Below are 138,901 nucleotides of genomic sequence, written 5' to 3'. Positions count from 1 at the left end.
CACCCACATCCCCAAGGCCTGAATGGCTGGAAACCCAAGTCCCTGAAGCACACCAAGTTGGGGGCACTTCCACCTGGAAACCTTCTTCCTGAATCTTGGGCAGGCTCTTTTTTATTTGTTTGTTTGTTTGTTTGTTTGTTTGTTTTTGCAGCAACTGGATGAAGAATTTATTGGCTGTACAGGAAGAAAGTCAGAGAAAAGGGGACCTTGGAGACAGGTTCAGGGGGTTAAACCAGGACAAACTGCCACTGCCCACTGCTCTCCTGGTTGCAAGTCTCTTGGGGTCCTTTAGAGTTTAAGAAAAGGAGAGGGGCAAGGATAATGCTCCTGGGAGGGAGAAGAGAAGGAGGAGGAGGAAGGTGCAGGCATGTTCCCAGAAGGGAAAATGCCCAGCTTTTTAAGTTTTCCATGTTTTGCCCACCCTGAAAGACTGTCCTGAAACCTCTGAGGAGGGAGGTGTCAGGATTCTCACAGAATGGGGTCACACACAGCTCAAGGGAATTTTTTTTTTTCATTTTTCCAAAGCTGGAAACCAGGAGGCAGTCAGACTTCTGCATGCGCCCGACCGGGATCCACCCAGATGCCCACCAGGAGGCGATGCTCTGCCCATCTGGGGCATTGCTCTGTTGCAACCAGAGCCATTCTAGCACCTGAGGCAGAGGCCACAGAGCCATCCCCAGCGCCTGGGCCATCTTTGCTCCAATGGAGCCTTGGCTGCGGGAGGGGAAGAGAGAGACAGAGAGGAAGGAGAGGGGGAGGGGTGAAGAAGCAGATGGGCGCTTCTCCTGTGTGCCCTGGCCAGGAATCGAACCCGGAGCTCCTGCACGCCAGGCCGACGCTCTACCGCTGAGCCAACCGGCCAGGGCCTCAAGGGAATACTTTCTTTCCTTTTTTTTCTTTGAATGAGATATAACTTGCATAAGATAACGTGCACTGTCTTAAGTTTCAGCTCTATGATTTTTTGCATGTGTTTATACCTGTGTATCGATCACCCAGACCAAGAGAGAACATATACATCCCTCCAGAAAGTTCCCTTACTCTTTCCTGGAAAACAATATCATCCCCTTATCTGGCTTTGTCTTCATAGATTAGTTTTGCCTGTCCTTGAACTCCACATAAAACAAAACATACCTCATATCCTCTTCTGTATCTGGTGTCGTTCACATTACAGTAAACCTGTGGGAATCCTTACAAATATTATTAACTTGTCCTTTTTCTTTGTTATGTAATATTCCACTGCAGAGATATTCTGCTTTATTCTTTTGTTAATGAATATTTACGTTGTTTACAGCGATTAAAGCTGCTATGAACATTCTTGTATCTTTTGGGGACCACAAATTCACTTATGAGTTGGGTCAATACCCAAGAGTAGAATCGCTAAGTTGTAGGAAAAACATATGTATAGTTTTAGAGATATTTCTGGTTTTCCAAAGTGGCTGTACCATTTTACTTTCCCACCAGTAGTATATGAAAGTTCCAGTTGCCCCACATTCTCGCCAACACTTGATATCACAGGTCTTTTTCTTTTCTTTTTTTAGAGAGAAAGAAAGAGACAAATAGGGACAAACAGACAGGAAGGGAGAGAAATGAGAAAGATTAACTCATAGTTGCAACACCTTAGTTGCTCATTGATTGCTTTCTCATATGTGCCTTGATGGGGGGAGGAGGGACTCCAGCTGTGCTAGCACCAGTGACCCCTTTCTCAAGCCAGCAATCACAGGTCTTTTTTATTTTAAGTATTCTGGTGGACATGTTGTGTTATCTCACTGTGGCTTAATTTGCATTTCTCTGATGACTGATGATGTTGAACATATTTTCATGTATTTATTGGCCATTTTGATATTTTTTTGTTAATAATTCAAGTCGTCTATCATTTTATAAATTTGGTTTTATGTCTTTTTCTTACTAAGATGTAGGAAATATTTACATTCTGGATATAAGTCCTTCATTAGATATACATCTTGCAACTATGTTCCTGTTGAGGGACTATCTCCTACTCCACACGATCTCTCCAGGTTCTGGCCTGGGAAAGACCACAAGAGCAAATAGCCACAGATGATTCTTTTCCGGTTCCATCTTCATGAAGAAGGCAGGTGCCCTGGTTTACTGAATCCTGTGACAGGCAAAAGACTTTATATCATTAAATAATTACAACATATCCTTAAATAATTACAACATTCTTATGTATTTAATTCACTTATTCAACATACATTTGAAAATCTAATAGATGCCGGGTATTCTGGGCATCTATACTGAGAACAAGAGTCCAGGTCTAAAAAGAAATAGTATTCCAAGCCCTGGCCAGATAGCTCAGCTAGTTAGAGCATCGTCCTCAAGTGTAGAGGTTGTTGGTTCTTTCTCTGTCAAATCAATAAATAAAAAAATATTTTTAAGAATATAGATATTGGCCCTGGCCGTTTGGCTCAGAGGTAGAGCGTCGGCCTGGCGTGCGGGGGACCCGGGTTCGATTCCCGGCCAGGGCACATAGGAGAAGCGCCCATTTGCTTTTCCACCCCCCCTTCCTCTCTGTCTCTCTCTTCCCCTCCCGCAGCCAAGGCTCCATTGGAGCAAAGATGGCCCGGGCGCTGGGGATGGCTCCTCAGCCTCTGCCCCAGGCGCTAGAGTGGCTCTGGTCTCGGCAGAGCGACACCCTGGAGGGGCAGAGCATCGCCCCCTGGTGGGCAGAGCGTCACCCCTGGTGGGTGTGCCGGGTGGATCCCGGTCGGGTGCATGCAGGAGTCTGTCTGATTGTCTCTCCCTGTTTCCAGCTTCAGAAAAAAGAAAGAAAAAGGAGTAAGAATATAGATATTGCCTGACCAGGCAGTGGCGCAATGGATAGAGCATCAGACTGGGATGTGGAGGACCCAGGTTCAAGACCCTGAGGTCGCCAGCTTGAGTGTGGGCTCATCTGGCTTGAAAAAAAAAAGAAAAAAGCTCACCAGCTCGGACCCAAGGTCGCTGGCTTGAGCAAGGGGTCACTCGGTCTGCTGAAGCCCGTGGTCAAGGCACATATGAGAAAGCAATCAATGAACAACTAAGGTGTTGCAACGAAAAACTGATGATTGATGCTTCTCATCTCTCTCCGTTCCTGTCTATCTATCCCTTTCTCTCTCTCTGTCCCTGTAAAAAAAATAAATTATATACATATATATATATATAATAAAATAAAATAAAAAGAAAGTGTATTCCATTGGGAAGTGGTGAGGCTGGAAAGGTGGTGGATGGAGAGCAATTGCAGGCAGGAAGGTCCCATGGAGGAGGTGACATGGAGCTGGGTCCAGCCATGTGAGGTTTAGGGGGAGGTGTGTTCTAGGAGGTGGGAACAGCTAGTGAACACTGAGTGTAAAGGCTCAGTGTAGCTGGAGTGGAATAAGCAATGGGGAGAGGGATCCAGAAGAATCTGGGTGAGGCACTTGGATTGAATCTAAAGTCATGGGAAGGATGCCCTGGCCAGATAGCTTGGTTGGTTAGAGCATCATCCACATACGCAATGGTTGCTGGTTGTGGATTTGATCCCTGGTCAGGGCACATACAAAAACAGATTGATCTTTTTGTCTGTCTCTCTCTCTCTCTCCCCCTTCCTCTCTCTTTAAAATCAATCAATAAATTAAAAAAAAAATTTTTTTTTCTTTAAAATAAAGTCATGGGGATGGATTGCAGCCTTCTGAACAGGACAACATAAATGCCATGCCATGATAGGGGCAGACCCGGCAGGCACGGTGCTCAGAAACGAGAAGTGATTGAATTCAGGTTCTATCTGAAGAGGTCACCTTCAGTAGAGGGAACTGAATCTCAGAGAGGTTAAGTGACTTGCCCAAGGTCACACAGAAAATAAGGAAAAGGGCAGCAAACCCAATTCTAACCCTTCAAATATATGGACAATATATTTGTGGATAGCGTGACCTCAGGAAAGCTCGAGATGTGGGGACCCAGGGTCGTTGGGGAGTAATAGGAAAAGGGGGCCTGCAGACCCAGAAAATTCACCTGTTCTGGTGGTCATTACTGGTAAGCCACAGAACAAGCAAGAGGCAAGCTGCAAACTAAACTGAGACCTGGCAGAAAGATGTATGAGACGTCCCAAACTAGCCTGGACCCCTATATCCAGCAGAGTCCATTCAGAAAAGTGATGGAGTCCCCTCAGGAGAGGCCAGAGCCCAGTTTGGTCCTTGAGTGAGAGTATGGGATGGAGGATACTGAGGAGCTGCTGCCACCAGCCCCATTAGCACCACCTTCATTATCCCAGATTTACGTGTATGTATTCTAATCCCACTCCTCGAATCGCTCCAGCCTCTCCCCTGGCTGCAAAGCCAACCTCCCTGCCGGAAACAGCAGAGGAGCCGCCAGTCACCGGGTCATTAGCACGCAGGGAAGAGGGTGTGGGAGGAGGGAGCAGTCAGTAGGGAAGAGGTTGGGGGCGGGAGAGAAGTAAGGAGAAGAAGGCGGGAGCTGGGAAGGATGTAAGTGGGTTGGGAGGGGAGGGAGAGACAAGGCAGGTGGTGGTACTGGTGGTGGTTGGTGGTGCTGGTGGTGGATAGAAGCGGGTCCCAGAAGGCTTGGCCGCGGAAAGCGGGCCCCACTGGCAGCCCAGAGCCTTCTGCGCCCTTTCTGGCCTTTGCCAAGGCCGATGGGGAACTCTGCTGGGCACCTTCGGTCCAGGAGTTACTAGAAAGCCACACGCTCGAACCCCCTAATTCTTGGAACCAGCGCCCGAGGCCTGGCCACCTGGCCCACCAGCGGGGCTGCCCCTACGGAGCCCGGGGATCCGGGCGGGGTGGGGGCATGATTTCCCCCCATCCTGCGCGCTCGCGCGCTCTCTCTCTCTCTCTCTCTCTCTCTCTCTCTCTCCCCCCCCCCCGGGGAGGGCCCCCACCGTCCCAAGCCCCGCCCACCCTCCTGCTCCTGGTGGGACGCGTGAGAGGCCCCTCCGTTGCGAGGGAAATCAATGCAGCGTTAATGTACGATTTCCAGGCGGGGCGGGGGCGCCTCATAAAAAATGCATTGTTTCGGTGGCCTGCTCGCAGCTCCCTCCCCAGCATCCTGCAAGATGGCGGCGGCCCCAGCGGAGGGCGGGAGCCGAGCCCGCGGCCAAGGAGGGGGAGCAGGGGGGAGTGGCCCCTTCTTTCCAGCCGGGGAAGGTGGGAAAAGAAACCGGGATGGAGGAAGGGAGGGGAGAGAAAAGGAGGGAGGAGGAGACTGGGCTGGGAGTATGATGGGGCGGCGGGATCCAGTCAGAGGGAGGAGGGCTGCATGGAGGAGCAGAGGAAAGAGGGGATGGATGGCTAGGAGCCGGGAGGAGGTGGCACCGAGGGAGGCTGGAGAGCAGGCCAGGGTGCTGGGAAAAGGGGGTCTAGGAAGAGGTGAGGAGGAGGGAGGGCTGGGGGCCTGGGTGGGAGGCAGTCTGGGGTGGGATGGGAAAGGGAAGGAGTGGGGGAAGGAAAAGGGGGAGAAAAAGGCAATGAGGGCAGCCTGCACTTGAAGGAAGGGAAACCTACCCCACCCCCTCCAACTGTCCGCAGGCTCCACTCCACCCCCACCCCTCCAGCGGGGCTCCTGGCTGGCTTTCTCAGGTTTTTGTGCACCTTCCCGGGTAGAGATGAGCCAAGGAGCCCCAGCCCGTGACAGGGAGGCAGCTGCACCCCAATGGCCTAGCTCCTGACCTTTTCTCCCAACCTGGTACCAGGGTGCCAGACCTTCCGCACCAGTCATTTGGGCAGAAGGGTAGCCTCCTCCTTCCTTCCCTTTGTGCTCAGACCTCTGAAAACGCTCCTACCGCACCCCCCCCCCCAACACCCACTCCTGTCCCAGCTGCCCTTCCCTCACTCTGGGCCTCCAGGGGTGACTCTGAAGAGCGCCCTTTCCTTAGCAGGGACTGTTTGGGTACATCTGCATCCTGTCCTACCTTCTGGACAGGAATATCTATTGAGGTTCCAGTGAGGAGAAACTGAGGCAGAGGAGAGCTGAAAATACTATATGGTTCTCCTTAGCCCCCAAGTGCCCCACCCTTGGTCCTAAACCACTCTCAGTCCCCCCTCCTCCTTGCCTACTCCATTATCCCCCCTCAGCAACCACGATGAGAGTTTCAAGACACCCCCCCCCTAAAAAAAAAAGCCCAACCTTTCCGCTTCGCCATAGGGGAGCTCCCAAACACCTGAAATATCTTTAAATTAGGAAAAAGAGCTAAGCTGCCAGGATCCTTTGGTCTATGAAAGGAGGAGCAGAGGCCACTGGGCCCCCACCTCACCCCCTTTCACTCTAGTTTTGTATTTGAAGTCCAGAAATTCGAGGATCCTGCTGGAACAATGATGGGGTCTGCCCTGCCAGCCCCTGCTGCTTCCCTTTCAGTGGCCCTGTGCCCCCTGCCAGGTGTGCCAAAATTAGGATGGCTCCCTTCTCAGATTCTTTTCATCCCCCTGGGCTGCTGGGGCCTCCTAGGCACTAATGAAGCTCCTGTTGCTGCCTTCCCTTTAGGTAGAGCTGGCCTGAGAGAAGCCTCGGCTGGAGAGGCAGGACCAGGCCGGAAAATCTGTACGTCTGTGCTCGAAGAACTGTCCCCAGGAACCTATTCTTGTGCCATGCTCAGTGAGGTTCTTCTTGCATCACCCACTCTTTTCTGCTCCAGGATCCTCCAGTCCCTCAGGGATCTGGTGACATTTGCTCCTTCAGAGAGCCCTCCTGGCTTGCTGGCATTTGCTCCCTATTGTTTCTTTTGGAGTTGGGCATTGAGGTCAGGCTGCTAGGGTTCACATCCTGGAATTACCTCTTTCTGGTTGTGCCTCTGGAGTAGCTCAGTTAACTTCTCAGAGCCTCAGTTTCCCTATCAATTATGAAGATAATTATGGAAATCTGTCATGAGACTTTAATGATGCCAAAAGGAGATCATAGGTGCAAAGTGGGTACAACCACAGCAGCCCCTCACTGGGTCCCAAAGACATCTGGCCTGTTCCCACTTCAAGGCTTCCCACTGCCTGTTCCTTCTAGATATTCCCAAAGTCCCTCTCTGCTTATATGTCACCTTAGAAGGGACTTTTCTGGCCACTTACCTATCATCACATTGTTTACCCATCACTCAATTTGATTTTGAGAAAGAGGAAGGGAGAGGAGGTAGGAGAAGGAAGGAAGAGAGAGAGAGAGAGAAAGAAGCGTTAATTCATTGTTCCACTTAGTTGTGGACCTACTGATTGCTTCTCATTTGTGCCCTGACTGGTGCTTGAACTGGCAAACTCAGGATCAAGCTAGGCTCTTGGGGTCAAGCTGGTGACCTCGGTGCTCTGGAACAACATTCTATCCCCTGTGCCACCAGCCAAGGCTACTCATCACCGCCTGACACTGTTACTTTCCTGAGCGTCTGCTCCAGCATCTGAAGGCCTAGGTTCGAATTCTGACTTTACAGCTATTGGCTGTGTGACTTGGGCCATGTTCTTAACGTCTCTAGGCCTCAGTTCCCCCATTTATAAAATGGGGATTATAATAACCTACCTCACACAGCTGTTGGGACAAAAAAGTGACTTAGTGACTGGGAAGCTGTCAGAACAGTGACCCACACTAGGTGTTACTCTCAGAACTAATATTTGTATTATTTCAAGTATCCTCTTTTCTTCCCCTCTTAACTAGACTGTATGCCTTTCTTAGGGCTAATACTTCAGGGGCAGCATTCATTTTATTCACTGCCACATCTTACATGCTCAAATGGCCTGGAACATAGTAGATGCTCAGTAAGTATTTAATAAGTGAATGACTAAATACGGTTCTACTGGGCGTGTCCAAGCCTCAGTTTTCTCATCTGTAGAATGGGATGATAATAACATGCCTCACAGATGCTGAGGACTCCACGAGATAAATGCTATTGCCTCGCTTCTAAGGATGGCTGTGTGACACACTTCTGGCCAATGAAACCAAAGCAGAAGTCAGCTGGGAGAGTTCGGTGAAGGGTGAGCATGTTCTTATCCGTGCCTCGTCGCTTAATCTATAAAATGACAGTAAAAACAGCAGCATGCTGTAGTGAGGATCAGTTAAGTGACTTAGAGGGAAATCTAGGTGACCAGGGGAAGCTAGGTTGTGCTGGCCCTGACGCCATCAAGCTGCTGCCCTCCCCCAGCCCCAGATGCTGAACTCCACATTGTTTGATGAGGAAAAAGAAATCTTTCTGTTTAAGCCACTGCAGCTCAGGTATTCTGATACTTGCCGTCCAATACAGTCCCAAATGGCGATATTAAATTTCCCTGGATCTCTAAAAACACAGGACAGGGTAGCTATTCATTGATTTTTTTAAAAAAACTATTATTATTTTTTAGTTAACAGAATATGGATTGAGGCTCAGGCACTGTAACACTAAAAAACAGGAAAGTGGATGCATTTGACTGGGCCTGTGGGTAGCCCAGGAAGTGGCAACATCAGGACGACTGTCCATCAGGGAGAGAGAGAGAACTGTGTCCCTCCAAAAAGATGTTGAAGTCCTAACCCCCAGTACCCCAGAAGGTGACCTTATTTTGAAATAGGGTCATTGCACATATACTTAGTTAGGATGAGATCATACCAGAGTAGGTTGGGGCCCTAATCCACCATGACTGGATTATACATTTATCCTAAGAAAAGAGACATAGAAACATAAGGGGAGAACACCACGTGACAACGGAGACAGATTGGAGTAATATGTCTACAAGTCAAGGGACACCAAGGACACTGGCAGCCCCCAGAAACAGGAAAGGGCAGGAAGCATCCACCCTATAGCCTCCAGAGGGAGCACGGCCCTGCTGACACCTTGATTTTAGACTTCTGGCCTCTAGACTGTAAGAGTGTACATTTCTGTTGTTTTAAGCAAACCCCCCCTCCCCCCACACACACCCCAGTCTGTGGTACTTTGTTACAGCAGCCACAGGAGACAAAGCAAATGACACACAGGCTTTCCTTTCTGCTGCATGGCTCCAGGGCTTCTCTGTTCAGCGCCCCCTGCAGGCCCAGGGCACAAGCGTGCCCTTTGGTGAGTGAGTCTTCTCCACATGCAGGGAGTTTTCCAGCCTTTCAGAATCTCCCCAGGCAGAACGAACACCTCTCAGGTGGCCTCAGTGCATGCAGGTGTAGGTGACTGCTATCATTATAGTTAGGGATGACTTCTCTCCCCAGCTAGGCTGGGATCTCCCAGAGGGCAGGGAGGAGTCCGTTCATCCAGAAAGAACTACCTTTGGAAAGCCAAGAGGTGTCAACCCACTTAGGATCTGGCTGGCCCCAAGTGAGAGAGCTCACACATGGAGTACAAGAGTTGAATCTCAACAAAGACCCCTGCCCTGTGTTGAAGCTCCTGGGTCGAAATCCCAGCTCCACCTGGGACTGGCTGAATCAGCCTCAGGCAAGCAGCTTCATTGCTCTGTGCCTCAGCTTCCTGACTGTAAAATGGCAACAATGGCAGTATTGCCTAGTCGGGCCATTTCAAGGATTAAGTCATTTTTGTGAGAGAAAAAGACAGACACAAGAAGAGAGAGAGATGAGAAGCATCAACTCATTGTTGGGGCATTTCAGTTGTTCGCTAATTTCTCCTCATATGTGCCTTGATTGGGGGCTCCCACTGAGCCTCTTGCTCAAGCCAGCAACCTTGAGTTCAAGCCAGTGACCCTTGGGCTCAAGCCAATGACCCTGTGCTCTAGCTGGTGAGCCTGTGCTTAAGCCAGCAATCTCGGGGTTCTTTTTTTTTTAATGAATTTTTTTTCTATTTTATTTTTTAAGAGAGAGAGAGAGTCAGAGAGAGGGATAGAAAGGGACAAACAGGAACGGAGAGAGATGAGAAGCATCAATCATTAGTTTTTCCTTGCGACACCTTAATTGTTCATTGATTGCTTTCTCATATGTGCCTTTGACTGGGGCTACAGCACCAAGTAACCCCTTGCTTGAGCCAGCAACCTTGGGTCCAAGCTGGTGAGCTTTGCTCAAACCAGATGAGCCCACGCTCAAGCTGGCAACCTCAGGGTCTGGAACCTGGGTCCTCCACATCCCAGTCCGATGCTCTATCCACTGTGCCACCACCTGGTCAGGCAATCTCGGGGTTCTTAAACCTGGGACCTCAGTGTCCCAGGCTGATGCCCTACCCACTATGCAACCACCAATCAGGTTTATCCTCTTTTTTTGTGTGTCTTCCTCCTCTTAGAAGGACATACATCATTGGATTTGGGGCCCATCCTAGATCCAGTATGAAAACATCTCAAGATCCTTAGTTAATAACATCTGTAAAGATACTATTTCCTAATAAGATCACATCTGAAATTCCAGGTGAACATGAATTTGTGGTGGGGAGGGGCATTTCCCCACCCACTATATCAGTGGTGCCATTGACTGAGATGGGGGAGACAGGGGAGGCGCATATCTGGGGCATGTAGTGGGGTCAAGAGTTGTTTCAGCCCTGGCCATTTGGCTCAGTGGTAGAGCGTTGGCCTGGCATGCAGAAGTCCCGGGTTTGATTCCCGGCCAGGGCACACAGGAGAAGCGCCCATCTGCTTCTCCATCCTTCCCCCTCTCCTTCCTCTCTGTCTCTCTCTTCCCCTCCCGCAGCCGAGGCTCCATTGGAGCAAAGATGGCCCAGGCGCTGGGGATGGCTCCTTGGCCTCTGCCCCAGGCGCTAGAGTGGCTCTGGTCGCAACAGAGGGACGCCCCAGAGGGGCAGAGCATCGCCCCCTGGTGGGCGTGCCGGGTGGATCCCGGTCGGGTGCATGCAGGAGTCTGTCTGACTGTCTTTCCCCGTTTCCAGCTTTTGAAAAATACAAAAAGGAAAAAAAGAAAAAAAAAGAGTTGTTTCAGACACAATACTTGGGCGTGTCCACCAGGTTTCCAAGTAGAGACACCTGGAGGGCAGCTTCAGGTCAACAGAGAGGCTTGAACTGGAGATGTCATTGGCAGGTGTAAGTGGCATTTAAATCCTCGAGACTGGTTGAGATGACTAGTGAGGGCAGTGTAGACAAAGGAGAGAAGAGAGCAAGCTAATAGCTCTCTCTCCAACATCAAGGTCAGGAGATAAGGAGAAGTCAGCAGAGGAGCCTGAGAAAGTGCAGCTGGAAGGTGGGAGGGCCACTTGGGGAGCATAGGGTCCTGGAGGCTGAGAAAGGACCATCAAGTGTGGCAGGCTGGAGCCCTCTCCCTGGCTGGGCAGGGACAAGAGCAGAGCGACAGACAGCTCATGACAATTTGCTGGGAAAGGAAATATATTCGCTTCCTGCTGCTGCTGTAACAGCTTAAAAAAGAACAGAAAACAAAATCAAAGCAGAACTAAACAAAAGCCACGCAGAAACATATTCTCTCACCATTCTGGAAGCCAGAAGTCTGAAATCATTATCATTGGTCCAAAATCAAGGTAACCTTGTGGATACTAGGGGAGGATCCTTCTTGCCTCTTCTAGCTTCTGGTGGTTCTTGGCTTGGGACTACATCACTTGGATCTCTGCCTCCATCTCCACGTGGCCTTTCCCCCCATGTCCCTGTGTCTGTCTCCCTTTTTCTACTAAGGGCACTTGCCAATGGATTTAGAGCTCATCCTAATCCAAGATGGTCCCATCTCAAGGTTTTTAATTTACTGATACCTGCAGTGACTCTTTTTTCAAATAAGATCACACTCACAAGTTCCAGTGGTTAGGATGTGGACATATCTTTTTTGGGGGGTCACCATTCCACCCCGTACAGGGAACAGGGTTGAGGCTGGGGAAGGATGGGAAGTAACCTTGACAAACCCCTGATCTCCCAGAGCTGCTGCTTCTGAATCAGGAAAACAAGGACTACCGCTGGACCTTGAGACTAAAGAGCTGAATATGCATAGGACAGGTATGGCCACGTCTCAATAAAGGAGGAACACTTTCTGCCAAGAAACAATGAAAGCTGCCCACCCCCAACCCCGTCCCTGGCTGCTGACCCAGGTGTAAGATGCACACCAATCTTTGTCACCCCAACTGGCCCTGTCTACACTGAACACATGACTCTCCTTACAGGTCCCAGTCTGCACCAGGTTCTTTCAAACCTCTACACGTTTTCCCAGGAAGTTCCCTCCTTCCAGATGGCCTTCCCTTCTGCAATTCTGTCCATCTGTCATTTAAGTTTCAGCTTGAGGGTCTTTTCCAGGGAGGGGGACTCAATTATGCCAAGATCCCTGTTATCTGTTCCTGTCGCGCACCATACTCTCATCTGAACAGTTGCCATGATTGTAATTACATAGTTTTGCACAATTATTTTAAAATGTCACTCTTCCCCCCTTCTAAAATGTGGGCCTGATGAGGGCAGAGCCTGGGAGGGTACTGTGTCCTCTTGCACCTAGCTCAGGCATGGCACATAGGAGGTACTTAATAAATGCACCCAGGAGGTATGTGAATGAATTCCTTTGTCCAGGTGAAGGAGGTGTGCTGGGCCTCTGAGCAGCATCACCCAACCAGACAGGTTACTAGGTGTTTCAGAGGGATGTTCTGGAATCTTCTCTGAGGCACACGCATGCTTGCACACAGACTCACATACACAGAACAAGCCCTCTGCCCCCCCCCCAATTTCTTGACAGAATATTTCTGCCCCAGGCAGAAAATGAACCATTATTAAAACAATAAGGTGACCGCCTGAGAAAACGCATTTGCAGCAATTTATATTGTGTCAGTGTCACTGTGAGGAAATAGGAGGAGAGCCTGGGGTTTAAGCACTGGGGGAAGAACCACAATGATCCAGCAGAGAACAGATGGGTGCTTTTTCTCCCCTCTTCCCCGTTCAGGCTCTGAGTCAGGAATCCATGTCAGCCGTGGGCTTGTTCTTGATGGTGTGATGGGGGTGAATCTGAGGAGGAGGCTGCACCCGGATGCTGGGTCCCGGGGGAGGAGGAGCAGTCTGGGACCCACCTAACTTCCTGTCCCCCTACCCACCTGCTCTTTCTCCTGGGCCAGTGGGCTACCTGATTTGAGCCATTTCTCCCATTCACCTTGTTTTACGTTTACATTTTAAAAAACCACTACCTTAATTTTCCTCTCCCTTATTTTCTCCCTCATCCATTGTCCCTTTCCTTGAAGGCAGGACCATGTCCTGTCCCTGTGTTCCTGGCATGGGACACACAGCAGTAGCTCAAATATTCACAAACATGGACTCACCACCACTGCCTCGAGCATCATGCCCCGACTTTATTAAGCATTGCCCTCCACTCCAGGCTGTGAGAACCCTGAAAGACTGGAGCTGTTTCTGTGTTTCACTCATTTACAACCCTTCCACCCCCAGTGAAAGCCTGATCCCTAGCCAGGTCTAGGGTAGGGGAGAGACAAGCATGCCTGAGTCACTCAGCTGTTTCCAAGCCATCCTTGGCTTCTCTCCATCAAAACTGAACCCTGTCAGCATGGCTCCAATGGCCCTTCCCAATCCAGACTCGAAACACCTGTCCAGTTTCATCCCTTCAAGACCCCACACATTGCCTGGGCCCCAGGCACCTCTTAGTCAGACCCACCGACCCACTAATGAGTAGTCCCCCTCTCACCCAACATGCTTTCACTGCTGCCTCTCTGAACATCCCTCTTCCAGCACCTGGATGCCCTTGCCCCCTCCATGTCCACTTTCTGAGCCTGTGGACTTGACACTCAGAGCCCAGTCTGTCCCATGGATGTGATTTGTTTGACCCAGGAAGGCTTTTTCTTAAATGAGTGGCCAGCTTTCAAGTATCAAACAATGGTTGCATACAAATCTAAATTCCTGGCTTTCCATCAAAAGATGCTGTTTCTGGCCCTGGCTGGTGGCTCAGTGGATAGAGCGATGGCCAGGTGTGTGGATGGCCTGGGTTTGGTTCACAAGACACACAGGAGAAATGACCATCTGCTTCTTTCCCCCTCCCTCTTCCCCTTCACACCCTCATCCCCTCCCGCAGCCAGTGGCTCCATTGGTTAAAGTGTGTGACTCTGGGCACTGAGGATAGCTTGGTTGGTCCAAGCACATAAGCCTCAGGTGCTAAAAGTAGCTCGGTACTTGAGCATCAATCCCAGATGGGGTTGCCAGGTGGATCTTGGTCAGGGCGCAGGAGTCAGTCTATCTCCCCTCCTCTCACCTAAAAAATAAATAAATTTTACACACACACACACACACACACACACACACACACACACACGGCTCCTGCAAAGCTGAGGCTGCCTTCCCAGCTGGGCTGGTGCTCAGCGAGGGCTACCCCCTTCCTCTTCCACCAGGAGAGGGAACAGGTTTGCTAGTTCTCACATGGTGAGCAGTAAAGAGGACTCTGGGCCCAAACTGCCTAGGTTAGAATCATCCAGTGTTCCTGTTCTAGAATCATCTGACCAACTGATGAGGACCCCTGTAAGAGGCAGGGCTGGGGACAAGTGCAGGAACCCTCTGTATTTGCGGGTTTCACAGCTGCAAATTCAACCAATAGCTAGACCTGTGTCTATACTAAATATGTACGGAATTTTTCTTGCCATTATTCCCTAAACAATACAGTATAACAACTATTTATATAAAACTTACATTGTATTAGGTATGATAAGTAACCTAGAAATGATTTAAAGTATACAGGAGGATGTACATAGGTTATACACCATTTTACATGAATGACTGACCATCCGGGGATTTTGGTATCCTTGAGGGTCCTGGAAACAATCCTCCATGTATATCAAGGGACAACTGTATTTTTTCCTCAGCTCAGCTTCTCACTTTGTGGCTCCTGTGCCCCATCCCCTGCATCTGTCAGAGGCCACAGTTCCTCACCATCCACACAGCCTGTATGTCTCCAGGTTCTGACAACAGCGTCTTCCCCTTGCCTCTCAGACCTAGGGGTGCTAATTTTCACCAGCCCAAGGTGTGGCATTATTCCTCATGGTTCCCTACATCTGTCTACACTTTGTAAATGTGTCCCTTCACTGAACTGCTCCAATTACCCAGTTTAGATGTCCTATCTGTTTCCTGCTAGGGTCCCGACACAGCACCTATGCCTCAGTGAACCCACCTGGAAAGGGGCAATGGTAGTATCTGCCCCTAGAGTTGATATGAGGATTAAGTGAGTTAATACCACATAAAGAAAGGTCTTAGCAAGTGCTGATAAATGTTGTTATTATTGTCCTTTCCCATAGTCTCCACCACTCCTTATCAGATCTCTGATACTGAAGCTGAAGGTCTCCTGCAACATTGTTGATGCAGTTGGGTTTTTTTTTTCAGAGACAGAGTCAGAGAGAGGGATAGACAGGGACAGACAGACAGGAGCAGAGAGAGATGAGAAGCATCAATCATCAGTTTTTCGTTGCGACACCTTAGTTGTTCATTGATTGCTTTCTCATATGTGCCTTGACTGCAGGCCTTCAGCAGACTGAGTAACCCCTTGCTCAAGCCAGCGACCTTGGGTCCAAGATGGTGAGCTTTTTGCTCAAGCCAGACGAGGCCACACTCAAGCTGGTGACCTCAGGGTCTCGAACCTGGGTCCTCCGCATCCCAGTCCGATGCTCTATCCACTGCGCCACTGGCTGGTCAGGCAGTTGATCTTTTTTTGACTTGGCTGTTTAGTGTTGATATTACTTGCTGTCCCCTGTAGGCTGTGGCGTGCTCAGGGCCCAGCTCTGTCCCATCACCTCTGCAGTAGATCTCCCAGGTAGCCTCCACCCCGCTGCCTATCACCATCCCTGGAGCTCTCTTCCGTGAATGATGGCCCAGAGTATTGAAATAAGACATATGTGTTTGTTTCCCCAGTGCATCCTAAGCCCCCGCAGGGGCTCCATAAATATGTGTGGTATTGAATATCAGGGCCTATATTAGGCTCCTAGGGCTGCTAGAAAAAAGGACCACAGACTGGGCTGCTCAATATAAGGAATTTACTTTCTCACAGCCTGGAGGCCAGAAGTTGGTATCAAGATGTCATCAGCAGGGCTGCACTCCCTCCAAAGACTCTAGGGGAGAAACCTTCCAGTCTCCCCAACTGCAGGTGGTTCTTAGCTTGTGTCTGTATCATTTCAATCTCTGTCTCCATCTTCACGTGACCCCTACCCCTCGTCATCTCTCCTTTTTTCCTCTTCTAAGGACATTTATGATTGGATTTAGGGTTCTTGATCCAGGACAATCTCATCACAAGATCCTTCACTTAATTATATCTGCCAAGACCCTTTTTCCAAATAAGGTTACATTCATAGGTTCTGGGTGGCCCTATCCTGTGGGCATCCACTGTTCAGCCCACTACAGGCTCTACTGCTTTCTTTCCTTCTCTTCACTCAATTTTTTGAAGCCGGTGGAGACTATACCTGGGACACCCAACCCTGTCCCCTGGCCCACTTTGGAGGGAGGTCTCCTTGCCAGGAGGAGAGGCACAAGCCCATGTGCCCCCTGATGCTGCAGTTTCTAATGCAGGCCAAGCTCTCAGGAAGCCTGCTCCTCTGTGGGCTGCCAAGGATCTGGGGTGAGCTCCCCCACCTTCCCTAAACTGGCAGAGAACACCGGCAAGCACCACCTTATCATCCATCTATGGCGGGATAGGCTGAGCGCTTGTCATTTCTCTTCTGCCTGTCAGAACTCGCAGTCCTTTCCACAGTTCAAAGACTGGCTTCTGACCCACCCGCCAATTTCTTTGCAGGACTGACAGTTTGGGTTAAGAGGGAGCACTCCCCTAAGCTTAGACGTTTTCTGTCTCCAACTTGCTTCAGCCCTTTGCTCACAGAGAAGGCTCACAGCTCCTGCTTTCTCTGGAAGGTGATGCCTCACTTTCCTATCATCGCCCTTCATTGTGAAGTAGCCAAGCTGACTCAGGGCATGCCTTGTTTAACCTGTGTCGATTAACTCTTTTATTTAAAAAAAAATCTTTTATTACTTTTTAAATTTTTATTTACTGATTTTAGAGAGAGAAGAAGGTGGGTAGAGAAAGAGAGATCAATTTGTTGTTCAATCTATTTATGCATTCACTGGGTGATACTTATATGTGTCCTGATGGGGGATTGAACCCACAACCTTGATGTATTGGGATGATGCTCTAACCAACTGAGCTACCCGGCCAGGACAAAAAAAAATTATTTTAGAGCTAAAATTCACCTGACATAAGATTAACCATTTTAAAGTGTACATTTTGGTGTGTTTTTGTGTATTCAAGTGTTGTGAAACTATCCTCAGTATCTACTTGCAGACATTCTCATAACCTGTCCCCATTAGCAGTGGCTTTCCATTACCTCTCCTTCCCCAGCCCCTGGCAACTACTGATCTGCTTTCTGTCTCTATGGAGTTGCCTATTCTAGACATTTCATGTAAATGAACTCATACAAACTGTGGCCTTTTGTGTCTGGCTTCTTTCACTCAGCATAATGTTTTCAAGGGTCATCCATGTTGTAGGGTTAACTCCTTCATTATGAAGCACATACCTCTTAGGAATACAGTCCTGTGAATTTAAAACATTTATTCCACTCTCATCACCACCATCTAGCTCAAGATAAAGATGATTCCAGTCCTTTAGAAGCTCCTAAGGCTACTTTCCTGTGAAAGTCCTGTCCCCTATGTGTCACTGTCCCAGTAGTCCTCACCTGAAGATGACTGCGCCCCTCCCCACACAAGGGACATTTATCACAAATGTGGAGATGCTACTGGCATCTAGTAAGGAGAGACCAGGCATGGGGCTCAACATTCTCCAATGCACAGGACACTGCGCTCCCACAAAAAGAATCATCCAGCCCCAAAGTCAAAGTTGCCACCATTAGAAAATGTTAGGCTCCCCTGACTCACTCCATAGATTACTTCTGTCTGTCCTTGAATGTCACAGAAATATAACAAGACCATGATCTGCATTCTGTTCTGTGTCTTGCACTTTTGCTCAATACCGTCTTGAGAATCACCCACACTGCATTCATTCCTTGTCATTTTTCATTGCTGCATTGTATTCCACGGTACGAATACACCCCAATTTATTTTCCTTTTGCCAGTTGATGGCCACTGGGGTGATGCCCAGCATCTGGTGATGATAAACCAAACTGCTCTGAACATCGTGTATGTGTGTTTTGGTGAACACAAGCACCCATTCCCCATTGGGAAGAAACAGGAATGGAATTTCTAGGTTGGAGCAATGGAACAATAGTAGATCAATATGTGATAGTTAAAGCTCAGGGAATTTTGCATAAAAATCCTGACTTCTGGCTTCTCTTAAGAAACCATTCTAGCAACTACAAGTCTGACTTCCCACATGATAGCTCTCAGCTAATGCTGACTAAGTAGCAAGCAGCTGCCAGCTTAAAGGGAGGTTGTGTCTCCAGATTCACATCTGCCCCATTTCGGCATTTTTGTCCCCTGGTTGCCATTTGGCTTTGCAGCACCTATCTTGGCTCCATGCAAGGTCGGGAATCACTTCCTACCTTCCTTTGGTCATGGCCTTGACCTCCATGGGACTCTCACTTCCCTTCCCAATACCCTCACCAATTCTACTCCACCTCACAGAGCCTGCAGCCCCTTTAGACCTGGCAGGTATTTTCAGGCTGCTTCAGGCCCTGCCACTCCCTATCACCCTACTGTCTGGACCCTGATGTCATTTTTCTTGGTGACATCCTCAGAACCTAGACTACCAGGGCCTATCTTCAACGATGGGTTCCTGTTCTCTGCTTCCACATCATTTTCTCAGGGTAGGATTCTCTGAGCCTCCTGGCCATGGAGGACCCCCCAGCTGTATCCCCCCCACTGCCCCTACCTGTCTGCCACCCCTCACATTGTGGTAAGGAGTCCTTGACCATGTCTGTTTGCTCATCAGTGCACAGTGAATATTGGCCTGGGGGGACAGGGCATGAAGGAGAGAGAGGGAGAGCCCTCATGTACCAGGTTGAATAAACCACTTACCTGACCATACCGTCTGCAGAAGCAAGCTGGACTCTTAGGACGAGCTTGGCAGGCACACCACACTCCTCAGAAGCTCTTTCCCATTGTTGGCCCAAGGGGGCAGAGCCCGAGAAGTCCAGGTATGTCCCCTACACCTTCATTGTCAAAGTCCATACCAGCCAAGGCTGGCAAAGTGCAGGGCCCTTTCCCTAGAGTCCTTAACTTCCCACAGGGCAGGCCCACCCGCTAACCATTCAGTTGTCCCCGTGTGCTGTCCAAATGTCTCCCAGTCAAGCCCCCTTCCTCTCTGGGACTCTCCCAGACTCCCCACCTGCTCACTTATCTCACCTCCCCCAATTTGCCTTGGGTTTTCTCTGAACTCCTCTCTCTGCCAAACCCCTCAGCTCTCCCCTCCTCGCTCTCCTCCTCTCTCCCAATCACTCAACTGGCTCCGTCTCCTCACCTACTCAGACCTCTGATATCCCCAGGGCTTTTTTCTCCTCCGTCTTCAGATATACTCAGTTCTCCCTTCACCCCCACTTAGTCCTTTCACCCCACAACTTCTTCGCCATCTCAGCGCTCTTCACCCTCCTCCCTTGCTCCTGCAACCGTGCCTTCCGCGCACCTGGGGTAAAGGGGCAGGGTCTCCTCACCTGGTGGCCGCAGAGCAGCGAGGCAGCGGCCCCTAGCGGCCTGGGGGAGAAGTGCATCCCAAAGGGGTTTCCCTCGCAGTGCCTAACTGGGAACAGAGCACCATTCCAAGCCTGCTGCTTGGGCTGGGCTGGGCTGGGGCTGGACCCGAGCAGCGTCCAGGGCTCGTTTTCTTCCACTCCTTTACTTTTTTCTAAGCACCTACTATGTGCCAGGATCAGTTCTAGGTGCTGAGCATACAGCAGTGAACAAAAACAAAAATCCTGGCCTGGGGGAGTTGATATTCTAGTGGGAGGGGCAAATAAATAAATGAAACACGAATAGGTCAGGTGGAAAAATGCTACAGGAGGAAGTAAAGGGGAGAAGGAAGCCAAGGAGCGCGGGGTGTTTGCAGTTATCAATAGAGAAGTGATGTTTGAGCAGGCCTGGTGAGGGGAGGGGTGCAAGACTTAAGGGGTTCTGTTGACTGTCTCTAGGATATGCCTTAAATCTGAGCACTTCTCCCCAGCACCCTGTTGCACCTTCACTGCCTCTCACCTGAATTGGCCATGGTGGCCACCTCCTCAGTCTTCTGTGTCCCTCTCAAATCCCTTTCAAATGAGGTTTCAATTGAGGTAAAATTCACATAATATAAAATTAACCACTAACCATTTTTAAGTGAGCAGTTCAGTAGCATTTAGAACATTCACTGTTGTGCAACCACCAGCTCTATCTGGTCCCAAGACGGCTTATTCATTTCAAAAGGAAACTGTATCCAGTGGCAGTCACTCCCCATCCCTTCCCTGGCAACCACCAATCTGCTTTTCTTCTCTGTGGATTTATCTATTCCAGACATATCCTATAAATGGAATCATACAATATCTAGCTTTTTGTGTCTGACTTCTTTCACTTAGCATAATGTTTTCAAGGTTCATCCACATTGTAGTGTCAGAACTTCCTTCCCTTTTATGGCTGAATAATATTCCCTTGAATGGATATATGACATTTTGTTTCTCTGTTCATCTATTGATCCACATTTCAGTTGTTTCCATCTTCTAGCTTTTGTAAGTAATGCTGCTGTGAACAATAGTGTGCAGGTATGTAAGTCCCTGTTTTCAGTCCTTTTGGGGTATATAACTAAGAGTGGAATTGCTAGGTCCTACAGTAGTTCTATGTCGTACTTATTGAGGAACCTCTCCTGTAGTCTTTTAAACATGCCAATAGGATTATGCACAGTGAATATTGGCCATGGGGCACAGGGCATGAAGGAGAGAGGGAGAACTCTCATGCCAGGCTGAATAAACCACTCATCTGGCCATACCTTCTGCAGAAGCAAGCTGGGCTCCAAGAATGAGTTTGGCAGGCACACCACACTCCTCAGAAGCTCCCCCATATCCCTCCACCCCCACCCCCACCCCCGCTCCAAACCCTCCCTTGGATCCCCCATCACTGACAATCTAATCTAGACCCTTCCCACAGTATCAGAGGCTGTGCCACAATGGCCCTCATGCTCTTCAAATAGTCCTGCCTGTTCCAACCTCAGGGACTTTGCACTTGCTATTTCCTCTTTTGTATTGCACGGGTGGTCTCTTTAGCTTTCAGGCCTTGGCTCTAGTGCCTCCTCCTCAGAGAGGTGCCCCTGCCCAGTCACCCTTAGCCTAAATCATAGTCATCTACATCCAACCTCGTGACTCTTTATGGGATCGCATCCTAAGATGTTCTTTTTGTTACTTGTAAATCACATACTTCCCAAATAAAGTGTGAGCTCCAGGAGTATAGTGACTTTGTGTCTCTTATTCGTTGTCATATCCTTGGCTTCCAGAACATGGCCTGGAACCAGGGTCAGAATCAGAGTGAGGCAAAAAACTCAGCCATCAAATCATACATTTTTTTAAATTTATTTTTTTTTTTACAGAGATAGAGTCAGAGAGAGGGATAGATAGGGACAGACAGACAGGAACGGAGAAATGAGAAGCATCAATCATTAGTTTTTCATTGCGCATTGCGACACCTTAGTTGTTCATTGATTGCTTTCTCATATGCGCCTTGTCTGCGAGCCTTCAGCAGACCGAGTAGCCCTTTGCTCGAGCCAGCGACCTTGGGTCCAAGCTGGTGAGCTTTTACTCAAGCCAGATGAGCCCGCGCTCAAGCTGGCGACCTTGGGGTCTCAAACCTGGGTCCTCGGCATCCCAGTCCGATGCTCTATCCACTGCGCCACCACCTGGTCAGGCTAAATCATACTTTAATGCAGTATTTTTTTAAAATAAAAATTCATGGCAAAAATCCATAATGTGCAAAATGTTGAAATCTTCTTTAATAAAAAGAGCGCCAGTATTTCTAGCTTTCCCTTCCTAATGTGGTTCTGCACGGCACTCTTACTGATCCTGCGTTTATTTAAAAACTTTATTATTTTGGTCACCATGAATTTTTGGCATGATTTTGGGGTTTTTAAAATATTGCATTGCAATACTATTTCTCTTAATCATTGAGGTTTTGTTTTGTTTTTTTTGGTTTTTTTTTTGGTTTTTTTTTGCATCCTCTTATATTTTGTGGCCTAAAAAGTGCCTCACTCTCTTCACTCTAATGCCAGCCCAGCCTGGAACCTGGTATTTGCTTCTTCCATCTATAGGTGCTTGAGGGTGAATCAATGAGTAGGAGGAAAGCTGGAAGCCAGACAATGGCCAACCCCATAGTCTCTTTTCTTGTCCCCTGCACAGCTGGGCAGTGGCTCCAAGTGCCCAAGTCCCTGGGTCAGACAGGTTTGGCTCAGAAGCTGACCACTTTAACTACTTGGATGAGATATGGAACCTCAGTTTCTTGTTCTGTAACCTGAGAAGAAAGTACTCATCTCATAGGGTAATCATAAAGAGTAAATGAGGCCCTGGCTGATAACAACCCCGAAACAACAAAGTTGCAGGTTCGATATCTGATCAGGGCACACATGGGAAGCAACCAATACAATTAAATAGCAAAACAAATAAATGCTTCTCTTCCTCCTCCCTTCTCTCTGTCTGTCTAAAAAAATCAATCTATTAAAAAAAAAAAAGCCCATGCTGGCTGGATAGTTCAGTTGATTGGAGTGTCCTCCCGAAGCACAGAGGTTGTTGGTTCAATTCCCCAGTCAGGGCATATATAGGAACAGCTCGATGTTACTGTCTCTCTGTCTCCCTCTCTCTCCCCCTCAAAAAATAAAAATAAAAAAAGGAATAAATGAGACTGTCATATTAACTGAGGCCATTTCTCAGCTACCTGGGCCTCACCCCAGTCACCACTAGCCACCTCCACCTGAACGTGTCATACTAAACGTCACTCCTGGATCTAACTTCCAAAACTGCCCCCCTCCATGGTCTCCATCCTTTCAGGTGCTCAGGCCACAACATTTGACTCAACTCTTTCCCTTATATCCCACTTCCAGTTTATCTGTTTCACTTTCAAAATACACCCAGAATACCTACAACTGTTCATCTGCACTGTTACTACTCCCAGCATAGATCACCTGGATCAGTGCAGTCGCTTTCTGGTCTTCCAGCTTCTGCACTTGACCTTTACATTCTGTTCCTTCACAGTGGCCAGGGGGTGCCTGTGTTTACCTGCATCAGGACACGTTACTCTTCTGTTCAAGAACCCTCCATGGCTCCCACCTCTCTCAGAGCAAAAGTCCAAGTCCTCCCAGAGCAAAAGTCCAAGTCCTCCCAGAGCAAAAGTCCAAGTCCTCCCAGAGCACACCAAGCTAGCATAATCTGCCCCATCACCTCCCAAACCTCACCTGCTTTCCTCATATTCCCTCCCTCCAGCCACACAGGCCCTCTCCTGGCACCTTTGAATACCCAGCACTTTTCTGCCTCAGTACCTTTGCATAGGATTTTCCTTCTGCCTGGAATGCCATTCCCCTAGGACCTCCATGTTTCCTCCCTCATCTCCTCAAGTTTTTATCCAAATAGTACCTTCTCAAAGAGACCTTCTCTGACGCCCCCCATCTAAAGTGCAACTATCACCATGCCCTCTGCTTTCCTTCCTTAATTTTCTCCCATAATAATTAACATCATCTGACATGCTGTAGCTTTCCTTTGTCTGATTTCTTGTCTACCTTGTTCACCACTGTGTTCCCACACCCAGCACAATGCCTGGTGCACAGTAGGTGCTCAATAAATGTTGATTGACTGAATGGTCCACCCCCTCCTTAAAGACAGCAGTTGGCATGAATCATTGCCCCTATCCTCCTTGGCCAATGTTGAGACCTCTTCACCTTGCTTTTCATTTGCGTGAGGGTGTAGAACAGGAAGGGGCTCGGATATTGCCTAAGGTGGGGAGACAGGGAGCTTGCAAGAGGCTCAGGGACACAGAATCGCACTACCCCACAAGATTTGGAGGGGTCTGCCATCCCTTCCTGAGCATTCTGCTCACTTTCCAGAGCTAATTCCATCATGCCTTCTGTGTCTACTTCTCCCACTAGCAGGAGCGTGCCCTTGAGAGGGCTTGCAGTCTTGTTCATGGGGCCCCAGGTCATTTTCAAATCCCTGCACTGCACCATATAAGGGCATGAAGGGGCACCCTCTGAGGAAGAAAAGGAAGGAGTGAATACATGAACTGGATGATGAAGAGACCCCGAAGGGTGATGTGGTGTGTGTGTGTGCGTGTGTGTGTGTGTGCGCGCGCACGCGCGCGTGCTCACGTACTCTGAGTAAAAACCTAGCTGGGGAAGGTAGAGGCCTGGGTGGTTGGGTTTTTTTTCTTGTTTTGTTTTTGTTTTTTGTCCTTAGTTTGAGGCCTGGGTGTTGTACTGGTTCCTCTGGGTCCAGAACCGTGTTTCCCCTACCCTCTCCCCCTCACCCACCCCCTCTTACAGGACCTACGGAACCAGGGAGCTAGATCTGAGGCAAAAGGCAAGAGACAGAGCACTGGGGACAGGGAGGGTGGAGGAACACAGCACCGGGGATGGTCAGCGTAGGCAGTGGGCGGACACTAGAGGGCACAGTGAAAGGGCAGAAAGCACAGGTAAGAAGAGTGGTGTCAAATCGGGTGCCAGAGGAGCTAGGTGCCCAGCATATAGGGGGGTAGGAGAGGCTGGGGATCAGAGTGTGGGGTGGGGTGTCCTAGGCGCGGAATATCCTGGCTGTGGGGATTTCCTGACACCTGGCACAGAAAGTGGAGTGTCCAGATGCAGAGTGAATGGGATGTGGGTTGTCCAAGGCTTGGGGCACGCTGGGCAGGAGAACGAAGGTGGCACGCCTACACCCTCCACTGTGAAGTATGAGGTGCAGTTGTGACCCAGGTTCCTGGCTGTGAGAATCCCAGGGAGACGCAAGTTGAACGCGCGCGAAAGGAGGAGCGCCCAGGAATAGGAAACAAGGCGTCGGGGACGCGGGTATCAACCGCTATGAGAGGCACGCGGCGCAGGGCGAGAGTGCGCGCGCACTGATGCTCAGGTTCCCGGAGCCTAGCTGCTGGCGTGACTTTCACTGCGGCTGCGCAACCGGCTGCCTGCAAGTCTGGTGTTTCTGCCTTTCCTTAAGTTCAGCCACCAGGACGTGTTTCTCAGAAGGGATTCATGGAAGCCAGGGGTTCTTGGGGATGCCGCGGCTCTTTCGCACCCTATTCTCTTCCCATCCTTCGCCTCCTGTGCCCCTGGCCCACAAGGCCAGAGACCAGGATGGATCAGAGGCTGGCGAACCGATCCAAGTCGCGACCAAGGGGCGCTGCGCTACCCAGAGGCTCTGGGAGAAAGAGGGAAATTTTTCCAAACTGAGCTGGGGGTTCCTTACCTCTTCCCCTCATAAAGTAACAGCCACCCCTTCTCGCACACAGCCTCTGGAGACTACAAGTTAGAACTACCTCCTAGGCAAACTCACCGGTTCTTAGAGCCCGCAAGGGTAGATGGATGGATTGAATAGGGTCGGAGGGTGGGGTGATCAGAGGAGGCTTGGAGCCAGAGGGCTAGCTGTCTGGATGTGATGGGGTGGGGGGAAGGGGAGTTCTGGTTGTCCCTGAAGCACTGTACCCATTCCGCAGCATCTCCAAGACCTTCCATGGGTCCTACCAGGTGTTGTTGATATATCTCAAAGAGGGAAGTTGAGGTACCTCCACACTGATCCCTGCATAATCAGATTTGCTGCCAAACACAGATGGATGGGATCATTTCTGCACGCAGCAACTTCTGCTTCATTCACATTAGGTCTCTCAGATCCAGCCATCTGGCCTGGCTACCCAGCATCAAGTGGAGCTTTGGAGCCATAAAGTCCTGTGCGTGAAGGGAGAATGAAGGTGGCATGCCTACACCCTCCACTGTGAAGTATGGGGTGCAGTTGTGACCCAGGTTCCAAGCTGTGAGAATCCCATCCCAGTCCTGAAATGAAGGCTGTCCATAACCGAGGGTGGAGGGTGGGGGGTTGTCACAGAGGTCACCCCGAGTCACCAGCCAGCCTGCAAGTCTGGTGTTTCTGCCTTTCCCTAAGTTCAGCCACCAGGACATGTTACTCAGAAGAGATTCTTGGAGGCCAGTAATAAATTTAGGCTTTCTTAGGTACTCTGTTCTGCCCTGGCCCGGTAGCTCAGCTGGTTAGAGCATCGTCCCCATGCAACAAGTTACTCATAGTTCCCATGCAATTCTGTCCCCAAGTTTTGTGTATTTGCTACCAAACCCCTCCCACTGCCTTTTCCACACTCTTTCTGTATTCTTCACTCATTCTGTGGATTCAAACTTGGTTGGCAATGCACTCTCTTCTCTGGAGACAGAGATTGGGTTTGACACCCTTCCCATCCTTAGCCCAGCCCCTTCCTCTATAATTCAGATCCAGATTTGTCTGTCCTACTCCTCTTCACACCCAATTAGTGCCCTGTCTGGGTCTGCCAAGATTAGGCCCCTACTTTGGACTTTGCTTTATTATTTGGCCTCACTTGAATGGACTTCCTTCCCCAAAGATAAAAGCCAGGGATTTGCTCCTTCCCATTCATCAGTCTTAAGAATTGCATCTATCCTTCATAAAACAGAGCCAGTAGCAAGGGTTCCAGGTCTGGTCTCCCCAGATCCTCACTAAATCTTACTGCTCAGGACTTGCCCTATTCCCCTGTCTGGGATTCTGCTCCCTTATAATATCCTCCCAGCCTCCACCCTGCACTGAATTGTCTATTCTGCTGAAGTGCCTATTTTTGGCCTGGGGCCTGGCTTTATAGCCCCCACTCTGGGTCTGGCAGTCACTGCTGTGACTTCAGGGATCCAAGCCAGGGCAGACTGGATAGGGGATGTGGGGCTCGCTCTGCAGCCTCAGCTTGAAATCTGCCCTCTGCCTTACTCAATCAGATGCCTAGGACTCCACCCGTTCCTTGCCTTATTTCTTCAAGTGCACCAGCTGCAGCGTAGTTGCTAGGCTATGGAAATCCATACCGTGTTTTTGTTCTTGCCAAGAACCTAAAATTTACTCTTTTTCTCTCTTAACCCGCCACCTCCAAAGTGAGATGTTTGAGGCATTTCTAGATACTAACCTACCCTTAACATTCCCCTCCGCCCCTGCTGCTTGGTCAGCTCCAAGCCCTTGTCTGGTTGCCCGATCTTCTGAGGGGAGGGGTGGTCTTGTCCCGTCCGACGAATCCCGGTCCTGGCTTTGCGGCCTTCTCTCGCCTTTTATTGTAGGTATGGTCTCCCAGGGTGGCGGCCTCCTCGTCGCCTGCCCAATGCGCATCACCCCTAGTTCCTGAAACCACTTTTACCTTCCTGCTCCAGCGCAGCTAGCGTTCCAGGTCTCCTCGTGCTGAATCCAGCCCTCTTTTTGCCCCTCTCCCTTGCACGTCGCTGCCAGGAAGCTGGGGGCAGCACACGCCTCCTCAGCAACCAAGCGCCCCCTTCCTGGTGCCCCCAGCGAGCCCAGGAACCCCAGACCGGGTCTTACTTGTTTCCACTGCATTAGGCATGACGCATTACTCCGTCTCCCGAGGAAGGATCCGGCCCAAAATTTGCGTGCCCCGCGTGCATTTGGCCTTGTCGTAGCTCCCCACCTCGCGGTTCCTCCTGCCTCTGCTAATCCAATCCGGGTTTTCCATACCCTTTCCAGATTGCCCCATTTCTTCCTTCTCTGGTCTTTTCTTTACTAAGGAATAGGGCAAAATCCGCTACGGGTCTTACTTGCGCCCTTCTCCCCCCCCCCCTCCCCATTACCCGTTCCAAAGCTGGGATCCAGCACCTGGCCTTCCCTCTCACCGCTTTCCCAGGGGAAGCAGCAAGAGGCGAAGGGGAGAAAACTCCAGCCCGGGTTTTCGGGCCGGCCCTCGGTGCGCCTGGGGAGGTTGCGGCGGCCTGTCCCGGGCGGTGGCTCCGAGCCGGGTTTTACGTGCTCCCACCGTCCCCCTCCCGGAGCTGGTGCGCCGGGGAGCGGAGCGAACAGGCGGCTTGTCATTGCTGGTGCCCGGCGCCGGCTCGGTCCGCGCGTCCTGCGGTGGCCACGGGCCCGGCCCGGCGTCCCCCTTCCGGCCGCCCCGGGGGCGCGACGCCGCCGCGCCCACTTCCAGCCGCGCCCCCGCCAACCTCCAAGCCGCCCGCCCCCCACCCGAGCCCCCGCGGCCACTGCGGGGAGCCCGAGCCGTCGGTGCGGGAGCTGTCGGCGCTGCGGCGCCCCCGCCCGCCGTCTGCCGAAGAAGCCCCGGCGAATGGGGCTGTGCGGGTCCCGGAGCGGTGCCGCCGGGCGGCGAGGGGCTGCAGGGGTGCCCCTGCTACCCCGTTAACCCTTCGCCCGCCGCCGCGCCGTCTGAGGGGGCTGGGAAGTCTCCTGGGCGCACACGTGCCACCTCCGTCGGGGCCGCGGAGCTGCGGGGGAGATGCAGGCCGCGGCCGGCGCCGCCTCGGGGGGCTCCGCCTTGCCCCAGCCCCCGGAGCACTGACACCGCCCCCACCCCGCCGCCTCTGCCGCCTTCCTCCCGGGGAGGGACGCGGACTCGTTCGCCCCCAGCCCCTAGCCGCCGCTGCCGCGAGGGGGCCGCCTTTAAAGCTGTGTGATCCGCTTTTTTTTTTTTTTTTTGGCTGGTGGCGGTGGTGCTTGGGCCAGGGAACGGAGGGGACACGAAGGCCGCCCTCGCCCCGCCACCCCTCATCCGTTCCCCCCCCCGTCCCGATTCCGGGAGATGTGCCGGGCGGGGGGTCAAGGTTCGCGGAGCCGCAGGAGAGACGCGCAGGGCCCAGCTCAGAGCGGCGCTGGACAGGTGAGTGTCTACGGACCCAGGGTGAAGGATACGCCGCACCTGGACCAGGTGTGCGGGCCGAGAGGGAGTCTGTCTGGGCCGCGAAGGGGGAGGGGATGCTGAAACCGTGGGTCATCGCACCCGAGCAGGAGGGGAGTCAGGAACGGCCGACACCTCACCCCCACCGGTGATGGGGCCGAGAGGAGCGGCCCCCACTGAGCGCCAGAGACTCGGGGGTACAGATGGGCGGCCGCGGGGACCCGGGGGGGTGAAGGGACCGCGAGTGTGCCCGCGCGCGCACCAGCCTTTGTGGGGAAGCGGCGCGGCGGTGTCTGCGTGTCCCCGGTGCGTGTGCGCGCGGGTGTTTGGCGCCCTGTTTGTGTAGGTGTCTGGGTGTGAGCGGAGAGGGTGCGTGTGCGCGCCGCGCGCGGGCCCCGGGCCTCTGAGGAGCCTTGTTGGAGGCTGGCACCACAGGATGCTGGGCTGGGGGTTGTTTTTCTTTGGGAAGCAGAGGCGCAGGGGATAGGGAGGGGTCTGTCTGGGCGCCGCTGTCAGGAAGAGTGGTGCAGCTCGGCAGCATCTTCGCTCCGTGGTACTCAGTTAAGCATGGGAAGCTGTCAGAATTGATCCTCCGGGATTCGGGCTTTGAGGACCAGCCTCCCCCTGCACCAGGTGTTGGAGGTTTTCACGGCCATCCTCCCATCTGAAGATCCTGGGACAAGAGGCTGGGCCAGAAGAGGGTGGGAAGTGCTGTGTGTGCTCCAGCCACAGCCAGAAAATGCCTTTCACTACACCCGTGGCCCCCATCTAAAGACAGCACCCAGCCTGTACACGGCCTCCACGCACATCCCTGTCCCAACTCTTCCAGTGTAGCTCAGCACCCAGCCCCATACCTGCCCAGCATCTCACTGTACCTTACTGGTCTGTCCCCTTTCCCCCAGTTGTGGCAGCTGCGTGGGTGTTCTTCTATCCTAGTCTTGAGGGAGGGCCCCCTTTCTTCTTGGCTTCTGCAGGACCCTGAGCCTGGGTTTGTCTGCCCACATCCAAACATGTGGTGTGCCTAGGGGAGCAGGGGGAGGGGTTCAAAATGGCTGCCAAGATGGCTGGTCGCCTCTCTGCCTCTCTCTCTTTCTCTACCTCTCTCTGCTTGTTCTGTTTCCTTAGCTGCTGGGAGTCACTGCCAGGAGGGGTTTGGACAGTGTGGGTACAGGTGTGTGGGATGCCTGAGTGTGGATGTCTGCCGTGAGCCTGTTGACCTCAAATGCTGCTTGAGGAGAGGCCTTGGTCTCTTCTCTCCTCAGCACCTCACAAGCTTGTAATTTGACCCCAGACTCAATCTCTTCACTCAGGCTAACAGCCTGGGGATTGGCTCCCTGCCCTTCTCTGGATCTCCTAGCCTTGGCATCCTGAATTGATCATTGGGGTGTCAGGGTGCCCCACAGAGGGTCCCCATCTGTCATCCTCTCCTCTTGCCTAGTAGCTAGGGACTAAGGACCATGGGTGGGCCTGGGTCAGGCCTAACTGTCAGACCAGTTGACTTCTCCTTCCTCCCCACTCCCTTCCCACTAATGTTGAATTTATTACTTAAAAGGGGGATAAAAAAGGGGAGAATAAGAGAAGGAATACAGCTTTCATTATCATATCGAGAAAATTATCCATGATTTTCCTAACTAGCAATTTGCCTGCCATGCCGTTCAGAACTGACTTGCCCATTAATTACAGAGATGAAAAATCATCTGGAAAGAGGACAAGGGAACTAATGCGATCCCTGGCTGGCGCTAATCACACCCATGCACTGAGCCACGTACATGTGTGTGCACGTATGAGTGCTAGCCCTCCTGCTGGCATCGCCACCTTCCTCTTCCCCTACCTCAGTGACCTCCTGCAGGGCTTCAGCCCACCCCATGCTTGGCGCTCCTGCTCTCTAATGCCCTGCTAGATGCTTGTCCCAGCCCCTACTCATGGGGAGTTGGTATGGGGCTTGATCACTGACTGGTGAGCTGATGCCTGCCCTTGGGCATGGAGATGGCGCCCAGTGTGGGGGTAGGGCAGGGAGCTAGGGACTGGGGCATCTGGGCTGTGAGCCCTGCAGGGAGGAGGTGGAAGGTGGGCGACTCAAAGCCCAGTTCTATTCCCAGCCTGTCCTGGGGATCCCCTTCTCCTGGGGATGGGAGCCCAAGGAGAACTCTGTGGGTATGTGGGGGAGGGACTGGCAGGTGCCTGGGCTGATCCTGAGTCTGTTTGCATCAAGGTCTGGGTTCCAGGACGGTAGATCTGTGTCTGAGCTGTGTCATCTGTGTCTCATGTGTCTGTCCTCCCTGTGTGCCCCAGCCTGGCAGGAGATGGTGAGGCACTTGAGCCCCAGTGTGGGCATCTGATTCCAGGCGGTTGTGCTGCTATGCCCTGAAGTGGAAAGCCATACTGGGGAACAGGAGCAGGATCCCTGCCACCCTCCCCTGGCCACCAGGAGCTCCATCATGGTCTTTGCCCCCTCTTACCTCTCCAGTCAGAGGGGTGGCCAAGGACATGGAAGGCTCTAGTTTCTGTGTGGGCTCCTCTCAAGGATCAGATTTCCAGATGCCAGACACTTCCCCTCCTCCAGGCCCCTTTGTGGGGAGGCAGGGGGAGGGGCTTCCAAGGTGGGAGTTCCCTGGGTCTGGACCGGGACCCGACTGCAGTGGCCCTGGAGGTGCATGCTTGAGCCACCATCCCTCCTGCGATGGGCCTTGGCCACCCTAATGAAAGAGAAAAGTGGGGTCCAAGAGTAGGAAGGTGTCTCTCTGTGCCATCATCATCTGTCTCTCTGCACCTGTGTGTACTTGTTCTGTGAGTGATTTAGATGGTGACCTGGCTAAGCCAGCTTGTGTCAGCAAGCTGGTCCTATGTTCATAGGGGTCTCTGTGTACTGGTGTTTGTGAGCTTTGCAGAGGGAGTGGCCATGTGTTTGGGTGTGTGTGGCTCCATGTGTAGTAGCTGTCTGCATCCTGTGTGCATCTGCAGGTGTGTGCCCAGGTGTGTGTACGTAGGGCTCCTTGAAATGAGACTGGGTCATCTCTTTATGCAATCTGTGATCATTTGCCAAGTGCCTTCTCCATGAGGTACCATGCTGGGGACACTGTGGGGACAGTGCCCTGGTCTTACCCTCATTGATCTCACAGTCTAGTGACACATAAGTGATTTCAGTCAAGAGCTTATATCACAGGAGTTGGGGAGAAGGCTTGTGTCTCCCTCTTCAGTGCAACCAGGGTCCCAGCTGGGGAGGAGCAGCCCCTGCATCCCAGCATTACAGTAATCCCAGGCATGGAGCATTCTGTGTTCCAACCCTGCAAAACCTTCCCCATTGCCTCTTCCTTCTCACTCCCTCTCTCCTTGCTGCTCCTCCAACATGCAAAGCATGATTCTACTCCAGGACCTTTGCACTGGCTGTCCTTCCACCAGGGATCTCTGACATCTAAAAGACTTGCTCCCGCCTGACCTGTGGTGGCGCAGTGGATAAAGCGTCGACCTGGAAATGCTGAGGTCGCCGGTTTGAAATCCTGGGCTTGCCTGGTCAAGGCACATTTGGGAGTTGATGCTTCCAGCTCCTCCCCCCTATCTCTCTCTCCTCTCTCTGTCTCTCTCTCCCTCTCTCCTCTCTAAAATGAGTAAATAAAAAAATAAAAAATAAATAAAAAAAAAGACTTGCTCCCTCATTTGCTTCAACTGTCACCTCCCCAGTAGGTTTACCAATGCAGCCTGTTTAAAATGGCAGCCTTCCACTCGCCTCCTGATTTTCCAGAGCTCAAATGGCTTTTCACACACTCTGTAATTTCCTGATTTATTCCGCTTGTTTATTTATGGTCTGTCTCCCTGACCAGGATCCAAATGCACAGGAGTTTGTTACTTGGTTTGCTTTTGGATCCCAGATGCCTAGACTTATACCTGGCCCACAGTAGATGTTCAAGAAGTCTTATCTGAGTGACTGGGAGGAGGCCTCACAATGGACTAGAGCTCCGGATAACTGCATAGCTAGGGCTTCCTATTGCCCTGGTCGACCCCTTGGGGCAATTGAAAGCTGTGTGCCAGAGGCCAGGCTAGACCAGCTCTGTACCTGTCCCCTGGCACACCTGGGAAGACTGTCTTTGAGGTGGCCTCATGGTAGTTGTGGATGAGGGTGTCTGAGTGCGCAGGAGGCTTCCCTGTGGGGCTGTGTGTGCTAGAGTTTAGAGCTCAGAGAGGGGATGTGGGGCCCCCTGCCCTTGCCAGGGGTAGGAGCCCCAAGGTCAAAACCTGAGCAGCCCCTCCCCACCTCCTCCCAGGTCACTGACACAACCTTTCATGAGAGGGGACCCATCATTTTGGGCTGCCCTGGCCCTCAGAAACTAGCCAAACAGAAGCCCCCTGCTACCCTCCAACTCCAAAATTTGGGGAGGATAAAAATTTTAATAAATACATGCCAGGTTCAAAATAGCCCTGCCCCCCAAAGCTAAAAATAGCCAAGGCTCTCCATCAGAAGCTAAAGATACCCAGGAAGTCAGGTGGGGCTTGTGTCCACTGATGAGGAATGAGACAGGCAGGTAAAGTAGTTCAGGTAGGTGAGGTGGTGCAAACAAGTGAGGGGCCCAAGGCAGAGTCTCTCAGCCATGGCAGTCTTGACTGGGGCCACATTATTCTTTGTGGGGGGCTGTCCTGTGCATCATAGGACTTCTAACAGCATCCCTGGCCCCCAACCACTAAATAGCAGTAGCACCCCACACACCCACCCCCTAATTGCAACACCTAAAAATTTCTTCAGGCATTGCCAAATGGTCAGGGTGGGGGGTCAAAATTGCTCCCCCCCCCCATCCCACATGTCCCCACCACCCTGGGTTGAGAACCACTGCTTTAAACCAGGGTTTGTAGACTTTCTGTGTGAAGAGTCAAATAATAAATATTGGAGAAGTTTGGGGACCACTTTCCACCTCTGTTGCATACTCTTCCTCGGCCTCTTCTCAGTGCTTTGAAAGTGGCAAAACCATTCTTAACTCACTGGCTGTGCCAAAACAGGTGGTGGCCGGGCCCTCGGTAGCCAACCCCTGCCATGGAGCATCCCCAGATTGCCCTTGGGAGTGGAGGTTGGGGTACCCTTGGATGGACCCTCCCCAGCAGAGGGGCAGCTCCATTCGGGGCGACTCCAGCTCAGCCTGTTCCCGTCACCTCCCTGCCCTCTCCCCGTCCTACTCTCCTGTGCGTGCTCCCCCCTATCATACTGGCTTCTTCACTGGTCCTCAAACACGCGTACCATGCCAGCACCATCTCCCGTGCTTTTCGTTTTGTGTCCCCTACCCCCCTTCACTGCCAGCATCTGGTGGCAGCAGAGAGCCTAGAGCTTTCTTACGTGCCCTCTGCTTCTGGCCCTGGCTTTTGTCACTTTTCACCTCTCCCAGAGTGGGGGCTTAGGGCCAGGCAGTGAACACCTTGGTGGGGAAATGGACCACAGAGCACCATGGTGCCACCCTTCGTGGTGGGGAACACAGAGGAGGCACTTGGCCAGCCTGCAAGTCTGGGAGCGTTTTCTGGAGGAAGGGGCTTCTCAGCGGTGGCCTGAAGGGAGAAGGAGAAGAAGAGGGAGGAGCCCATTGTGAGGCCAGAAAGAAAGTGGTGGCTCAGAGGGGAAAGGAAAGATGAAAGATGCTTCATGGCTGCACATGCAGAGAGAACGCTAAGCCTGTTCTAGGGGCCACAGAACTACGTTTTTGAGTTTGTGTTTCTATTCATCTGTGGGAATGAGAAGACCTGTGGAGGGGGCAAGCCCCACAGGACGGGGTCTGAATGTCCAGCGTCAGCTCCCTTTGGCTGCTTTGTGGGAGAGAACCACAGAGGGCAAGGAGAGGAGGCCATTGCTGCGATCAGGCCAAGGGCTGTAGTGGAGGCCTTGAGACGGTAGAGATGGGTTGGCATGGGGTTTTCAAGTCTGAGTTGACATCATTTGGTTGGTGATTGGCTGGAGGGTGGAGGGAAGGCAGGATGAGAGAAACTTCAGGTTTCTGGTTTTGCAGAGGTAAACTAGAAGGAAAGAAGAGGGTGGGAGTGGAGAGTACCCATTACTCTCAGTCTCCCCCATTTCACCCCTTTCTGCCCCCCACACAGTCTGATCTCCTCTTGCCTCAAGAATCTGTGAACACCTGAGTCAGGTCCCACCTCTCTCCACTCAGAAACGCCCTGACTCCCACCTCACCTAGAAAACAGCCCAAGTCTTTCCTGAGGCCCACAAGGCCCTGCATGGTCTGCTCTGTAACCCTTTCTTCTTCCCACTAGGTCCCTCTCACCTGGCTGAAGCTACACTCCACATCCTGCCTCAGGGCTTTTGTACAGGCTGTTCCTACCACTCGGGATCCTCTTTCCCCAGGTGCTTAGATGACTCACCTCCCTGAGACCTCTGCCAAAAATGTCACCTCCTCAATGAGGCATTCCCTGTGGATACTATCCCCCCAGTCTCTCCCCTTTGAGCTCCCCCCCCCCAAGCACTTGTGACTTGGTGAGAACTAGGCAGCCATCCACTGAATGAACACCCTGTTCTCTGGATTTGTTTCATCTTAGTTCATCAAACAAACTAACAAGTACAGGCTCCTGGCCCAGGGTTGGGATGCAACAGAGCACCAAGCAACCACGATGGGACTTTCCCCATGGAGTCCCCAGTGGGTGGGAAAGACAACTGATCAACAGCAGAGTCCAGATCTGACTAGGGGAGCAAAAGACGGAGGCCCAGTGTGCTACAAATGTGGGCATGGAGAGAGCAGTACAATCCTGGTAGGCAGGGCCTTTGGGAGGTATGGGGGCAGCCCAGCGCTGTGTGTGAGTGAGAGCAACAGAGTAGAGAAGTCAATGACAAAGTGGCAGGAGACCAGGGCCCATGACACTACGTTAAGGCACTGAGGCAATAGGGGCAGTGGAGGACTGCAGGTAGGGAGGGACATGATTGGTTTTCATTTTGCAAAGATTGTTCTGGCTACAGGGTGGAGATTGGATGGAGTGGGAGTGGCAGATAGCGGTGGAGAGCAGGGAGGAGGCTTCTGGGGTGTGGAGATATTTTGGTTAGCCCCCTGCTCCTCTGCAGTCCAATGCCACTCAGCAGCCAGAGTGACCTTTTAAAACTTGACAGGCAAACCCCACCCAGTGGTGCTGACATCTAGTGGAAGAGAGATAATAAGCAAATAAGTAAAATGCATGGCTGGTGTGTGAGGGATAAGTACAGTGGGATAAAAAAAACAACAAAAATCAAGCCAGAATGAGCTGTTGAAGTGCTGGGGCCCCCAGGGCCTCCCAGCAGCTGGTGTTTGAATAAAGGCCTGGAGGAGGCCTGATAGGAGCTGGTGGGGTGGCTGGGGAAGAGTGCACAGTTCCTGCAAAGCCCCGAGGTGAGGCTGGGCCTGGTGTTTCTCACCAGGAAAAAGGGAGCTGAGTTAGCCAGAGAGGGGACAGGGCAAAGTGGGCAGGGTCTTGCGGGCCTTGCAGGACACAGTAGGACTTGGGCTTTGGCTCTGAATGAGATGGGAGCCATGGAGGAGTCCGAGTTTTGGAGGGACAGGCCTGCACTCAGTTGCTCATGGGCGCCCTCTGGCTTCTATGGGGGGAACAGACTGGGCATTGAGAGCAGAAGCCCGGAAAGGGCCCTCCAGCCCACCTGGAGCTGCTGCAGAGGGGAAATGATGGGACTGGACCAGGGAATTGGGCAGGGGTGGGAGAAGTGAACAGATTGTAAAGGGGAGGCACAGGAAGCGCTGGGGTCAGATGTGGGAGTGAGAGGAGTTGGGTCCAGGGTAACTGTAGTTTCTGAGCACCTGGGAGGATCAGCAGCCCACTGCTGAAATGGGAGACTCTGAATGTTCGGCAAAGACACTGCCTTCCCTGAGTTCCAGCTCCCTTCATGAAGGAGGGCCATGTTCTGAGCACTCTGGACAGTTGTTCTGTCTATGCCAGGTGCATCTGTTAGTCTGGAGTAGGGGTGGGGAAATCGTCTCAGAGAGGCCAAGAGCCCTGCCCAAGGCAGTACAGCAGATTCAGACCCAGGGCCTGCCCCTTCCTCACTCTGTCATGCCTCTGGAGCTGGGCTCTGAGGCTGCTTGCCGGGTTTGGGGAGGACTCAATCTACTGAGGAAGGAACAGGAGACAGGAAATGCTGTGTGGAGGAGGCGCAGGTTAGTGAGGAGCTCAGAGCCCCACCCACTCAAACACAGAGGATTGCCAAGGCAACCACACTCTAGGGCAAGCTGGAGGTGCCCCCTCTCCTCCAGCAACCTGTTTTTCTCCTGTCACCTGCCCTGCCCCACCCCACCCCATCCCAAGGCACCCGGGGACAAAGCCTGGGTCCAACACCAGGTTGTCCACTGCACCCTCACCCCTTGACTTGAGACCAACGTGGGGATCAGGCACTCAGGTATAAACCAAAAGGCAAGTGGGAGGCAGGTGGGCCACCTACCCAACCTGATAGATACACCTGGGGCCCAGACCTCCTTAGCATGAGGGCAGTGAGGGTTCCCTTGGGTTCAGCTGTGGTCACTCAAGTCCACTGGGCCTCAGGGTGACAACAGAGGCAGGTGTAGGCTCACCTGGCCCTGATGGTGTGGAACCTGGAGGAGTGTTCAGCTCTGAGAAACCTCAGTCTCACACATGCAGCGGGGGCCTGGAAGAGGGGCTCTGCTGGCCCCCCAGTCTCCCCAGTTCCTGGTACCCAGCCTGAGAAGCCAGCCTACCTGGGTTCGAAACCACCTTATAGGTTGGTACCCTTGAAACTTCACTTTCTTCATTTATAAAATGTGGACACCAACTTTACTAAGTTCTTATGAGGATTACATGAGTTAAGTGTGCACAGTGCTTGGCAGGGGCATGGTGTCAGTTTTTGTGCCTGGCATCTCAGATAGTTCAAGCCTTGGAGATCCCAGCAGTCCCTGGCCCCCTGCAGTTTATGAAAGGTTCCCCGAAGTTGTGTGGCCCAGGGCCCTGCCCCTCTCTCTGCCTCCCACCTCCCATGTGTGCTGACCCCTGTGGGACTTTCCTAGGGCTGATGTGACAGAGTTCCCAGGAATGTATTGTCTCAAGTCCTAGAGGCCAGAAGTTCAAGGTGAAGGTATTGTCAGGGTTGGGTCCTTCTGTGGGCTCGTAAGTTAGAATCCGTCCCAGGCCTCTCCCCTGGCTTCTGGTGGCTGCCACTAGTCTTTGTTCCTTAGCTTGTGGAACCATCACCCCAATTGTGCCTCTGTCTTCACGTGCGGTTCTCCTCTTGTACATGTCTGTGTCCAAATTTCCCCATTTTGTAAGGACACCATATAAGGTTAGGGTTGAGCTTGATGGCCTCACTGTAATTTGATTTTAAATATGTCCCATTCTGAGATCCTGGGGGATAGGACTCCAACATATCTTTTTTGGGGGAGGACAAAATTCAATCTATAATGACCCCCTCTGAAGGCCTCAGGGATGGTCAGACCTGGGTCTCCCAGCTGGTGCTCACATACCCAAGCCTGGCCTTCCCACCTGGGTAGGCACCAGGTGGCAAGTGAAACACCCCAGTGTGGGTGGGCATGCAGTCAGGCCAGGAAGGGAGGGAATGGGAGCCACAGTGCCCAGCTCCTGAGCTGGGGCTGGTTCTATGTTGGCTGGGTCTTCATGGGGGAACTCCTCCAGGGAGCCAGCCTCAGGGAGCAGGCCCCAAGGAGCAGTAGGCAGCCCTTGGGGAACGCTTTCTGTGCCCCTGAGGCATTGGTGCCTAGCCAGTATGAGCCAGGCTTGGCCCTGGTCACAGGGCAGATGCCCCATGTCCAGCGGCCCTCACCATCATCCTTAGTCACTCACTTTGGTTCATTTGGTGAATATTTGTTTGAGGACCTGCTGCATGTCTAGGTCCCAGGAGCTGGTCTCAAGAGACTCCATTCTCCTGAGGGTACAAGAGAAATCCACGAGTGGACAGGTAAAGTCACATGGCAGAGATGTGATTTGTGTTGGCAGTGGTGATGATTGCTACAATGGACATTTTGCACTCACTGCGTGCCAGGCACAGTCCTAAGTGTTTCCATGAATATGAATTTATCTTGCCCTGGCTGGCTGGCTCAGTGGATAGAGTGTCAACCCAGCATGTAGACATCCCGGGTTCAATTCCCTGGGCAGGGCACACATGAGAAGCGACCATCTGCTTCTTCTCTCCTCTCTCTCCCCCTTCTCTCTCTCTTCCCTCTCTCAGCCAGTGGCTCGGTTGGTCTGAGTGTCAGCCTCAGGCGCTGAGGATAACTTGGTTGATTCAGGCATCAGCCCCAGACGGTTTGCCAGGTGGATCCCAGTTGGGGTGCATGTGGGAGTCTATCTCCTCTCCTCTCACTTAAAAAAATAAAGAAAAATGAACAAAAAACAATGAATATATCTTATCACACAGCCTCTGAGCTATCCCCATTTTACCAAGAGGAAAGCAGGGACACAGGAGGTTGCAGGGTGACGGGGGCTGGCTGCGAGGTGCTATGACACAGGGTGGCAGGGGCCTGTCTGCACTGCTGAAGGGTGCACATCTGAGCTGAAATCTAAGGAGAAATGCAGAACTGGGGACGCAGGCCAAGGCCTTGTGGTGGGAACAGGGTAGCTGGGGCGGGGGGAGAAGGGACAGGAGTCAGAGCGTGTGTGGGCTCAGGGGCCATGGAATGGGAGCTGTTGTAGGGTTTAAACTGGGGAGCAATCTGTCCAGGTTGTCTTTGAAAAGACCTTCTGTGAAAACAACCCAGTGTCCATCTTTGGGTGAATGGTTATACAAAATATGGTTCATCCATACAGTGGAATATTAATCATAAAGCACTGATGCAGCTACAATGTAGGTGAACCTCAAAAACATGATGTGGAGGCCCTGGCTGGTTGGCTCAGCGGTAGAGCGTCGGCCTGGCGTGCGGGGGACCTGGGTTCGATTCCCGGCCAGGGCACACACCCATTTGCTTCTCCACCCCCCCTCCTTCCTCTCTGTCTCTCTCTACCCCTCCCGCAGCCAAGGCTCCATTGGAGCAGAAGATGGCCCGGGCGCTGGGGATGGCTCCTTGGCCTCTGCCCCAGGCACTAGAGTGGCTCTGGTCTCGGCAGAGCGACACCCTGGAGGGGCAGAGCATTGCCCCCTGGTGGGCAGAGCATTGCCCCTGGTGGGCGTGCCGGGTGGATCCCGGTTCGGGTGCATGCGGGAGTCTGTCTGACTGTCTCTCCCCGTTTCCAGCTTCAGAAAAATACAAAAAAAAAAAACAGAAGAAAAAAAAAAACATGATGTGGAGTGAGAGAAGACAGACAGAAAAGGCATGTATACGATCCCATTGATGTGAAATGTCCAGAACTGGCAAATCTGTAGAGACAGGAAGTAGGATAGTAGTTGCCAGGGGTGGGGAGTGGGAGGGCGGTTTTGCTTTTAATAGGGATAGAGTTTCTGTTTGGGCTGTTGAAAAGTTTTGGAAACAGATCATGGTGGTGGTGGCAGAGCATTGAGAATATAATAAATGCCACTGGATTGTATGGTTAAAATGACTAATTTTATGTTATATACATATTTAACTGTAAGGTTTTTGAAAGACCCTTCTGGCTGTTGGGGCAGCCTGAAGCCTGACTGTTGGAGTAAGAGAGGCCAGAATGCAGTAGGAAAGAGAATGCAGGGCCCTGGACAGCTCAGCTGGATGGAGTGTTGTTCTGATGTGCCAGGGTTGTGGGTTTGATCCCCAGTCAGGGCACATATAATGAACAACAAAGGAATGCATAAATAAGTGGGATAACAAATTGATGTTTCTCTCTCTAAAAATCAATTAAAAATTTTTAAAGAAAGAGGTCAAGGCCTTCTGGGGTAGACAGCCCAGGTCTGAAGTGTGGCTGCGAAGGATAGATGGTCACTGAAATGTCCCGGAGGTACAGACCCAGGACCTGCTCCTGGCAGTGGATGGGGGGGGGGGGGGGAGACAGAGGAGCCAAAGGATTTTGACTCCTGAGGCTTTGGCCCAAGGACCTGGGAGGGTGGGACCATGGACTGATACGGGGCTTCATTTTGGTCTTGGCAGGCAGAAGGTATGTTGGAGACTCCGTGGAGGTGTGAACGGTGAGTTGGGAGGCAGGGCTGGCATTCAAATGTGGCAGTCATCACGGTATAAATGGTGGCTAAAGCCATAAGACTGGTAGGGATCCCTGAGAGGGAAGTAGGGACAGGGAAGAGGCCTGGGGACTCCAACTGGATTCCCAGGGTCCTGGAGTGCAGCCTAGGAGGAGGGAGAGGAGCCACCCCCCAGAGGGATGCTCCTTGTACCCTGGCTCAGGTGCTGTGAACAGCACCCTCTGATAGGGCCCAGCTGGCCTGTTGTGTATGTAGACTGTTGTCCTTACCAGAACCCTGCAGATCCAGACTACTGAGGGAACTGGGGTGGAGGAGGGAAAAGGACCTGTTCAAGGTCATAGCACATAAATGGTGGAGTCGTGATCTAGACCCAATGGGTTAGCTGCCCTCACAGCCTCTCATCCCAGCTTCCCCAGCATTACCCAGCTGCTGACCAGTTTAACTGCCTCAGGGACAGCCAGGGAAGGGAGTGTCCATCAGCCTGGGGTCAGTGCCTCCCCTGATCCTGACCCTGGCTGGAGGACAAACTTGGGGAGACATGTGGTGGTGAGGAATGCCCTTCCTTTAATGCAAAGTTGTAAAATGCTGTGAAACGACCTGAAAGTGCCGCAGGCCATGTCTGGTCAGGGTTGTGGGGGAGACCTAGTTTGGGGCCATAGAGGGCGCTTTCCTGCCGTGGGGTGGGGAAGTGGCAGAGAGCTGCTGCAAGGATGAAAGGATGAGGCATGGGGATGCCGTGCTGCCCTGTGGGTGACTGTCCCCTCCATGAGAGAGGAGACTGGCCGGAATGGTGAAAAGCGGCAGCAGGTGTGCGGCATCCTGGGAGAGTGTTCCAGGCAGAGGGAGCAGCCCAGGCCAAGGTTGGGGGTAGGGGGTAGAAGGAGGCTGGAGCATTTCGGGAATGGAAGGGATGGAGAACCTGGTCGCTCCAGATCAGCAGCAGCCTGTGGGCCCTGGTGAGGAATGGAGACCCCCAGGGAGAGCAGAGGGATCTGCAGCATTAAAGGGTCCTTTAGCCCTGAGTGGAGGGAGGCGTGGAAGCAGGGAAGTCAGGAGGAGGAGGCCAGGACAGTGTCCAGGTGCAGCAGGGTGGTGGCAGGGGGGACCAGAAATGGACAGATTGGGGGGGGGGAGATCCTTTGGAAGCAGAACCCACAGGACTTGCTCACAGAGCTTATGAAGAGGAGGGAAGAGGCGAGGAGTTGAGGCAGATTCCTAGGTTGAGGTCTGAGATTTATTTAACAAGTACTCACTGCTGTGTGCCAGGCCTATTCTAGAAGGTGGAGATGGGGCCGAGAGCGAAACAACCCGATGATCCCTGCCTGTGCAGGGGCCACTCCATACATGAGATCGTTACATTTGAACAAAGGCCTACAGGAGGAGCAGGAGCAGAGGGAGTGACCATGTGGATAACTGACAGGCAGAAGATAAATGCAGAGGAAGCGAGGCCGTGCAGTAGGGCCTGGTGTGGTGGAGGAACAGCGGACAGGACGGGTGGCGGAAGCAGAGCCGGGTCAGCGAGCTAACAGCCCGGGCCCGTAACAAACAGGCTTTCGTTTTGGGAGGGGAAACAGTAGCTGGGGCTCTGTTGAGAGATTCCAGACTGGAAATAAGCGATTTGGAAAGTATTGGGTGGTTGATGGTGTTGAAACCATGGGGCAGGCTGGGCTGACAGCAGGAGAGTACAGAGTGGGGTTTGATACACTCGAGGGCTGGTTAAAACACGGGTGCTGGCTCCCACGGAGAATGCATTTCTAGCAGGTTCCTGGCCAGGCTGGTGCTGCTGGGCCTGGGCCACACGTGGCGAACTGGGTGTAGATGCAGCAAAAAACCGAGAGTGGAAATCTGGACATGCAGCCTGAAGAGCACCTGCGGGAAACCAAGGCAGCGAGAAGTGGGGAGGAGTGACCGGGAGGGGGGAGCCGAAGGGCCAGACCTAGCGCTGCTGGAACAGCCCCTGTCCTGGGGAGGACCGCAGGGGAGGGCACACAGCACCCCCTACCTCACCCACCTGAAGGGGCTGCACTCTCCTGCTCGCCTGTCTCCAGCTTACTCCCAAGGCCTCCTGGAAAAGAAAGATGGGACTCAGTTGTCCCTAGTCCCTGATCTGTGGCGCCAGCCAGCTAGATTCTAATTAGCTGCCAGAGTGAGAGACAGGAAGTAGGGGGCTGGGGCAGGGCCTGAGTTTCTACCGGTGATCTGGAGGGGAGAGCTACAAGCTGGACCAGGATGTCTGGTCCTTACCCTGGATGCCCTGCTGGGTGAGGAGGCCAGACTGAAGGACCAATGGACAGGGTTGGGATTTCAGAATGGAGAAGAGGCTCCCAAAGGGTCCTTTTCCCCAAGATGTAGGGTCTGAGGCCTGCCTAGTGACATCAGTTGCTCCTGTTACTAGAGGGTGCTGTCAGACCATGGGAAGTACTTCTGAGGTGCCAAAACAGGTAGGCCTGTGTGCTGGGGTGGGTGTGGGAATACAGTATGAGCCAGAGGCCCTGGAGGGAGCAGCCTCTGGCCAAAGGGTGTGGTTTCTGTCAGTGGAGATGCTGGACATGGTCTGGCCTCTCTCAGGCCTAAAGGACAGATGCCCTTGGCCACTAGCAAGAGGGAGTGGCCCAAAAGTCCTTTCTTGGGCCTGCTATGGATGGCCCCTACCTTACCCTCTCTGTCCTTCACAGGCTGGTGGGCCAGGCAGTGATGCCCACCTGGTGATGCGGGGCAAGGACCTCTGCATAAGCCACTGAGAGCCCCCAAAACGCCCCCGGCCGTTGCCATGGCCCGCCTGGCCGCTGTGCTGTGGAGTCTCTGCATCACTGCTGTCCTGGTCACCTCGGCCACCCAAGGTAGGTGCTGCTGGGGCCATGCCTCCAAACCTCAACTGGGAGGGTGGGTAGAACAGTAGATTACCTCTGGACCACTTATTAGAGCCCCCACCCCACCCACATCTCAGAGGTACCAGACCAGGAGACTTGGTGGCTGCATGCCCCAGTAACACTGAGGGGGGTCCCCGGTCCCTCATCCCCAACACTCAGGGATCCCAGAGTCTGAGATACAGGCTGTGCCCCCCGGGAGACAGGACAGGCCTTCCTGGTGAGCTGAGGCTTGAGTGTGTGTCCGTGCGCATGTGTGTGCGTGATTACATCTCCCAGCTCTCATTGGGAAGAGGCTTAATTAAAGCATGCCTGTTGACATTTATTTAAAAACAACTAATTACCCAGCTCAGCCCTATGCCGGCCCCAGGATCCTGTGCATGCCACAATTAGTGCCCTGAGCCTGCCCACCCACCCTCACCAGTTACTCAATTATGGTCCCCATAATAGGCAAGGCAAGGAGGGAGGCAGAGAAAAGGGGCCTGCTGGCCTTGCCCCTCACCCTGGGGCATGCCCCCAGCCCACCCCTCCCAGCCCTGTCTGAAGGGCACTGGCAGTGGACACTGCCCCATCATATAACCCCACCTTCAGAAAGCCATGAGAGGGGAGGGGGCATTATTGAACCATGCCCCAGGGCTTTGACACTACTCTGGCTAGCTGGCACCCTCTGATTCCTCAGTGCCTGCATTCTTTGCCCAACCGGGTCCTGTCCCATAGCCCCAGCTGGGCCGGGAGGGGCTGCTTCCACCCCCCACCCCTTACCCCAGACCCATCTGAGCTAGCCCTCCACCCCTGGCCTGCCTCCCAGACACAAGAAGGGCTAAAATTAGCTGTGGAAGCAGATGGTGCTAGAGGAACACATGCAAAACTTTCCCCCAAGCAGGACAGCTCACCCCAGAAAACCCCGGGGGCCTGGCTGCCATTCTCCATGGGTCTCCAGCCACAGGGGAGGGTCCAGATCTCAGAACACGGGCCTGCTTCACTCTGCTGCCATCATGCACTGGTACCTTCTTCTCATCTACCAATGGCAGCTGCCTCCACGTTGGAGCCTCCAGGCTACTGTGCGTCCCCACTTTCCTCTGGCCCCCAGCAAGGCCTGGCTTGGACTAGTGTTTGAGAAGGTGGCTGCCTCAGCAGGCTAGGACCCTGCCAAGGCCACTCCATCATGCAGAGACTAACTGCCTTAATCACCTTAGTAATAACAGTAATTAGCACTCTGTAGTCTCACTGTGTCCTGCTGCATCCACCGCATCCCTCCCTCATCCTGGTCACATCCTGATTCTGTGACATGGGAGCTATCAGCCCCTTAGGGAAGGGAACAGGCACAGAGGCAGTGAGTGACTGGACAGAGCTACCATCCAGGAAGTGGCCAAGCTGGATTTAAACCAATCAGTCCCTCTCTGTCCCCACAAAATATGTGATGGGGACTGACCCGCGCCGTTGGGGCCCAGGGAGAGCTGGGCCTGTGCAGTGTGCTCTTTCCTTTTCACACAACCCTGGGGGGGAGGGTTTCCCAGGTGACAATGAGGAGGCCCCTTCCTTGGGCACCCTTACCCTTAATGGTGCCATGCTTAGCACTTCCTTCACAAACATTCCTATTACATGAATCCAGACAGTACTGCCCTGGCTCTGGGTGCCCATTTCTCAGATCGGGAGACTGAGGCCTAGGGAAGTTACAGGGGTGACTGTCCAAAAGAGTGTGCATCAGAATTTCTGGTGGATGTGTAGATCCAAAGGCTCCTGGCTTCATCTAAAGATCTTGATTCAGCCGACCTGGGGGAGGGTGGCCGTAATTGGCATTCTGAACCAGCTGCCACGTGACTGGTGCTGCTGATCCCTGGGCCACACCTGGCCTGTCAGCCGGGAAGTGGCAAAGCCAGGCACTGTGTTTTTTTCCAGAATATGAGTGTACCCACCCCCATGCCTTCTACTTCTTGTGTGGAATGGTGTGGATTTAGAGAGGCATCCCAGAGCACCCTTGCTTCTGACACTAATTGCAATTTGGGGGTTCCTTGGACCATCCTCAGGTTTGACAGTTTCACAGGACTCGAAATGCCATTAAACTTACAGTTGTAGTCTATTACAGTGAACTGATACAGATTAAAACCATCCAAGAGAAGAGGTGTGTGGAGATTGGCAATTGTCCTGTCCCAGTAGAGCCCAAGCTCTACGTTGATCAGGCATCCATCCCCTGTTCGACTTCCCCATGTAGGGGGACACTCTTGCTTATCAGCAGGGCTGGTGGTCTCTTTGAGACTACTTTTGAGGCAACTGTGAGGAATTCTACTTATTGGTACTGAGACCAGTTGCCACCAGAGGAAAGACATGACCGACACACAAGTTAGTTGCAAGAATCACACGGCCAGTTTACTACTCACAAATCCTATGGTGTGCTTGGGTACAGCTTAATGGGGCCCTGTCGGCGTGCTCCTCTCAGCTGTCCTTGGTCCGAGTGGTGGAGACAGTCCACGTTCAATGTTGGAGTTTGGACAACTACCTGCAGCTGGGGCCCCTCGACTTTAGTACTTTTTTCTGGCCAAAGCCTTCTAATAGGTGTTAATCTAGTGAATTATCACATCAAGCCACTTTTTGGGAGTTCCTAGCAGGGAGCCCTTTTTTATGTTAATTTACAGAATTGTCATATCAAACCACTTTTAGGGAGTTCCTAGGGAAGCTCCTTTTTTATGTTAATCTACAGAGTTGTCACATCAAACCACTTTTTATCTATATATAACTTCACACACTCACTGGGCCCTGTGCAAAAGGCCTAGTCTGCCTATCATATCTGTACACACTAGATTAGTTCCCACCCAGAGGGTGTAGCCTTATCCACTTGCCTTAATGGCTTTTAATAGCATTATATCCTAATTTATTTCTATATATCCTCTATATTTTCTATATATTTAATTACTATGACATATTACTGTAACATGTCCCTTCTCGGTGGAGTCGTGGACAGTGTTAACTCTCCTGACAGTGCCGAGTGACAACATACATGGGTACTGCCAACCTGGGAGCTCCCCTAGCCTTGGTATCGTCCACCATCTTTACTGGGGCTCAGTCGTGACTGACGACCACCCACATGGCTGACCTTGATCTTCAGTCCCTCCAGAGGTCAACTGATACTTCATGACACAAAGCTCCCACCCAAAACCACATTGTTAATGCACTAGCGTGCTAGGGCTGCTGTGAACAAGTACCAGAGACTGGGGGGCTTAAACAACAGAAGTTTAATTCCCACAGTGCTAGAGGCTGGAAGGCCAAGATCAAGGCGTTGGCAAGGTTGGCTCCTTCTCAGGGCCACAGGGGAGGGTTCCTTCTAGGCCTCTATCCTTGGCTTGTAGATGGCATCTCCTCCCTCTGACTCCGCATGGTCTTCCCTCTGGTATGTCTCTTGGTCCAGATTTCTTCTTTTTATATTGGATTGGAGTCCATCTTAATGGCCTCCTTTTAACTTGAGTATCTCTGTAAAGGCCATATCTCTAAATTTGGTTACATTCTGAGGTCCTAGGGTTAAGACCTCAGCTCAGGAATTTGGAAGGTGAGGACACAATTCAATCCATAACTATTAGCACATATTATCTGGCATGGCCCAAGGCCCCCAGGTAAACACACTCTATCAATCAGAACATTCCAAGGGCTTAGAGGGCCCCACCCAGCTCCTGAGGCAAATGTCAAACTCTCTTTGAGCAAGTTAATGACCTTCCTATACATTGGGCCCCCTGAGAAACCCATTTTACAAATGAATAAGCTGAGGTTCATATAGCCTCTGTCCCCCATACAGCCAGGTTGGAAGTGGGACCTCCCCTGAGGGGTCTTGGCTCCCTTCCCTGTGCCCTGAGTGTGATGCCCTCCCCTACCCCCCACAGGCCTGAGCCGGGCTGGGCTCCCATTTGGCCTGATGCGCCGGGAGCTGGCGTGTGAAGGCTACCCCATCGAGCTACGGTGTCCAGGTAGTGATGTCATCATGGTGGAAAACGCCAACTACGGACGCACGGATGACAAGATCTGTGACGCTGACCCATTCCAGATGGAGAATGTGCAGTGCTACCTGCCAGATGCCTTCAAGATCATGTCGCAGAGGTGAGGGCGCCCCTGGGCTCTCAGAGGAGGGTGGTGCTTGTTCATGGATTCCCTGAATGGTGTGCCTATACGCCATGCACCCGTTGGACAGTGCACCCTGTGCACCTTCTGTCTTAGTTGTATGCATCCCATACACATTTCTTGGGCACCTTCTAGGTACCAGGTGCCATGCAAACAACATAGAGACGCCCATCCCCCACCCAGCCCATCTGCCCAGCAGTCTGTACCCACACACACACACACACATTCACATGTGAGCCTGATGCCTGCAGAGGCTCACACTGGGGTTATGGGAGATGGCGGGGCTTGCAGTGTGAAAGCAATGGCAGGACAGGGTGCGGGTATCGTGGGAGCTGAAGGAGGGCCCAGAGTCTGGTCAGGCTTCCCTGTGGAGGTGGCAGCTCTGAGTACAGATGACAGAAGTGCATGTGAGTGTGAGAGAATGTGAGTGCTTGAGTGTGCAAGACTGTTTCTCTGCATGTGTCTGAGTTTGAGTGAGTGTGGGGGTATGCCAGAAGAGGCACTGCTGCAGAAGCCTCTCCCACACCCACTGCCAGTCCACTTAAAACTGGTCACTGTTGCCTTCAAATTATACTGATCTGACCACTGTTTCCACCAAGTCCGCATCCAACCCCTGCCTCCCCCTCTCACCTTCCCCATACCCCTGGAACCTTCTGCCCCTCTCCTTTCCCCCTCTCCTTGCTCCCTCTTGTCTGCCACAGTCTGTTCCCTTCACAGCAGCCAGATGGCATCTGTAAGCACCTGAATTTGGGCACATCTCTGTTCTGCTTAGAACCCTGCCTGGCTCCCACCTCACTCAGAACGAAAGCCTAAGTCCTCCCTTGGCCTGCAAGGCCCTGCATGCTCCTCCCTTTCCTCTCCCAGCCCCCACTTCCTCCGTGCTACCCCTCTCACTTGGTTCTAGACACCCGCCCACCCCTAACACACAGCAGGTACCTTCCCCTCAGGGCCTCCCTGGGCGTTTGCATTGGTGGTTCCCCTAGCCTGGAACACTTCCCCAGTGGCCGCATGGCTCCTCCCTCCCCTCGCTAGGGATTTTTCACCTAACTGCCCTGTCTGACCACGTCTCTAAAATCAGCTTCCCACTCCCCCGCCCCTCCTCTGCTTTGTTTCTCTGCTGGCCCTGACTTCCATCCACACTTCTATCAAATATTTTGCCTCTTTATGCTGTTTACTTCATGTCTTCCCTCCCTGGGCCGTGAGCCCGACGGGGGTGGGGAGCTTTGTCTGTCAGTGCTGTGCCCGCAGCAGGCACTGCGTTTTTACACATACCTACGAGAATGCAGGATTCACTCCGGTACCCGGGGCATAGAACTGGAAAAGGGGAGCGTGGGTTAGCTCTGCAGCTCCTTGAATGCCAGGAGAGGATTCTAGACTATATCACTGGTGGGGTCCTTGAGTGCCTGCAGAGAGTTTGGGGCGCAGAACAGGCATGGTCAGGTGGCTCAGCCTGGTTGCCAGCCACCTCATCCCCTCCCTCCCACCCTTATTGTCTCCAACGTCCATCCCTTTCCGATAATCTCGCCCCCAAACCTTTCCAGTCACCCCTGCGTGGGTGCTGACAGTCCAGCCTTCCCGGTGGTGCTCGCTTAGGCTGTGCCCCTTCTTGAGAATCCCTTTGCTCCTCCCTCCTGCTTCTCCGAATTCTCCTTCCGTTCATCCAGCACACAGGCTTGGCTCTGGGCTCTGCGGTGTCTCCCCAGCACCAAGCACAGTGTCTGGCTCCATTCCAGTGCTCATGGCTTCTCAGTTCCAGAGGCGGGGACGCTGAGCCATGTGATCACCAGGGCTGAGGGAGAGTTATCAGGCTGCTGCTCCACTATCTTGAAACCTTGAGGTACTCTGTACCAGTGAGGTTACAGCTCACTGCTCTGACAGAGATGCCCCAGAATCAATACAGTGATCAAGCTGAGACCATAAGCACCCACCTCTCTGTCTTGGGCTTCTGTGCAGCCACTGCACGCACTTCCAGCTGCAGGGGGCATTGGGACACAGGCTCCCCTGCCTTCCAGCTTTCTCTTTTCCTCTCGATATTGAGGTGAAATTCACATGACATAAAATTTACTATTTTAGAGTGAACAGTTTAGTGGCATTTAGTATGTTTTACAAGTTGTGCAGCCACCATCCCTGCCTAGTTCCCGAACATTTCGTCCCCCCCCAGTGGAAACCCTGTACCCGTTCGCAGTCACTTGCCATTGCTCCCTCTTCTTGGCAACCACCAATCTACTCTTTGTCTCTGGATTTGCCTGTTCTGGACACTTCATGTAAATAGAATCACGAAATGTGTTATTTTGTGTCTGGCTTCTCTTGCAGCATGTTTTCGAAGTTCATCCATTGTTGTGGCACATGTCACTGCTTCATTCCTTCTTCTGGCTGAGGAGTATTCCGTTGTGTGGATAGACCAGGTTTTATTTATCTGTTCATCCACTGATGGACATTTGGGTTATTCCCACCTTTTGGCGATTGTGTGAATGGCTGCTGTGAATGTTCACTTGCAAGTAGCTGTTTAAGCAGTTGCTTTTAGTTCTTTTGGGAGTATAACAAAAGATAGAGTTTCTGGGCTTAACCTTCTGAGGCCAGTGTTTTTTTAAATTATTTTTTTATTTTCTAGATTTTTTTTTTTTAAGTGAGAGGAGGGGAGATAGTGAGACAGACTCCCACATGTGCCCTGACCAGGATCCACCTGGCAACCCCCGTCGTGGGCCAACGCTCAAACCAATTGAGTCACTCACTGGTTATGAGAGGGGAACAGAGAGAGAAGGGGGAAAGGGAGGGGAAGAGAAGTAGATGGTCATTTCTGCTGTGTGCCCTGACCAGGAATCAAACCCGTGAAGTCTGTACAGTGGGCTGATGCTCTGTCCACTGAGCCAACCAGCCAGGGCCAGTGTTCCTTTTTTTTTTTTTTTTTTTTTTTACAGACATAGAGTCAGAGAGAGGGATAGATAGGGACAGACAGACAGGAACAGAGAGATGAGAAGCATCAATCATTAGTTTTTCATTGCAACACCCCTTAGTTGTTCATTGATTGCTTTCTCATATGTGCCTTGACTGTGGGCCTTCAGCAGACCGAGTGACCCCTTGCTCAAGCCAGCAACCTTGGGTCCAAGCTAGTGAGCTTTGCTCAAACCAGATGAGCCTGCGCTCAAGCTGGCGACTTTGGGGTCTCGAACCTGGGTCCTCGGCATCCCAGTCCAACGCTCTATCCACTGAGCCACCACCTGGTCAGGCACCAGTGTTCTATTTTTAAAGAAGGAATTTGAGGTGGGTGGGTATGAGCAGATCGTCATTGGTTCAGGGCGGAATTAAAGAGAGAAGACACAGGAGCCCCTCTGCCCCATACTGTCAGGAAGTCCCTCCAAACCACTTCCTGCATACCCACAGTCAGATCACCTTCCCACTGGCTGGGACCTGGGCTGCTGCGGGAAATGGAGGTCCTGACTTTGGAGACAGACAGCATAGGAGAAACATCTTCTAGCTGTTGTTAAGTGGGCCTCACTTGACATATTAGTCAGACCCTGAGAAGCAAGCAGACACTCATAGTGCTCCATGGGGAATCCAGAATGGCTTCACCACGAGGTGGGGACTTTGCTTGTCCTGGTGGCAGGTCCTCACAGCAGCACTGTCCAAAGAGATAGACACAGATGGACCCTGTGTTAACAGAATGTTTGCAGAGATACCCCCTCCCATGTGTGGCTTCACATGTCTTACTCTTCCATGAACAAAAGGGGCTTTACAGTCAACTTAGGGAAAAATACCAAGGATGTGCTAGCACTCGTGACACAGAGATAGGATGGAAGTGATGAAGGGTGGCTGGGGAGGCAGTGTATTGGGCAGTGCTCCAGTCCCCACCCAGAGCTCAATGCCATGCTGGGTGGAGAGGAGAAGCCTGTCTAGTGGAAGAGACGGAGCAGGCAAGAAGCGGAAAGCAATGTCCATGAAAGGTGCCTGGCCTTGGTCTTCATGGTTCCTTCCCAATTTGGGGTATTCATTCCACTCCTTACACTGGAGCCCCATCCCCAGTTCTAGACCTGTCTTTTCCCAGCTCCTTGTCTTTCCTCCATAGGTGTAACAACCGCACCCAGTGCGTGGTGGTTGCCGGGTCTGACGCCTTTCCTGACCCCTGTCCCGGGACCTACAAGTACCTGGAGGTGCAGTACGACTGTGTCCCCTACAGTGAGTCTTCTTGTTCCTCATGCGGACATGGGCCCTTCCCCCATCCAGAGTGAGTGAGGAGGAGACACCTTGACCTGTGACACACACACAGAGTTGGGGCTAGGTACCTGGGGACAGCTGGGCCTGTTCCCTCCCTTGCACATTCTCTTCTCCTAGAGACCCTTGTCTACACTCTGCTGCCTCAGCTCCCCTCTCCCCACAGCCGTCACTGAGGACTTTGTCCCTTTCCACAGGGCACCATCTCCAACTCTCCTTACCCTGGCCCGCTCTGCCTGCTTCCTTACGGGCCCCTGCCTGTTTCCACACTTCAAGGCCACACTGCCACACTCTGCTTGGCACACTGACATCTTTCCCTTGACCCTGTGCCCTATAATCCCTCTACCTCCTTATTCTCTCATCCCTTCTGTTCCTGACCCTCCTTCCCTTACACACATGTCCTTCCCTCTCACTCACTTCCTTTCCTTTCTGAACTCCCTCTCCTTTCTCTTGTCCTCCTCACACCTCACAGACGCCCACTCCTGCCCCTTCCCAGCCCTGGAAGCTGGACTCGATGCTCATAGAGAGAGGCAGATCACCTGCTGAGGCCTGGTGGCAGATTCTGTGTGAAGGGCTGGGGGCATCTTCTACACATTCCTATCTCCTGGTTTGTTTGTCCATTATCATAATTGTACTTCCTGTTTACAAAGATAGTGCCCCCATGTTGGACTGAAAGTGGCCCCCAGGAAGCCTGAGGAAGGTTCTCTGGGGAGCCAGAGGCCTGGCTTTCTTGCATCTGGCCAAGGGGAACAGACAAAGACAGGGTCTCTCCTCCTCAGCATCCCACCCTTAACATCATCCTTCTTTCCTGCCCTCAGAATTCCCGTTGCTCCCCTCTCCTTCCCCAAACCCCAGCTTCTTATGGCCAGCCAGGAGGTAGAGCCTCCCCCTGGCTGAGGTGGGAGGAGGCAGGGCCACCAGAGTGTGAGTGTGGGGGTGGGGGCAGGGGAACAGGAAGCCCAATGACTCCCCCTCCTCTCCCCTCCCACTCCAGCCTTCTCCCCCAACCTTTGATTTCTCCTCACAGGTGATGATCTACATTGAGGAAAACAGGACCGTTTGTTTATGTGCTTCCATAAATTTCTTCTTTTACTCCTCACCCTTTCCTTTTAGCGATCGAGGCCTCCAGCCACTGCCTGAGGGGGATGTCCATCTGATCCTTGAAGCCTTCCCACAGCACTGGGGACACTGCCCACCCACAGGGCTGGGGCAGCAGGGAAGGAGGGCAGGAGGTGGGGAGCTTAGCACAATGGGGAAATCAGACTGGGTTCAAAGCTCTGCCAGGCTCTTGAATTTTCTGGCTCTGAAACTTGAGCAAATGACTTAATTTCTCTGGGCTGCTGTAGGGGAGGCAAAAATCAAGATTGTATGTGCCAAGCAGCTGGCCCAGGGCCAGCATCAGAGCCTGCTTCCAGTGGCAGAGGCGACCTCCTCACCCCCCAGCGCCCAGACCCAAGCCTGGCTCAGGATGTGCTCAGTAATGGTCCAACTGCCCTTTAAAGCAGGCTGACCCAGTATGTTCACCTGTGATGGGGGAAGCACCCAGACACCTTCCCTGGGATGCTGCCAGGAATAGAGAGAATAGGAATGAAGTTCTTCATGTATCCTGAGCCATAGTTGTGGATAAAGTGCTGCCCACTTTTGCCAGCCATATGGCCTCAACCGTGTTGCTTGACTTCACTTCAGTGAGCCTCAGTTTCCCCATCTATAGACAGGGTTCTCAAAAGACTGCCCAGGATGTGCCTAGTGTGGTCCCTGGCGCATAGTGAGCACTGGGCACTTGGTAGTCATTATTTTTGCTGTAACTACCAATTCTTGTTATTGCTACTGGTGATCAAAAATAAAACTAACAACACATGATGAACCCAGTTTCTCCTGAGACAGATGGGATAAAGGGCAGGGGAAAAAAATCCCTTGGTCCAAATGGAGTCCAAAGTGGATGCCACACAGGTAAAGAAGCAGGGAAAAAGTTTAGAGCTTGGAGAAGAAAGAGACCTCCTGGAGCCAGCCCCCAGGGTGGGCAGGAGCAGGACGCATAGAGACCAGAGGCAGGCAGGTCAGTCCAGGGGGTGGGAGGCTCCTGGGCTGATGGGAGAGAGCTAGCCTGAGCTCTGGGGGAGACAGGACACACACATATACAGACACACACGGTGCTTGTGTGGGGGACGCACGGGGGCCATGTTGTCCTAGACAGGCAGACCTGTTAGCTCCTGGTCCCAGAGGAGCCCCTTCCAGGTTCCAGGAGGGTTAAAGCTAGGCTACAGAACCAGGAGGCCAGGCACTCACTTGTCCCCCAAACATTCGCTGAGCACTTCTTGTATTCCAGGCCCTGGATAAGGCACTGGGAAGGCAGCCAAACCCTGCCCCTGTGGAACTCCCTGCTTCTACCTCCAAAGAGGGAGTAGGAGAGCCAGACCCTGCTCAGAGGTTCCTGAGGGGCCAGGGGCGCAGAGCCTGGAGGCTTCAGAGGCTGGATGATCCCAGTGCTGGTGCAGGCCTGTCGGGTGGGTGTAAGGGCTGCCATGGGGAGGGGGCAGTGGGTGTGTGGGATCCCCCCCACACACACATTGGACAGGCCCAACTAATGCTGGATTTGCCTTGCAGCTGTGCACAGTCTAACCACGCCCCCTTCCTCCCCCAGGTACCGCCAGCCCACCAGGCAGTGGGTGGTGTGGAGCTCCTGGCTCCGGGGGCCCCCAGGGGGGTTGCTGGGCAGAGAAACTGAGTTTCAGGGGAGCGTGTCTGTGCCACCTGCTGTCCTGCCCCATCTGTGACATCTCCCCACCCAACCTCTTCCCTCTCTGCCTCTGTCTACCCACCCCAGCTCTCTGAGGTCCAGGGGCTCTGCCTGTCTGCCTCTCGGTCATGTGTCCAACTCTGCTGCCCTTCCTTTCTCTGTGTTGTTTTTTTTTCTGGGTTGTGAGGGCTTGGAAGAACCCAGCTGGACTTAGGTGGGGCCAGCACAGCCTGGGAAGGAATTCAGCCTGATCTCTCAGCTCTGGGCACCCCGGTCCCACCCCGGGAGGCACTGAATTCCCTCCCCTGGGCCCCTGGTTTTGGCAGGAGGGTAGCAGGCAGGGCGGGAGCGGATCAGAGTGCCCTCCACTCCCTCCCTGGTGCCCCCTAACCAGAGCCCGCCTCCCAGCTGGGACTCCCCCATCCCACAAGGGTACCCACTCACATCTGAAGGCATGGTCCACCTGCCTGCCTGTATCCCCCTCATCCCATGTCTCTCTTGGTTCTGTCCTCCTGCGTGTTTTCCCCTCCCTGTGACTGTCTTCCCCCACAACCTCTTGCCCCAACCCTACCCCAGAGGAAGGGACTTGGGGGGTGGGGGCTGAGTTGATGCTACATTTGGGGTTGGGGAACCAGGAGTGAGGAAAGGAAGGAAAAGGGGGCATGTTGCCAAAAAAGAAACGAAAGCAATTTAATCTCTTTTTTTTTCTCTTTTTTTCTTGCACATTTTTTTTTTCAATTTGTTTTCTCTCTCTCTTCCGATGCTTAAAGTAGAAGTGGAGCAGAAAGGTAAACGCACTGTTACCAATGCTAACCCCTAACTCACACTTTGTTTTACCTGTACCATACTTATGTGACCCACCCTCCCCTCTTGGCCCCTTCTTCTCCCCCCAAACTGGGACCAGTCTCTAGCCCCCACCCCAGGTGTCCTCCCAGTGGGGCCAGCCCTGGTCCAGCCATTGGGCGACACCACTCTCCAGACACCCGAGGAAGCTCCTCTCTGAGTACACGGACAGGACCTTCTGTCTCTCTCTCTCTGCCTCTTTCTGTCTCTCACTGTCCCTCCTTCCTAGTCCCTAGCCCTTGCTAGAGGGACCTGGCCTTCTCTCATATTTCTTTTGCCTCCTTCAGGAGAAGTTTGTAAGCATCCTGGGCGGGTGGGGACCCCCTTCCCTGGCTCCCGACTGGGGGCGGGGTAGGGGGTTACCGGGTGAGCCGTCTCTCCTCTCTTCTTCCTGCCCCAACTTTGGTAACTTCTATCCAGTTGGGGGAGGCGGGATGGAGGGGACACCTTTGTTTTCCTTTTGGAGAGCAGATTCGTCCTACCCCTCAGGCTCCTGGTGGTTTAAGTTCCTTCTGGTTTGGCATTTCCAAGGCCCAGAGCTGTTTTGGAGCACAGAGCACCAGTTTCCCCACCCTAATCCCAACCTCGGCCAGCTGGGGCTCACTCCTAGGGAAGGGTATAAACTGTCCCCAGCCCTGGGAGGGCAGCCTGTCAAATTGGGGTGGGGGGACACAAGGGTGGGGGTGGGCCTTGTGGTGGGGGGAGCGCGGGGTGGGAGAGCATTATTCTCTGGTTCTGAAACACTTGCGAAGCTGCAGTCAGGGTTTCTTTTGGGCTGTTAGAGGACCAGGGAAAGGGGGCGGGGACAGTATAGGCTAGGTCTGGGGACTTCCAGGAGCACCGTAATTTCTTGCTGGGTTTAACCTTCAGCTGGGGAGTGGGAGAACTTGTGGTGGGTAGGGCACCTGTCATGGAGGGGACGACAGGGTCTGCAGCTAAAGGGCTTGGAGGGTGGGACAGGATGCTGGGGATGGTTGCTTCCTCCCCTGAAAGTTTTAGGAAATTGACAGTTCTGAGGCTGGCAGCAGGAGAAGGTCTGGATGCGACATCATCTTTCCAGATAGCTTTTGCCTTGAAATTACGGTGGTCTGTGGAGCATCCCCTTCAAGGGAGGTGGGGAAGGGTCCCTCAAAGCTGCTCCCCTCCCCACTGTCTCCCTCCACCATCTCAGAGAGAGCTGGGCAGCCAGCCCACAGTTTGCCCCAAAACACCCTGTCACTCTCTCCCTCTCACTTTCCTGGAGTCTCTCTCCCACCCAGCACCAGACACTCTTCTTGCAGGTCCGGTGGTGGTTTGGATACGCAGCCCTGGATCTTTTCTCTTCAAGAGGCGGGTAGAGGGAGGAAAGAGGAGGTGTTGGGAGCTCGGTGCTAGGGAGGGGTCCTTGCTGACTGACAGAAGCCCCAGACAGACCCTTCCTCATGTTCTCCCCTTTCCCCAGGGTAACCTCTAACCACATTTTCCTCCTCCACACCCTCTGACCAGGTCAGGCTCTGAGGCCTCCCACTGCCCCCCTCACGCACACAGTTGACAGGGGCCTTCCCTGGCTTGGGGAGAGGGGAGACCTGGGCACAGAGAAAACAGGTAGAGGCCAGGTATGCTGGCGAGAGGATACAGGCCAACACCTCAGGGCACCAGGGACCGGGAGGTGGTGAAGCCCTAGAGTCCAAGCTAGGATCCTTCTGGTCCCTGCCCACCTCTGTGCCCTGGGCTCCCCTTCCCCTCCTAAAACAGGGCAGGCTCCTGACTGCTTTGTGCCTGGGGACCCTTGGGCTGCCCCCCAAGCCAGTGCCAGGTCCCAGCCCTCCCTGTCCCCCTCGGAGCCAGCTGCTTTGGTGACAGACCAAGCAGAAGCAGAGAATTCACTGCAAATCCTCACCCTGGCCTGTCCGTGGGTTCTGGTAGCAGGGAGGTGAGAGGGAGGCCCTAGCCATCCTGGATGGAGGGGCCTCTGGCCATCACCACTCTGGGAGGAGGAGGAGGAAGAGGAGGAGAGTCTGGCCATACTGGCCATGAGAGTCCAGATCTCCACTGTGTCAGTAGGGGAGCCTAGGAGTAGGTGACCCTGGGACATGATGGGGCAAGGGTGGGCAGGCCAGCGGGGGCCAATGAGATGCAGTTGAGGTTTTCCTCCTTTTCAGGGAATGGGGGGGTGGGGCGGGGCCCCCCACCTTTCTGACATCAGCGCTGCTTTGGTCCCTCCTCCCGAGCCGGGGATGGTCGCAGGTAAATCGGGGTCCAGGGCAGGGGAGGTGGGGGGCCTGGCTGGGGTGGGCTGGGTCTTTATCCTAGCACTTGGTTCCCTCCCTTGCCCACTCTGAGCTGGACCTGGGATTGCCCCCCTGAGGGACCCTCAGTTGGGCCTGGGCTTTGGAGTGAATTCTCTGCTCACCCCTCTCTCCTCCGCCAGCACTAACCCTTTCTTCCCAGGTGGTCTCCAGTGTGCCTCCCTTGGAGCCAGGACCTATGCTGAGGCCCCCACCTTGTCTCTCTTCCCTCCACACAGCTTTACTTTTCCCTCCCCAATTCTCCCCACATCCCACCCCCACCCCATCCCTGTGCACCAGTGTCAGTGTCTGCTGCTGAACAAACCCCACGAGAGACCCTGCCGGCTGGGGGCAGGGCTGGGCACCACAGGGGTGTGGCGGGACTTTTCCAAAAACCCTTCCTAATTGTGTGGGTACTGGGAGGGGGCACAGACTGCATCAGGAACCTTGGGTGCTTCCCCCACCCTGGAATGGGGGGTTGCTCCCGACACCCATAGTGGGTATAGAAATGTCACTACCTTGCAATTTTTGCAGGAGAAACAAAGTGGAGTAAAACATAAATAAATCTGCCCTTGTGTGGTTGGTGAAGGGTGGGACCCTCCACTCCAGCTCTTCCAATAGTGGGTGGAGACAATGGCAAAAGAGCAGGGTGCTGAGTCCTTGGAATCTCAAAGCTGCCAGGCAGTGGCTACAGTGAGGAGGTCTTTCTGCCCTGCTTAAGACAGAAAATTTCTGGGAGGGCTCTTGCCAAACCCCTTTTCCCCAGCCTGTGGGGTCTCTAGCAGCCAGGAAAGGAAAGGGGGGTGCCACCCCCCACACACACACTAACCCTGCTCTTAATGGCCTCCAGGGTTGACATCTCCAGGGAGAGGGGCAGCTGGGCGGGGTGGGGGTCCCAGCCCGGATACCCTCTTCCCATCACTAGCCCTACCAAGCAACCGTGACTGCAGCAGCAGGAGGGGACAGCCTGACTCCCATGGCCTTGTGACTAACTTGCCTCTCTCTCCCTTTTCTCTCTCTCCTCTCCTCCCTCACCCTTGTTCCTCCTCTTCTGTCTCCTCCCCTCCCACCCGCCTGGCCCAGTCTTCGTGTGCCCAGGAACCCTACAGAAGGTGTTGGAGCCCACCTCAACGCATGAGTCGGAGCACCAGTCTGGTGCATGGTGTAAGGATCCACTTCAGGCAGGCGACCGCATCTATGTCATGCCTTGGATCCCCTACCGCACAGACACACTGACTGAGTATGCCTCATGGGAGGACTACGTGGCGGCGCGCCACACCACCACTTACCGCCTGCCCAACCGCGTAGATGGCACTGGTTTTGTAGTCTATGATGGTGCCGTCTTCTACAACAAGGAGCGCACGCGCAACATCGTGAAGTACGACCTGCGCACACGCATCAAAAGCGGGGAGACAGTCATCAATACCGCCAACTACCATGACACGTCGCCCTACCGTTGGGGGGGCAAGACCGATATCGATCTGGCTGTGGATGAGAATGGGCTATGGGTCGTCTATGCCACTGAGGGCAACAATGGGCGGCTGGTGGTGAGCCAGCTCAACCCCTATACACTGCGCTTCGAGGGCACATGGGAAACAGGATACGACAAGCGCTCTGCATCCAACGCCTTCATGGTGTGCGGCGTCCTCTATGTGCTGCGTTCGGTCTATGTGGACGACGACAGTGAGGCAGCTGGTAACCGCATAGACTACGCCTTCAACACCAATGCTAACCGCGAGGAGCCAGTCAGCCTGGCCTTCCCCAATCCCTACCAGTTTGTCTCCTCCGTGGACTACAACCCACGCGACAACCAGCTCTATGTCTGGAATAACTACTTCGTGGTGCGCTATAGCCTAGAGTTTGGACCGCCAGACCCCAGTGCTGGTGAGGATGGCTCCTGTTACATTACCCTTGGGCTCCACCCCCAGTCCCAGGTGGGAGGCATTCTGGGAGTTCTTAGAGACCTAGAGGTGGGCTTGGGGAGCCCTGGAAGTGGGAGTCACAGCACATGCTATTCTAAGCATGTCACAGCTGGTAACTAACCTAATCTTCATAGTCATGGGGATTTTTCTGTCCCAGATGAGGAAGCTGAGGCACTGGCGGGGTTGTGGGATTAGTTTATGTATTTGAGGACTTGGATTCAGGACTCTGGGCACTTAACCACCCACCTGCACTTCCTCTTCGAGTGGTCTGTGTACTTTTAGCCCTGGAACCTTTATCAGTCAAAATCTTAGGTGGAAGCCCAAATATTGAGTGAAACAAGACTGAGCTGCTGATGTTAAAGGGGTGATGGGCTCTCTCTAATTTCATTTATCCCCTCAGCTGCTGTGAGCCAGCCCTGAGCAGTCCAGGACTCTAGGGAAACTAATCTAATCCAGCTTCCTTTGCATAATGGGGAAGTGATCCATGCCCCCCCATGCCACCCCACCCCCACCCCTGAGGGAAGGGACATGGCTAGGTTATAGACACCAGAGTGAAAGTAAGGATGGGAGGTGGCTATGTTCACCTCCTTCATGGCTTGTCCTCTCTGGTGATTCTTTTCAGACCTCAGGGTATGGTATACATGAGTGAATTTTTACCACCTTTTGATGCTTTATATGGTCCCACAGGTGTGAGGGACCTCTGTGGACAGAGAATGTGGGGGAGATCTTTCAGACCCAGTGGGGACCAGCATACCTTTCTACTTCATTGGCAAGAGAGATGCTAGGGTGACAGGGATCCCAGAGCCCGGGCACACTGTGGCAGGGCCCCAGGCATGGTGGTGACTATCTCGTGTCTTCTCTCCATTCCAGGCCCAGCCACTTCCCCACCCCTCAGCACGACCACCACAGTCCGGCCCACACCCCTCACCAGCACAGCCTCACCTGCAGCCACCACTCCGCTCCGCCGAGCACCCCTCACCACGCACCCAGTTGGTGCCATCAACCAGCTGGGACCTGACCTGCCTCCAGCCACAGTCCCAGCCCCAAGCACCCGGCGGCCCCCAGCCCCCAATCTGCATGTGTCCCCAGAACTCTTCTGCGAACCTCGAGAGGTACGGCGGGTCCAGTGGCCAGCCACCCAGCAGGGCATGCTGGTGGAGAGGCCCTGCCCTAAGGGGACTCGAGGTGAGTGCAGGGGCCTCCGTCCTCTCCACTGTGGCTAGCTGGGGGGGGGGTGGCCACTGCTGGGTCAGTCCTGGACAGGGAAAGGACAGGGGACCTGCCCACTGCTTACCATAGATGCACTTACCTATCTATCTTCCCTGCCAGAGCGTGGGCTTTATGCAGCAGGGGTCACACCTGACAGCTGTAGCTGAGTCCCCAGAACCCAGCAGAGCTCCCAGGGTACAGTAGAAGCTCAGTTAATACCCCCATTCTGTTGCCCCGGACCCTATCCTGTCCTGCAATACTGAGCTCCTGCTGCATGAAAAGCATTGGGTAGACCATGCAGGGACCCCAACAGAGGTGACTTGGATGTGTCCCAGCCTCAGTCTGAGACAGAACAGCCCTGGGAGTGGCTGATAGCAGGACAGACAGCAGTTGAAGTACCAGAGGAGTGGGACCAGGATCACATGTTAGAGGAATCTGAGGGAAAGGTCAGAAGAGGCTTCATGGAAAGGGGGCTTCCAAGGTTGGCTTTGGTTCTAATTTTTGTAAGCAAAGATGGAAGAGGAGCCGAGAGGGAGAGCTTAGGAAGTCAGGGGTTACTATGTCACCTCAGAGTGACACCTCTCTTGACTGTCTGGCCTACTTTATGTCTGGTCTTCCATGTTCCCCTCACCTGCTTGCCCCCTCTGTCATCTCCTTTCCCCCTGATTTGGCCCATCCTTCTCTCCGTCCTTGTGGCTCCCTTCTCTGTTCCTGTCTGTCTGTCCCTGCAGGAATTGCCTCCTTCCAGTGTCTACCAGCCCTGGGGCTCTGGAACCCCCGGGGCCCTGACCTGAGCAACTGCACCTCCCCCTGGGTCAACCAGGTGGCCCAGAAGGTACCAGCAGCAGCTGCTCCTCCCAGACAGGCACCTGTGCTCAACATGGCTCTGGGTGGCTGGGTGCTGGGGGCTGTGGGGGCAGTGAAGCAACAGGAGACAGGGGAAACAAATGGGTGGCAGGTCTGGGAGGCAAGAATGTGGAGTCCCCTCCCTGGCTTACTGAGAAGGGGAGAGGGCACACAGGGAGAAGGGACAGCAGAAAGCAGTGTGAGAAGGGCCAAGCAGACTGGGCATGTACAAAGGGACCATAGGCGAAGCAAGATGGTCCCTGACAAATAGGGGTCCCCCTCTTCTGCCTCATGCAGATCAAGAGCGGGGAGAATGCGGCCAACATTGCCAGTGAGCTGGCCCGCCATACACGGGGCTCCATTTATGCGGGAGATGTGTCCTCCTCTGTGAAGCTGATGGAACAACTTCTGGACATACTGGATGCCCAGTTGCAGGCTCTGCGACCCATTGAGCGCGAGTCGGCTGGCAAGAACTACAACAAGGTGGGGTCTGGCAGCGAGGCCAACTGTAGGCACTGCCCTGGGGGCTTAGGAAGGTCCTGTCTTGGTACCTACAAGCTGGGCTGCCACCAGCAATGGTCAGAGGAAGGAAGGATAGAATCCAGGTCTGCTGGTCTCCCTCCTGGGATACCCTGGAGGGTCCTGGGTATTGGGGGATCCCTTAGGAACAACTCTTGCTCATGGCCCAGTGCCAGGTCAGTGGCAGACCCTGAAGAGTGAGAGTGTGGGGATGAGCAGAGCCAGAGGCTGGGCTTGACAATGCCTCCATCTTTCCGTAGATGCACAAGCGAGAGAGAACCTGCAAGGACTACATCAAGGTGAGGCCAGGGGCTCCTGCTGTCCAAAGCAGGCGGGGTAGGCCGCAGGAGGCACTGGGGGCATGGAGGTTGAGAGGAGGGAATGTAGAGCTCAGACTGAAGAACTGGGGGGTGGGGGGAATTCACAGCACTGCCCCAGCTCTCACCCCTCACCCCCTCCCAATAGGCTGTGGTGGAGACAGTGGACAACCTGCTGCGACCAGAAGCTCTGGAGTCCTGGAAGGATATGAATGCCACCGAGCAGGTGCATACGGCCACCATGCTCCTGGATGTCCTAGAAGAGGGCGCCTTCCTGCTAGCTGACAATGTCAGGGAGCCAGCCCGCTTTCTGGCTGCCAAACAGAATGTGGGTGAGTGCTGTTGTCTCACTGGGGCAAGATTTAGTGCAGATCTTGAACTGTGGGGCCCGCCTGTTCGAGAGACCACAGGGAATGCTCCCTGACCTTTGGATTGGGGACAGACTCTGCTGCCATATGCCATCTTCTGTCCCCACAGTCTTGGAGGTCACAGTTCTGAACACAGAGGGCCAAGTACAGGAGCTGGTGTTCCCTCAGGACTATCCGAGAGAAAACTCCATCCAGCTATCAGCTAATACCATCAAGCAGAACAGCCGCAACGGTCAGTGCCCAGCCCCTGAGCAGGTAGTCCCACCTCATTTTCGGAGAACAGCGGCTCTCAGCTTTTATGGGGTTCAAGAGTCCAAGAAAAGGTCAGGACCTATAGCAACACAGAGTTCTCCACTCAGACTGGTAGAACATTTCAGGGTACTCATCGGGTCCTCCCAAAGCCCCACACAGACCAGGACGCTTTGCAGTCTGTATGGCGCAGCTCTGTGCAGCAGCAGTTGATCTTCACAAATCACAGAGGATTGTCCCAGTTGAGACTAAGGCTCAGAGAGGATAGGGATTCCCTTGAGGTCACTCCACAAGTGAGAGGTGCCTGGGGACCCAGCCCATGTGCGTCTTGGCCTGCTGCCTTGTTGTTTGGCACTGCCTACAGATGAACAGTCGTTCTAGGGCAGGGCTCCCTGAGCCCCACTGGCCTGAGCTACAGCCTGGTGAAACCAGATCCCAGTGGCTGGAGATTTACCAGCCAAGCACTGATTGCACACCCTGCTACACCTGTCTTCCCCAGGGGTGGTCAAAGTTGTCTTCATCCTCTACAACAACCTGGGTCTCTTCCTGTCCACTGAGAATGCCACAGTGAAGCTGGCAGGTGAAACAGGCACGGGGGGCGCAGGGGGCACCTCCCTGGTGGTGAACTCGCAGGTCATCGCAGCTTCCATCAATAAGGAATCTAGCCGCGTCTTTCTCATGGATCCTGTCATCTTCACCGTGGCCCACCTGGAGGTGAGCTGAGGCCTCCCCCACCCTCCATGAGGGTCCTAGCACCCCTTTGTGTTCCCAGGCTGCATATCCCCCCACTGCCTGCTCATCTACCCAAGAGCAAGTTCCCACCCTCCCTGGGACACCAGCCCCCTCCCAGCCCCTACCTCAGCTGCTTAGGTCATTTGTCCCCAGAGATACCAGACTGTTACCTAGAGCCCCAGGCATTTTTCTTGTTGCTATCCCTGTAGCTGGGGATGGGTGAGCGCTGGAGAGAAACTCCCCAGATCTAACTCCCAGGCCACCACCATACAACAGGCCAAGAACCACTTCAATGCTAACTGCTCCTTCTGGAACTACTCGGAGCGCTCCATGCTGGGCTACTGGTCGACCCAGGGCTGCCGCCTGGTGGAGTCCAACAAGACCCATACCACATGTGCCTGCAGCCACCTCACCAACTTTGCCGTGCTCATGGCTCACCGCGAGATTGTAAGCTGGCTGGCGTTGTCGTGCTGCTTCGGCAGGCCCACTCACTGGCCCAGCTTTGCATGGCATTATAGAGTGAAGCATGGGCAGGACCAGGGAAGGCCAGCTTCATGGGCATGGAGGGCCACCACTCTTGCCCAGGGCAGAGGCCACACATCTGGTTCTCTCTGGTCACAGTCCCACCTTCTCCCAAGGCACTATGGAGAAGCAAGTTGGTGTCACCTTTGTCATCTCTCCACCCACCTTCCAGAGCATAAGGAAGTGAGCGTGCCACCTGCAGAGGGTTGGGGGCCAGTGAGTTGGCTGGTGCGGGGTTGAAGGCCAGTGGGGAGGGGGCTGCACCAGAAGTGCTTGTGGCCTGCAGCCTTGTCCCCAGCTGGCACTTAGCTGCGGCCAGGATGAGCCTGGCCGTATGTAAGGCCAAGGGTACTGAGCTTATCCTCTGCTGTCCCCCAGTACCAGGGCCGTATCAACGAGCTGCTGCTGTCAGTCATCACCTGGGTGGGCATCGTGATCTCCCTGGTCTGCCTAGCCATCTGCATCTCCACCTTCTGCTTCCTGCGGGGGCTGCAGACCGACCGCAATACCATCCACAAGAACCTGTGTATCAACCTCTTCCTGGCTGAGCTGCTCTTCCTAGTTGGCATAGACAAGACTCAGTATGAGGTAGGCCAGGCACAAGGTAGGCGTGGGGGGAGGGGAGAGAGGCCATCTGGCTGGGCAGCTCTTCATCTGTGGTGCTTTTGCCCCTAGATTGCCTGCCCCATCTTTGCCGGTCTGCTGCACTACTTCTTCCTGGCTGCCTTCTCCTGGCTGTGTCTAGAGGGTGTGCACCTCTATCTGCTGCTGGTGGAGGTGTTTGAGAGCGAGTACTCCCGCACCAAGTACTACTACCTGGGTGGCTACTGCTTCCCAGCCTTGGTGGTAGGCATTGCAGCTGCCATTGACTACCGCAGCTACGGCACCGAGAAGGCGTGAGTGCCACAGGGTCCCCTACCCCCATCTCTCCTCCTGTCTGATTCCTTGCTAAACAGGAGGACGCTTGGGGCACTGGGCTCCTGGGGTTGGAGGGAGGGGCCCCCCACTGCCTCTCTCTACCTGGCCCTGCTTCCTTTATAGTTGCTGGCTCCGAGTGGATAATTATTTCATCTGGAGCTTCATTGGGCCTGTCTCCTTTGTTATTGTGGTAAGCTGGAAGGTGATATCCCTGATACTGCATCTCCACCCTTTATCCAGGCTAGACATGTCTCTGAGCACCCCCAATCTCCCCAAGCCCTTGGAAACCATAGGAACTGAACAGCCAGCAAAGAGGACAGGAGCACAGTGGGTCTGCAGGCTCCAGCACTGAGGTCCATCTGTCCAGCAGCTGTGATTTTAGCCTGTGCTCTGTATCAGGCTGAGAGCCCCATCCTCCCAGCAGTGGGAGCCCGGTTAACAGACAGTTATACCAGTTGTCGAGTACCTGAGGGGCAGGTACACCAACCAGTAGAGGAGGCCCTGAAGAAGGGGGTCTAGGTTGACACTTGGCCAGGAGCTCACACCAGCAGGAAGAGCAACCCTAGCAAAGCCCCTCCCCTTGTCCTGCCCCCAGGTGAACCTGGTATTCCTCATGGTGACCCTGCACAAGATGATCCGTAGCTCCTCAGTGCTGAAGCCTGACTCAAGTCGCCTTGACAACATTAAGTAAGCAACCCCTCCCTGTACCCCTGGCCCCTAAAACCCCACACCGGCCCAGCCTCTCTATAAAATGTGCTGCCACTTCTAGTGCCACACAATGCGAATTAAGGACAAAGATGGTGTTTTATTGTGCTTGTTATATATCTATTTAGTGAATATTAAAATACTTGGTATTAAGCACATTCAGCCTGTGGTTCGGGAAACATAATTGCTAAGAGCAAGGCAGAATTCAGAAAATAAGTCTATTTCAAGGCAACTTAAAGAGAAATAGGCAGCAAAAGATAGTTTAAAGGTCTGGAAATATGACCAAAAGGATAAAGGATGCAGGGAAATGACTTACTATTCGCAAACCCCGAGCCCCCACCTCTGCATGCCCCTTAGCCCAAGCTGGGTGGAAGTGTTGCTGGGTAGACCACTGCCCAGAGGTGCTCACCCATAGGTCTCTGCAGACAGTATCCAGGCCCAAAGAGGTCAGTCAAGCAGGCATCTCCACTGGCAGTGACTTTGATGTCCCTGCCCCTCTCCCTCCCCAACCCAGATCCTGGGCCCTGGGGGCCATCGCGCTGCTCTTCCTGCTGGGCCTCACCTGGGCTTTCGGCCTCCTCTTCATCAACAAAGAGTCCGTGGTCATGGCCTATCTCTTCACCACCTTCAACGCCTTTCAGGGGGTCTTCATCTTTGTCTTTCACTGCGCCTTACAGAAGAAGGTGAGGTCAGGGAGGAAGCCCAGGCACCTGCTGCCTTCGGCTGTGGCCTTTGTCTGCTGCAGGGGAGCACAGGCTCAGCATCAGGGAGGGGTTAGCCAGGGATGAAGAGGGCTCTGGAAAAGAGCAGGATAGAGGGGACTGGAAGAGCAGAAATAAGGGTGGTTTTGGGATGTGACAGGGGCTCTCCCAGGATGTGGGGCATGGAGCAGGCGTGCAGAATGGGGATGACTCTGGGCACCATCCAAACAAAATTTCCTGCTTCAATAGTTACGGGATGAACTACGAGTTTTATAGTGATAGAAAGTTTCCTTTTTAAATAAATGTGTTTGGGGAAAAATATATCTATTTTTCCCCCAACATGTGTGTGTATATATATACATTTTTTTAAATGAGGGGAGGGGAGATAGACAAATTCCCACATGTACCCCGACCTGGATCCACCCAGCAACCCCCATTTGGGGATAATGCTCAAATCAAATGAACTACCTCAGTGCCTGGGGTTGACACTTAACCAATCAAGCCACTAGCTGCCAGATAGGAAGGTTGGGGAGAGGGAAGGGAAGAGAAGCCAACGGTCACCTCTCATGTGCACCCTGACTGGGGCTTGAACCCGGGACATCTGCACGCTGGACCGACACTCTATCCACTGTGCCAGCCGGCAGGGCTGAATCTTTATCGTAAGTAAATGAAGGCAGTAACAGAACCAGAGGAACGTAGAGGGGCATACAGCGCGTACAAGACTCAAGGTGTGGAAACTGAGCCAAGACATTTGTGTGCTTGGTCCTGAGGGCAGTGTGGAGTTGGGGGTACCTGTCAGACTGTTGTTAGTCTAGGGGGCAGTGAGGTGGGTGGCTAAGGTTGGAGATGAAGGAGGCAGCGATCAGAGTCCTACAAGGCTGACTGTATCCCTCCTCCCCTCAAAACTGGTGGCCCCCATTGGACACACAGGGACAATGACATCCTTATATGAGCTCCTAGGCCCACACCGTCTGACCAGGGTCCTCCTTTCCCTTCCTCCCCACCAGCTGTGCCCTCTGCCGTCAGACACCTAGACATAGACCCTCTTCAGGGCTTGTCCCCTGCTCCTCCCCAGATATCCACAGGGCCCGCTGCCTTATTTCATATTTCTCTCAAGTCTTTGCTGAAATGTCTGCATCTCAGTGAGGCCTCCCCTAATCTATTTGAAATCTGCAAACCATCACCATCCCTCATCTCCAGAACTGCCAAACCCCCTTCCTAGCCATAGGTCCCTTTGTGGCATCTTAACACCATCAGACATCCTACATTATGTACTGATGTTTTGCATCTATGTTATGTCTCCATCAACTAAAATAGCAGCTCTGAGCGGTAGGGCTTTGTGTCTGATTTGTTCTGACTATCCCCAAGGCTTACACCAGGCCTGACACATAAAGGATACTCATTAAAGAGCTGTGAGTCAATGAATGGATGAGAAACTATGGTGGAGGTGGAGAAAGAAAGATGAGCCTGAGGAGAGAGAGTACCTGGGTGTCTGCTGGAGGACAGGACAGGTTTCTGATGCTTGCCCATAGCTTGGTCTCTGGATTCCTGAGGTGGTGCCTGTCCTCCCGCCTCACAGGTGCATAAGGAGTATAGCAAGTGCCTGCGACACTCCTACTGCTGCATCCGTTCCCCACCTGGGGGTGCTCACGGCTCACTTAAGACCTCAGCCATGCGGAGCAACACCCGCTACTACACAGGGACCCAGGTATCTGAGCTGGGGCTGGACACCAGGCAGGCCTCCCTGGGGCTGAGTGTTGGACCCAAGAGCCCCAGAGGCGGGTCAGTGCTCAGCCCAGGTCCCTGGTGGTACTCATCAGGCAACTGGTCTCAGAAAGATCCTGGGGGGTGGGCAGCTTGAGGGCCCCATCATGTCTGGGCTATGTCCCCAGAGCCGAATCAGGAGGATGTGGAATGACACCGTGAGGAAACAGACAGAATCCTCCTTCATGGCAGGAGACATCAACAGCACCCCCACCCTGAATCGAGGTGAGATAGCATCCCTTATCCCAGGTTCCAGTCCTGGTCTGTGTCTCCAGGCCACCTTGTGACCTCTGACCTTCTGGGCAGGTACCATGGGGAACCACCTGTTGACCAACCCTGTGCTGCAGCCCCGTGGGGGCACTAGCCCCTATAACACCCTCATTGCTGAGTCAGTGGGCTTCAATCCCTCCTCACCCCCTGTCTTCAATTCCCCAGGTGAGAATACTCTAGTGCTGGGAGAGGGGAACAGCCTAGGTCCAGGAGTGTGGGGTCTGCATCCCAAGGTCTTCACTTGGGGTATCCTCGTACCTCCTGAACTGGAGCATGGACTCAGCATTACAAGCCCACTTACCTTCTTTCTTTTCCCTCCTGGCTGGCACCTGCAGGGAGCTACCGGGAACCCAGTAAGTGTGACTTCCCTGATAACATTTCTGAGCTGGGAGGGGAAGGAGACAGTGGAAGTAAATAGCCTTATTTACTTAGGAAGGAGAACTCAGGGTGCTTCCTCTGCCCTCAGTACACATACACACACATGCGCGCACAGCCTCTGGCTTGGCAACTGGCTGGTGTCACATTTAGGCCTCAGGTGGGAATGAAGGTTATGAGGGTCAGAGCACAGGGAGTGGGCCCAATCACTCAGGTTTACTCACACTGCTAAGACTCTGAGCTGCCAGCTCAGAGGGGATTCAGGGGAAACTGGTCTTCACCTGCCTCCACCAGCCTCCATGGTGGGTGTCCCCAGTGTTAGTGAGGAGAAGAAGGAATGGAAGACCCCAGTCCGAGGGGCAGGGTAAACCCAGCACTCTTACTCCACGTGGCCTGCATCCTTATTGCCTTGCCCTCCTGAGCAGCCCCCTTCTGCCTGCAGAACACCCCTTGGGAGGCCGAGAAGCCTGCGGCATGGACACGCTGCCCCTCAACGGCAACTTCAACAACAGTTACTCCTTGAGAAGTGGAGATTTCCCTCCAGGGGACGGGGCACCTGAGCCACCCCGAGGCCGGAACCTTGCAGATGCTGCTGCCTTTGAGAAGATGATTATCTCGGAGCTGGTACACAACAACCTGCGGGGCAGCAGCAGTGGGGCCAAGGGCCCTCCACCACATGAGCCCCCTGTGCCACCTGTGCCAGGGGGTGGAAATGAGGAAGAGGCAGGTGGGCCCGGGGGTGCTGACCGGGCGGAGATTGAACTTCTCTACAAGGCCCTGGAGGAGCCTCTGCTGTTGCCCCGGGCCCAGTCGGTGCTGTACCAGAGTGATCTGGACGAGTCGGAGAGCTGCACGGCAGAGGACGGGGCCACCAGCCGGCCCCTGTCCTCCCCTCCAGGCCGGGACTCCCTCTATGCCAGTGGGGCCAACCTGCGGGACTCACCCTCCTACCCGGACAGCAGCCCAGAGGGGCCCAGCGAAGCTCTACCCCCACCCCCCCCTGCGCCTCCAGTGCCCCCTGAAATCTACTACACCTCACGCCCACCAGCCCTGGTGGCCCGAAACCCCCTGCAGGGCTACTATCAGGTGCGGCGGCCCAGCCATGAAGGCTATTTGGCAGCCCCGGGCCTTGAGGGGCCAGGGCCTGATGGGGATGGGCAGATGCAGCTGGTCACCAGCCTCTGAGGGACCTCATGGACCAGGGGCTGGTAGCCCAGGCCAGGGAGGGCACCCTGGACAGGGCTCTGGTGGGAGAGGGAGACTGAAGGAGGCAATGGCCGGTGGGCCACTCTCTAAACATCCCTTGTCTGAGGGCCCTCTAGGCACCTTGGGGGCTCTGGTGTGGCAACCTGAGGTTCAGGGTTCACAGACAGGGTTTCCCCACCAGCCACACACACCAGCTGGATTTGAGGGAAGTGCCCCAAGGAGGAAATAAGAAATCCCCAGGGGAATGAGGAAGGAGAAATTGGAAGTGTGCAACCCACTCTTGACTTCCCTCTCCCCCTACTCTTCCTACCTTACCTGCTGGAGGGAAATGAGGGCTTTGGTAACCCTGGGCCAAAAGCCCTGCTGGATGGAACCTGTCAGCTGCTCCTCTTTCTGCAGCCAGAAATGCTGGCTGTACCCCGAGGAAGCACTGGGGGCAGAGGGACAGGCAGACAGGTTCCTCCTGCACTGCTGTTCCCTGCTCCCTGGAGACCAGGAGGGCCTCTGGCCCAGGAAATAGCCTCAGGGCTAGAGGAATGGGCATTGGTAGCTGTTGGTTTAAAGGCTGAATTTTCTCTGAAGCTCCTTCTCTCTGCTCTTAGTCCCTGTCTCCCCAGCAAGCTTGCCCCTTCAGCCGTCCTCAAGTGCACCCAATAACCCCCTCCCTTGGGGCGACTCCTGATGAAGCACAACTCCCCGAGGGCTGCCAGCCCACAGGGTGGCCATATTTGGGCACTTCCAGTCCTTGTGGGCTTGGCTATCTGGGGAACAGATTTTGGGTCTGGATCTCCCTGGGGAGTGGGTTCTGGGCTTGGGTCTTTCTCTAGGGGGTGCTCTTTCCCTTCCTCTCTCCTCCCCCATTGCTGTAAATATTTAAACGAAATGGAAAAGACAAAAAAAAAAAATCACTTGAAGCCACCAGGAGCCTGCGGCCCAGCCGGCCGGGGCTTTCTCTGAAGCAGAGCGGTGCTGCTGGGCCCTGGCAGCCAGGACTTTTCTGTGTATGTGTGCATCCCCAGCCGGGTGGGCAGGCTGCCAGAGCAGCTTTTTACGATCCAGAGACAAAAAAAGGAAAAAAAAAAAATCTAGAAGCAACAGTGAAACAAAGAACCCGTTAACTTCCTGGCACCCATTTCTGTTCCTTCCTTGCTCTACCTGTTCCTGGCATCAGTCAGCCAGCCCTCCTGGGGTATGTACCTCACTGCCTGCCCCAGGATCTGGGACCTGTCTCCCCCTTTCCTCCCCACTGGCCCGGGGGAGGCACCCCTCACACCCAAAGAGGCTTTTGCCAAGATGGCTGCGCTGTCCCTTTGAGTTCCTGCCTCTTGTGTATTGCTTTTGGAACTCGGCCAGGGATGAAGGATGAGGGGCTGATTTCCTGCCTAGAGAGGTTGATGGGGGGAGGAAAATGAGAGCAGCAGGGTTTGATGTGACTGAGGAAGGGCTGGGAATGGTGGGGATGGTATGGGGCACAAAGGTGAGAGATCACCTTCCCTACCCTACACCCCCTACAGGGGAGGCAAAGCCTGTAGTCAGGATACCCATGTTCTGGGGACTTAACCCCAAGCCTGCAGACCCTGAAAGTATCAGGCTTGGGATGTCTCCTAAGTACCTCTTCTGGCCCCATCCTCTCTAGCCTGTCTCCCTGGACCTCCCAGACCCCCCCCCAAACTCGGGGGTAGCATAGTCCCATTGCCACACCTACCAAGCCCCATAATTGCCATTTCCCCAGGGGTGGCCCTCCACCTCTTCTCTGTCTCCTCCGTGTCTCTTGCCCCTTCCTCTTTTCTCACAAGTGCCATGAGTTTTCAAACATCTTTGGGTCTCAGCCTGCTGCTGCCATGAACTTCTTTGGGTTAAGGGGGAGGGGCTTTAGGGAGGAACTAGGGAAAAGGGACAGGTAGGTGGCTGGAGGGGCCCTTTGTGCTGCTAGAAAGCCCCTCCCTTCTGGGGAACTGGGGCTGGCTTGTCCCCATTAGGGGAGAAGGGGTCAGACCAAAGATGGTGGTTTGTCCTGTGCAGGGGGACAGCTGTGGGGAGAAGGCAGTGCTGGGTTCCATTTCTGGAAGGGATACTTAACGCCTTTCACCAGAAGACCCACGGGTGAGTCTGGACCTGGAAGAGAAGTAAGGATGGGGATGATCTTGCCCAGATGGCTCTGTGCAGAGGTCAGGAGTCAGCTCCATGGTCTGCCTTAGCTTCAGGAGGCCAGAAGCTCCACTGTGGGAGGGGTAGCTGGAGGTCTGTGAAGAGCTGGTGGTAGACAAGGGTAGATGAAGGAGCTAGAGCCAGAGGCTGCCTCTGACACCAGCAAGAGGGCTGGAAGAGTTGGCAGGGTGAGAATGTTTCCAGGGGGACTGAAGGCATGCAAGGAGTCCCTCATCCTCTCCCCTGCCCAGCCCTCTTTTTATCTCCAGACACTGACAATCGGGGAGAGAGGGTGCAGTGGGTCCCTTGGTTCCCATTCTAACTGAATCACCAAGGTGAAGTACTAGGCCACAAAGCTGTGTGGCAGGGCCCCTAATAGGGCTAAACATCAATGCAACAGTGCAAAGCCACCACCGAGAGCCCAGGTGTCCATCCCCCCACCCCAACCAGACCTGGTGCCTTGATACCCCCTCCCCCCCAGCTGGGACGGTATAGAGAAGGAAGGGTCTTGGTTTCCTCTCCTATTCCCTTGCTTGGGCTCCTGAATTCGTTTGCTTCTTAATCTTGTTATTTTTCTCTTAGTTTTTTCTTCTTTCCTTTTTAGTTACCCCTGCCTTCTTTTCTCTCTATGTCTCCACCTTTTTCCCTGTTTTTAACTGTCTCTGTGTTCTCTCACCCTCAATTTCTGTCCATTCGGGCCTTCACCCCCTCCATGCCCCCAGTCCCTCCTTGGTCTCCTTTTCGATATGCCAAACCAATTTTGGGTCGAGTGCATTTAACGAGAAAAAAAACAAAAGGCTCATAACAAGAACGTTTCAGAAAAAAAGTTTTAAAAAATTGTTGAGTCAAAAAAAAATAAAGAAAGTAAGATTTCTTGGAATGACCAGAGTGGTGTGACTTACTGGGGAAGGGGGGATGAGAAACAGGTGAGGGGATCTGCACAGGGCATCCACATGAGGCTCTGGCACCATGAGAAATCCGCACTGCAACACTGAGAACCCACGGCAGAGGCCCAGAGTCAGAACCTACCCAGAACGTGATAGGTTCCTGGGCCTGGCTGAGCAGCAATTCAGGCGCAGTTTTTCTTTGAATCCTCATAAACACTCTAGGGTGGGTGAAGGTTATTAGAACTCCATTTTAGAGACAGGGAAACAGGCTTACAGCACCTGGATGCATACCCAAGAGTCTCTGTCAGATAACTCTGTCATGTGTCTAAAGAAGCCCTTCTTGGCATGTGTCCACAGGCTCTATTAGGGCAAGCACGGGAATTTTACACTGCTTGTCTCATTCCTAGAGTCCCACACACTACCGAAATGGTACTTTTTTTTTTCTTTTTTGTAACTGTTCTTACAAATGAAGAAATGGAGGAAGGACCAGGAACATCAAGTGATGTGACCCAGGTCACACTCTCAGCCAATGTAAGTGGAATCATCCAAATGCAGGAGCAGGTGTTTTTTTTTTGTTTGTTTGTTTGTTTTTTGGGGGGGGTGTATTTTTCTGGAGCTGGAAACGGGGAGAGACAGACAGACAGACTCCCGCATGCGCCCGACCGGGATCCACCCAGCACGCCCACCAGGAGCGACGCTCTGCCCACCAGGGGGCGATGCTCTGGGGCCTCGCTCTGCCGTGACCAGAGCCACTCTAGTGCCTGGGGCAGAAGCCAAGGAGCCATCCCCAGCGCCCGGGCCATCTTTGCTCCAATGGAGCCTTGGCTGCGGGAGGGGAAGAGAGAGACAGAGAGGAAGGGGGGGTGGAGAAGCAAATGGGCGCTTCTCCTATGTGCCCTGGCCGGGAATCGATCCCCGGTCCCCCGCACGCCAGGCTGACGCTCTACCGCAGAGCCAACTGGCCAGGGCCCGAAATGGTACTTTTTTGAAAGTGACAACACAATGAAATTAAATTATGTGTATTTCACATTCTCAAATAGAACCGCCAGTGCTCAGAGAAATGACCACAAACAGCTAAAGCATCTTCCCTCCATGTCCCTCTGTCCTCAACACCTGCATCCAGGACATCACACTCCCCTGTTTCTCTTCCCAACTCCCCAACCACTCCTTCCCAGTCTTGGTGGCTGGTTCCTGCTCATCTTCTTCTTTTTTCTTTTTTTTCTTTTTTTTGTGGTGACAGAGTCAGAGAGAGGGACAGATAGGGACAGACAGACAGAAAGGGAGAAAGATGAGAAATACCAATTCTTTGTTGCAGCTCCTTAGTTGTTCATTGATTGCTTTCTCATATGTGCCTTGACCGCAGGCCTTCAGCAGACCGAGTGACCCCTTGCTCGAGTCAGCGACTTTGGGTCCAAGCTGGTGAGCTTTGCTCAAACCAGATGAGCCCACACTCAAGCTGGCAACCTCGGGGTCTCGAACCTGAGTCCTCCGCATCCCAGTCCGACGCTCTATCCACTGCACCACCTCCTGGTCAGGCTCCTGCTCATCTCTTGACCTCTTAATGTTGGCAAGGCCAAGAGCTCACTCAGCCTTGGACTTTTCCCCTACCTATTCTGGGAGAACTTGTCCCATCTCATGGTTGTTGTTGTTTTTAAAGGCTTTATTTGTTGATTTTAGAGAGAGGAGAGAGAGAAATTGAGGGAGCAGAAAGCATCAACTTGTAGTATTTGTTTTTCATATGCGCCTTGACCGGGAAAGCCCAGGGTTTCAAACCGGGACCTCAGCATTCCAGATCAATGCTTTATCCACTGCGCCACCACAGGTCAGACCTATCTCCTGGTTTTAAATGCTATCTATGTGCTGATGAGTCCTGAATATAGAGCTCTGGTCTAAACTTCTACATTGAACTCCAGATTTATATCCATCCAATATCCCATTCTATAGCTACCCCTGAGAGTGTCTGGTAGGATCTTGAACTTAATCTGCCCTAAACCCAGTTCCTGACCACCACTCTCCAGCTCCTTCCAAATGCTTTCCCGCCTCAATTAATGGCAAGCCGATTCCAAAACTCAGGCTAAAACCCTTGAAACTTCTCTTGAACTCATTTCCTTGTTTCATACTCCAAGTCTATTCTGACAGTAAATGCAATGGCAGTTCTAATGTTAAAATATCCAGTATTAACTAATTCTCACTATTTTGGTTCAAGCCAACCTTGCAACCAGGACCACTGCCACAGTCCCCCTTGTCCTTCTTCAGGTTTTTCTCAACAGAAACCAGAGTGACCTCAGTAAGCATATTTTGTCCCTCCTCTGCTCAAAACTATCCAATGGCTGCCTCTCTTGTCCATATGAAAAGCCAAAGTCAGCACAATGGCCAACAAGGCCCTACAGCAGGGGTCGGGAAACTTTCTGGCTGAGAGAGCCATGAACGCCACATATTTTAAAATATAATTCCATGACAGCCATACAACAACCCGTGTACATTACGCATTATCCAATAAAAATTTGGTGTTGTCCTGGAGGACAGCTGTGATTGGCTCCAGCCACCCGCAACCATGAACATGAGCGGCAGGAAATGAGTGGATTGTAATACATGAGAATGTTTTATATTTTTAATGTTATTATTATTTTTTATTAAAGATTTGTCTGCGAGCCAGATGCAGCCATCAAAAGAGCTACATCTGGCTCGTGAGTCATAGGTTCCCAACCCCTGCCCTCAGATCTCATCCCCACGGCTCCCCTCCTCCTTCCTTCCATGGCAGCCACACTGTGCTCCTCATCCACAAACATGCTGGCATCCTTCACCTGCCTCAGTGCCTTTGCACTGGCTGTTCCAGCAGGGCTTATGCAAATCAGAGCTTCCCAGCAGGTTACTCCTTTTTTTTTTAAGAATTTTAATTTTTATTTATTTATTTATTTTACAGAGACAGAGAGAGAGTCAGAGAGAAGGATAGACAGGGACAGACAGGAACGGAGAGAGATTAGAAGCATCAATCATCAGTTTTTCGTTGCGCCCTGCGACACCTTAGTTGTTCATTGATTGCTTTCTCATGTGTGCCTTGACCATGGGCCTTCAGCAGACCAAGCAACCCCTTGCTGGAGCCAGCAACCTTGGGTCCAAGCTGGTGAGCTTTTTGCTCAAGCCAGATGAGCCCACGCTCAAGCTGGTGACCTCGGGGTCTCGAACCTGGGTCCTTCTGCATCCCAGTCCGACGCTCTATCCACTGTGCCACCGCCTGGTCAGGCAGGTTACTCCTTTTAAACTGCTATTGGCCATTCCAGCACTATCTTACCCTGATCTTGCTCTGTTTGTCTCCCACAGTGCTTCCGCTTCATAAACTAAGTATATTTTGGCTTATTTATTATCTGCCTCCCCAACTAAAAGGTAATATAGAATGTTTTTTCACTGCTGAAAAAACCTGTCTACCATAGCACCTGGCACACAGTAGGTGATCAATAAATATTTGTTAAAGAATAGAATATTGACTTGGACATAAGACCCAGAGTGGGCCTGAGATGAGAGCTATGAATGATGGGAGCTGTAAATGTGCCAATCTCTCAACTGCTCTCTCTTACTGTGTGATGCTAAGTTTTCAATTCAGCATGGCCCTGAAACCTAAATTCAACACTTTAGCTGGTGCCCAACCCAAGAAAAGGCAAAAATCTGTTCCTATGCTGGAAAATAAACTGATTCCACTGGATTTACTGAGAGATGCCCTGTGAGCCAATTCAGGACTTTTAAGGCTAGTTAAATTTAACTATATATGACTTTGACCTCATGGTCTTATTTTGAAATAAAACCCTGGCCTAAGATGAGATTTCTTTTTTTTTTTTTCATTTTTCTGAAGCTGGAAACAGGGAGAGACAGTCAGACAGACTCCCGCATGCGCCCGACCGGGATCCACCCGGCATGCCCACCAGGGGCGACACTCTGCCCACCAGGGGGCGATGCTCTGCCCATCCTGGGCGTCGCCATGTTGCGACCAGAGCCACTCTAGCGCCTGGGGCAGAGGCCACAGAGCCATCCCCAGCGCCCGGGCCATGTTTGCTCCAATGGAGCCTTGGCTGCGGGAGGGGAAGAGAGAGACAGAGAGGAAAGCGCGGCGGAGGGGTGGAGAAGCAAATGGGCGCTTCTCCTGTGTGCCCTGGCCAGGAATCGAACCCGGGTCCTCCGCACGCTAGGCCGACGCTCTACCGCTGAGCCAACCGGCCAGGGCTAAGATGAGATTTCACAAAACGTCATGTTCTTCTGACTTTGTGTCCTTTACTCTCCCCAGCCCTACATACATCCTTCCCTACCGTACACACAGTAGCAATCTGCTGGGCCAGACAACCCTCAGTTGCTAGTGGCATCAATTTGCATGTGTGCAGGAATAACATTTATATTGAGATTTATTATTTCAAAGCTGTTTATTACATTTCGTTTCATTAAGTTGTCAGAAGGTATATATTATCCCTATTTATCAGATGAGAAAACTGAGGTTAGAGTGATTAAATGACTTACTCAAATAAGATTACTAAGCAAGTTCACAGTGCCTACACCAGGGGTCCCCAAACTATGGCCCCGTGGGCCACATGCGGCCCCCTGAGGCCATTTATCCGGCCTCCTGCTGCACTTCCGGAAGGGGCACCTCTTTCATTGGTGGTCAGTGAGAGGAGCATAGTTCCCATTGAAATACTGGTCAGTTTGTTGATTTAAATTTACTTGTTCTTTATTTTAAATATTGTATTTGTTCCTGTTTTGTGTTTTGTTTTGTTTTGTTTTTTACTTTAAAATAAGATATGTGCATAGGGATTTGTTCATAGTTTTTTTTATAGTCTGGCCCTCCAATGGTCTGAGGGACAGTGAACTGGCCCCCTGTGTAAAAAGTTTGGGGACCCCTGGCCTACACCTTGATGCTGTTTTACATATGCTATCAATTTAATCCTTTCAACAACCTAGTAAAGTGAGACAGGTGTTACTTGGCCCCATTTACAGCTGCAGAAACTGAAACCCAGAGAGTTTAGAGAACTTCCCCACATGGTTAGAGAATGTACCTGCATTCACTGAGCTAATAAAAAAGAGCTGGACCAGGCCTCCATGCTGGTCTTCCGATCCCAGGGCTGCTTCTAGGGCTATCTGCACACAGCTGCAGTTGTCTGCTCCCCATCAATGACTGTCAACCCCACTTGGCACACAATAAAGGAGGCCTGACAATCTGGCTCCCCAAGTCAGAGGAAATGCCCACTAACTGCACTACACTCTGATAGTCCCTACATAGCTAGCAATCAGACTGTCCAGAGCACACCTATGGGAGTCAAGCCAGAAGGAAGTCCTTAATTCAAAGCAACAAGAGTCTCTTCAGATCCCCAAAGAACTGAAAGCACTGGGAGCCTCTGCCCTTGAGAAAATCTCATCTCTCCCACAGATTCTTAGAAAGCCCTGGGAGCTGGGCTGAGGCTAGTCCTCCATCCCCACATTTCAAGCTTAGTCTGCTCCTCTCTCATCCTTTCAAACACTGTAGTCATGGAAACCACAGTGATGACAGGTCTCTGCTGACTTCTCCCTTCCCATTTATATCAATCCACTTCTCATTTGACCTGTGCTCTCCTTAACCAAAACCTTTGCAACTGCTACTCTTTTCTATCTGTCCTGTCCCATTGCCTTCTATCACCCTCTGGCTTGTCCAAGTAATCCCAGCTTCTCACAATTGAAGTACTCACGTTAAGCCAACCAGTCCCCTTCTGGGAATGGATCCTAAAGAATTGTACATGAAGACAGTGACAAGAAGATTTGCTGTAGTCAGACTTCTAAGAGTAAAACACAAGAATAATCTAAAATTTCATCATAAGAAGTTACATAAATTAGCCTGACCTGTGGTGGCACAGTGGTAGAATGTTGACCTGGAATGCTGAGGTCACCAGTTCGAAACCCTGGCTTGCCTGGTCGAGGCACATATGAGAAGCAACTATGAGTTGATGCTTCTCACCCTCTCCCTTTCTCCTCTCTAAAAATCAATAAAATCTTTTTTTTCTTTTTGTATTTTTCTAAAGTGAGGAGCAGGGAGGCAGAGAGACAGACTTCCACATGTGCCCAACCAGGATCCAGCTGGCATGTCCACTAGGGGGCAATACTCTGCCCATCTGAGGTGTTGCTCCATTGCAACCAGAGCCATTCTAGCACCTGAGGCGGAGGCCATGGAGCCATCCTCAGCGTCCTCGCCAACTTTGCTCCAATGGAGCCTTGGCTGAGGGAGTGGAGAGAGACAGAGAGAAAGGAGAGGGGAAAGGGTGGAGAAGCAGATGGGCGCTTCTCCTCTGTGCTCTGGCCGGGAATCAAACCTGGGACTTCCACACGCCGGGCCAACGCTCTACCCGAGCCAACTAGCCAGGACTAATAAAATCTTTTTTAAAAGCCACATAAATTATGCACATCAATACAAACAGAATACCATGCAACAATTTAAAATGATGATGTAGAACATTAAGTGATGAGAAAATATATTCATAATAGTACTAAGTATAAAAAGCTGGATATAAAAACTGCCCCGGTTTTTAAAATAGCATATATATGCAGAAAGTGTGTATATATATAAAATTGTGTATGCAGAATATAAAGCATACACCAAAATATTAACAGTTTATCAGTAGTGGGTAACTTTTCCTTCCTCACAATTCTGTTGGTTTTGTTTTTGCATTAAACACATATTACTTTTGTAATAGGAAAAAGTATTTGTGTGCCCTACTTTCTGTGGAAGAACAAAGACCAAGAATAACCAATATAACTGGAAGAAGGAAAGAACAAGGTGGGAAACTAGCCCTGCCAAGATTGGTTTTAGTGTGACAATATTTTAAATGATGTGGTGTTGGCACAGGAAGAGACAAACAGGCCAAAAAAGAGACCTGTGACTAGATGGAAACTTGCTCTAGACAGAGGTTATAAATCACTAGGGAAAGAATACAATAGTCCAGAGGATCTCAAATTTTGTGGTACTGGGATCCCTTTACCCTCTTAAAAATTAACAAGGATTGGGGGATGACTAGGCAAAGCACAGATGAGTTCAGGGCAATGAAAAAACTCTGTATGAAACTATGATAATGGATACATACCACTCATTTAAATGGTAACATAAATAACCCAAATTATGAAAAATATATTGTTTAAAAACAAAGCAGAGAAAAGAAGAGCACTGTTTTTACACTTTTGTAAAGTTTAATGGAAGAGAGCTGGATTCTCCCATAGGCTTCTGCAAATAATGTTGCAATATGCTGTTTTGGTTGAAGTAATGAAGAAAATCCAGCCTCACTTAGATACACAGTTGTAAAGGAGAGAAGTGTTATATTGCCCTTTCAGCTACTTAGGGATATTCCAATGTGTTACTACACCAAAATTCAACAAGTGGTGGTGTATTAAAGTTAGTTACTATGTGGAATATTAAATTGTATCAATGTACTTTTTTACTGTGTTATATTGAAACCCATTCGTCTACTTTACAGTTTTAATTGGTCTTTTCCCTATGCATGATTTTGTAACATCATGGATTGGTCTTTTGAAAATACTGATCTAGCCTGACCAGGTGGTGGCGCAGTGGATAGAGCGTCGGACTGGGATACGAAAGGACCCAGGTTCGAGACCCCGAGGTCGCCAGCTTGGGCGTGGGCTCATCTGGCTTGAGCAAAGAGCTCACCAGCTTGGACCCACGGTCGCTGGCTCCAGCAGGGGGTTACTCGGTCTGCTGAAGGCCCATGGTCAAGGCACATGTGAGAAAGCAATCAATGAACAACTAAGAAGTCACAACGCGCAACGAGAAACTGATGATTGATGCTTCTCATCTCTCTCCGTTCCTGTCTGTCTGTCCCTATCTCTGCCTCTGTAAAAAAAAAAAAAAAAAAAAAAAAAATACTAATCTACTGAGTTATTACACTTCACTATAGAATATTTTAAAGTCATTATTTGTTAATATCACCACTGAACTCATCAAAAAGCTTTTAAATATTGAAAAGTTGCCAGATTCATGTTGGTGAATAAAAGTTTCCCAAATGTTTAAATTTTGCTTGAAAGCTTGAATTTTATCATTGGCAACAACCATCAGTTGGGTCCTTGCAGTGACTCTTCATTCATTTCTGAGAAAGTATCTGCCAAATATCCTAATCTGAGTAACCATAGTCTGTCATTCTTTCAAGTAAAAATGGTGTTCCATGAAAAAAACCCACCAGTTTTACCTCAACTCAAACAATTGTACAAGTATACAGTAGTCCCTCGCCATGTCGCAGTTCACTTTTCACGGTCTCACTGTATCGCAGATTTTAAATTATATATATCTAATTTTGTATTGCGGATTTTTCACTATATCACGAGATTTTACGTAGGTTTAAAAGTGTATAAAGTGTTTAAGAGCATAGGAAGTGTTTATAAGAGTGTGGGAAAAATTAATAACAGTGTAGTAAAGGTTTATAAGAGTATGGGAGGGTTTATAAAGCCTTAAATACATATATAAATAATAAAATAAATATAAGGTCGCTGCTTCGTGGATTTTCGCCTGTCGCAGGAGGTTCTGGAAGCTAACCCTGGCACAATAGACAAGGGACCACTGTATTACCTAAACTGCCATCATTCTTCAAAATTTGAGAGAAGTACTCTATGCAAACTCCTCACTTCACCCTGTTGCAGAATATTAAAAAGACCTGCAACAGGGCTAAGCTTTAAACAATTACTACTTTTCACTGCTTCTTCAAAAAAATTCTGAAATGAAAGTATTTTGTTTAACATTGAGTGTGTGGTGGTGAGGAATACAACAACAATTATTACTACCATTTGGTGACACTTCATTGATTCCTGCTAAGGTGCCAGCAGTTTTAACCACCATTGCTTTTATTCCAATAATGTACATCAGTGGTCCCAAACCTTTTTTGGGCCACAGACCGGTTTAATGTCAGAAAATATTTCCACGGACTGGCATTTATCTGTGGGACAAATAAATGCACAAAATAAAATTATGCAACCGGCGTAAAAACTGTGGTACTTTTAAATATAATTGTCAAACTTATGAGGCAAGCGTCAAGAGTAAGTCTTAGATGGATGTAACAGAGGGAATCTGGTCATTTTTAAAAAATAAAACATTGTTTAGACTTAAATATAAATAAAACAAATAATGTAAGTTTATTTATTCTTTCTCTGCGGAACGAACGGTACCAAATGGCCCATGGACTGGTACTGGTCCGCGGCCCAGGGGTTGGGGACCACTGATGTACATGATAACACATATACATTGTCTCCTAAAAGGCTGTTGGGGATCTCCAGAAGATCACATTTTGAGAACCACTGGACAAGTCTATAAATGGAACTAGGACAACTAGTTATCCATGTGGAAAAGTAAAGAAAAATAAAGGCCAGGCAGATTTTTTAAGTGAAATATGAAAAGTCAAACTTCCAGAGGAAAATATAGTAGGATATCTTATTGACTTCAGGGTAAGATTTCTTAAGCAAGGCATTAAAAAAAAACCCACAAAATATATATAGATTGATAATTCTGATGACATTAAAGTAATAAATTCTGAACATTAAAAGTCACCATAAAAATGAAAAGGCAAACTTCAGATGTGAGAAGACAACTCAGCAGGGAAATGGAAAAGACATGAACAGGTAATTAACAGAAGGCAAAGAATCAATAAATAGCTTAATCTCTCTAATAATCAGACTAATATAAAACTAGCTCAATCTCTCTAATAATCAGACTAATGTAAACTGAAACCACTAATTCATTTCCATCTGAAGGACAAAAATATAAAAGTCTGACAATACCAAGTGTTGATAAGAACACTGAGCAGGCCTTGGCCGGTTGGCTCAGTGGTAGAGCATCAGCCTGGTGTACAGGAGTCCTAGGTTCGATTCCTGGCCAGGGCACACAGGAGAGGCGCCCATCTGCTTTTCCACCCCTCCCCCTCTCCTTCCTCTCTGTCTCTCTCTTCCCCTCTCGCAGCCAGGGCTCCATTGGAGCAAAGTTGGCCCGGGCGCTGAGGATGGCTCTGTGGCCTCTGCCTCAGGTGCTAGAATGGCTCTGGTTGCAACAGAGTGACACTGCAGATGGGCAGAGCATTGCCCCCTGGTGGGCGTGCCAGGTGGATCCGGTCAGGCGCATGCGGGAGTCTGTCTGACTGCCTCCCGTTTCCAACTTCAGAAAAATACAAAAAAAAAACACTGAGCAATAGCAACACTATTGGTGGGAGTGAAAACTTGGCCTGACCAGGCGGTGGCGCAGTGGATACAGCATCGGACTGGGATGCAGAAGACCCAGGTTCGAGACCCCGAGGTCTCCAACTTGAGCGGAGGCTCATCTGGTTGGAGCAAAAAGCTCACTGGCTTGAGCCCAAGGTCGCTGGCTCAAGCAAGGGGTTACTTGGTCTGCTGAAGGCCCACGGTCAAGGCATATATGAGAAAGCAATCAATGAACATCTAAGGTGTTGCAACACGCAACAAAAAACTAATGATTGATGCTTCTCATATCTCCATTCCTGTCTGTCTGTCCCTGTCTATCCCTCTCTCTGTCTCTGTAAAAAAAAAAAAAAAAGGAGTGAAAACTTGAATGATCATTTTGAAGAGCAAACTGTCAATATTTAGTGAAGATGAGTACTCCCATAACCCAGCAATTCAACTCCTAGGTATGCATCCTAGAGAAACTTCTGCATGTGTACACAAGAAGACATATACAACAATGAACACTGTAATACTGTTTGTAATAGTAAGAAGCTAGAAACTACCTAAATACAAACCAAGAGGTGAATGGGTACATAAATACTGTTCAATAAAACTTTCTGTAATCATGAAAGTGTTCTTTACCCATGCTGTCCAATGCAGTAGCCACTAGCCACAGGTGCCTATTAAGCCTTTGAATAGTATAAACATTCATGTACATTCTAGTGTCTCCTGATCATCCAGAGTACGAGATAACAAAATTTTTTATTTTAAAAATGTGTAAGGCAACATTAGAAAAAGGAAAATGTATGTTCTTCTTGTTTTCATAAACTGGTTAGCAAACACGATTTTAAGTTAATAAAACTGGAACAGGAACTAATTTCATTTTTTGAAAAAAACCCCACAAAACACGCTCCTGGGGGTCAGAGAGCATGAAAAACACTCACTACTCAAAGGGTTAAACATATAAAATGTGGCTAGCGTGACTGGGAAAATAAGTTTTTCAGCCACCTGTGGTTAGTGGCTACATCAGATAGCACAGCTTTCTAGCAATGAAAATAAATGTTTTAGAGCTATACACATATCAACATAGATAAATCTCAAAAGCATTATATTGTATGAAAAAAAGCAAGTTTCATAAGGTGGGGGTGGGGGGACTACAGTGAGGCAAGAGAAATGTCTAGGGTGAAAATTTTAGGAGGCACTCATCCTCAGCATCATGCCAATACAGCCTGGACACTTGAGTGACCCATGTCAAATTTTGTGCCCTATGTGCTTTGCTTGCCTTACCCCTAGATCTAGCCGTGTCAGGATGATACTATGCCAGGGTTCCCTAAATCACCTCCAGGATCAATGATTCTCTAGGAAGACTCATAGGATTTAGCATATAGTTGTATGCATGGCTATTTTTTTTTCTTCAAGTTTTTGACAGAGACAGCGAGAGAATCAGATAGGGACAAACACAGGAAGGGAGAGAGATGAGAAGCATCAATTCTTCGTTGCGGCACTTTAGTTGTTCACTGATTGCTTTCTCATATGTGCCTTGACCGGGGTGGGGTACAGCAGAGTGAGTGACCCCTTGCTCAAGCCAGTGACCTTGGGCTCAAACCAGCGACTTTAGGGTCACATCTATGATCCCACACTCAAGCCAGCAACCCTGGGCTCAAGCTGGTGAGCCTGTGCTCAAGCTGGTGACCTCAGGGTTTCGAACCTGGGTCCTTCACATCCCAGTCTGACACTCTGTCCACTGCACCACCGCCTGGTCAGGCTGCATTACTATGATTTCTTACAATGAAAGAATGCAAAGCAAAATTAGCCAAGAGAAAAACCACATGGGGCAAAGTCTGAAGGAAACCAGGTGCAAACTTCCTAGTGGAGTGACCTAGGATGCACTTAGTTCCTGCAGCAGAGCTGTGACAACTTGTGTGAAATGTTGTCTACCAAGGAAGCTCATTAAAGACTTAATACTAAGATATTTATTGGAGCTGATCAAGTACCAAAAGTCCAGACTCCAGAAAGAAACAAGTGTTTAACATAAACTGAACTATACAAATAGTTCAGGCACCACAGCCACTCTTATCCTTTATGGACTTATGGGAACCCTCCTAGAATCCAAGTTTCTAGACACCAGCCAAAGGCCAACCTTGCCAATAGGTCTTTCTAAGAATAGCTGTCTCAATCTTGTTAGATTAACTTTTTATTTTTGCATTAATATCATTTATATAAAATATAAAACATGACAAAATACTATATATTGCTTAAAGACACATGCATATAAAGATATATAACATGCACAGAAAAATAAACACCAAATCCAGGGTTGTGATTACACTTAAGGAAGAGGAGAGAGGAGTTTGAGGCGGGGGCCTTTCAACTGCATCCTTAATATTTTACTTCTTAAACTGGGTAGTGAGTAAACACATATTTTGTTTTAGCATTTTATAGTTTTTCAAGAGTATACCTGACCAGCCTGACCAGGTGGTGGCGCAGTGGATAGAGCATTGGACTGGGATGTGGAGGACCCAGGTTCGAGACCCCGAGGTCACCAGCTTGAGTGCGGGCTCATCTGGCTTGAGCAAAGCTCACCAGCTTGGACCCAAGGTACTGGCTTGAGCAAGGGGTTACTTGGTCTGCTGAAGGCCCACAGACAGAGCACATATGAGAAAGCAATCAACAAACAACTAAGGTCTCACAAAGAAAAACTAATGATTGATGTTTCTCATCTCTCTCATCTCACTCCACTAGGAAGCTTGCACCTGGTTTCCTTCAGACTTTGCCCCATGTGATTTATCCCTTGGCTAATTTTGCTTTGCATTCTTTCATTGTTCCTCATCTCTCTCATGTTTGTCTGTTCCTATCTATCCCTCTCTCTGTAAAAAAAAAAAAAAAAAAGAGTACACCTGACCAGGTGGTGGAGCAGTGGATAGAGCATTGACCTGGGGCACTGAGGATCCAGGTTCAAAACCTCGAGGTTAATGGCTTGAGCACAGGCTCATTCAGTTTGAGCTCTAGATTGCTGGCTTGAGCATGGGATTATCAATACATCCTCAAGGTCACTGGCTTGAGCATGGGTTCACTGGCTCAGCTGTAGCCCCCCCGGTCAAGGCACATATGAGAAAATAATCAATGAACAACTAAAGTGCCGCAATTTGAGCTGATGCTTTTCATCTCTCTCTCTTGCTAAAAAAAAAAAAAGTGTGCACACCTGAAATGCTAAATAAGAATGAACACTTATCTGCTTGTTACTACATACCACTATTGGTTCATGTTTACTAAGTGTTCTTCACATTCTAGGTACTATGCTAAGCCCTTTATATGGGTTTATATGAGAAGCAATCAATGAACAACTAAAGTGACACAACTACAAGTTGATGCTTCTCATTTCTCTCCCTTCCTGTCTGTGTCTTTGTATCTCTCAAAAAAAAAAAAATCTACTGAAGACTTTATGTGAGGCCCTATGCTAATCTCCAAAAATACATTGATAGGTCAATAAGGCAGGTGAGATATCTACCTACAACTAGCTTTCAATATACTGAGGAAATGATGAACGGCAGTAGTAGTCAACCTTTTTATACCTACCACCCACTTTTGTATCTCTGCTAGTAGTAAAATTTTCTAACTGCCCATCGATTCCACAGTAATGATGATTTATAAAGTAGGGAAGTAACTTTACTTTATAAAATTTGCTCTGTTTGTTTTTATTTATTCATTTTTTTAGAGAGGAGAGGGGGAGAGAGAGAGAGAAAGAGAGAGGAGAGACAGAGAGAGAGAAGGGGGGGAGGTAGGAGCTGGAAGCATCAACTCCCATATGTGCCTTGACCAGGCAAGCCCAGGGTTTCGAACCAGCGACCTCAGCATTTCCAGGTCGACGCTTTATCCACTGCGCCACCACAGGTCAGGCTACTTTATAAAATTTATAAAGCAGAGTTACAGCAAGTTAAAGCATATAATAATAATTATTTACCAAGTACTTTATGTTGGATTTTCGCTAAGTTTGGCAGAATAAGTCTTTATAAAACAATTTACTATAGTTAAATCTATCTTTTTATTTATACTTTGGTTGCTCCGCTAACGCCCACCATGAAAGCTGGAACGCCCACTAGTGGGCGGTAGGGACCAGGTTGATTACCACTGATGAACAGTAACAAGCACAGCTTAAAACCAACATAAGCAGAGATTCTGAGTGCTACTAAGATAATAGAGCAAGATGATGTGATTAAGGAAGGGCTGCTTTAACTAGGGTGGTCCAGAAAGGCTTGAGAGGGGCATTTGTGTTGAAGAATAAATGATGAGAATGAGACAACCAAGAAATCATCTGAAGGAAGCAGATCTCAGATAGAGGAAACAGCAAGTACAAAGCCCTGCAGCGAGAATAAGTTTGGTGTGTTGAAAGATGGGAAATAAAGCCAGCAGGGCTTGAGAGTGGTGACAAAAGGGAGACTGGTAGAAAAGGCCTGAGAGGTCAGCTGAGGCCACCATGCAGGGCCTCCTTAGCTAAATAAAGATCTTAGGTTTCATTTTAAGTATGATAAGCCTCTAAAGATTTTACACAGGGTAATGACATGATCTGGTTTACAACTGAGCCAGCTGTATGGGTCCATTTTCTTTATTAGCACCACCAGGCTGATGAGCTTTTCAGGGGCTATGAAGAAGTTGGGACTGGGGATAAAGGAAAAAAGTTCCACAATGCAAAAAGAAAACTGCAAAGTTGGAATGAATAGATATTTAATTAAACATCTAGAAAATGTAATATTATGGCAACTTCATTCATCATTAAATTTAGTATTCAAAAACAATCAAGTTACATTTGGAAATAATTTGAAAATTAGATTTTGAGTCACAAAAATTCCAAGGAAGCCCAATGACTGCCAAGGTGTAGATATAAAAATATATCTATAATTATGAAACCTTAAGATTTTAGGTTCTGGCCAGGTGGCTCAGTAGATAGAGCATTGTCCTAGAGTGCTGAGGTTGAGGGTTCAATCCCCAGTCAGGGCACATATGAGAAACAATGAATGAGTGCAAAACTGACTGGAACAACTAAATGACTCCCCCTGCCCCAAGATCAATGTAAAAATTTTAAAAAAGAAACTCTAGGGCAGGGGTCTCCAAACTTTTTACACAGGGGCCAGTTCACTGTCCCTCAGACCATTGGAGGGCCAGACTATTAAAAAAACTATGAACAAATCCCTATGCACACTGCACAGATCTTATTTTAAAGTAAAAAAAAAACAAAACGGGAACAAATACAATATTTAAAATAAAGAACAAGTAAATTTAAATCAACAAACTGACCAGTATTTCAATGGGAACTATGCTCCTCTCACTGACCACCAATGAAAGAGGTGCCCCTTCCGGAAGTGCAGCAGGAGGCCGGATAAATGGCCTCAGGGGCCGCATGTGGCCCGCGGGCCGTAGTTTGGGGACCCCTGCTCTAGGGCCTGACCAGGCAGTGGCGCAGTGGATAGAGCGTCGGACTGGGATGCAGAAGGACCCAGGTTCGAGACCCCGAGGTCCCCAGCTTGAGCACGAACTCATCTGGTTTGAGCAAAAGCCCACCAGCTTGAACCCAAGGTCGCTGGCTCCAGCAAGGGGTTACTCGGTCTGCTGAAGGCCCACGGTCAAGGCACATATGAGAAAGCAATCAATGAACAACTAAGGTGTTGCAACGCGCAATGAAAAACTAATGATTGATGCTTCTCATCTCTCTCCGTTCCTGTCTGTCTGTCCCTGTCTATCCTTCTCTCTGACTCACTCTGTCTCTGTAAAATAAATAAATAAATAAATAAATAAATAAATAAATAAATAAATAAATAAAAGAAACTCTGGGGAAGCCACAAAGGTGGTGGCTGGATAAAAAATGCTAATGGCTGCCTGACCTGTGGTGGCGCAGTGGATAAAGCGTCAACCTGGAAACACTGAGGTTGCCGGTTCAAAACCCTGGGCTTGCCTGGTCAAGGCACATATGGGAGTTGATGCTTCCTGCTCCTCCCCCCTTCTCTCTCTCTCTCTCTCTCTCTCTCTCTCCCCTCTCTATAATGAATAAATAAAATAAAAAAAAAATGCTAGTGGCTTGGATCAATGCTATTCAGGCTTACACTCTGTACAAACATTGCCCAGGAACCCTTGGAAAAGCTTTTCTGAGGAGAGGACATTTAAACAGAGAGACTTCAGATCCTGGCCGGTTGGCTCAGTGGTACAGCGTCAGCCTGGCGTCCATGAGTCCCGGGTTCGATTTCCAGCCAGGGCACACAGGAGAAGCGCCCATCTGCTTCTCCACCCCTCCCCCTCCTTCCTCTCTGTCTCTCTCTTCCCCTCCTGCAGCCAAGGCTCCATTGGAGCAAAGTTGGCCCCAGCGCTGAGGATGGCTCCATGGCCTCTGCCTCAGGCGCTAGAATGGCCCTGGTTGCAACAGAGCAATGCCCCAGATGGGCAGAGCATCGCCCCCTGGTGGGCATGCCGGGTGGATCCCGGTTGGGCGTATGCGGGAGTCTGTCTGACGGCTTCCCCATTTCCAATTCAGAAAAATACAAAAATAAATACATAAATAAATAAACAGAGAGACTTCAATGACAAGAAGGTACCAGCCATCCCAACAACTGGAAAGAGAATCTAAGTAGAGGGTCATGTTATATATTTTTTAAATTTTTATTTATTCATTTTAGAGAGTAGAAAGAGAGAGAGAAAGGGGGAAGGGGCAGGAAGCATCTACTCTCATATGTGCCTTGACCAGGCAAGCCCAGGGTTTTGAACTGGAGACCTCAGCATTCCAGGTTGACACTTTATCCAGTGTGCCACCACAGGTCAGGCCAGCCATGCCTTTTTTTTTTTTTTTTTTTGTATTTTTCTGAAGCTGGAAACGGGGAGAGACAGTCAGACAGACTCCCGTATGCGCCCGACCGGGATCCACCCAGCACGCCCACCAGGGACGACGCTCTGCCCACCAGGGGGCGATGCTCTGCCCCTCCGAGGGGTCACTCTGCCTCGACCAGAGCCACTCTAGCGCCTGGGGCAGAGGCCAAGGAGCCATCCCCAGCGCCCAGGCCATCTTTGCTCCAATGGAGCCTTGGCTGCGGGAGGGGAAGAGAGACAGAGAGGAAGGAGAGGAGGAGGGGTGGAGAAGCAGATGGGCGCTACTCCTATGTGCCCTGGCCGGGAATCGAACCTGGGTCCCCCGCACGCCAGGCCGACGCTCTACCGCTGAGCCAACCGGCCAGGGCCAACCAGCCATGCCATATTTTTAAGGAACAAAGAGAGAGTCAATTTAGCTGGACTGAAGTTGGGGCTTGTGGGTTGCAGGAAACAAAGCATGAGTCTTAAAAAAATACAGTAGTACCCCCTTGCCCGAGGAGGATATGTTCCAAGACCCCCAGTGGATGCCTAAAACTGAATAGTACCAAACCCTGTATGTACTGTTTTTCCTATACAATCCCAATTCCCAATTGGGTCTTCTTCCCCTGTCCCTGTCCCCTGTCCCCTGTCCCCTGTCCCCTGTCCTTTCACCCCTCTCCCCTTTCTCAACTCAGCCAATTACCTCTCACAAAATCTGCTTTATCCCCTCCCCATTCCCACCTGCCAATCACCGCGGACTCGAGCACCTCCCTCTCGCCCTCTTAAGTGAGCGCCGCGCGCCACCACTTGGCAGTTGGCAGCGCTGCTACGGGTGGGATACGTCTCCAGGCTGAGCTAGGAGGAGGGCGGGCCACGCCGGTACGAGAACCCTCGGGATTGGCTGACAGGGGCCCCGCGCCCTGACTCCGCCTACCCGGCCTTTGATAGCAGAGTCTGAGACGACGGGGATTGGTTCCCACCTCTCGAGCACAGCTCGGCGAGGGAGCTCTGTGGATTCGTCCGGGGAGTCTCGGCGCGCACCGCCCGGCGCTCCAGGATTGGATAAAGGCGTGCTACGCCATCAGGGAACTTTTACGATGATTGGTCGAAGGGTGTGGTCGGCTATTTGAAGGGGGCGCGCAGACAGTATACGCACATCAGTCCACGGACAGAAGTAGTAGGAGGTTCTGTGGACAACGCTGTCCCGCTGACTTTTGCAGGGCCCAAACGTGGGCTTTGCCCTAGCTTCGGCTTCAGCCGCGGCCCGGCGAGGCGATGGCCAAAGTGTCAGTACTGAACGTGGCGGTGCTGGAGAATCCGAGTCCTTTCTACAACCCCTTCCGGTTCGAGATCAGCTTCGAGTGCAATGAGGCTCTGGCGGACGGTGAGGCTGGGCGTGTGTGGACATTCCCTTACCCCCACTCCCACCCTGGTCTCCTGGTCGGTCTGACTTTTCCGTAGGGATTCTCGCGGCCAACGTCGACTTCCCCTGTGACGACCCCACGCACCCAAATCACGATCTGTCGCCCCACCCCGCCAGCCCCAATCTCCGCGTGGAGGCTACCTCCCACCTCCACCCCAAGGCCAACCTGACCCGAAGATACTCCCGTTTCCTACGGTGGAGACCTCATCATCCCCACACATACACTTTTTCTTGGGGAGCTCCTGAGTTTTATATGTAGAGACCTTCTCTGCCGCTATTGAACTTACGGAGCCCCTCAGCCACCCTATTTACTATTTCTGTATAGGAAAATTTCTATATTAACGTTACAGCCACTCAGTCCTCTCCACCCTTCCCCTCTGCTCTAGTGAGACACCTCAATTTTTTCCTTCCCATTGCCTCTATGGGAACCTTAGCCTCCTCCCCCAGTTTCCCTGTGGAGGTGTCTCTCCCAGTCTCCCTCCCAGCTTTCCCAGTCGAATCCTCCTATCACCTTTTTATCCTGTGAAGAAAGACCCTCTGCGTGGCAAGACTTCACTCAGCCCCATCTCCCAGTTGGTCTCCCAATAATCCCCTTTTCATCCTGCTATTTAAACAATCCCACCCATTTCTTTTTTTTCTACCCCAAAGCACATACCCTGGAACCTGGCTTTCCTCCTTAACTTGGCTCCAGCCCTCTACTCTTGAGCTCCACCTGGGGAGGCATGGCCTGGCTTCCAGCTCCAGTCTTTGAGGATAACTTGGTCTCCCCCACCACTCCCGTTCTTCCCTCTTCCCTAACTTTGGTCTTTGATTAACACAAATCTGAAGAATGGGCTAGCCAGACAAGCATTAGCCAGTTATCAGTTTGCCCACCAGGTTCCAGCTGATCTGCAGCCCAGTTCTTCCAGCACTTTTGATGGTCTGAGCTAGTCTGAAGGGTAGGAGGGCTGAGCCACGTTGCTAGTCAACTTCAAACAATCAACTGGGAGGTCACAGTCTTTGGGCATCTTTTCCAAGGTGCTTTTCACAGAGGTACTTATTCATCTGTGTAATGATGACATGGCTCTCATCTCACAGATGAGAAGGTGGTAGCTACAAAGAGTGAAAAACATTTCGAGGAAAGGTCTATAACAGTGGTTCTCAACCTTTTAATGCCGTGACCCTGCAATAGAGTTCCTCATGTTGCGGTGACCCCAAACCAAAAAATAATTTTGGTGGCTACTTCATAACTATAATTTTGCTACAGTTATGATTCGGAATGTAAATACCTGATATACATTATGTATTCTCATTGCTACAAATCAAACATAATTTAAACATAATGATTAATCACAAAAACCATATTTAATTATGTATTGAGAAATATTTATTACTAATAGACCTCCTTACCTAGTGTATTGGGGCTACCATTCCGTAAATAGCTGCTTAACTAATGGAACTGTTTTTTCCAGATTAGTGGCAAGTTTTCTATATAGAACAGTGTGAACTATGTCATAGGATACACTGCAGTTTCTGCACAGCATGGTATCTTTCAGGGCTCTTTCACACTATAAAGCAGCGGTTTCTGCAGTGGAATCCACATCTCATTTACTTCAATGGGAGACCTGTGGATTCCGCAGAAGAGAGATCCCCTGTACAGCAGAAATGCAGTTCCCGACACATTTCCTCCTCTCCTATTCAAGTCACTGGGAGGCCGCAGCAGATTCTGCTCAAATATAGAGCATGTTGCTTAATTTTTTCCACGCTAGAACTTTTCCTAGAGCAGAAAAATTCCAAAGGTGGAATCCGCCATCCCCAATAGACTTCTATAGGAGGCAGATCTTTTACACTGCAGAATCCGCATAGCAGATTCCTCAGTGTGAGGCCTCTCAGTCTATTGGGAGTGGCGGATTCCACCTTTGGAATTTTTCTGCTCTAGGAAAAGTTCTAGCGTGGAAAAAATTAAGCAACATGCTCTATATTTGAGCAGAATCTGCTGCGGCCTCCCACTGACTTGAATAGGAGAGGAGGAAATGTGTGGGAAACTGTCATTTCTCCGCCTCTTATTGAAATCAAAAGGAGGCTGTGGCAGATTGTGTGGTAACCCGAGATTCTCGGGAGCTCTCTTCCACAAAATCCGCGGCACTCCCAATGAAATCAATAGGAGGCAGATTCAATGCCGGAAACCGCTGATTTCAGCAGTATCCTCATTCAGAATATGGGGAAATAGTGGGAGATATGGGAGATAATTACACATTGGGGAACTGTGTGAACTACATCTTATAGTGGTCTCTTATACGACCGATGTAGTTCACACTGTGTAAATGTATGGTGCTTTGTGTAAGTGTAAGCTGCTTTGTGTACTGTGTAATGATTACATAAAGCACCTTACACTTACACAGTATTGTGTGTATGGTGTGTGTACTGTTTTTACATTATTAACCTTTTTTACACCAGCAGGCTGTCTCGCAGGCTCTCTTGGCTCTCCGCCTCTTGCCTCTCTGCCTCCGGCGCTTGCTGCACCCGCCCGCTGATGACATCAGCAAGCGCTGGACACACGTAATGCACTGCTATGGACTGTGGAGCGTTCCCCCCCTTCTCCCGCCCCTTAGGCCCCGGAGGGATGATGCAGTCACGTCTGTACATGACCGCAGGCATTCAGTTTGGAACACACGTCCATGAAGGCGTGCGTTCAAACTGAATAGCGCTGCTGCAGATGGTAGCGCGGCTTCTCAGCGGCTAAAGCCATCGGAAATATGTATTTTCCGATGGCTTTAGGCGACCCCTGTGGTTTGGTCGTTCGACCCCCGCCGGGGTCACGACCCACAGGTTGAGAACCGCTGGACTATAAGAATAAAAAAAATCTAAGGTTGCCCAGGAAGTCTTGGCACCACTTTCAGGAGGAAGTACCTCTGTTTTATTGCACTTCACAGATGTTGCATTTTTTTAGAAATTAAAGGCAAGACCCTCACCAGCAAAAAGATCACTACTCACTTTATTGTGGTCTGGAACCAAACCCACAGTATCTCTGAGGTATGCCTGTGCTCCATCAGATTACTTCTTCACATGGTGGTTAAAAAGAGAAGAGTCGGCAGCTGAGGATATAGAGATCAGTACAGCCTGGTGTACAACTAGGTGGTAGCTGAGTAGTTTGCTTGCAAAATCAGCCACTTGGGTTAGTTTAGGGTTGATACAATTAGAAATGTTTGTGTGCTTGGGCTGGATGAATAGATCAGTCGCTCCCTGGTTTCTCTTTTTAAATTACGGAGTCTACTTGTGGCTAACTACAGAATAAGTAGTTAAATTCTTCCTGAAACAAGGGAAGGTGTAAATAATTTAAATGTAGAATGTCACTATGGAATGAGATGTAATGTTAAAGCCAGGAAGAGATGTAAGGAGCTAACAGAGTAAGGGATTCAAGGCTCCCAAATGGCGGGAGATCAGGTTTCAATCAGCCTTTTAGTGCTCCTTGCATTTAAAACTGATTGTGTGGTAATTATCTAGTATTTTTGTTCATAGTAAACCTCTACCCTGTTACTTTACTAATTTGTTTATAGAATCAAAAGAGAGGTCCAAAGTCAAACTGCTGGTCATTATATTTTAATAGAAATAGAATAACTTCTCCAAGGTCACATTGTTGATAGAATTATTGACACTAGGGGTTGTTCTGAGTCCAGGGTTCTCTATCTTTGCCAAAAACTGAGAAAGAAAGGATGCTTCCTCTGTTTTATTTTATTGTTTTGTTGTTGTTTTTAAGTGAGAGGAGGAGAGATAGACTAACTCCTGCAGGCACCCTGGGATCCACCCTGCAACCTGAAGCCGATGCTGGGACCAGCTGAGCTATCCTCAGCTATCCTCAAACCAGTCGAGCCACTGGCTTCAAGAGGGTAGGGATGTGGAGGGGGGAAGAAGCAGATGGTTGCTTCTCCTGTGTGTCCTGACCAGGAATTGAACCCGGGACACCTGCATGCTGAGCCGGCACTCTCTCCACTGAGCAAACTGACCAGAGCCGCTTCCTCTGTTTTGGAAGTAGAACATAAATAAAACTGATCATAGGATTTATTTCCATATCTAGATTCTCAAAAGAGAGTGAAGGGGGTACTATTATTAATTATACCCCGACAGTAAAGCATTTGCTCAGAGAAACTGAAGTTGGAGAGCAAATTCTGGTCTGGAAACCTAGACTCTGGTTCTTCCCCTCAGGGCTCTCCAACTCGAACCTCTCAACTTGCTTTCTGCCTCTTCCCACAGAGCAGAGAATTTGATTCCTGCCTGTCTCCCAAAAGATGAAGTGGGCCTGGCCTTAGAAGTCTCAGATCCTAAAGAAATATCAGTCTTATTACCTCAACACTTGCAACTGCATATCTGACAAGACACCTAAACACCAGTCAGCTGTCCTTGTTTCCTAACTGCTCCAAGACCCTTTTGCTCCCTTTTCTCCTCAGCATTTGGAAATAGACGCTTCCAAAATATGGGTCCGCATTTAACACATTAGGTTTGTTTCCTACCCATCCATCCATTTAGTTAAATTCAGTAGGCACTGCTTGAATAAGTCATGGGCCAACTGTTCTGATCTACAGCTGTGGTCAGGTGAAGGTTCACCTGTATAATTATGAACAAAGATGAACTGATAAACAGAAAGAAGCCTACTAGGTAAGTGTTTTTAAAAGGCAGGAAGCAGGTTCCTCAGCTAGTTCAACTGCAGCATCTTACGGTATCTTACATGCTTTCATCATACTGTTGGTTTTGGTTTTGTTTTCATTCATAGTGGAAAAACATCTTGTGCAGTGGTTATATCATAAAATCAAGGTATAAAGACAAAATGTAATGTCCTCAGGTTACCTTTGAAATTGCCGCAAAGGTTAGCTACACATATTACATATATATAATTGTGTCCTGTATTCCATAGGCGTGAGTTTGTGCTTTATTGGTAACTGATATTATGTATCTAATTCTAAAGAGGGGTTGTACCGAAAGACTGAAGTCACTTAAGTATGCTTGAGCTTAAAACACTTCAACTTTAAGACAATTCCAATTTGTAGGTCCTTATATTTTTGTCTTCCATAGATGATTTATCAGCTCCTTGAACTCTCAAGTCAGTATTTCTCTGATCATCTGTTAACTCTCTGGTTAATTTCTCCAGCATTGAGGAATCCACTGCAGCCCATTTGCCTGGCCACCCATCCAGTGTGTGTTTCTCTTCCTGTCAGCACCCACACAGTCTTTGTTTTGCTAACAGTATTGAACATCAGTGGCTGTGCTGTGGTTCAAGTTTGCTCTATTTCAGTCTCCTTTTTATCTCTCCCTACCCAGCACATTAGTTAGGTACACACATATGTCATACCAATTGGTGATGGGGGAGAGGCTAAAGGAAAGATACTAAAATCTTGATCTGTATGAAAAAGATGAGAACAGCTAGACATAACAAACGTTATGTCTAGGCATATCACTACTTCTAGTCATATCACTACTTGTAACAAAAATAAATCCATAAACTTAATCCTCCCTGAAGATAATAAGAGACTAGAGTTTGAACCCCAGTGAGCCCAGGGCTCACTATCTCACAAACTTGCTAGGATCCCTGAGTAAGCCTTGGGGAAACTGCAAAGGAATAGGAAGCCAGTGTATCAAGGAAGAACTTGGGGCTCAGGTGACCAACCTCTGTAGTTGTGGCCCAGCATAAGTGTGCTTCCAACGTTGTATGCACTTGCATGACACTGGACCAAGGAACAGGACAGCTTCCAAGAGCATTTGCTTCCTGTGAATATCACAGCTTGTGAAACACACCCCAGTTGCTGGAGTGGTGGGTTGTGTAATTTCAGAGAACCTAAAATAAGTTTCAGGTCTCCTGCCAAGCTTCCCTGTACTAACGTGACCTTGCCCCTGATACACTTGGACCTCTTGCAAGAAGCAGCAGTCCCTGGGAATTTCCTGGGATTGGTGGGTAGGGTCTCCTTAAGCACTTTTCCTTTCATCTTGCCAGAACATACTCAGGGATGGGGTCCCCCCTAGTGGATGGGTTGTAAGAGAATTGGGGTTAAAAGGATCACCTTATGATGCCACATTTGTTGATTGAGTCATCAGTTGCCCCATGACTGTAAACGAGTATGACTTGGTACCAGATCTGGAAGGACTTGGAGACTGGCTGACTCCCATAGCAGCCTTGTCTTCTCCTTCCTACCGGCTAAGTCTCCTGCTGGATTGGAATCTGTTGCCCTGCCCCAGTTGTCGAGGGATCTACTCAGTTTGGTGGCACCAGTCCCTGTGTGTGAAAGAGGATGCTGCTTCCTATCCTAGCACCCAGTGGGCAGGGCCCTGAAATGGCCCAACTCCTGCTGTTCCCTCTTTGGCATGCCTCTGTCACGTGGGTCTTAATTCAGCCTCTGCCATACGGTTTGTTCTCAGGCTCTGAAAGGCCCAAGTTTTCCTGGGGGTGCAGTGTCAAGGTCGGTTGGCAAGCCTAGGCCTACGGGAGAAAGTTCCCACACCCACTGGAAGTAAGAGCTTCCGGCCTGCCCCATTGTTCAGGACTACAGTTCCTGGCACTTAGTGCCCAAGGGATGTCAGGTGTTGTTGAGAATAAGGATTTTTCACTGTATTAAGGATCTGTCCAAAATTAGCACAAAAAGAACCTTTCCCTGCCTTCTTGCTGTCGAGTTATTTCAATTCCTTAACACCTATGTCCTTGCAGACCTGGAGTGGAAGATCATTTATGTCGGCTCAGCTGAGAGTGAGGAATTTGATCAAATCCTAGATTCAGTGCTGGTTGGCCCTGTCCCAGCAGGGAGACACATGTTCATTTTTCAGGTAAGAGAAAAGACCTTAGGCATTGACACCTAGAAACATTGTACCCAAAAGCATACAGCGTGGTTTAGTGGTCAAAACTTCAGGTTCAAATCCTTGCTCTGCTCTCAAGAACTGTCTGACCTCTTAAAGGTACTTCAAACACTTCCCTTCCAGACCAGTCAAGTCCCACGTCCTAAACCCCTGAGGTCAATGGCTTGAGCACAGGCTCGTCTGGCTCGGCCCCACCCCTTGTCAAGACACGTATGAGAAGCAATCAATGAACAGTTAAAGTGACACAACTACAAGTTGATGTTTCTAGCTCTCAGAAAAAAAAAACAAAAATACCTCTCTACGTTCCACCTCTCCTGGCTATTATGTCGAGCCACTGATTCACAGTTGATCTTCACTATTCACAGGAGTTATATTGTGTAAAGCAGCTGTGAACAGTGAATTAATGAATACTGAACCATGGCCCCATAAGAAATCAGGGTTAGGTTCCTGTGTGTCACATTTCTGTCAACTAATCAATATATAACCCTTTTTTAGGTGTGTTTAAAATAACCTCATTTAGTATTATTGATCTATTAACACTGAATTCAGAACAGTAGGCACTAAAGCCCAGGATGTGTTTCCCCTAGGCCGATGCCCCCAACCCATCCCTCATCCCTGAGAGTGATGCCATTGGTGTGACTGTTGTCCTAATCACCTGCACCTACCATGGACAGGAATTCATCCGCGTGGGCTACTATGTCAACAACGAGTACCCTGACCCAGAGCTACGGGAGAACCCGCCCCCAAAGCCAGATTTCTCTCAGGTGGGGGTCTCTTTACACTTCCTGCTATATACCAGCTGGCTCCTTTGCATTTGGAGGGAGTTGAATTTGGAAGCCAAGGTCACTTAAAGTTTTCTAGTGCTCAGCTCTGGCAGTGCTGGGCTAGAACAGAAGAGAAGTCTTTGTCTCTCAGAAGCACACTTTGAACAGTATTAAGATTAGATAGGTTCTGGCCCTAAATCCTGGTGCACAGGCATTCCCTGGAATCCCACACATATTGTTGGTGACAAAATAAACAAGGTCTGCTCTTCATGGGCCTGAGGTAGGGGATTAGGGGTTCCCTGGCTTTGTGGGAGTAATGAGAGGGCATATTGACAAATTGATGTTCCTCTTCCTGCCTCAGCTCCAACGGAACATCTTGGCCTCGAATCCCCGGGTGACCCGTTTCCACATCAACTGGGACAACAACACAGACAGGCTAGAGGCGATAGAGAACCAGGATCCTGTCCTAAGCTGCAGTCTCCCCATCAACTGCACCCCTGTCAAGGGGCTCCCTAGCTGCATCCCTGGCCTCCTCCCTGAGAACTCCATGGACTGCATCTAACTGCGGGACTCCAGGCCCTACCTGGGCCAAGCCAGGACTACGGCCAGTCTCCCAACACATCTGGAGGGGGCAGTCGGGCTTCCCGGAGTGTCACATGGGGGATTATCTGGAAGACTTGGTGCCGTCAACCTACATTCAAGCCTGTCAAAGTCCCCCAAGAAAGAACAGGCCTCAAGTCTCTCTCAGCCTAAAGGATTATCTTACCTTTACTGCCCAGACCTATAAAAAGCGGATACTTCAGTTTTTAATTCTCTTTAATTTGTGTCCTTTCTTCCACACACAGGCCATTGTGTCACCATGCTCTCATATAAGTACCATTGACCTAGGGCTCTTCCCACAGACCACCCTGGCCTTGAGACTTTCTTGGTCAATGGCTGGCAAGGTTCTGGCCTTGTTGGGCTGAAGACTCTGTCATTGCTTTCCCTTCCCAAACATCTGAGTAGATCCACCCAGCTTCCTGGAGTCACAAGGAATCAGGATGCTTTTTAGGTCTTTCAATCCAATAGCCCCTGGAAAACTTCCCAAAATTGTGATCAGCAGGATGCTGAGGAATGGTTGTTGACTCTTCTCTCAGTCACAACCACCTTCCAATTACCTAACTGGATCTGGATTTCCCTGGAGGCTGCCACTGTGGGGAGATGGCATGTTGGAGTGACCTGCCATGCTTTGTCTCAGTGTCAGCCCCTCTGCCTCTGGTTGCCTTGATCAGCTAGGACCTCATGCGCTCATAGGGTACAAAGTGGTTGTAGGCATGGGAAGCAGCAGGGACCCTGAAAACCTCCCTCTCCCTGCCATGCTCTCTAAAATGATCCCCATCCCTTCGCTGCTATGTGGATGCTATTTGTGATTACAGTTTGTATATTAAAGGGTTTTTATATTAAATATGTTTGGTTGGTCTAAAAGTGCATTTCATCTAGACTTTCTGGTTTTGTCTTGGATGGGCTGAGGCAGCTTTGTCTATCTTTTCTTGGGACATAGGGTAGGGGTTCTCTTGCCCCAGCTAGTAGATTGACTTTCCCTTTTCTCTTTGCTCAGCTTCTTGCTCTAGTCTTAATTGGTGGTACAGTTGTAATCCAGGCTGAGATTCAAGAAAAGCTTTTCATTTGTTGAAACTTAAGCAACGAAGTTAATAGAGCATAACCAGAGATTTATTTCAGATGTTGACCTTGACCCACAGGAAGAAATTAACATTGTACTCCAGGAACACAGCAACACTTTAATTTTTACTTAACCTTTCTTTGCAACCCTGCAGCCAGAGGTGGAGTGGTTTGGCTGGTGAGCCATTTCCCCATAATTAACTTAAGGGCCCCAACTCTTCCATCCCTGAAAGTATGGTCGAACTAGGAGCATGGGTACAGACAGCAGCTGGATAGGGTGAATTTGTATAAATCTATTGGCAGAGCAGTGATTTGCCTGGCTTGTAGACCTAAGACCCCTTAACACAGGGGTCTCAAACTCAACTCAGCATGTGGGCAAGATCACAGCCGTTAGGCGGGCTGCACTAGGTCTACAAAAGGCAACTGTTACGCAACACTTTTCTCACTGCAGTCGAAAACAAAAAAAAATCAGTACAACAAGCAAAATCGTACATGCAGTTTACTCAGTGTCACAAAACAACCAGAAACTAGTTCGCATCACAACTGCTGTTAACTAAGCTAATATCTAGCTAGGATGCTAGAGAAATGAAAAATACAAGTAGGCCCCTAGGCTTACTTAATTTTATCCAAAATATTTTGAACTTTGTGGATTAGTCTGTGGGCCGCACAAAATTGTTCGGCGAGCCGCGAGTTTGAGACCCCTGCTTTAACATTTCCAAGTCAAGAAGAGCTGACTCATCCAGTTCCCTGCCCCTCTTACCACCTTCTGTTTGGGCTTTCCTCTGCTTCAGTGGCTCTCAACTGGGGGCACTTTTCATAATGACATGGTTTTGGTTATCACATCGGTGAAGGAGAAGGAGGTTCTACTGGCATCCAGTGAGTAGAGAAACTGGGAATGCTGCTAAACTGGGGGTGTGCTATAGTGCAAATAACAATCAGGCCCCAAAGGTCAATAGTGTACAGTGGGAAACCCTGACCTCCCTCAAGCTGTGTGTATAAAAAGGGCACCCTAAAGGCAAGGGTGTCTTTCTATGTCTGCCCGTGGAGAGCAGATTCCCTTGTCATTGCTCAGAGGGAATCCTCAGCCTGATTCTGCGCCACATTCCTCATCTGTAAAATGGGAATAATAGTCCTGCTGACGGCTGTGGTGTGAACTAATGTAATGAACCAGTGGCCCGAGTCCAGCGTGGGCGCCAGCAACGGGATGGACAGTGAGCGCCCCTCCCAACTTCCCTTTGCTCCTGAGGACCAGCCTCCTCCTGGGAGCCCAGCCCCGGCCCTGCCGCTGCTATCCTGCGCCAGGCCTTATGAATGACGGCGGCCCGGCGACCTCTGACCCGCGGCGCCCCTCCCTCGCTGGCAGGTGGACAGCGTCTGCGCCAGGGGAGGGGGGGGCACCGCAGAGGCAACCTTGGCTGGCCCGCGGCCGCTGCCGCACTGAACGGGGGCGGAAGACTGCGGCGTGCACGGGGCCGGGAGGGCCTGCACCGGTCTGGACTGCCTCCTGGTCCTCCGAGCGCCGCGCGGCTAGCCCCGGCAGCAAACTGCGCCTCCGCCCCGCCTTCTCACCCCGGGATTGACACTGAACGTTCTGGGGAGGACGGGCCGGACTGCGCGTTTCGGCCAATTGGCGATCTCGTTGGGCGAGCCCGGGGCCCTTGTCGCGAATCTCAGCCAATCAGGCGCCTCGCGAACGCGCGAGTGGCCGAGTGGCCGGGCACCCGCAGCATGCGTCACGGGGCCTGGACCTATAACGGCAATGGAGGGTCGCAGAGGGCCAATAGGCGGCAGTGTGGTGCCGTCAGTCAGGGCTGTCTGGGCCAATGAGCGCAGGCTGCGGGAGCGTCACAGACAGACAGCAGCAGCGGACTTGGGCTGAGGTTCCCGGGCGGGCGCGGAGAGACGCGGGAAGCAGGGGCTTGGCGGGGGTCGCGGGGCCGCAGCCAGCGCAGCAACCCGAGGGGCCGCTACCCCCGCCGCCGCCCAGCGCGCTCCTGGGCCGCAGGCCGCCGCCAGCACCCGCCGCGCCGCAGCTCCGGGACCGGCCCCGGCCGCCGCCGCCGCGATGGGCAACGCCGCCGCCGCCAAGAAGGGCAGCGAGCAGGAGAGCGGTGAGTGCTCAGGCTGTGACCCCAATCTCGGCCCCCGTGCTGTCAGCCCCCGCCTTGTCCATCACCGCCTGGCCCCTCCCCCATGAGCCCCCCCCAATTTCTCTCTGCTTACCCCCCAGCGTCTCCTACCCCTTCTTGTCTAAGGTTAGGGCCCAGGCCCACAAAAGACCCCTATAAGGTTCCCCTTGTCAAAGGCCGCCCCCCACTGCAAAAACTGTGCGCCCCCCCCCCCAAAACCCAGCTGTCACTGCCAACCATGGCAGTATGACCGCTGGGGCCCTGCGTGGGGCCCTGTCACCACCCCACTCCTTACTTTCCTGGACCCTCTCCCCAGATTCTAATCCCCCCACTTCCTCACTCACCTGTCCCATAGATGGGACCCACCGCCAGACCCTAACCCAGGCTTCTGCCAGTCTTGGGAGTGCGTAGGATCTGCCTACAACCTATAGGGACCTTGGTCACTTGGTGACCACACCCCTCCCCCCTCAAGCCCCCGCCATCTTTCTCCTGCCCTTTCCCTCTTCGTCTTACCACAGCCCCGCTCCAAACCCACTCTGCCCCCTTGAGCTTTTCCCCAAGCCACCTCCAATATTGTTTTTCCCTTCTGTGTTACTTGGCATGGGGGACAAGATCTTTCTGGGTCCTCTGCCCCTCTCTCATCCTGTCACTCTGTCACTGCTTCTCTGCTTGTGTTATCTTTTCCAGCAAGCATCTTTCCCTGGCTGGGGTAGCACACTGTTTATGAACCTAGAGAACTGCTTTAGTGTGTCCAACGCCAAGTTTGCGCTGGTCTTGCTGGGTTCATTTCTTCTTCATTCCCAGGTTGGGATTTGGGGGGCAACAGCAGAGCCCCATCCCATCTGCTGTGCAGTGAGCTCTAGTCTCCTTGGAGGGCCCCTCAGTAATAAACGGTTGTTTCACAACTGAGGCTCCGTCATTCACCAGTCCCCCGGGCTTCTTCACCCGCTCCTGGCTCGGGATGAAAAGTGGGGGATGAAGAGTCTGAGTTTAACAAGGCTTCTTCAGCTTGAGTTGGAATGGTGAGAAAGGGGACTTGAGATGGCAGTCTAGGAGAGTAATGGGTGTCATCTAATGACTTGTTTGCCAAGGGACAGATTCTGATTATTCCCAGGGCTCAGCTTGAAAAAGGCTTGTTCTCTGCTCAGCACCCAAATTATGTTGGCCTTTTCCAGCCGAACAGAGTAAGAAATTTTGTATCTGGAAATGCCTTGAGAAATGGCCTTACTCCCCTTCCTCAATTAGTCCCGCTCTTAAACTGTTATCACTCCAGGCCTAAAGTTGCTCCTCAGCTAGGATCTACTTCCCGTTACCCAGAAAGAGTCAGAGCTGAAAAGGGAGGCTACATCCAAATATGTCCTTCCCGGTTACTGGTCTCAAACCCCAGTGTCTGAGTCCCCTGAATGCCTCCTCCCAGAAAGACCCAGACATAAAAGTCAGGGATCTTTATTCTCATACAGATTTAAATGGCAGAACTCAGAGTCACTGAGCAACCATGGGGAGAGCTGACATGTCACCAATGGGCAGGGAACATGGAGGCAAGTGCCTGTAGCTGAGTACTTGATGACAGAGAAGCAGGTGGGTAGTGACCAAAAAAGGTCTGCACATGAGCTTGGAGGGGATTAGGCAGGAGGGAGGGGCTAGGCCCCCAGCAGGTGAGGCCCGGGAGGTAGAAGGTAGAGGCAGGCAGCTAGCTGTATATTGCAGTTGAAAGTTGGGGAGATGACCTAGTCCTGGAAAACTTTCCAGGTATATCAAACACGTGCAGTGGGTGACATGGGGCGCTGGGGAGCTGCATAGGGAAGAAGATCAGAGGCTCTGGGAGGAACCACTAATTCTCTCAGAGCACAGGGCAGGAATGGACCATCATGGTGAAATAAGACCACTGTTTATTGGGCACCTAGGATATGCCAGGCTAAATTGTTTCCATAGATCTATCTGCTTGAGTAATTTTCATATGGGCTAGTTTCCGAATTTTCTAAACAACTCGCTGAATTTGATATAGATGGTGTCACAGAGGCAGTATTCACATCCAGATCTGCCTACCAGCCAACTTCCTGGACCCCCAAATTTCCCAACCCAGACATGCTCAAGTTACCTCCCTGATTCTTATTCTATTTACTTATATTTTCTTAATTTATAATAATAAAAATTTTGAATTACTTTTGTTCAGATGTAAACTTTGATCTGTCCTAAGCAGTAATATAAATGATATCATGGGATTACTGTGCCAGTTATATTCTCTTTGCTACAGATTGAAATACAATATGATTAGAAAAGTGAAATGTCCCTAAAATTATTTCATACCCTGCCAATGGGACCCATATCACACATTGGGAAATGCCTGAACATCCAGTTCCTTCCAGAGACTTGCAGGGGCTCTCATAGAAGGAAATAGAATAAGAAAGGAAGCCCCTCTTTGCTTGGAACTCTGATTCTGAAAGGATGGAGTTAGACAAAATTTGCCCTCTTGTAACTAGCATGGGGTGGGGTGGGAGTTAGGGGCAGTAGCCAGGCCAGCCTGCAGGGGGCACCTGAATTTCATCTGCCATACAACAGTCAAATTGGCGTAAGGAGAATGCCCAAGCTTTAGTAGGCACTAGTTAACCACCATCCAGCCCCCTGTGCTACCCTCTGGTGCCAGGGCAGGACAGTGTCAGCCTCTCTCAACAGAGTGGGAATCTGTATAGAGCAAGCTCTGGGGTAGTGGGGGATATCTGTATCCAAAGATACCAAAACCACTGGCAGGGGCCTCGAGCAAGATGCTAAGAGGGCAGAGAAAAAAAGACCTAGCACCTGGCTCTGAGCAAGCTGGAGAAATTGAAAGAGGGCAGTGGCCCCAAGAGGCCCCTGGGATAGGCAGCCAAGTGGGGCTCAGGCTTTAGCTGGCATTGGCCAAATTTACCAGCACCCCTGGGAGCTGGCCCACAAGGGAAGGTGTAGGGCCAGTGAAAGGGAGCCCCCAGACAACCCTCCAGGCCCTAGGGACAAGCAGATCCAGACTCTGAGAGTGAGAAGTTTCCCCAAGAAGTCCCTGGATAGGAAGACTTGCTGCCTTCTAACATGCTACAGAAGTACAAGAGAGACAAACATTTGTGCCATGGCAGTTGTATGGGTGCCCCAGAGGGTCTTGCCAAGGTAGCTTTTTTCCCTTTGCCCAGTCGGGCCTACCAAAACTTGAGGGTCCTATTTGCCCCTCCTCTGCCACCACTGGCCTTGATTGGGTTTCTCTTATTACCACCAACACCAACGCGCCCACCAGCACTCCCCTGGCAACTCCCTTGCTCCCCCTATCCCTGGCAGGTCTCTGGGGATGGGCAGTCAACCTAGTGTTGCAGGTCTCTTGAGCCTTCCCAGCCACCATAGTTTTGGTGCCCTGAGAAGAAGACTTGAGTGATGGCTTCCAGCCCCGATGGTGAGCCCCTGTTGCTATAGCAACTCTCTAGGCACTCTGCCCCTGAAATGAGGGAGGGACTGCAGTAGGGTTGGGGAGCAGATGGAGAGGAAAAGGCTGTTGACTTCTCATTGGCCCTGGAAACCCTTCCCTTACAACCTTGATCTGGGAACCTAAGGAATAGCAGGGGGGATGATGGGTGGCCCAGTTCAGACAAGGGAGTATGGTCCACCCAAAGCAGGGGTCCAGCTCAGAGCATGGGGGTAGTCCAGCCCAGTGTTGGGATTCAGCTCAGAATGGAGGTGGGTCCAGCTCAGTGATGGAGTCCAAGTCAGAATGAGGATGTCCAGATGGAGTCCCAGGTCAGATAGGCCAGTACAGAATGGGGATTCATCAGACTGGGGAGTGGTCCTGCCCAGTGTTGGGGTCCAGCTCAGACTGTGGCATTACCTAGTCTAGAACAGAGGTTCAGTTCAGAATGGGGTTTGGTATAGTCCAGTGTTGGGGTCCAGCTCAGACTGTGGGGTATTCTAGTTCAGAGCAGGGGATCCAAGCCAGACGGGTGGAATCAGCCAGCTCAGAGCAGGGATCCCAACCCAGGCTTGGCATCCCTCTCCCAGAATTCCTGGGACAACCAGGTTTTGGTGGGCAGAGAGTACTGAGATTTGTCTGGGGAGTCTGAGTCTGGGCTCCTGTTTCCTGCTGTGGTCCTGGCTTTTCAAAAGGTGTCTGAGGTTCTCTTTGAGTCCACATCAAATCCTGACCAGGATGGAGGCTGGCATACACACACACACACACACACACACACACACACACACACACGCACACTCATCCAGTGGAAGACATGGGCAGGGAGGCAGGTTTCACAAGTCAGCAGCTGGCTGAGTTTCCCTTCTCTGCCACTTCCTGTTGTCAGAAGAGCCACGTGTGCTGGGCACTCTGGGAGAAGCTGCCACTGACCCTCCACGTTTGGGAAAAGAAGGAGGAAGATGGTCAAGGCAGTCTCCCCCTCCCCCACTCCTGGGTTTAGCCTTTTGTTTCCGGTTTGGACTTTCATGGCCTAGAGCAGAGCCAAGTACAGGGCAAGGTTTGACAGAGGCCAAGGACATCCCAGGATGCTGTTCCACTCTCCACCCCTGTATAGGAACAAGAGAAAGTCAGATATACCCATTTCTCTCTCGGGGTAGCAGGACCAGGAGGTGATAGGGTTGCTCTGCACCCCCACCCTCCCATCCCTCTGCCCCACTGCTTTTCTCTCCAGCTGCTCTTTCTGCTAATTAATGGAGCTCGGGGCCCTCCTTAGCTCCCAGGGAGCCCCTGTCTGCTGTCTGGGCCTAAGCCTTATCTGCCCAGTTGACACTGCCCTGGGCACATCAGATACCATCCTCTGGGTAGTCCAGCATCCACTGGGGAAGGCAGGGTTTGCCATCCTGGGAACAATGAAGTCCCTGGAATAGGAAGTTAGTTTTAGCACCCCTCCCCTAGGGTCAGGGAGGCCAGCCAGAAGGATCATCCTGGGGAGAATCTTCCCACTGCCTCCTGCCAGGAGGGCCTTTGCAAACCTTGGCCATCCAGGAGCAGGTACCTTTAAATGCTTCCCAGGCAACCAGCTCCTCCTCCAGGGTTCCCCCGAGGCCCTCCCGGAGGAAGCCAGCTCAGAAACTGCATATTCCTGGTTCCCCAGCAAAGGGAAGGAAGATTCTAGGGAGATCCCAGAGTATCCTGGGATGGATCTGTGGTTAGACAATGGCCAAGGTAGGGACTCAGAGACCACATTCCAGTTCTGGCTGCAGCTTCTCCTTTGGGCCCATCTGACTATTCGTTTCCTGAGCTACCTGCGCCAGGCCCTCTGGGTACCTAAGCCACAGCCAGCACCCTGAGCCTCCCCGGTGAGGGGCTAATGGGTTCCCGATAATCCCTTCCCACGCCACCCCCTATTGCACCCTCTGCTGGAAGAGGCAGGAAGCAGAGGTGAGTATGGGGGCTCCTGGCTGGGGGTCTCCCCATCATTCTTCCTCTTTATCTGCCTGTTCCTCCTGGCACTGCCCTTCCCTTGTGCTTCATCCCCAATCTGGCAAACCAGTGGCACTAGAGGGGACAGAGAAGGGCTGTGCTAGGACTGCAGCACATTTTGGAGCCTCTCAGGAGGGTTCCCAAGTCAGAAAAGCAGGACATGACAGTCCTCAGGGATAGCTGAGAGTGAAAAGGGAAGTGGGACCAGGCATTCTGGATTCCTCTCGAGCGCACTCCTCCCTACATTCCTGGGTGGGTGAAGGTAGGATTCTAAGAAGGCACCATTTCCCCCACCTTCAATCAGAATTACTATGTACATTGGAAGTGTCCAAGGAAGGTAGTGTGAGTTAGGAAAGATTCAGCTAGTGAAAGCATTGGATGTGGTGCTGTCCCTAAGTCCAGAGAGGTCTCTCAGATAGTTGGTGGCCTAGCCAGACATGAGCTTAGGACTCCTGACCATTCTTTGACTGCCCTCTCTCTGCCTGGTCACTCTTTGTACGGTTTTTTTTTGTTGTTTGTTTGTTTGTTTTTGTATTTTTCTGAAGCTGTAAACGGGGAGAGACAGTCAGACAGACTCCCGCATGTGCCGACCAGGATCCACCCAGCACGCCCACCAGGGGGCCACGCTCTGCCCACCAGGGGGCGATGCTCTGCCCCTCCAGGGCATCGCTCTGCCAGGACCAAAGCCACTCCAGCGCCTGGGGCAGAGGCCAAGGAGCCATCCCCAGCGCCTGGGCCATCTTTGCTCCAATGGAGCCTCGCTGCGGGAGGGGAAGAGAGAGACAGAGAGGAAGGAGAGGGGGAGGGGTGGAGAGGCAGATGGGTGCTTCTCCTGTGTGCCCTGGCCGGGAATCAAACCCAGGACCTCTGCACGCCAGGCTGACGCTCTACCACTGAGCCAACTGGCCAGGGCCTCTTTGTAGGTTTTTATTGGCCAGTGGTCTCTCCTCCATCTGCCACTCATAGCCACAGGGAAGGCTCTTTTGTCCTAATGTTGGGAACATTGGGGGAGTGGTAGCTACCTGAAGGCCATATGGGACTCCTGGCACAGCATAGAGGTGAGACACAGAAGACAGGCAAGGCTAAAGTACAAGTGTACATGGCCCCTCAGGGTGACAACCATCTAGGTCTAGGAACATCAAGGGGTGGAGGACAGGTCTGTCTATGGGCTGCTCTGGTGCACTACAACCTGTCAGCAGTGAAGTAGTTAATTTTATAAGTAGTGGGGTCCAGCAGGTGACCTCAGGCCTGGTCAGTCTTCTTCACAATGAGAGTGAGAGCTCTGAGCCATCAGGGTAGGACTTAGCACAGAAAGCATTCACCACAGGGCTGCCACATAGGCAGGGTTCCTGAACAGCAGTGTGCCTGGCACCGGGGGGCACTCACAGGACAGTTCCATAATGTTCAAATTTGTCAGGCCACACATTTAAGATTTGAGCACTTAACTCTTCCCTTGTATTTTATACTTCAATTTTTAAAACTACTTGATAGCAAAATTAATAGTTGACAGATATATAGTATGAACCTCGTGCAGGTCACTGTCCAACGCCCTTTGCCAAGATTAATTCCTTCAGTCCTCACAACTACCCTACCAGGCCATTACTATTATTATCCCCATTTTACAGATGAAGAAAACTGAGGCCCAGAGAGGTAAGTAAGGTCAGTCACACAGTTTATCCAGGATCAGGCTGGGGTCTGAACTTGATCTCAATCCCAGAGTCCTGGCCCTTAGCTGATATGCTTGGCTACTTCAGGACAAGAATTACTCTTCAAGCCTCAGTTTCCTAGATTATTAAACAGAGAGAAGGACAAAAGGAAAGTTGGCAAGCTAACCAAATGAGATAGTAGAGACAAAGCAGCAGGCCCAGGGTCTGCCTACAGGAAGTCTTCAGTTTTAGCCAGATGGTAATGATATTCTCTTTAGGGTACTGAGGATCCTCTGGGGAGTGGGCATCAGGTGAGGCCTCCCTTGAACCAGCTCTGGAGCCAGAGCCCCTGAATTGGCAAAGGTGGGAATAGGGCCAGCTGGGCACCAAGGGACAGCTGAGCCCCCCAAGGGCGCCTGCTACCCGAGCCCCAGAGGCCTCCACCCTGAACAGGCCTTCCCAGAGAAGGGGCTTGAGGAACAGCCAAATCCTGAGGCTATAAATACCTTGGCTGGCCTCGTCCCTGGCCATGGAATGTTGGTCAGAACTGGGGCAAGTGGGGGTGGGCTGGCCTGGGTACTGCTCTCTGTCCCCCTGAGAGTGACCCCCGAGTTGCCCAGCACCCCATTTTGGAAGAGCTGAGGCTAGATCCCACATCTCTGTAGTAAAGGGGGCCCAGGCCTGAGCCCAGATTAGGACCCCCTAAAGCTGCCCTCAGAAAGCCAGGGCACCAAAAGCCCTGGGGGGAAAAATCAGACTCTGGTTGAAACAGCCACACCCCACTTTCCACACATGGTTATCTCCCCAGAAATACCCTGGACCTGCCCCAGTGAGATGGAGTCTCCCTCTAACTCTCCCATTTCTTCCTTCCAGTGAAAGAGTTCTTAGCCAAAGCCAAAGAAGATTTTCTTAAAAAATGGGAAAATCCTGCTCAGGTAAGCCCCCCAGATATAGAGCCCTGGGATAGGCAAGCTGATGACCCCCTCATCTTCTCATCTTCCAGCTTCATCCCTGTGACATGGCTAGGATTTAGAGCCCCGTGGAGGGTACCTAGACACCCATGGGGGCTCCTGGGTAGAAGCACCTGATCAGCTACTGGAGGATCCCCCATCCCATCCTACCACCCCCTACAACTGATGGCCCCTGCCCCCCATGCAGCTGCCAGCAGCTCCTGGGCCCCAGGCCAGGGCCAGATCTGGCCCCTGCCACTCACCTCAAGGAATGTGCCCTGTGCCATCTTATTTTCCACCCTCTGTCTTCACCCCATCACCCCCCCCCTACTCCCCAGGGCCCCCTCTGCTGGTAGCAGAGAGTATGCCCCAGACCTTGGCCCAGCAGGCCACAGGGAAGAGGGTCCCTGACTTTCCCAACCCTCCAACTACAGAATACAGCTCATTTGGATCAGTTTGAACGAATCAAGACCCTCGGCACAGGCTCCTTTGGGCGGGTGATGCTGGTGAAACACAAGGAGACTGGGAACCACTTTGCCATGAAGATCCTAGACAAACAAAAGGTGAGCTCAGCTCTGCCCTATAGGCTGGTCCCACCTGCTACTAGAGTGCTCTTCCTATCCAGCCACTCACCAGTTCTTGAGCCCCATCCTATGCCAGACTGAGGACTAGAAGAGCACCATCCTGCCTTCATGAAGTTCCCCTCCAGGCCAACCATCTAGAGAAATCAGGCACTGGGCATGGGTCAGACACCTAGCCTGTCTTCCAGGAAGCCTGAGGTCTTTCTGGAGGAGGTGGTATTTACACAGGCCTGCTTTCTGTACATATTTTTAATATCCTACTTATGCCAGGCACTACTGTAAAGCAGCACTGTCTTGCCTGACCAGGTGGTAGCACAGTGGATAGAGTATCAACCTGGAATGCTGAGGACCCAGGTTCAAAACCCCGAGGTCGCTGGCATGGGTGTGGGCTCACCCAGCTTGAGTGTGGGTTCACTAACTTGAGTGCGGGGTCACTGGCTTGAGTGTGGGATCATAGACATGACCTCATGGTCGCTGGCTTGAGCCCAAAGGTCACTGGCTTGAAGCCCAAGCTTGCTGATTTGAGCAAGGGGTCACTGGTTCGGCTGGAGCCCTTGGGTTAAGGCACATATGAGAAAGCAAATCAATGAACAACTACAGTGCCTCAACTACGAGTTGATGCTTTTCATCTTTCTCTCTTCTTGTCTGTCTCTGTTTGTATCTTGCAAAAAATAATAATAAAGCAACACTGTCTAGTAAAAATGTTACACAAGCCATGTATGATTTTAAGTTTTCTAAATCCCCATTAAACAAAAGAAACAGGTGGAAAGCATTTTAACAATATGTTGTAATTAAGCTAGTATATCTATAATATTATCATTTCAATTACATAACCAATGTAAATATCATCAATGAGACATTTTAAATTTTTTTTCCGTACCAAGTTTTCAAAATCCAGTGTGTGTTTTACACATCTCTGTTCTGATGTTAAATCTTCACTGGAAAGACCAGAGAAAGTAGAGAACTTGAAAAAGCAGATTGGCATAGACCAAGCTGTTCCAGATAGGCTTAAAAATTTTCCAGCAACTGTGTTGAATGTCAGTTTTTAAAATTTCACTTTAGATACTTAAAATTTTAAACTAGGTTCCCCAGTCTCCCTGCTGCCTAAGTGCTCAGCAGCCACACATGGTTAGTGTGGACGGTATTGGGCGTGCAGGTATAGACTCAAAGGATACAGTTGGCCCTGGCGGCAATGCTCGATTAGTTAGTGCATCATCCCGATACACAGAGGTTGCCAGTTCCGTCCCCAGTCAGGGTACATACAGGAATAGATTGGTACGTTTCTCTCTCTTCATCTCTCCTCCTTCCTCTCTCTCTCTAAAATCAATAAGTAACTTTTAAAATTTTTAAAAATGATGCAGCTGCATGCAAAGCAGAAAAGGCCCCAGGACAAGAATTTAGAGGCGACTAAACAGCTAGGGTACTGGTGTGTGACACGCCAGCTGGCCGCTGACTAGCTGTCTGTCACGTTATTGCCCCTGTCTGGGCTTTCAAACTGGTATGCTCACAGTACACACCCCTCAGTGCCCCTGTCACTGCACACAAAGTGCCTGCTGGCAATAGCCAAGGGCTGAGGAGGAATTAGCCTGGGGTCTGGGTGGCTGTGTGGCGTGCTCTAGAAAAGTATTTTGTAAACCCCCTACTCCTTGAGTACTACTATTGTCCATTTTTGTTTCTACTGCCCCTTCCTCCAGGACGCCTTCTCTGACTCCCCCTGCCCCATACTTTGCCCCACACTTCATCTGGGCATCTGCAGGCCTCGAGCTTCCCCCATCACAGCTCTGATCCCCCTGGGATGAGAGGCCTGGTGACTCTTGTATTCTTGCCGTGAACTGCATGCCACATGGGGACAGGCAGCCTCAAACTCCTTGTTGAGTCCCCAGCACCCTATCTAGCAAAGGTGGATTAAGGTCGATTGAGGCCCCAGGTGCAGAAGAAAATATTGGGCCCCTTAAAAAAAGAGAGGGGGGGGGAAATAAAAATACATGTTTACCATATTTTTAAATAAATAAAAAATATCATGTACTATTAATGTTAAAATTGCACATATGAAACCAAACTGGGTGTCATTAGAAAAATGTATAAATTTTCTCTAGGGCTCCACAGGCCACAAATACTCACAGGAACCATTCCGACCCTGGCACCCCTACTTCCAGGCGCCAGGGGGGAGGAGAGCCCTCTTATACCTCCTCTTCACCCCCTCTCCCCCACAGGTCGTGAAGCTGAAACAGATTGAGCACACCCTGAATGAGAAGCGCATCCTGCAGGCTGTCAACTTTCCGTTCCTTGTCAGACTTGAGTTCTCCTTCAAGGTGGGGCCAGGATCACCATTGTGGGTCCCAGTCATCAGGGAATAGAGGGGGCAGGGAGGGAAACTGCGCCTAGGAGCTACGAACAACCAGTGGCTGCCCTAGGGGTTTACCCACTGATGGGGGTGGGGGTCAGCCTGGGGCTCTGATACACCCAAATTTAACTCCTGTTTGATAACCTTGGGTGGTAGTGTTACTCAACCTGGATGACATCTTTTAAAATCACTGCTCTGTTTACAAAAACCTGACCCATGGTCTGTGTTCGAATCGCAGCTCAGCATCGCCTGCTTCTATGACCCTGGCAAGGGACTTCACTGTCCTGAGGCTCAGTTTCTTCATCTGTAAACTGGGGATCATAAGGTTGACATGAAGTTCCAAACACATCATGAGTGCCCTGTGTGAGCTATTTTGGGTGCCATCCTAAGCTGGACTTTGAGAAGTGGGGAAACCCACTCGGGGCCTGCCACCCAGGCAGTCACAAGGGTCTGTGCTTGATGCCATGCTCTACTGCTGCTGTCTTGAAATTCATAATCAGTTTCATAATTACAACTTTACTTTTGGGGTGGGTATAAATTCTGTAGCCTATCCTGGTTCCATTTTACAGATGACAGCCTGTGGCCCAAGAGCCTTACTCAGGACAGTCACAGATATGAGCTGCTGTGGAGTCCCCTCTCCAGCCCAGGCACCTCTAGCCAGCCCTCCCTTTCACTGCCCCCCATAAGCAGGTTAATGGATTTCCTTTTTTCCTCATGGGCAGAGGGAAGTGAGACAGGTAGCTCATTGAGCAGAATGCCTGATGCCTGGCATAAGCTTCATATAGGAGCCGAGATTGGTGTTGTCACCTTATTTCTGAACTCCTGCTGGCTGAGGGCACCAGGCTTTCGGGTGGGGCCAGGGCTTGGGGAGCAGGGCCCTGATTAGCTACTGCTCCCCACAGGACAACACAAATTTATACATGGTCATGGAGTACGTGCCCGGTGGGGAAATGTTCTCACACCTGCGGCGGATCGGAAGGTTCAGGTGAGTGGATTGCCCTCTGCCACTCCAGGCCAGGGGTTGTCCACAGGCGATGTCACATAATCAAGCCATCTAGGGACATGGAGATGGCCTCTCCAATCCTTGTGGTTTCTCATTCTCCCCAAGTTGAAGAAACTGCAATGTCTCAACTACCACAAAACAAAACAAACATGGTAACTTAAGTATCTCCATTTGATGGCAATCTTATACAGCTTTTAAATTTATGCTATTGTTTTATTTTGTTTATTCGTGTAACTATGCACTTTACATACAATAAAATGCATAGGTCTTCAGTATTCTGTTCTATGAATTTTGACAGTTGCATACATTTGTGTAATTACCACCCAAAACACCATATTGAGCATTTCATCTCCCCAGAAAATTCTTCGAACACCTTTCTTGGCAGATTACCACCCTGACAAAGGCAGTTGTCCCTTCTGCCTTAAACACCATAGAATATGTTTAGTCTAGGTTTGGACTTTATATAAATGGCATTGCATAGTTCATATTCTTTTGTCCTTTTCTTCTTTCTCTTCACATAATTGTTTTGAAATCTAGCCACTGGTTTGAGCATATGCATCATTTGTCCTGGTGGTAGTGTTGGGTAGGATTCCATTGTATGAGTCTGTCACAATCTGTGACACTATTCCTCTGTTGATGGACACCTGGGCTCTTCCCAGTTTGGAGCTCTATGTGAATAAGGCTCTTCCTCTTAAATATTTGGATAGCTAGGTTGGAGGCCACTCTGTAGACCCACCTGCTAGACCACTTGGGGGTAGATGGGTCCTGCTGGGTATAGCCACCCATAATTACCCATCCTCTCTCCACCTGTCCCCACCAGCGAGCCCCATGCCCGCTTCTACGCCGCCCAGATTGTTCTGACCTTCGAGTACCTGCACTCACTTGATCTCATCTACCGGGACCTGAAGCCGGAGAACCTTCTCATCGACCAGCAGGGCTATATTCAGGTACCCGCTGGGCCGAGCAAGGGACAGCCTCAGGTGGCCATGGCCTGGACCCTCTCTCCCTCCCTCTCGACCAGCCCCACTCTTGTGCCCTCAGGTGACAGACTTTGGTTTTGCCAAGCGTGTGAAAGGCCGCACTTGGACCTTGTGTGGGACCCCCGAGTACCTGGCTCCTGAGATCATCCTGAGCAAAGTAGGCACCTCCCCACCCTGCCTGCTGCCCGTGGGGCCCACTCTACCCATGCTCCTTTTTCACCCTTCTCCCCTCTTCCTGCACCCCGTTCTTACTCCAGGGCTACAACAAGGCTGTGGACTGGTGGGCCTTAGGGGTTCTCATCTACGAGATGGCTGCTGGCTACCCACCATTCTTCGCTGACCAGCCCATTCAGATCTACGAGAAGATTGTTTCTGGGAAGGTGAGGCCTGGATGCAGGGGCTCCACCCAGGACAGACCCTTCCCCACCTACTATCATTGTCAAAACAATGGAGCAGTTCATTAAGTCAGGCCAAGCAGTGAAGCCGAGTACATCAGCCATGCTAACTGAGGTCAGAATTTCACACAACCTCACTGGCTATTCCTGCACCCACAGTGCCAACCTCCCGAGGGCTTCCAAAACCCCAGGCCTCACCTGCACTCCCGTCCTGCCCAATGTGAGGTTTTACTCACCCCAGTCCTCACCCTTTGAGTTTTCACAAGTTTCACAGCAGAAAAGCTAATGTGTTTGGTTCCCAGACTCCACTGGGCAGTCATTTGGTGTGTACAGCCTATACCCTCTTTCTCAAATGCAGAGTTCCTAACTCAGAGGTTGCAGATAAAGGGACTGTTAGAGCTGTCTCTACAGAGAGCACCCCCTCCATTTTTCCCAGCACTCTGAGGGACTGAGCAAGCTGAGGCATGGAGAGGGGATATATTTGGTCCAAGACCCAAGGGCCTGAGAAGACAAAACCCCACTTTTGCCTTCACCCATCTCTCTGGGGGGACCCAACCATCCCTCCATCTGACCCAGGAAATGGTGCAAGCAACTCCCAGCTCAGCCCGGGTGGGTAGACCCACTCCAGGTACCAGTGCCACTCCTTAGCTTTCCTCGAGGGGGCAGGGGTAAGTGCCTGCCCCCTCGGAGCCTCATCTTACCCACCTGAGAGCTGGGGAACCAGCCACCTGCCTCTCAGGGAGATTGAGAGAAATTAAAAGCTGAAAAGTGGGGGTTACAAAAAGGAAAAAATGAAATGTCTGCACCAGGCACAATAGAAATTGCCAAGAGAATGGCCCAAAGTGGGAAACAAAGAAAAAGCCATAGAAAGTTCCAAGAGGGGAAAGGAGAAGAGCATAAATCCTTTCTTTGTAGCATTTCACAGTTCCCACGCACCCTCAGCAGTATTATCTCCCTCATGCAACCCTGGGATATCTGCCCTGTGCAGGAAAGGCAGGCACAGGCCCAGAGAGGTTAAAGGCCATGGCCAAGGTCACAGCCTATAAGAGGCAGAGCAGTGCTGGAAATTGGTTCTTGTAGCTGTAAGTCCAGTGAACAGTTGCATATGAGACTGGGTTCAGAGCATTTGGGGAAAGTTTCTGGAAGATTTGAAGAACCTTAGCTATGCAAAAAGAAAAATAGAAGAATAGTAACTTCTCATAAGCATGGATATTTCTGAAGTCCCCAGACCCCAGCAGAGCCACCTTAGAAAGCAGTAGCTAAAAATGCAAGTTCTGGAGTCTAAGAGACCCAAGTTGGAGCCACCCTGTTCTATTCCTCTTTGTGACCTTGGGTATGCTGTTTAACCCTTTTGAGCCTTAGTTTCTTCTTTAAAATGGGAACCATCATAGCACTTAACTTGGAACAGCAGTTCTCAAAGTGGTCCCCTCTCCATCACCATCAGCATGGCCAGGAAACTAGCTAGAAATGCAGACTCTCAGGCCCCAACCCAGACCTTCTGAATCAGAAACTGCAACAGGCCCCATGAGCTGTTTTAATGGGATTCTGATGCACACTCAAGTTGGTCCTCTGCCCTTTAGGACTGTTGGATGGCAAAGGGAGTGTTCTGGGGTCCCCAAGCTCCAAGCCAGTTTCCCACCTTGTCTGTGTCCCCTTGTCCCCACCCCCAGGTGCGGTTCCCATCCCACTTCAGCTCGGACCTGAAGGATTTGCTGCGGAACCTCCTGCAGGTGGACCTTACCAAGCGCTTTGGGAACCTCAAGAATGGGGTCAACGACATCAAGAACCACAAGTGGTTTGCCACAACTGACTGGATTGCAATCTACCAGAGGAAGGTGGGGGCCTCCTCTCCTCCCTGGGTACACTGAGGACTTTAGGGGCAGGCCAAGAGCCAGGGAGGGCTGCCAGGAAAGACAGAAAGGGAAGAATTTGAAAATAAGCCATGGGCTCTGGGTCATTCTAGCTGGGGCAGTTTAAAGCAATAGAGGTCTAGAAATGGGATTGTGGGGTCACTTGGCACCACGTAGTGAGCTTGGGCAGCAGAGGCTGCTCTCTGGAAAGACATTTTCCCATTGGTGAGCTGGCTATAAGAAGATTCTTGGGTTGTTAAGGTGAGTTCACATCCTAATGCTAAGCTCAGGCCTGAGTCTGAGTAAGTTATCTTGTGAATGTTAGCCCATTCTTATTTATTGTTTGTTGTTTTTTACAAGCAAAAGTTTATTTAGAAAGTCACAGAGGTAGAAGTGAATCATGGAAGAAGTGAGCCAGCCGGGCCGTGTGGGCTCCAGAAGCAAGGTACAGAGGCAAAAGAAAGGCCCTTGGAGCTTGGGGGGGGGGGGGGGGAGAGAGAGAGAGAGAGAGAGAGAGAGAGGCAAGGAAAATGTGCCTAGGGGGAAGGAGAGGGCAAAGGTGCAGGCATGCTCAAGAGAGGGAGGACACTCATATTTATTGTTTTAACAAGGCTTATGTTGACTGCTGAGGTCTGGGTGGTTCTTGACCCTTCTCCAGGTGGAAGCTCCCTTCATACCAAAGTTTAAAGGCCCTGGGGACACAAGTAACTTTGATGACTATGAAGAAGAAGAGATCCGAGTCTCCATCAATGAGAAGTGTGGCAAGGAGTTTTCTGAGTTTTAGGGGTGTGCCTATGCCCTCAAGGGATTTCTTTCTTTTTTTGTGGGGGGTGGGGGGGAGGGAGGGTTGGATTGAACAGCCAGAGGGCCCCAGAGTTCCTTGCATCTAATTTCACCCCCACCTCACCCTTCAGGGTAGGGAAGCAGGAAGCCCAGATACTCTGAGGGACAGAAACACCAGCTGCTCCCCCTCACCCCTTCACCCTCCTGCCCTCCCTAATGCTTTGTCTTCCTTCACCCCAGCCTACTTCTGCTTGTTTTAAAGGAGTGTCTCAGTTCTAGTCAGACCAGGTCTTGCTAGTGTATCCAGAGACAAGGTGTGGAAAGAGGGGCCCAAACTTAACTCCAGCCCCTTTTCCTCCCCACCTCCCTCACCAAACCACCAGCAAACTTGCTAAGGGAGAATAAAAGAATGGCCAACCTTCCCTTCAAAACAACCTTGCCTGGGAAGGAGAGATTTTAGTGACATGTGCAGTGGGCTACTTGCTAGATTTTTTTTTTAAACCACTTACAAACTTATTTACGTTACACCAGTGCCTCCCTCCCATCTTCCTATACCCTCTTCTTATCCCCCCTCTGCAAATCCATTTTAAGAAGCCTGGGAAGCAGATTGACTTGTAAAGGAAAGAGCTGGGGTTCCAACCTCTCCCCCAAGCTGCTGATTTCCCTGAAGGGTCTCAGCCCCTTTAGGAAGCCCCTACCCCCTTATACCCCAACAGACCTTTCTTCACTTTACCCTTGGGCTTTGGGACCCATTCAAAGCAGCTGCCCCTCTCGCTGCTAAGGAGTTGTACCCCAAAAAGATAGAAGGGGAGCCCCAAGCCCAGGGTCCTTCTTCCCAGCAGCACTCTCCCAAATTCCTTAATTTTATTCTCAGCTGGATTTTAATGCCCAGCCTCCTCTCAACTCGGGAAGGCAACCCCCTAAAAAAGAGGCAAAGACCCCGTTCCCCTCTGTGGTCAGGGTTCACTGCCTGGGTTGCTCGGGAGGGACTGTTTTATTTACCCAGCATCCCCTCCTAACCCCCTCATCCTGGGCGCTCCTCTGCTCAGCTGTCAGCTCTTACACTTTCCCCCCATTTGTGCTTTTTTCTCACTAGGAAAGTGGGGAGCCCGTATTCAATCCCAAATCTGTCTCTCTCGTAACTTCTCCCCATCCCAGGAGGAGCTCACAGGCCTGGGGTGGGGCCCTGGGTGGGCGCAGGAGTGATTCAACCTGTGTGCTGGGAAGGACGCGACTTGCTCTTGAACAGTGTGCTGTTGTAAACATATTTGAAAACTATTACCAATAAAGTTTTGTTTAAAAAAAAAGTGTCACTGGTGTTCCTGGCTTTGGTCAACCCCACCCCCATACACACACCCAGGATGGGTTGGAAAGGGAATTTCGTACACCAATATCCAGGCTCATCAGGACCTAGCCTGGAGTCCTTATAAAACTGGGTTTAGCTGACTTCCGCCACTCGCCACCAGGCCCCGCAGGAGAAGGGGGCGCTAAACTGCCCTATAACCCTGAATTTGGGGTTCCAATGTCAGCATCGGTGCCCCTTCGGCATACAACCCCGGGCCGAGAGGGAGTTCCAAGGAGATTTCTGGGGCCACAGCACCGGGAGGCCAGGCTGCGCGGTGGGGCGGGGAGGCTCTGGTGGGGGCAGTCAAGGGTTGGGGAGATGGTGCGCGTCCCCCTCCCCGCCTTCTCAGCGCCTGGCCAAGCGCGCCTTCGGGGCACTGGGGTGGCGGCGGCCCGAGGGTTCGAGGGTTCCCGCGGCGCCCGGGTAGCGCGGCAGCCCAGCCCTCGAGCGGCGAGTTCCCGGTAAATGCGGTCCCGAGAGCAGAGCGCGCCTGGGAGGCGTGGAGAGGGGGGCTGGGCGCCGGGAACGTCTGGGTCCCGCGCCCAATGGCTGGAGGGCGGCCGAGCGCCGCGCGTCCGCCCTGCCCGCCCCCTCTCCCCTCCCTCCCCCCCCACCGGCGCTCCCCTCCCCCTCCCCCGCTCGCCGCTTTCCCCCGCCCCCGCCCCGGCGCCAACTCCGCGGCGCCTCCTTAAAAAGCGCGCGGGAGTTGTAAGGGGGGGTGGGAGCGAGCCAGAGTGAGCTAGAGCGCAGGGTAAAGAGGGCGGGCGGGGGGCCCGGGCTCCACCTTAAAAGCGGGCGCGTGGGGGGTGGGAGGGAGGTAGGCGGGCGGCGGGGCGGAGGGAGGGAAGGGAGGGGAGTCGGAGTGTCCCGGGCGCAGGGCGCGCGAGCGGCGGCGGCAGTGGCGGCGGGGAGGGGTCGGCCGCGCCGCGCTCCCCTCCTCCCTCCTCGCATCCCCGGCCCCGCGCGCGCCCAGCAGAAGCGGGTCTGTGTGTGCGTGCGTGCGAGTGAGTGAGTGCATTTTTTTTCTCTCTTTTCTTTCTCTCTCACTGTTTTCTCCCTTTCTCGCTCGCTTTTTTTTTTCTTGCAAAGAAACAGCAGCGCCGCCGCCGCTCCGCCGAGGCGCTGCGCCCCCCGGGGGGGGAGGAGGAGGCGGGCAGCGGCGGAGGGAGGGGAGCCGGAGAGGGGGCGCCGCGCTGGGAGGGAAGCAGCGCGCACGGTGCAGCCGGGCCGGGCGGGAGGCATGGCGGGGCCCCCGGCCCTACCCCCGCCGGAGACGGCGGCGGCCGCCACTACGGCCGCCGCTACCTCGTCGTCCGCTGCTTCCCCGCACTACCAAGAGTGGATCCTGGATACCATCGACTCGCTGCGCTCGCGCAAGGCGCGGCCGGACCTGGAGCGCATCTGCCGGATGGTGCGGCGGCGGCACGGCCCGGAGCCGGAGCGCACGCGCGCCGAGCTCGAGAAACTGATCCAGCAGCGCGCCGTGCTCCGGGTCAGCTACAAGGGGAGCATCTCGTACCGCAACGCGGCGCGCGTCCAGCCGCCCCGGCGAGGAGCCACCCCGCCGGCCCCGCCGCGCGCCCCCCGCGGGGGCCCCACCGCCGCGCCGCCGCCCGCCCCGCCGCCGCCGCCCGCCGCCGCCCCGGCACGGGCGCCCCGCGCGGCCGCCGCGGCTGCCGCCGCCACAGCGCCCCCCTCGCCCGGTCCCGCGCAGTCGGGCCCCCGCGCGCAGCGGGCCGCGCCCCTGGCCGCGCCGCCGCCCGCGCCCGCCGCTCCTCTGGCAGTGGCGCCTCCAACCGGCCCGCGTCGCGCCCCCCCCGCCCGCCGTCGCCGCCCGGGAGCCGCCGCTGCCGCCACCGCCACAGCCGCCCGCGCCGCCACAGCAACAGCAGCAGCAGCAGCAGCAGCCGCCACAGCAGCAGCAGCAGCAGCCGCCGGAGGGGGGCGCGGCGCGGGCCGGCGGCCCTGCGCGGCCCGTGAGCCTGCGGGAAGTCGTGCGCTACCTCGGGGGCAGCGGTGGTGCCGGCGGCCGCCTGACCCGTGGCCGCGCGCAGGGGCTGTTGGAGGAGGAGGCGGCGGCTGCGCGGGGCCGCCAGGAGCGCACCCGCCTTGGAGCGCTTGCACTACCCCGTGGGGACAGACCCGGACGGGCGCCACCGGCCGCCAGCGCCCGCGCGTCGCGAAGCAAGGTGAGCGCGCCGGATAGGAAGGGCGCCGCGCAATGGGCAGGTGCGGGCGAAGTTGGTCGCCTGGGCGCGAGTCCCAGGAGGAAGAGGGTGGCTCACGCTTTGCGCGTCTTCCCTACGGGCCCGATGCGTAGTGTCCTTGGTAAGTGACTTAATCTTACGGAGGCTCAGTTTTCTCTGCGGTAAAACACTACTTAGCAGCAGCGGCTTCTTAGGGTTATTGAGCGTGTTTAGTGAGGTTTGGCTGTAGGAGGCTTTATTAACACAGAGCTTGGCATTTAATGAACGTATAAAAGTCAGCCCGCGTTGATATTAAAGGTGGCTGTTAGGTATAGTGCTCCGTTCTGAATCCCAGGAACTGGGCCCAGGACCAGAACAGCTGCTAACCTTGCGTGCCTCTCTTCCTCGCACCAGAGAGGTGAAGAGCGACTGCTTGAGAAGGAAGAAGAGGAAGATGATGATGAAGATGAAGACGATGAAGACAATGTGTCTGAAGGCTCGGAAGTACCCGAGGTTGACTGTCCCGCAGGTGCCCAGCACCACCAACTTAATGGCGAGCGGGGTCCTCAGAGTGCCAAGGAGAGGGTCAAAGAGTGGACGCCCTGTGGACCCCACCAGGGCCAGGATGAAGGACGGGGGCCAGCGCCAGGCAGTGGCACCCGCCAGGTGTTCTCCATGGCAGCCATGAATAAGGAAGGGGGATCAGGTAAAGATCCCTCTGGGAGGGGGAGGGTGCTTGTTGGTGGCCAGGAAACAAGTCCCAAGACAAGACCACAGGCAGATGCTTTTTCTTCCCAGTCTCTGCTGCCACTGGGCCAGACTCCCCGTCCCCCGTGCCTTTGCCCCCTGGAAAACCAGCCCTGCCTGGGGCCGATGGGACCCCCTTTGGCTGTCCGTAAGTTGGGATGTTTGAGACACAGGGAGGTGCCAAGGAGCCTGTAACAAAACCCTGGGAGCATCACTGCTCATTGTTCCTTCTATTCTAACACAGTTCTGGGCGCAAAGAGAAGCCAGCTGACCCCGTAGAGTGGACAGTGATGGATGTGGTAGAATATTTCACAGAAGCTGGCTTCCCAGAGCAAGCCACAGCTTTCCAAGAACAGGTAAGTCCCCAACCCTCAACTACCTCCTCCGTCTCATGGCCTCAGTGGGGGTCTGCTCTGACCCTGTTCTCTCTTTCTCTCTCTCTCTCTCTCTCTCTCTCTCTCTCTCTGCCAACCCAGGAAATTGATGGCAAGTCTCTCCTGCTCATGCAGCGGACAGATGTGCTAACTGGCTTGTCCATCCGCCTTGGCCCAGCCCTGAAAATCTACGAGCACCACATCAAGGTGCTCCAACAAGGCCACTTTGAGGATGATGACCCTGATGGCTTTCTAGGCTGAGCACCCAGCCTCACTCCTGCCCCTACCCATTTTAGCCCCATATCATCCAAGAGCCCCAGAGTCCAGAAGCTGGACCAGAGACACTTTCAGCCCTCATAACAGATTCCAGTGAGGGGGTATCCTTCCCTACTCATCTCTTCCTTTCCTGTGTCTCCCTAGCACACATCTGGCCCCCAGCACACCCCACACTGAAGTGTGGGTTGGGACAGGACCTGCTTATTTCACCCCAGGAGGCCAGACCTTCCCCCCAGCCTAGAACATTTTTGGAAAAAAAGGGGGGGCTTCCTATCTCCCCTAGATCTTCAGTCCAGCCAGATGTTTCCTATATAAATGATTTGTTCTGCCTGTTCAGTTCGGTGGGTGGCCTTTCTCCCTTCCCCCACCACCCAGGCTCCTCTGTGGTCTGACCCCAGCCTCCATCCCTGGGAACAGTTGGGGTGGGGTCGGTGGGCCTTCCCTACTACTCTTTCTGTTGGTTGTCGCTCCAGCTGGCTGTATTGCTTTTTAATATTGCACCGAAGTTTTTTAAATAAAGTTTTAAAAAAAAAGGAGTCCCATTTTATGAATGGGGTGGGGGAGGGGTGTTGAAAAGCCACACCAGCCTCCTAGGAGATCAGGTTAGGACTGAATTGTTCTTGGAGGAAGACGAGTAGTGAATGGTGCTGCCTTGCAGCAAGCTGTGATAATGACTTGCTTCATTTTGTCATCTCCCCATGCCCAGACAAGTGCTGGGTTGTTCAAATGTTTGTTGAATGACTAGCAGGTAACTTAGCTTGACATTTTTTCGGTTCTCTGCAGCCCCATGAAGCAGAGCATGTTAAAACCCACTTACAAGGCAGCTGGTTCTCAGTTACATAGGGTGTGAGCACTTTAGCCAGAGTAACATCCAACACCTGTGAGCACTTTACCCAGAGTCTTTATATTTAATATATTTGGCTTCATATGTACATATGACAGCCTTTGCAGAACTGTTGGGAGCAGGCATCTGTGCTGGTCTGTGGCAGGATGTCCAAACCACCAGGTCCTCTCTCCATAAAAGGAACAAGAGATTGGGTTATCAAATGAGATCATGAGATGGGAAATGTTTTCCAAATGAAGAATTTTATTAGTACTAGTAGTAACAGCTACTACATCACAAGTCCCTACTAAGTTCTAATGCAGTTTCTCCCAACTCCATTAGTTTTTAAAATACAGATTCTGGGGTCCTAGACTCAGAGTCTGCGGGTGGGGGAGTCTACCTTTATATTCCTGTACCCCAGGGTTTTGACGCTCTGTAGAGACCCCTCCTCCCTAGAAAACTGACTCAAAAAGAGGCGGTGGTTCCCGGAGCGTACTCCTGGCAAATAGCCACTCCAGTGCTGGCTCCGGTTGACCCCGCTACGTTGGATTGCAGGAGCGCGCGCCCGAGCGGACCCGAGCTGCGCGCCCCTTCGATATGTTGAAATTCAAACGAGGCAAACTTCCTCCGCGTGGTGCCGGCGCTGGCTGGTTGGTAGAGAGAGGTCGAGGCGGGGTGAGATGGACTGGGTGGCGCTCCTAACCCAGGCGAGTCCGAGATTCCCGATATGGGGTGGAACCCGTGGCCAACCTAAGCGGTAGGGATTTAAAAAGCTCAGATCCCTTCACCTAGCCCCACGATGGCTACTGAGCAGTGGTTTGTGGGGCCGCTTCCCCCAGGTAGTGGGGAAACAACGCCCCCAGACGACTTGGAACCTGGGGCACAGCGTTGCGGAGACCACTCATGGTCGATGTCCCCTGGCCAACCAGGGGACCCAGCCCAGGCAGAACTGGAGGATGTCCAGGAGCAACTGTCCGTGGCCTCCCCATCTACGCCTTCCCCGGAGCTTCTGGGCCCGGGCCCGGGGCTCACACCTCCTCGCCTACCCTTGGACACCATATTCAGCCCCATCACCGACCAGCTTCGCTACCTGCTCAAGAAGGCGGACGATTTCCAAAGCTACTTGCTCTACAGGTGATGCCAGACAGGGTTTCAGGATCCCTGTAGATAAGAAGAGGGAGGAGAAGGTGACTGGATAAGCAAGCAAGTGGAACACACCAGAGTCACAAACTAAAAATCATCGGAGTCAGACACAATGAATGAACCTAGCTGATTAGGAAATCCAATTTGAAAGAGCGATGAGGGCTGTGTACCATTTGAGGCTAAGGAGTGCCTGCCATTATGTGGGCACCAGGCTGCCAAATCTCTAGGATATTTTTCAGTTAACCGATGGCTCAGGTTTTGGACCTTGGGCAGGCTAAACAAAACCTGAGTCAGATTTGGCCCACTGGCTACCAATCTGAGACCCCTAAAGGATAATGTGATTCCCAGCCCAATGAGAAAGTCTGTTTAAACTCTAGGTTTCTGGGTTCCACCCTGCAGAGAATTTTGATTCAAAATTAGTCATGAGACTCAAGTGTTAGCATTTTAACAAGTGTTCTAAATAGTTGTAATGCAGGTTGTCCTGAAAGATGCTCTAAGGCTTGGCACTAGGGAGTGGGGGCTTGTAACAGGTCCAGACCAGGGATAAAGGAGAGGGGTGAGTAGAATGGAAAAAATGGGGGGGGGATGAGGGACCCAGGCAAAGGCCCTCTCTTCCCTTCAGCAGAGACCGAGTTCAGAAGGAACAACTGGCAAAAGCCATGCCCACCTTCTTAAAGATATGTGAGCCTTACTTCCTGTACCTGGAGGCAGCTGCACGGAATGTGACCCCCATCTATGGAGCCCTGCAGGCGCTGGTTCGAAAGGGGGTGTGTGGAGCCAGTTTTGTAGACTACCATGCCCAATTTTTCATCCCTCAGGTCTGGGGAGGGGGGTGCTCCTGGCAGGCCAGCTAATCTTATGATGCCCCATCTTCCATGCAGCTGTTGGAGATCTCCCAACAGCTGACTCTGCGCCTAGAACAGCTGGTGCTCATGTATGCCTCCTCTGGGTTCGTGGACCTGGAGGAGACAGACCCCCTAAGGTAAAAGGGTGGGAGACTGGGATGGTGGGGGTTAGAAGGGTCCAGGGCACAGCCTCCTGACCCATTCTCCCATCTCCTGCCAGCATCTCCTGTTTCTTCTGCGGGAGGTTCTCCATCAGTCCTTCCCATGAGGTGTCCATCTTCAGATACTGTGCCCCTGCTGCCTACACCGCCAGCCGCCTCCCCCGGTATCTCTATAAGAAGATGCGCTGGAACCTGGAAACCACACCAGAGCATAGCAGCTGGGGACATGATTCCCATGTGGATTAGTGAGTCCCCTTCCAGAATCAATGTCCCTACCCTCTCTATGGGGAATGCCAGTATGGGCCTCTGAACCACTACCACCAAAGTGTGGAAAGCCAAGCAGGAAACCAAGGGCCTTTGTAAGGCCATCCTCACCTTTTAAAAACTTCATCCCCCACTCAAAATAAAAGTCCTCATCTTAAAAGTACTCTAGCAGGGAGAAAAGGCCTCATTATTGAATCATATCCCTATCTGAGAACTTGAAGGCAACTTCTGTTGAGTTTCTACCTCACCTCCAAAATTAAAGCCCTCAACAGAAAAAGGTAGGAAACTGCTCACTCTTAATTGCTGCCTTTTTCCCTCCCAGCTACTTCCTGTGCTATCGAGATACATGGGAAGACACAGGCAAGAGTCCGGCCAATTCGTGCCCCCAGATTCAGAAGCTGTGGTCCATCGGCCGATGGGTGCCCCTAGGACCAGCTGAAGATGACCTTTATTCCTGGTAGGAGCTAGGGTGATGGCAATATAGACATGGGCTCTGAAGGGAGGGGCAGAACCCCACCAAAGACCATCTACCTCCAGAACATTGTTTCCCTTGGTAATAACGATAGCATTGTATTGTGCCCTGAAAACTGTTTTATGTAAAACCCAATGAGATCTATACTACTAGCTCCATTTTACAAAGGACATACATGCCCAGAGAGATTAAGTTACCTTCCGAAGGACACACAGCTGGCTAGCTGAATGATTGGCCAGGTCAGGGATAAGTAGTTCAGACTTCCAGAGCTATTACCCTCTAGGTTTCTAATCAACAAGGAAACCACTTTCCCCTAGGGTTTTCCCCACCCCCAGTAGAAACAAAGCCTCTTTCAGCCACAGCCTCACACTCGAGGGGCGGGGCTCCCGAGAAGCAGGGGGTGCTCACATCCAGGCTTGTCTGACCCCGGCCCCCAGGATTTTGTGCCCTCAGCCACCTGGAGACTACCAGCAGCTGCTGACTATCGGCTTCGAGGAGCCGTCGCATATGCTAGCCACGGACCTGCTGGTGCAAATCCTCACGGGCCAGGCGGGCTCCGCCCGGCCCCCGAGTATGGTTGGCCCCACCGCATGGGCCACGCAGGGGTCTTGAGCCTGAGACATGGTGGGAGCTGGAGCTTGACAGTTCCAAACTCCAGAAAAGGATGCAGGGGAGGGGTTAACTCGTCCTCCAAGTGCTGCTCGGCCTCACCTTCTAAGGGGCCAGGCCGAGCTGGGCCCTCCGCACCGGGTCTGGCCCTGCTGCGGACACAACAGTTTTGTGTTAAATAAAACAGGTCACAGACTCTGTGTCTGCTTGGAGCGTCGCTCCACTCCTCTTTAGGTGTGAAGCCCCGTTCGCTCGCGCAGTCTTCTGGGAAATGTAGTTTTTGGTAAATCATGTTCCTTGGCCTGGCGGACGAGAGCTCTCGGCATGCGCAAAGGCCTACAGGAAGCGAAAAGGGAAGTAGTGGTGCTTGTCAACAACCGGAACTCAGAAAACCGCAAGTTTAGGGTAGCTGAGAAATTCAACGCTCTTTAGGGGTTGGCGGGCGTGTGTTTGCGTCTGTGTGTGTGCGTGCGCGCACGCGCGTGTGTATTCCTCCAGAGTCATGCCCACGCGCATATTTTGACCCGGAAGTGATATCTTTGTACTTTAAAGCACCGTATTTCCCGACGTGCCTCAGGTTAGCGGCCTTTCATCACTTTCCTAAGAGCCAAGGTCAGATCTTCCTCTTCTATCTGCGAATTACCAGGCAGGTCGCTGTAACCCACTGGTGGGGTGGGAGAGCTGCAAATAACTACACCTTTTGAATCTCCAAAGCCTCACCCCAACCTTGGACTGGAGAGAACACCCCGGTTGACACAGTTGAACTCACCTGTCCAAAGCTACGGACAGTAGCGGAGCCTGGACCTGAGCTGGGTCCTTCTGGTCGCAACTGGTTCCTTGAGAGGTGAAGGGTGTCCTTCCTGGCCTTGAGTCACTCAGCTGCAAGTTACGCCCTTTAATTCCTTTTAGTCCTCACCACCACCCCCATCCCTGCATATTCAGAGTCAGAGGAAGAAACCTAGAGCTTACTTTCATGCTTTGAGCCAAGTACTTGCTTACCTAATAGTCCCTGACACAGTATTATCATAAGCCCCAGTATACAGATGACAAACACAGATGTGAGGGGTGAAATGTATCAGGATTGATACCAAAACCCTTGTTCTGGGGGAGGGGGGACTTTTGGTGACAATTTCTGACTGCATCAAGGATATTTTTTTAGTCCACAGCCCATGTCTGAATGAATTCAAGAGGGTTCTGAAGCTCCCTAATATTGTTTTCTCCCGGCTGAAAAACTCTGTAAGACTGTCCTGGTTCAATAGAAATATAAAGTGCAAGTCATCTAATTTCAAAATTTCTAGTAGCCACATAAAAAAACCCCAAAAATGTACAACCCTGGTAGGATGCTCAGTTGGTTGTCCAAAGTGTAGAGGTAGCTGGTTTGATCCCCAGTCAGGGCCTATAAAGGAATAGATTGATGTTTCAGTCTCCCTTCTTTCCTCTCTATAAAATCAAATTTAAAAACATTTTTAAGTGAGAGGAGGGGAAATAGACAGACTTGAGCATGCACCCCGACTGGGATCCACCAGCCAACCCTGTCTGGGGCCAATGCTTGAATCAACTGAGCTATATTTTTAGTGCCTTCAGCTCAGACTAACTGAGCAATGATGCTCGATGCTCAAACCATTTGAGCAACTGGCAGCGGGAGGGGAAGAGAGAGAAGGGGGAGAGAAGCAGATGGTCGCTTTGCTTATGTGCCTTGACCAGGAATTAATTGAACAGGGACGTCCATACTCCAGGCCAAAGCTCTATCCACAGAGACAATCGGCCAGAGCCACTAAATAATTTTTTTTTTAAAATAAAAAAGTTCAGGCTAATTTTAGTGATATTTTTACTTAACCCAATATCTCAAAAATATTTCAACATATAATCAATGTAAGAAATTATTAATGAGCTATCCCCCCCCCCTTTTTTGTATCAAGCCTTTGAAATCTGGTATTTTACACTTACAGTACATCCAATTGGGAATAGCCACACTCACTCAGCTTTAGACTCTGTTCCTTAAGACAGATCTACAGGCCACTTAAGACTAAAGGTTTCCAGTAGGTAATGGCAGGACTGGGAGAGGAAGGAAACAGGCTAGATTTACTGGTCCTGTTGCTGCAGAACTGTCTACACCCATGATTCTCCAACTTTAGCATCCCCTGAGAATCACATGGCAGTTTTGATAATGAAGTCTAGGATGGCACCCAAGAAATGTGCATTTTTAACAAGTTCTCAAGCAATGTTGGTGCTGCTGATCCAGGCAGCACATTCTGAGAACTACTAGCCTACATCTACTTCATGGTTCTCAAACTTGGCTCCATGTGGGAAGCACCGAGGAAGCTTTACTGATGCCAAGGCCTCCCTCAGATTCTAATTTACTTGGCATAAGGGTGTCTCGGGTGATTTTAACTTGCAGGAAAGTTCAGGAAACCAGGTCTACACTTAAACCACCCTGTCAGCTCTTTACATGCTTCATTTTTAACTACCCTCCTGGGAATTAAGAACTGGCTGTGTGTGTTCCATGTCTGCCGTGGCAGTTCTGATTTTCCTGCCTTTCTCTCCAGACCTCCCAGAGTCACAGTCAAGCATGTGGTCAGTGTGCTGATTATGGGGTCTGGTGGTGAACTGAGCTGCTGTTGGGGTGCAATGCTGTGTGAGCAAGCATTCCATCCTTCATTAACCATTTGTTGTCCGTATGCAAATTCCAGTCTTGACCCAGGGTAAACAGAGTTGGGCAAATCCAAAAGTTCTCTTAGAATCATTTCCTGGGTCTCAGCTTTTTGTGGGTCTCACTGCACTGCTAAGAAGCAGATGCACTAAAACCACAGACTATAAATGCACAGGTACAGTGTTACAACTTGAGAGTTTTACAGAACTTTTTTATTTTTTGACAGAGACAAAGAGTCAGAGAGAGAGACAGGAAGGAAGAGAGACGAGAAGCATCAATTCTTCATTGCAGAACCTTAGCTGTTCAGTGATTGCTTTCTCATATGTGCCTTGACCTGGGGGCTACAGCAGAGCAAGTGACCCCTTGCTCAAGCCAGCGACCATGAGGTCATGTCTATGATCCCACGCTCAAGCTGGTGAGCCTGTGCTCAAGCTGGATGAGCCCACGCTCAAGCCAGCAACCTTGGAGTTTCAAGCCTGGGTCCTCCACGTCCCAGTTCGACACTCTATCCACTGCACCACTGCCTGGTCAGGCTTACAGAACTTTTTAAAAATTAATTTTAGCCCTGGCTATATGGCTTGGTTGGTTGGAGCATCGTCCTGTAACGCAGAGGTGGCTGATTCAATCCCTGGCCAGGGAACATACAAAAACAGATTGATTAAATAATTGTGACTGTAAACAGATCCATCTCCCTCTCTCCCCCTTCCTCTCTGAATTCAATTTTTTAAAAAAGAAGAAGACTATCCTGACCAGGCAGTGGCACTGTGGCTAGAGTGTTGACCTGGTATGGTTAGGACCCAGGATCAAAACTCCAAGATCACCGGCTTGAGTGCGGGCTTACCAATTTAAGCAGAGTCATTGGCTTGAGCGTGGGATCACAGACATGACCACATGGTTGCTGGCTTGAGCCCAAAAGTCTCTGACTTGAGCAAGGGGTCACTGTTTCAGCTGGAGGCCCCCCCCCCAAGGCATATATAAAAAAGCCATCAATGAACAATTAAGGCGCTGCAACTATAAGTTGATGCTTCTTACTTCTCTCCCTGTCAGTCCCTGTCTGTCTCGAACCGGCAACCTCAGCATTCCCAGGTCGACGCCCCATCCACTGCGCCACCACAGGTCTGGCACATTTCTCTTTTAAAGGTTGGGTTTCCAGTTGCTTTTGGGAAGCAGAAGCTCTGGCATCTCTTAATTCAGTCATTGGTAGCACTGCTGATACAGAGGAACACTTACCTGCAAATGAGGCATTTAGCATTTGTTTTCAAGCACACCTCTTCTTTCTCAATATTTACCTGGGGCCGCAGGCATATGAGTTTTTCCATCACTGGGCAGATTATAAATGAACTTGTGTGCCCTGCTAAGGAGCTTGCACCCTCACCTCTTTTTTTTCTTTTTATTTATTGTTTACATCCCAGGGCCAGGAACAATCTCTTATCATCTCTGTCTAGCCAGAGTCCAACGCGAGGCATGCCGTTGGCACCAATAAGTGTTGACACGTCTGGAAAGGAAGGCGTGAGGTCATTGATCCGAACACCGCAGTTTGCACCCGCGCCGCCAGGGGGCATTAGAACCTGGGCACGGCCCGGGGAGACCAGCAGCCCCAGGAACAGGGCTTTAAGGGCACATTCGGTATTCCCGTCGGCGCGTCTTGCGGCTTTCTCCATCGTTCGCCATACTCTCACCCCAGACCAGGAGGATCCAAAAGAAAACAGCCTGCACTGCCCAGAAAGAAGCGACTTTATTGGGGAATTACGACATTTGAGGTGGTGACCCCGGTTCTCTAACAGTCAAGGCCGGAGGCAGAAGCTACCTCGGTTTGCAGTTAGGTGGAGAAGGGCTGGACAGTTTCACTGGCTGGGTAGTGGTCATGGTGTTTCCCAAAGGGGAATAACAGTTTTATAGCAGAAGCTGGTCAGTTTCACAAAGTCAAGTTCAAGAATGGGATGGTAGATTTCATTTTCCCTGACGCAAACTGCTGGCCCCTCTTCAGGATTTCTGCATATCCGGAGGGCACTCCTGGGTGCCTCTGTCCTGGTCCTCTGACGCGCATATTATTTCTGTCCGAGGATTCCAGCCCGCTCCTCCTGGGAAAGGGGGCCAGTCGGGACACACAGGCGAAAGGTGGGGCGGTTGGGCCCCAGGACCAACGCGTCCAGGACTTTATACCCTAGCCCAGAGTGATTTGCCAGAGGGCGCAGGGATGCACTTTCCTCAGCCAGCATCCTGACGCCGCGGGGACATGTGTGGGTGTGTGGGGGGAGATTGTGACAATGACCTTAGCAAGAAGGACAAGGGAATCCCACCTGCGCCAGGCCATTCTCCGAAGCCTTTCTGCGGGGAGGCCAGATCACCGCCAGCTTTCCATCGCCCCTAATCGCTGCAGGGAAAGGGACACTTAGCCGGAGTCGCTCCTCCTCTCACTAGCTAGAGGCGGCCAGGACAAAGGAAACCGGCTGCACCTCTTAAACACACACAAGCGTCTCCCCTCCCCACCCCCGACCCCCTGGAAGCCTCCATTCTAAGAGGGAAGCAAACCCAGAGTGGGGAGTTAGAAACCCGAAAATTCAGGAGGATCTCGGAGTGATAGAACCCTGGGACCCAATAAAGAAAAAGACATCAGGAATCTGTCTCCCTTCCCCCACCACAAGCCTAGGTGATGTGTATCTGGAAGTGGACTACTCCGAATGGGGAATGGAGCATAGAGTGGGCATCCCAGAAAGGGTGAACAGGGAACGGGAAGTTTAGAGGGGGCCCCAGGTATCTGGGAACTAGGGGGTAAACACCAGAGGGCCAGAAAAGGGGCCACTGGAGTTGGGCAGTGAGGGCTGCTGGAGCCCTCGGGGGCCCGGTTTTTCCGACGTGAGTGGCTTACCCATTAGGCTCGGCGCGGGCTCCTTGACCTCGGCGGTGCCATAGACGCTAAACCTCTGGCGCTGCAGCTCCAGCTCGCGCTCCTGGGCCTCGCGCACCTCCTGCTCCAGCAGCGACGGCGCAATCGGCAGCGCGGCGCGGGCCAGCACTGGGCACCGGCCCTGTACGGTCGAATGCGGCCGGCTTCCGGGCTCCAGCCGCTGCGGCCCAGCGCCGCCCTCGGCTGCCGGCGAGGAGCCGCACCCACCCGCGGCCTCGAAGAAGCGTTTGAGCTCGTCCAGCGGCTGCGGAGGCTGGCCGGCGCGCAGCTCCAGGGCTGCGGGGCGCGCTAGCGCCGCCTGCCGGTGGGCCTCACGCTCGATGTCTCGCTGCATCTGCGCGCCCGCCCGCGCGCGCTCCAAGGCACGCGGGAGCGCGGGGCCCGGGCCTGGAAGGCTGAGCACTGGCCGCACGCGCAGCTCGAAGAGTTCGCTGCCCGCGCGACCTGGGCTCAGGCCCCGGCTCCGGCGCAGGCTTTCCTCGCGTTCGCAGCTGCGGCGGATTTCGCGCTCTATGGGCGTCTCCATGAGCAACTTATTCTGAGTACTGTTGATAGGTCTCAGAGCGCAGTGGGCTTCCGACTCTGACCCGGAGGAGGAGGTTTCGGGACCCTGAGGGGGACACTGCCCCGGGACCCCTTGGCGCTTGGCGTTTCGGATGGCTCGGAGTCGTCGCTGCCTAGCCCAGGAGTCTCAGAGCCCCCAGGTGGGCACGCCCAGGGAGCTCTGCGTCCTGTCCCACTGATGGTTCGAGCACTTCGCGATCTTGTTCGGGAGTCTCCCAGTCCTGCTCTGCAAAGGGCAGGGGACCTCGCCGCCTGGCCTAGGGACTTCGTTGACCTGCCCTGCGACAGGCCTAGAGACTTCGCTGTCTGACCCTGGGGGTTCTGGGCCCCGCTCTTTGGAAAACCCCAGGGCTCCACTCTCCGGCCCGGGGGCCTCGGTGTCCCGCGTTGGGAGCAGCACGGAAGTCTGAGTTTCCAGCGCCGGAGTTTTGATGCCGACAGCTGGGACACAGTGCCCTGCGCGGCACCTATGGCCGCAGTCGCTGCCCACAGGTTCCAGGGCGTCGCCCGCACCGGCCGTATACTCTGACCCGCCCCTGGCCTCTAAGAACAGCCCCGGGGGCAGGGCCGGGCACCGCCCCCTGCACCTGCCCGGAGGACTTGAGCCCCGCCCTGGCCCCGCCCTCGGGGCGGGAGCGCCTCAGGAGGGCACTGGATTTTGTCCACTGACACGTTTTGGGTCAGCTCAGGGCACCGGACTTCCCTAGACTTGGTTCACTACCTGGGGGAGCCTGACTGGGTGCTGTTTCACACACTGGGAGACAAACTGGCGCCTTTCCATCCCCATGTTCCTGGTATTGCCAGGATGCGTAGTCCCAGCCACTGGCCCTCTAGTAAGGGTATCCCCAGAAGACATCATTCTGGGGCCTTGCCAGCCCGCCCAACAGGTGCCAGAAAGCAACGACGCCCCTGGCCTCTGGACTGTCAATCCACGTTTCACCCCTGTGGCGCACAGCTCATGCTGGAGGGGGCGCCAGGAGCATGAGTGCCAAGTACCTAAACACAGGGGGGCCTCCAGCGGTGCCCGCGGCTGGCGTCAAGACCAGAGGCCGTTTCACCCTCTCTCCGAAAAGTCCGCGAGGAGTCCTTTGCTAAGTGCGCTCCCAGCTTGAGTAAAGAAGAGCCAGACACAGCGCGCCCAAGGCTTTCACCAAGTGACTGCGTTTGAAAGGCAGTCTTGGGCTCAGACAGCTGGGAAGGCCCAGAGAGGTATCCAGGCTTGCAGGAAGTAGCAGCTCCTTGCAGCTGGAATCAGATCCTGGCCCTTCCCCTGGGAGACTCACCGTGAAGGACATTGTCCACTCTCTTCCCCCAGGCTCTCTCCAAATCCACCCTCCAGCCCCTAACCATTCTAGGGTGACCAGGCAGAAAGCTATAATTACCTAGAGAAAGTGGTAGTGTCACACAGCCTCAGAAACCCCCAATAATCCTACTCTCTGACCATTCCTTCCCCCAACTCTCTGCCTACCTTGGTGACTCCCCTCTTTCCAGCCTCTCATTCAGTTCTCTCCTGGGTCCCAAACTCTCCTTCCTCTGACCATCTGACTTCCTTTCTCCCTCTGACCCCACTGGCCTAATTGGAATTGGGCCCATCTGAGTTCCACCCAACTCATAACCTAACTAATGTACAGCCTTTTTCTAGGCTTGGTTTTCTTGTCTGTAATATGGGGATAGCAGTGCCTACTCGCTTGGGAGGTGATGAGGAAAGAGTTGTATCTATAATGGCCTCTCCATTTTATCACCTCTGGCCCTCCTCCAGCCATGCTAACCCAGCTCTTGATCCCGCCATCACTCTGAGCCTTCTCCATCCAAGGACACTGATGACCTCTGTTTGTCAGACCCAGCCACTGCCTCCCCTCTGACTTCCTCTCCGTTAGCAATTTGGTCTCCAGAAATATCACCCTCTGCTGGTTTTCCTCCTACTTCCAGAGCACCCCTTTTCAGACTTCTGTTCACCTGTGTCTACAGGTTTCCTTCCCCTCTGGCTTCTACTGGAGCTGGCTGATGGGGGAGAGGAGAGTGAGGTCAGCATGTTTATCCCATGTGCCCTTAGTTGGCTGTGTACCTCCACTGTAGGTAGCAGCTCCACACAGTTCTCCCTCTCTCTCTCAGGCCAAGGGGTGGTAACAGCTCCTGGCTGTTACTAACCCAGGGTGTGCACAATGCTTTGATTGTTTCCCTACACCTTTGTAAACTGACTCTATTAAGTTCTCATCCATTACTCAGTTTGAGCACATAAATCTCTTTCCTGCCAGCACTGGGACCCTAACAAATCCCAGTCTCATACTTTAAATACCCTCTCTATGCCGATGTCTCTTAAATTTACCATATTTCCCCATGTATAAGACGCTCCCATGTATAAGACACACCTTAATTTTCAGGCCCGAAATTTGAAAAAGAAAATGTATTACATGAAGTTATTGAACTCAAGTTTCAATCATCATAAAATTTATACAACTCATCACTGTCAAAATGCCCATTCATTAGCTTGTCCTCATCTCTGTCTGATGATGAATCACTGTCTTCAACAATGAGCGGAAAAGCAAGTGCAAAAAAGGGGGAAATGCAAGTAAAAATATTTACAACCACTGTATGAGACACAACCAGTTTTTAGACCCCAAACTTTGAAAAACGGTGTGTCTTATACATGGGGAAATACGGTACTTCTCTAGCTCTGGCTTCTCCAGGGGTTTTGGACTCAGTCAACAGTCTTCAATCTAATAGATATGTCAATCTAAACACTTTCTTTTTTAAAAAATCTATTTATTTATTTTGCAATAGAGAGAGTGAGAGGGACAGACATGGGCAGACAGACAGGAAGGGAGAGAGATGAGAGGCATCAATTCTTTGTGGCACCTTAGTTGTTCATTGATTGCTTTCTCATACATGCCTTGACCCAGGGGCTCCAAGGCATGTGACCCCTTGTTCAATCCAGCAACCTTGGGCTCAAGCCAGTGGCCATGGGGTCATTTCTATGATTCCACACTTAAGCCAGCAACCCCTCACTTAAGCTGGGGAGCTGGTGCTCAAGCCGGCGACCTCGGAGTTTCAAACCTGGGTCCTCAGGGTCCCAGGCTGACATTCTATCCACTGCATCACAGCCTGGTAAGGAGATTTGTTTTGTTTTGTTTTGTTTTTAGAGAGGGGAGGGAGATTACAGAAGGAGGGAGGGAGGAACAGGAAGCATCAACTCATAGTAGTTGTTTCCCTTATGTGCCTTGACCAGGCAAGCCTGAGGTTTGGAACCAGCAACTTCAGCATTCCAGGTTGACACTTTATCCACTGTGCCACAACAAGTCAGGCCCACTTTCTTTCTATTTTTTTTTTTAAGATTTTATTTATTGATTTGAAAGAGAGAGGGAGATACAGTGAGAAGTATCAACTTGTTGTTTCATTTTAGTTGTCCATTGATTGCTTTTCTATATGCCTTGACTGGGCAAGCCCAGGGTTTTGAACCAGTAATCTCAGCTTTACAGGTGGATGCTCTGTCCACTGAGCCACCACAAGTAAGGCTCAAACTGAGCACTTTCAAAACTGCACCTTTGGCCTGACCAGGTGGTGGCGCAGTGGATAGAGCCTCGGACTGGGATGCGGAAGGACCCAGGTTCAAGACCCCGAGGTCGCCAGCTTGAGCACGGGCTCATCTGGTTTGAGCAAAAACTCACCGGATTGGACCCAAGGTCACTGGCTCGAGCAAGGGGTTACTGGGTCTGCTGAAGGCCCGCAGTCAAGGCACATATGAGAAAGCAATCAATGAACAACTAAGGTGTTGCAAAGCACAACGAAAAACTAATGATTGATGCTTCTCATCTCTCGACTCTGTCTGTCCCTGTCTATCCCTCTCTCTGACTCTCTCTCTAATAAACAAAGAAAAAAACAAAAAAAACCCTGCACCTTTGGTTTCCTCCAACTCAGCTTCTCTTTACTATGTATCACAACTTACCCATTCTAGTTTTCATGCCCAAAATCTAGGTGTCAGCCTCAGTTTTTCTCTTTCCCTCATCACCCCCTCCCAACCTATCTGGATTGGATTGTTGCTGGATCTGTTGGCTCTGCCTCCAAAATATTCTGAATTTGTCCACTTCCCTCCACCCTCATCCCAGCCACTTCACCTTCCTCCAGTGGCTCCCCACCAAACTTAGAAGAAAAATCCAAACTCCCCCAGCCCAAAGGATCCTCCCACTTCTCAGATCTCACTTTATAATACTCTCTCCCTCGATCACTCCATTCCAGTCTCATGCTCCCTCAAACCCCCACTGTATTTCCATGTCAAGGCCTTTGGATTTGTCTTCCTTCTTCCTTGAATGACTCATTACATGGTTGGCTTCTACTATTCAGGTCTGGGTTCAAATGTCACTTCTTCAAACAAGTGGTCCCTGATCATCTAGCCTATGTCACACACAGTCCTTCTCCATAACTCTACCCCTGGTTTTTTTCTGTAACTCCCACTATACTGCAGTTATCACCAATCATCCTTATTTACATGTTTATTTATATAGTA

At 51.8% G+C, this 138,901-nt stretch overlaps 7 protein-coding genes and 1 long non-coding RNA gene across 12 annotated transcripts; 6 read left to right on the top strand and 2 right to left on the bottom strand.

Moving 5' to 3' along the window:
• Positions 1 to 27,658: 27,658 nt before the first annotated feature.
• On the top strand, positions 27,659 to 73,295 carry ADGRL1 (adhesion G protein-coupled receptor L1). 4 transcript variants are annotated; one of them, XM_066272046.1, is made up of 23 exons: positions 27,660 to 28,571; positions 43,293 to 43,457; positions 47,354 to 47,567; positions 51,652 to 51,761; positions 58,728 to 59,528; positions 60,437 to 60,751; positions 61,507 to 61,610; positions 61,919 to 62,104; positions 62,401 to 62,439; positions 62,606 to 62,789; positions 62,935 to 63,057; positions 63,574 to 63,788; positions 64,083 to 64,253; positions 64,707 to 64,916; positions 65,004 to 65,224; positions 65,370 to 65,436; positions 65,842 to 65,933; positions 66,466 to 66,634; positions 68,232 to 68,360; positions 68,509 to 68,641; positions 68,723 to 68,851; positions 69,022 to 69,039; positions 69,504 to 73,295. In XM_066272046.1, exons 2-23 carry the CDS (start codon positions 43,388 to 43,390, stop codon positions 70,244 to 70,246), a joined length of 4,443 nt encoding a protein of 1,480 aa, XP_066128143.1. In that variant the 5' UTR covers positions 27,660 to 28,571; positions 43,293 to 43,387; the 3' UTR covers positions 70,247 to 73,295. The 4 variants fall into 4 exon arrangements, with proteins under 4 accessions (XP_066128144.1, XP_066128143.1, XP_066128147.1 ...); XM_066272049.1 differs by having other exon boundaries at positions 27,661 to 28,571; positions 68,545 to 68,641; XM_066272047.1 differs by lacking the exon at positions 69,022 to 69,039 and having other exon boundaries at positions 27,659 to 28,571.
• Positions 73,296 to 91,445: 18,150 nt separating this feature from the next.
• ASF1B (anti-silencing function 1B histone chaperone) lies at positions 91,446 to 100,757 on the top strand. The gene is made up of 4 exons (XM_066253325.1): positions 91,446 to 91,687; positions 98,397 to 98,512; positions 99,130 to 99,306; positions 99,668 to 100,757. Exons 1-4 carry the CDS (start codon positions 91,579 to 91,581, stop codon positions 99,866 to 99,868), a joined length of 603 nt encoding a protein of 200 aa, XP_066109422.1. The 5' UTR covers positions 91,446 to 91,578; the 3' UTR covers positions 99,869 to 100,757.
• Positions 100,758 to 102,804: 2,047 nt separating this feature from the next.
• Positions 102,805 to 119,944, top strand: PRKACA (protein kinase cAMP-activated catalytic subunit alpha). The gene is made up of 10 exons (XM_066272045.1): positions 102,805 to 103,076; positions 111,021 to 111,082; positions 111,532 to 111,660; positions 113,892 to 113,990; positions 114,925 to 115,007; positions 115,846 to 115,972; positions 116,067 to 116,162; positions 116,263 to 116,385; positions 118,071 to 118,235; positions 118,909 to 119,944. Exons 1-10 carry the CDS (start codon positions 103,031 to 103,033, stop codon positions 119,032 to 119,034), a joined length of 1,056 nt encoding a protein of 351 aa, XP_066128142.1. The 5' UTR covers positions 102,805 to 103,030; the 3' UTR covers positions 119,035 to 119,944.
• SMIM46 (small integral membrane protein 46) lies at positions 108,216 to 108,453 on the top strand. Its single transcript, XM_066253324.1, has one exon. The coding sequence runs from the start codon at positions 108,216 to 108,218 to the stop codon at positions 108,366 to 108,368; it is 153 nt and encodes a 50-aa protein (XP_066109421.1). The 3' UTR covers positions 108,369 to 108,453.
• A 1,278-nt stretch (positions 119,945 to 121,222) lies between the features above and the next one.
• Positions 121,223 to 124,204, top strand: SAMD1 (sterile alpha motif domain containing 1). Its single transcript, XM_066272044.1, is given in 6 exon segments — positions 121,223 to 122,191; positions 122,193 to 122,567; positions 122,979 to 123,270; positions 123,363 to 123,459; positions 123,556 to 123,667; positions 123,788 to 124,204. Coding segments are annotated over 6 exon segments (1,608 nt in total). The 5' UTR covers positions 121,223 to 121,618; the 3' UTR covers positions 123,947 to 124,204.
• Positions 124,205 to 125,073: 869 nt separating this feature from the next.
• On the bottom strand, positions 125,074 to 129,127 carry LOC136320159 (uncharacterized). The gene is made up of 4 exons (XR_010728269.1): positions 129,048 to 129,127; positions 128,381 to 128,614; positions 125,875 to 125,945; positions 125,074 to 125,534 (listed from the first exon to the last, which is right to left on the bottom strand). It is a non-coding gene; the product is annotated as an uncharacterized lncRNA (long non-coding RNA).
• Positions 125,584 to 128,281, top strand: C1H19orf67 (chromosome 1 C19orf67 homolog). Its single transcript, XM_066253323.1, has 6 exons — positions 125,584 to 125,918; positions 126,550 to 126,694; positions 126,809 to 126,909; positions 126,993 to 127,178; positions 127,520 to 127,654; positions 128,107 to 128,281. The coding sequence occupies exons 1-6, from the start codon at positions 125,584 to 125,586 to the stop codon at positions 128,279 to 128,281; spliced, it is 1,077 nt and encodes a 358-aa protein (XP_066109420.1).
• A 3,227-nt stretch (positions 129,128 to 132,354) lies between the features above and the next one.
• Positions 132,355 to 134,929, bottom strand: MISP3 (MISP family member 3). 2 transcript variants are annotated; one of them, XM_066272041.1, is made up of 3 exons: positions 133,798 to 134,929; positions 133,229 to 133,302; positions 132,355 to 132,423 (listed from the first exon to the last, which is right to left on the bottom strand). In XM_066272041.1, exons 1-3 carry the CDS (start codon positions 134,360 to 134,362, stop codon positions 132,370 to 132,372), a joined length of 693 nt encoding a protein of 230 aa, XP_066128138.1. In that variant the 5' UTR covers positions 134,363 to 134,929; the 3' UTR covers positions 132,355 to 132,369. The 2 variants fall into 2 exon arrangements, with proteins under 2 accessions (XP_066128138.1, XP_066128139.1); XM_066272042.1 differs by lacking the exon at positions 132,355 to 132,423 and adding an exon at positions 132,645 to 133,009.
• Positions 134,930 to 138,901: the final 3,972 nt, after the last annotated feature.

Source organism: Saccopteryx bilineata, chromosome 1 (genome assembly GCF_036850765.1).
Source record: "Saccopteryx bilineata isolate mSacBil1 chromosome 1, mSacBil1_pri_phased_curated, whole genome shotgun sequence".
NCBI lineage: Eukaryota > Metazoa > Chordata > Mammalia > Chiroptera > Emballonuridae > Saccopteryx > Saccopteryx bilineata.
This window is presented reverse-complemented; position numbering and strand designations above follow the sequence as displayed.

Bases quoted from the DNA above. Each gene is read 5' to 3' on its own strand.
- C1H19orf67 (XM_066253323.1), top strand. From the start codon at position 125,584: ATGGCTACTGAGCAGTGGTTTGTGGGGCCGCTTCCCCCAGGTAGTGGG. The intron at 127,179-127,519 runs GTGAGTCCCCTT...TTTCCCTCCCAG, and splicing joins CATGATTCCCATGTGGATTA to CTACTTCCTGTGCTATCGAG. The intron at 127,655-128,106 runs GTAGGAGCTAGG...CCCGGCCCCCAG, and splicing joins GAAGATGACCTTTATTCCTG to GATTTTGTGCCCTCAGCCAC.
- MISP3 (XM_066272041.1), bottom strand. From the start codon at position 134,362: ATGGAGACGCCCATAGAGCGCGAAATCCGCCGCAGCTGCGAACGCGAG. The intron at 133,303-133,797 runs GTAAGCCACTCA...CTTTCCCTGCAG, and splicing joins GCCCGCGCCGAGCCTAATGG to CGATTAGGGGCGATGGAAAG. The intron at 132,424-133,228 runs GTGGGATTCCCT...CTTCCTTTCCAG, and splicing joins CGGAGAATGGCCTGGCGCAG to ACGTGTCAACACTTATTGGT.
- ASF1B (XM_066253325.1), top strand. From the start codon at position 91,579: ATGGCCAAAGTGTCAGTACTGAACGTGGCGGTGCTGGAGAATCCGAGT. The intron at 98,513-99,129 runs GTAAGAGAAAAG...TGTTTCCCCTAG, and splicing joins GACACATGTTCATTTTTCAG to GCCGATGCCCCCAACCCATC. The intron at 99,307-99,667 runs GTGGGGGTCTCT...TTCCTGCCTCAG, and splicing joins CAAAGCCAGATTTCTCTCAG to CTCCAACGGAACATCTTGGC.
- ADGRL1 (XM_066272046.1), top strand. From the start codon at position 43,388: ATGGCCCGCCTGGCCGCTGTGCTGTGGAGTCTCTGCATCACTGCTGTC. The intron at 43,458-47,353 runs GTAGGTGCTGCT...TACCCCCCACAG, and splicing joins GGTCACCTCGGCCACCCAAG to GCCTGAGCCGGGCTGGGCTC. The intron at 60,752-61,506 runs GTGAGTGCAGGG...CTGTCCCTGCAG, and splicing joins CTGCCCTAAGGGGACTCGAG to GAATTGCCTCCTTCCAGTGT.
- SMIM46 (XM_066253324.1), top strand. From the start codon at position 108,216: ATGGATCTGTGGTTAGACAATGGCCAAGGTAGGGACTCAGAGACCACA.
- PRKACA (XM_066272045.1), top strand. From the start codon at position 103,031: ATGGGCAACGCCGCCGCCGCCAAGAAGGGCAGCGAGCAGGAGAGCG. The intron at 111,661-113,891 runs GTGAGCTCAGCT...TCTCCCCCACAG, and splicing joins AGATCCTAGACAAACAAAAG to GTCGTGAAGCTGAAACAGAT. The intron at 115,973-116,066 runs GTACCCGCTGGG...TTGTGCCCTCAG, and splicing joins ACCAGCAGGGCTATATTCAG to GTGACAGACTTTGGTTTTGC.